The sequence below is a fragment of the Lactuca serriola genome, chromosome 4, assembly GCF_051521515.1.
Source record: "Lactuca serriola cultivar US96UC23 chromosome 4, Lser_US96UC23_V15, whole genome shotgun sequence".
Taxonomy (NCBI): Eukaryota; Viridiplantae; Streptophyta; class Magnoliopsida; order Asterales; family Asteraceae; genus Lactuca; species Lactuca serriola.
In genome coordinates this window covers 377,405,899-377,550,077 of record NC_136411.1, presented here as the reverse complement: position 1 = coordinate 377,550,077, position 144,179 = coordinate 377,405,899, and the positions used below count along the sequence as shown (strand labels likewise).

The following is a 144,179-nucleotide window of genomic DNA, read 5'->3' as shown; positions in this document are numbered from 1 at the left end:
TTGTTGATGTGTTTCCGGATGAGTTACCCGGAGTGCCTCCGGTGAGGCAGGTTGAGTTCAGGATTGATCTAGTGCCAGGTGCGGCCCCTATCGCCAAGGCATCGTACCGTTTGGCACCGCCGGAGATGCAGGAGCTATCATCTCTGTTGCAGAAGCTGCTGAGTAAGCAGTTTATTGTCCGAGTAGCTCACCCTGGGGAGCACCGATCCTTTTCATCAGGAAGAAGGACGGTTCGCATAGGATGTGCATTGACTAGAGGGAGCTAAAAAAGTTAACGGTGAAGAACCGTTATCCGCTCCCGAGGATAGATGATCTTTTTGATCAGCTGTAGGGAGCATCTTGGTTTTCCAAGATTGATTTGAGATCAGGATACCACCAGGTCAGGGTGAGGGAGGAAGACGTGGAGAAGACCGCATTTCGGACTCGTTATGGTCATTACGAGTTCGTGGTGATGTCGTTTGGGCTCACTAATGCGCCAGCAGTGTTCATGGATTTGATGAACCGAGTCTGCAGACCGATGCTCAATCACTCGGTCATTGTGTTCATAGATGACATCTTGGTGTATTCCAAGACCCGAGAGCAGCATGAGGAGCATCTCAGGGAGCTGCTGGAGGTTCTGAGGCGAGAATGGTTGTATGCCAAGTTCTCGAAATGCGAGTTTTGCTTATGAGAGGTCTAGTTCCTCGGACATCTCGTTAACCAGGAGGGATTTTGGTCGATCCGGCCAAGGTGGAGGCGGTTATCCAGTGGGAGACTCCGAGATCTCCCTCAAACATCAGGAGTTTCTTGGGTTTGGCAAGGTATTATCAGAGATTCATTCGTGATTTCTCCAAGATTGTCGTACCCCTCACTTGTCTAACGAGGAAGGAGTGGATTTCTGGTGGGGCCCTGAGCAGCAGAGGGCGTTTGAGACCCTCTGGCAGTGTTTATGTGAAGTGCCGATGTTGACACTCCCCGGCGAGTTGAGGATTTTGTGGTATTTTGTGATGCATCCATCATAGGCTTGGGGGCAGTCCTCATGCAGAGAGGACGGGTGGTAGCCTATGCATCACGGCAGCTGAAGCTACATGAGACGAGATACCCTACGCACGATCTTGAGTTGGGAGCGGTGGTTTTCTCTCTCAAGATTTTGAGACATTATCTGTACGGGGTCTGATGTACTATTTACACGGATCACAAGAGTTTGAGGCACATCATGGATCAGCCGAACCTGAACACGAGGCAGCGCAGGTGGCTAGATGTGGTCAAGGACTATGATTGCGAGATCCTTTACCATCCTGGTAAAGCGAACGTAGTTGCGGATGCTCTGAGCCGCAAGTCAGCTGGGTCCTCGACCCCAGCCAGGTATATGAGGATAGCAGTGGATTCCCAGCTGGTGGGTTTCGTCAGGGATGCTCAGATTAAGGGTATGAGACAAGAGAACTAGAAGTTGGAGAGGATTAAGGGCGAAAGCACCCGGATTGTTCAGGATAGCTGTGTATTATTGACCCGTTATGTTCGGCTTTGGGTTCTGATGTCCGGAGGGGTCTGGTAGACAGTGATGGAGGAGGCTCAAAAGTCTCGTTTTTCGATTCACCTGGGAGCCACCAAGATGTACCGTGATTTGAGTTCGAGTTATTGGTGGTTTGGCATGAAGCGAGATATCGCTTGGTTTGTTGAGAGGTGCTTGACCTGTAGGAAGGTTAAGACCGAGTATCAGAGGCCGCATGGTAAGCTGCAGCCTCTAGAGATTCCCATGTGGAAATGGGAACGGATCGCGATGGATTTCGTCACGAAGTTGCCAAAGACGGCAAAAGGGTTCGATGGTATATGGTTCATCGTGGATCGATTGACCAAGAGTGCCCATTTCCTAGCCATACAGGATAGTTCGTCGGTAGAGAAGTTGGCCGACCTGTACGTCAGAGAGATTGTCTCTTGCCATGGGGTTCCAGTTTCTATCGTTTCCGATCGATATGTCACGTCTACTTCCCGTTTTTGCCAGAAGTTCCATGAGGAACTGGGTACACGACTGCATTTTAGCATGATGTTCCATCCGCAGACCGATGGGCGGAGTGAGTGGACCATTCACACCCTCGAGGATATGATGAGGGCGTGCGTCATTGATTTCGGTGGGAGTTGGGATTCTCACTTACCGCTTGCAGAGTTTGCCTACAACAACATCTATCATTCCAGTATTGGCGCCCTGCCTTTGGAGCTGTTGTATGGGCGGAAGTGTAGGACCGCAGTCTGCTGGAGTGAGGTTGGGCACAAGGTGACGGGTCGGGCAGAGGTAGTTCTGCAAACTACCGAGATGATACAGCAGATTAGACAACGACTGCAGACCGCTCAGAGTCGGCAGAAAAGTTATGCCGACCGACGCCGATCTGAGCTGGAATTTCAGGTTGGTGACATGGTTCTCCTGAAGGTCTCACCCTAGAAGGGTGCGATCCGCTTCAGGAAGAGGGGAAAATTGGGTCCTCGTTACATTGGGTCGTTCAGGGCTGTTGTCAGGGTTGGCAGGGTGGCTTATAGGCTAGAGCTTCCGGAGGAGCTTAGCCGGATCCATAGCAAGTTTCATGTTTCGTAATTGCAAAAACGCATTATGGACCAGGAGGCAGTGGCATCGTTGGATGACGTTCAGGTCGATGAGCGCCTGAACTATATGGAGAGGCCTGTGGCTATTTTGGAAAAGAAGAAGAAGATTTTTCGGAACAAGGTAATACCTTTCATAAAGGTACAGTGGGAACATCAGAAGGGATTCGAGTGGACATGGGAGCCGGAGGCGGAGATACGCGAGCATTACCCGACATTTTTTATTCCAGCTTATTTCGAGGGCGAAGTCTAGTTTTAGTGGGATAGAGTTGTAATGCCCTCGCTTCTCAGGTATTGTTTAAATAAGAATTATTAGGTTAAGCTCTACTCGACGAGTTGGTTGACCTACTCATCGAGTAGCAGCGGGGTTGGATCGCGTGTTAAGTGACCTACTCGACGAGTCCATATTGGGACTCGACGAGTAGGAGCTGGCCGATGAAACCCTAAATCCTGGGGTTTGCACCTCTATTTAAAGGAGCCTCAGCCACCTTTGGCCTCTTTGCAGTCTTTGAAAGCCCATTAAAACCCTAATACGCATGTGTTTATGCCCATTATGTGTTGAAGCTTGAAAAGAGGATCTTTAGAGGGAGAAGGCTTGGAGGAGAAGGAGATTGGAGCAAGTAGAGTGTGGGAATCAACTCCTATCTCAGTTATCATCTTCTGGAGGTAACCTCATCGCCTTTTTCCTTGTGAATCTCTTTTATTGGTTGAGTTTTAGGGTTTTTGGTGAGATATTAAGTTGGAAATATGAGCTAAGGGCTAGATCTGGGGTTGTAACTGCATATCTGGACCCTCCTTGGATTCTAGAAGCATAAAGTTTTAGTTTTGGTCATGATTAAGGTCCCTCTTGAGCATGAAGTTCTATTAAGAACTTAAAATAGGCATTTAGAGTCTTTAAAGCCATGCATGCACGTAAAGTTTGCAACTTTACGTGATAAGCGTGCCCTAGAAGCTTGGATCTGTGATTTGGAGCCGCTGCATGGCTCAAAACAAGTCTGTATGGAAAGAGGACTGAATAGACTTAGCAAGTCGCAAGGTTGACTCAGTGAGTCACTTGAAGATGGCCATGAACTCGACGAGTTGGATGAACGACTCGGCGAGTCCGATGAAGATTATCATAAGACTCGACGAGTTGAAGAACAACTCGGCGAGTCGGATGAGTTTTCCTTGGATTATGTATGCATGTGTATCCGTCGAGTTGCAAGGAGGGAACTCGACGGGTGGCCTTAAAGTTTGAACGAGGATCGAAGGAACTCGGCGAGTCACCTCGATGACTCCGCAAGTTGGATTGTACTTCAAGGAACTCGGCGAGTTGGGGTCAAAATGGACTGTTGACCTTGATTGAGGACTTTAACTTTGAACAGGGGTTGATTGGTGGGTTATGGAGTTCCTTATAAGGTTAAGGACTTATGTGTATATTGTGTTATGATCATAGGTGGTGGAGCCTGTGTTGAGTGATCCGAGAGTTGGAGTTTATCTTCCGAGTCGACATATTCAAGGTGAGTTATCCTCACTATATCGATAGGGTCTACGACACCAAGGTCGGCCCTTTAGTTGTTAATGTTATGGTATGCTACATGTGGTTATGATCTGTTAGATTGGAACCAGGATAGGCAGTATATTATGCTCTAATGATCTGTAAGGATTGGTATGTTAGTGACCTGCTAGGTCGGTACTGTAGTTACGAGAAAATTCTATGATTGATGATCAGTGTGATAGAGATGTTGATGTTTGTATATGCCAGTATGTGATAGTTATGCGCATATGGTTATTTGCTTGTTGGTTGGGTTGAAGCGGTACTGCTTTGTGCTAAAGACCAACATACCCTATGAGCAGTCTGGGGAGACTGCAGGCGCACGAAGCGGACCAGTCATGCCGAAGGCTCAGGATAGATTCATATAGACTGTAGGCCTAGTAGGGCGGTCCATTCAGGTCGATGGCCAGTATGCATGTTGATTGATTGATTGTTACTGATATGGCATTGTCAGTGTGGTATTGGTATTTTGGGGGTAGCTCACTAAGCCCTCGGGATTACAGTTTTCAGTTTATAGTTTCAGGTACTTCAGGGGATCATGGCAAGGCGAAGGCATGACCGTACCGCTCCTCATCCTTATGTTATGATTTTTGGGACACTCTGATGGATATTGATTTGAAAACATTGTTGTAAACAATGCTATTTAATTTTTATAATGACCGAAAAAATTTAAATTTGGTGTAAATTTATGGATGTGACAGTTGGATTATATGTCTAAGCCCATAACTATTATTGGTATGTACTTGACCCGAGAGTAGTATGGTCCATTTGGGTTGCATGTCATCAAGACAATTTGTTAGGATGGATTCTTGAGAGAAAGTTAATATATATGATTTATTAATATATTATAAGTTATAATATATTAATATGAAATCATATGTTTTAATTAGTATTGATCAATAATCAATTTGGAATTAATTTAGTGATCAAAAGAGACTAATTAAATCTATGTGGAATAATTATGGTAATTAGTTATATTTATATTTATATGTGGTGGGCTTATGATCCGTGTTGGGCTTATGATCCATGTTAGACCAAGTTTATGTATGGATACATAAAGAGTTGGGTCACATGAACCATGAATCATAAATCCATGGGTATCGTTTTGAGTAATACCCATGACCCTTGAAATCCAACATATAAATACATGTTCTTAACCTAAAAAGCATCTACATGCATGTTCTTGGAGTTCATGGGTGTTGTTGGGTGCATCGAATTCTCTCTCAAGTTCCACCTTTGTCCATGATGTGTTGTGATTCCATTTGACGCTTCCACACTATTCGGGCTATGTTTTTAAAGGCCAAATACAACAAGGTTTCATGCTACATAAGAGTTATGTCATCCTAACTAGTATTTCATATTATTTATGTCATTTGTATGCTAGTTGTAGGCTTAAAGCTTTGGAAATAATATTCCATGTATAATTAGAGAAAACATAGATCCAAAGCTTTTAGGGTTGTATGTACACTATAGGATGTTGTAGTATACTAAAACCTAACAAGGACTCAGTTCAAAATCGAGGTATTTAATTGATTTAACTGGGTCATATGAGACTTTTGTACTAGTGATATGGCTTAAATGGATAAAGTTTCCAGCTTTATCCATTAATTCACCCAAATATATCAAGATCTCAAACCGTAGGTCCAATCAAGGAAAAATATAACCATGTTTAAACCATTAAGCCCTTAATACAAGAACCACTCCATGAGAATTTCTAATACCGGGTAAAGGATAAAGGTGAAAACTTTATAGACATGCATATCCAATACATGTCTAGAATCCATTCTATGTCAAAATGAGCTAAAAGTGACCAAAACCTCATATGCATGAACCTAATCCTCAACCAACTCCTAGATCTGAGAATTATCATACTCAAGGACCCTTAGAAAGAATAAAGTTGCCAACTTTACGTGTTTATTCCATTCAAACTTTCTTAAACACGAAAAACATGCGATAACAACTTAGATCTAACCACTTCAAGCCATAAAGTTTGAGGCTTTGACACTTACAAAGATCTAGAAGCAATGTGAGATGCTGATGATGTTGTTTCCTTTCAAGATCCACCAATAGAGCAAATTATTCTCTTTTTCTCCAAACCAACAAATGCTCCAAAAGGCCACAAATCACCAAGGGATTTACTGAGCTAAAAGGGTGTTTGAGACTGGCAAAGAACAATGTGAAGGAAAGCCTAAAAATATCATGGGTTTGGGCTAGAACAGATGTCACGTTGTGGCAACCCTTGACTAGGTCGTGGCGGCCCAATAAAATACATGTGCTTTTAACCGCAGCCACGTGGAAGGCATCTGTGCTCCACGACGTGGCATAAATTTTTTCCCAAAAAGTCCATCTTTAACCCCTGAAAATATAAAGCTAAACCAGTTTCGAACATAACAGTTGAGAAATTTGTCTTAATGTTCAGAAGATCGATGTTTGGCAGGTGTCTTGTGTGCGTCTAAGTCTTGTTCGGTAATGTCGTGTGTTGTCCTTCGAGTTGCGTACACTTTCCATAACCTGATAAACCGAGTTGTTCAATTTGTTTTGGAAATAGATTGTTACTAACGAGCTAAGTGAAATTCAAATATCGAAGTCCGATAAACTAGCCGGTTGCAATCATTGTTTACAAGTTTTATCACACTTGGTTCAACCAGTATTCCTAAAAAATCCATTTGGTTTGATCAGATATAAAATTTGACATAAAACTGGTCGTTGTTGAACTGCTCTCGCCACCAGTTCCTGGTTCGACCCATATCTAGACATATCCCATAAAACCTAAAATGTCTTATAAAATATGAAAATGACAAGATATGATAAATTTTATTCAAAACAAGATATCCTACCATAACGCTATCATTCCCGAAAGGAATTTCTTTCCCATAAGACTATCTTTGTGGTATCCTTCGTAGCAGAGAAAAAACTATCATTCTTAGGAAATAAAAAGCTACACTGCATGCCTGGCTAGGTTTATATTTCACATAAGTTTTGGTTGATGGGCCAAACACCGGATCACTTAACTTGTATTCGTAATTTTTGTGGACGGCCTTGCTAGGCGTGGTTTGAATAAAATGATTGGTTGGCTATTGAAAAAAAGTAAGAAAAAAACTAATAGGAATAGAAAATTTACCACTCGTTACACAATTCGTTAAAGAGTTTGAAAACATATTTATATATCTGCATGTCATGTTAAAATCGTGAGATAATATATCATTATTGAAGCATAAGTACACAAGATGGTAGATAGTTAGAATATATTGAGAAAATATTATAGTTCAATACATATCGATTAAAAGGCAAACGAACAACAAGCTGCGCCGCTAGCTTTTTCTGGATGACAAAACCAATTCTTTTGAAAACTAACATTTGTGGATTTAGGAGATACGACATTAGAATGCATGGTCCTTTGGACTCTAATGCATGGCCCGTTAGATATCAATCTCCATTGCAAAGTTTGCCAAATCATTTATTTATAACCCGTAATGTTGTAAACGTTATGGGATTTTGTGCAATTGATTTGAACAAACTCTAAATTAAATTGGATCATCAAGCCATTTCATTCTTCATGATTAAGCTATTTCATTCTGGAGTATTAAGCAACTGTCTCAATTTTTATGGGATCAAGCCATTTGGTGTCGATGATTTTATTTTAAAATTTTGTTAAAAATATTTAATATATTTTTTTTTAATTTGTAAAAACTAAAATTAAATTAAAAAAGTCTAGTGGATCGAATATCCACATCATGGTCGATATAATACGAATCAAACAGTAACAAAATATGTCCTAAAGAATGCTTATACGGAACCTAACGTTACTGGTTTATCCGATAAAATTTCTTATATTGCTATGTTTTTTAAAACTAAAAAAAAAAAAACTATTGATTAAAATTAAAATATAAATTAGTGACTTTAAGCCAAAATTCGTGATAGTAGGTTGCTATATGTTGATATTAACCTTTAAAATATGTAAGAAACACTTTCACAAACATGATTTTTTTGCCCGAGTCCATATTAAGACCTAAAATACTGTTTTCACCGATCTATCTATCACTTATAACAATGACTCAACAAATGTGGTCATATCATTAGATTGCATATATATTATATAGGTCACAGACTCACATAAGGTCTGATGAACTGGGTGTTCGATTCTACTGAATATTATATTTTTCTACTGTTGACCAATTTAATATATTATAATATTATATAACAGCTCTTTACCAAGTAAAACTATGCAGTGATGAAATCATATCCCGCTAACTAAATTGGTACATATGAAAACAAGAGTCATGTGAATGAGCATTCTTACTTATGTGTACATATACTTAAACTGTATCTAGGTTTTTATTCTTTTCAACTTATTAATATTATATAATTAATTATCTTGAAATGTAAAGGTAGTACAGTTTCTATCCGATAGTACCTGTAGTCTATGCCTTTTTTTTTTCATGTATGATCCGACTTGTGCCCTAAAACAGAAGATGCACAGTGCAAAAGCTTACGATTGGAGGAAATCCTTTAAATTCAATCTTACCAAGATCTTCTTTTATAATATTATATTTGAACTTTTTGATTAAGAAAGCATCAATTTTCAGATTTTGTTTCTAAATACAATGTTTTCTTCAAATCTTTCCCAAAAAATTCCTTCTTCAAGCCATGTCTCTCCTACTTTCAGTTCCTTCTTCGAAAAAGATGGTTTTTATTTTAGCCACCATGAAAACAACAGTAACCCATTTGTGTCTCCACCACCCTCATCGCCACCACCGGAAGTCACTGCAAATACGCAAGATTTGACTTGTCAGCAGGTTCAAGAAGGATCTGTGTTGCAGTATAGTGATGATTATGATGATCTTTTAGAGTCGATAGTTTATCCTTGTAAGAAGAAAACAGTGAACAGTAAGAAAGATGGGCATAGTAAAATCAACACAGCTCAAGGCCCTAGAGATCGGAGGGTGAGATTGTCCATTGATATTGCTCGAAAGTTTTTTGAGCTTCAGAACATGCTAGGGTTCGACAAAGCAAGCAAAACCCTCGATTGGTTGTTTACGAAATCCAAGGTCGCCATTAAGGAGCTGGTTAAAGAAACAAAGCACTCATCGTCATCAACTGTGAGTACTGGTCAATGTGAATTAGCTTTTCTTGATGACGATGAAGGTGAGAACAAGTCTGAATTCAGGTTTGTTAATGGAAAAATGAAGAAGATAACTCAAAAACAGAAATCCGGGCATCGTGTTGATGTTGCGAGAGAGCAGTCAAGAGCAGAGGCAAGAGCTAGGGCTAGAGAAAGGACAAAAGAAAAAATGCGGATTAAGATGCAACAATATGATTTGAAAAAATTTCCTGATGAGTACTCTTGTCATGCAGTAAGCTCTTCAAACTTAACTATTCAGTCGAGCTTTTGGGGTCAGATAGAATCACAAAGTGATTACAACGAATCAATTGTGGAAAAAATGTTTTTTATGTAATTAGGGTTACCCAAATCTGCAAGATTTCATTTACTTTCGTTTCTTTGTTTAATTTGTCTAACACAAGTTTGAAAGAAATGCAGGAGAAAATCTGGGTTTGAGCCAGTAACCGGATCTAGTAGTCATCTTCTTGCACTAGTTCATTTGGGGGGGACCTAGAGCTTTATATTGTAAGGATGTAGTAAGTGTAAAATTGTTCATTATTGATTAACCGAATTGTTTAATATTATTTATTCCTGATTATCGTGTTCCTACGTGGTTTGAAGTGAATTCAAACAAGATTTGACAATGCCACACATAAACATTTTTTGGAACTCAGTTTACTAGGTGATATATAATATGTTGATATCCTTCTAATGAAGTTTCGTTTGTCAACCAAAGAAAGGAAGTTTTTTTAGCATTTATAAATTTCATTGAATTTTGGTTCAAATGCCAAACTTCTTGTTAGAACGGTTGGATCCTACCCACTTATGATGATTATTTGAGAAAATTTCTGTGGATACCATGTTAGGATTTCATATGGGCTTATACTTTGTGAGATCATATAACTTATTTACTATTTAACGGATTAAGGTCCATGGGCTTTAAAGTAGGAAAAAGATGTTAGGGTTGAATGGAACCCTATATCATTTGGTTGATAGCATATAGAAATCAAATGTTCTTCATTTTTTTTTAATCTTACCATCTTCTTACACATTTAACATTATGATATTTTTTATATTTAATAAAATTAATAAATTTTCATTAGACTTATTACACATTTAACATTATGACATTTTTTTATATTTAATAAAATTAATAGATTTTCATTAGACTTATTATCATCTAAAAGTGATAGGATGATGAATCGGAAGAAAAAATAGGAATATATTTAATTTTAATTTCTGAGTGGCATATTTCAAATATAGGATCACACACCAATCTTCTATTTTATCTACTATAATAAACCAATCTAAATTTCATTTTTCCTAGATCCTATATTTGCTAATGTAAGCTCCCCCCCCCCCCCCCCCCCCCCCCCCCACACACACACAAACCTTTTTTCATTCTTCTTACTAAAAAATTAGTAATTCATTCTATTTCTTGTAATTTCTTTTACAACTAAACCATTAAACCAAAATCCTATCCTAATATGAAGTTCAAATTCATTCTTATCTAATGAAATTATTCTAATTTTAAATAAATAAAATTAAGATATATCACAAAGAATTCGGGATAAATAACCATACTTACATTTATACATCCATCACATGTATTAAATCTCAATAAATATAGACGATGACACCATAATCAATTTGTCGATGAAGCTTCAACACGAAGGAAATAAAATAGCAATGATGGTGATTGTAAGCCTCTTGATACATTCTTTCTTAGAAACCACATAGCACATTTGCCTTATTCCATAGGTGCATGTATTTCTAATTGTTCAACAACCTCTAATGTTGAGATGGTACTCTTGTATCCCATGCTTCCACTTGCATAGAATTATGTCAATTGTGTAACCATTCTATTAGAAAGCATTCATAATCAAATACACCCAACTATAAGATGTTATCAAGTTTTGTTATTCCTTAAGCAACAAAAGAAAACAAATCCATCTAAAATTGACAAACCTACTTAAATTGGTGATTACACATGACCATAAGTTAGCCTCTCACACAATCAAACTAAGCAAAATGTTCAAATAGGAGCTTACCTTTAATAAATCTCTTTGTGCCATTTCCACGAATACCTTGTATACATTTCTCAATTCTCTAATATTTTGCATTCAACTTTTTAAAATCACTCATTCCTTGAACCGGTAAAAGGAAACAAATAAAATGAAGAGAAAGAGGAACTTATTGGGCATGTTATCAATGAGAATTGGAGTCTATTAGGTGTTTGCAACTTTTTACAACATACAAAGATAGGGAAAAGGGAAAGAACTTGTAGCTAGTATGACTTCAAAGGTTTTCCTGGTCTTCATAAATTTTTAATATGTATGTCAATTGGAACTTCTTATGTAGCATATGTAATGAATTTTTAGTTCAATCATGAATTTTAGGATGATTTGAAAGAAAACGGGTGGGAGTTTTTAAGTGCTTCATGATAGTGGAGTTTTAAAGAAGTATAGGTGAAAGGGGGCGATGAATACAATTTAAGTTAAGGTTATGGCCTTCTCTGTTCAACATCGATGGTGTAACAATGGTGGCTTGGACCAATGATGCAGAAAAGACGATGTGGAGCGACGATGCTACGAAGGCAGCATGAGGCGACATTGTATTGGTGATCTACACAAGATGAGGATTAGGGGTATTTGATTCGTGTTCTGAAGGAAAATTTATAAACATGATATAAAAACGATTGGTTAAAAGTTTAATCCTAATGAGCTTAATATATATAAAGATCTCATTAAAATTTTACTCTCTCTCTCTCTTATATATATATATATATATATATATATATATATATATATATATATATATATATATATATATATATATATATATATATACTAGCCGTCTACCCACGCAAAGCGGCGGGCGGCGAATAATTTGATCTCTTTAGAGTTAAAACCATTTTGCGTTCACTTCGAGAAATGAATATTAAATGACACCTATTTTTCAAGAGCATTACCATACCATATTGAGGGGGTGTTTGACTAAGGTTTTTTAAAACAAGTTATTAGGTTCCACATCACTATAAGTTAAAAAAGTGTTTGGATTAAAATAACTTATTCCAGTGGGGAACCTCTAATACGTTATTTTTTCATAAGTGACCCTACACTTACTTATTAACTTATAAGCTAATAAACTAATAAGCAATAAGCTTTTTTGCCAAACACCCCCTAAATGGTTATTACTTCCATTTATACATACCCAAACCACTTGTATTCTTTATCGTCCTCTTTTTTATTCGTTTTCCTTAATTCCTTTATTAATTTAATTTCCTACTAAGTAAAATGCTAATATATATAAGTAATAGTTTAAAAAAATAAACCTTTAGAATATCAGGTGTTGTGATTCAAAAATCGATAAATAGGCCTTTGAGAAGACCAAAATACTCAGGTGTCAACTTTTTCATTGTGATTTTAAACCAAGTTTGATCACAAATTAAAACATTTTCAATGATGGTATGTATTTCAAGGATTCATATTGATTTAGGTTCTCGAAACCTTAAAATATTGAACAAAATCTATATAGACCCTTATAATAAGGACAATAATCACCGTAATCTGGAAGTCCATGTGATGAAACTTGATATTATAAGGACCAACGATGAAAAATATTACATTTTTAGACTAAACAAGATGAAAAATATACAAACTACCTTAATCATGTCAAATATTGTGTTTAACCGTTCTTTATTGCAAAAGTAAGATGCCAAAATATACAAACTAATGATAATACAATGCTCTAACTAACCCTCTTGGTTGAGTTCTTTGAACCTGCAAAGCCAACACATTAAAGAAACATAGTAAAAACCTTTTTAGGAACAAACTTGATATAATAAACCCTTCACCCAATATATTTATAAGATAAAAATACAAAAAGTTAAAATATGATGAAATCAATTACAAGTAAGGATTAAAATAAAAACCTGTTAAGAAAGAGCCATCTGCAGGACTGATATTTGAATCAACATGTATTTTCTGATGGTTTCAAATTTTGAATTATCCGAAATTTAGGGAAGGAGATAGAATTTATTGAGAAATATAAGGATTCAAAACACAAGTTAAAATTTAATATTATTTTATTGATGACTACTTGTACTATTAGCTTAATGATTTGAACGTCTTAAAAAAATAATATTATTATATTCAATCTATTTTTAGAAATAGTGAAATTTCTTTTATAAGATAGTAAAGATATATATATATATATATATATATATATATATATATATATATATATATATATATATCAATGTTATAAAACACGTTCGACGTTAGCTAGTTAATGGACTGAGTTTCAAAGATTAAACGACAATGCGTAGATGAATCAGGGACCATAAATTACTAATTCCTTGAATTTTAAATAAATAAATATGACTAATATTATAACAAAGTTCGTAAATACCACTAATTTCATAACAAAATATGTTAATATCATTAATACAACAATAATCAATCCTCAAATATTTTCTATTGAGATAGAAATTCTTCAAAGTGTTAATTTTTCTTTGTTTTCTACTACTATACTCATTGTGTAGGTAGGTATTAATTGTTAGATGCCCTCTACTCGGTCGGGTAGTGCCTAGGTATTAATCGAAGTTAAATTGGAACCTAGTCGGGATTTTTACAACACTAATATATATATATATATATATATATATATATATATATATATATATATATATATATATATATATATATATATATCACTAGTACAAAACTATGCTATGGTGTCGATTTTTGAAAACTCGTTGGTCTCAAATTTTATATTTCTCATCACTAAAGGTTATAAAGTAATTAACATGATTGTTTCAATGAAATTTTACTAAAACCGAGTCATCATTGCCAATCAGACTTCGGACATTAACATCAGTTTTACATCAAAACAAAAGTGACAGGTCATGTGACGATCGAAAGCGATGGCCAAATGTCCTCTTTAGTAATGGGTTTTGTTATTTTATATGTACATTTACCTTGTGTCGGTTATTAAGCGAGACATAAGGTATTGAAGTTTCATTTGATGTGATTAAATCTTATATTGAAGTTTCTAACATGAAAAAACTCGTGACAAGTCGTGCAATGGCCAAAAAATGTGGCCAAATGTCATCTTTTATAATGCATTTTTTATGTTATATGTACTTGGGTATTAAGTAAGACATAAAGATATAAGGTGATAAATAAATATAAGGTGTCCAAGATTCATTTTAAGTGATTTGATCCCTAGTTTAGATGGATATAAATATTAAGTAAATACATAATATGAGTTTTCAAATCTCATTTTTGAAGGGTTGGTGAAATGTTATTTTAATCATATTGACAAACAATTTTTTTGGCTTATTGAATTTCCAAAAAGCCACAAATCAATAAGTTATTTTTAAATAAAATACAAAACACTTTAGCTTGAATTCAAATAATAAATTAACCATTACAATTATGAGGGTAAGAATATAAACAACATCGAAATAGTAAAACACATTCATTTTTACTACAATAAGATATTTATGTGCATTAATTTACACATTACTAGCATTTTTACTATATCATTAAATCTTATTTTTAAATTTGTGACATGAAAAAATTCGTGATAAGTAGTGCGACGGTCGAAAGCGGTGACCAAATGTCATCTTTTATAACGAGTTTTTAATTTGATATACACCTTAATGGGCTAAGTAAAATCTAACTATCTATATCCAATAAAATAGTTCAAACATTTTTTAACGTATCTATCATACCAGTCCAACCTGATTTTTTGCGAAACCGTCCGTTTTCATCTGATCTAAAAATTAACATAAAACTGATTGTTGTTGAACCGCTCTCGTCACCCGTTCCCAGTTCGAACCTATTTTAATGTGCAGCTTGATGCAGGCATGAGTAACTAGTCACCTTCTATTGTTTTTGGTAATAACTCTGGTTTTAACCCCAAGCTTTTTAGATCTTTGCGAGCTTTCAATCTGTCTTTTGTACTGTTAGACATGTTTCGCATTGTACTATGAAGACTCTCACCCACGTTCTTTTCAACATGTATGAAATCTATACAGTTTGGGACGGTGTGGGGTAATCATTTATTGTCCATAAAATAAATATGCATAAAGTAAAATTTTCTTCTGCATATGTATCATATGGTTTGTAATACCCATAAATTTAGGCTACACATATTAAATAATAATTATTAAAACTACAATCCTTGAATAGGAGAATCTATAGTTGTGCGCGCTGCACGCTATATAATACAAGTTTCGTATCAAGGAAAAATCAGCAAAACAACTCGTAAATAATAAAAATAAGTGCTCTATATATATATATATATATATATATATATATATATATATATATATATATATATATATATATATATATATATATATAATATTTACAAAGTGAATATTGTCCCAATCCTGAATATATAAATTTCGTAGAACTCCGACTCAGTATGAATTAGATTTGATTTTTATAAGATATAAAAGTTAGTTGCATACAAGGAATGTACGACGTAAAAAGGTACGAAGAGAATGATTGAGTTTTAGCTAAAGTCACTAAAAGGAAATTCGTAGTACTCTTAAAGATATGAATTTTGAGAAAAATAATGCCAAAAATAGAGTCCGTACGATATATATATATATATATATATATATATATATATATATATATATATATATATATATATAAAGTAAACATTTTACCGATATCGAAAATATAAATTTCGTAGAACTCCGACTCCGTACAACTTAGATATGATTTTTATAAGATATGAAAGTTAGTCACACATAAGGAATGTGTGACGTAAAAAGCTACGAAGAGAATGGTTGAGTCGTAGCTAAAGTTACCAAAAGGAAATCGTAGTACTCTTTAATATAGGAATTTTAAGAAAAAGAATGAAAAAAACATAGTCCGTACGAGAGAGTTACAATTTTAGCAAAATCATTTAATTATAAAAAAATATAGGGGCGTAAAATAAAGTCAGAATTAGCTGATAAAGTCTAAAGGAAAGTTGTAGTTCTTGTCAAGAGCTTTCTGGGATATAAAAAACGTCGAATATGGAGCTCATATGAAGAAGTTAAGGAATTTACAAAATCTGCATTTTGCACGGCGTGCATCCCAAAATCGTCTATAAATAGAAGCTAAGCCTCATGCTTTCTCCCACAACTTCCCAAACACTCTCTGTCGATTTCTTTCAATTGTAGCCCATTATCTTTTAGTTTTAGTCTTCGGTGAAGCCCTCCGATCCCTGAAGTAGTTGTATCTTGCAAGTAAAAGCTATGTCAGTGCAATTTCCTAACTTTCGTCAGGAAGAACCATTGTAATTTAAGCTACGCTCTAGTCTTTTCAGTGTAACCTATATTTATATTCATAATTTATTATTATGAACCTATAAATAAGATTAATCAGTGATTCCAAGATATAATATTTATTGATCTACTTATATGAAAGGTATCAAGAATGGTCATGTAGGCTTGGTTGTTGGATTTCATAAAAGTTGTATGCCGAAATAATCCTGCCTCCCAACTGTCCTGCCTGGTTGATCCTTACTTGATATACCTGGTTGATCCTTACTTGATAGATCTTAATGTAGACATTGGGATTAGTGAGGATTTATACTATTATTAGTCTAAATGATCATTAGACTAAAACTCTATATTAATTATACTTAGGTCATGTTAAGAAATATCTAAGGTGTAAGGCAAAACTCTATCTTGTTCACCAGTCACCCACATAAGTCAGGTGAATGCATAGTCTATATCATGAACATGATTTAATACAATTTTCAAACTAAAGTATTAAATATATGTTGGGAATCATATATGAATTATATGCTTATTTCCTAGATTATATGCTATTATATGTATATACTGTGCTATGTGCGAACCATATAGGGTTCTATTTTATGTTAGGATTAAATAGATAATATCATATAATGGTATTAAAAGTAGCATTGCTTGGAAGAAAAAAAGAATAATAATACCTAATGTTGTATAGGGAATATAAATATACTAGAGATGGGTTAGTGTCACCTAAGAATAGAGTTGGTATTAAAAGATGGCTATAGGCATTGTAATCTAGTCTAGGGATAAACTTATACTTGTGGATGGTACCCAGTTCAATTAAGTTTGATATAACGTAGTTTCATTATGACAATGTGTGTAACCTAGGAACGGAGAGTAAAGTTCTGTTCTATGACACTTTCAGGTGTCGATGTACAGTAGCTTCGTACGGGAGTACGATATAGTATTCCCCTTGGCATGACCAGATATGGTGGGTCCCGGTTAGAGAATTGTAATGATATGTATGCATATTCTTGGATAACCTGAAATAGTAGGTCATGATTAGACAACTATAATGGTATGTCTACATATTCTTTATGATTTACACATGTCAATGAAGCGTCTAAATATCTAGTCAATCTTTTAATGGTTTATCAGGCGATATAATTTTCCCTTGATAATCCTAGGATCTATGAGGATCATTAGGAATGGATATTTAGGAATATAAGCCTATATGGATATAGTATGGTAACGGTTTGTTTTGCAGATATGATAATTAAGGAATATTATAATATCAATATTGTGAGATTGAAATCCCTATGTATCTCACCAGGTTTCCCCACCCTCACCCACTTAGTGTATATGCATCATAAGTATCAAGACTTAAGTTTTTGAAAATCGATTAGAATGCGGAGTGATTAACAGACAAGATGCAATAATATGCATGGCCATGAGGTCTTTACGCTGTAACTTATGTAACTGTATTGATTATTACATCCTTAAGGTTTTAACATTTTGGAAACACACATTTGTAGTCAAAATGTTCTTTGGTACTGTGTTTTTCCGCAAATATAAATAAATGATTTTTAAAGCGTAAAGAAAAATTATTGGTTGTGAAAATTATAGGATATCATATATTTCAACCCCATGTTCGCATAATACTTGAAGATCATCAATCGAAGGTTCTAAATAAACATCAATATCATTCAATAGTGAACTATATATTATTAGTCGTGAATCATATTATTTTGGATCAATAATATACTTAACTAAATAATATTTTTGTTCAAAAGTAAATTTTGGATCATTATATTTCGAATCATTTAATTTCGAATCATAAAATATATAATTAACCGTCATAAAATATTTTAATCAAAATATTTTTAGATCATAACAAATTAGAATAAAAAACTTGTTGAATCAGTTTTTTTTGAATTATATAGATTTTGAATTGTCTCATTTTGTATCATATTATACTCATGGCCTAAAAAAACAAAGTTTTATATCTAAACAATTGTAGCTTTAAAAATTTTCTTTTCATAATGCTCTTATTATATATATATATATATATATATATATATATATATATATATATATATATATATATATATATATATATATATTAATTTGGAAAACAAAAACTTTCACATCTTAATTTTTATAAAAAGTTTGAATCATTAAAACAAAATGTTGATATACTTAACAATCATTTTTTTAAAGTTACTTTTACAAATTCATTAAAATAGTATTACGAAGAAATTAATCGTTTGGTTTTTTTGAATTTTGATGAAAATTTTATTTTATTTATATCTTATAAAAAAAATATTTCTTAAAATTAAAAAATATAAAAATCACAAACTTTTAATGGTTTTTTTTTAATGTCACTAGTATAATTTGTAGAAGTAACCCTTAAATTTTCATGATTTTTGAAGATTTTATGTAAAAATTAAAAATGATATTTTTCTTTTTTCAAAATTTCATAAATGTTTTCATTTTGTAAAGAAATAAATTTTAAGAACTATGTTATTTTTTCATGTTTCTTTTAAAGAAAAAAAATATAGCTCAATATTAAAATCTATAAAAAAAAAAATAAGACCCCAACCATACCAGAGGGAGAATGTGGGGGATGACATTGAGGTATATCTTACTATGCAAAATCTCAATTTTTTATTTTGATTTTTTTTCTTTCCATTTTAATCCTCGAAACATTTATCTTTCGTCGGAATCTACCAATATCTCGCAAGTAATTATCAAAATGTCACAGTATCTCATGAGACTTTGACAATAATTAAAATTAAATCTCATCGAATTATTTTATTCCAATCATAAGGTTGAAAATTGTTATCGCGGTCCATACCAATTCTTAAGTCATCACTTGCTCTTTTATATATATATATATATATATATATATATATATATATATATATATATATATATATATATATATATATATATATATATAAAAGCAGTTATAGAGCTAAAAGTTTATATGTAGAACTATGATTGTAGAACTTGTCATTGGATGAAACAATACTAAATTCATGTTTGTGTCCAAAAGAATGAAACGGCTAGTGACTCAAATTTTTTTAAATAGTAACAGTAACAATTCCACATGACTACAAATCAAGAGAAAGACTACCATATGCCTTCCAGATTATAAGTTCTTTGGGATAGATATAAAGATTTGATGATATTTCGAGCTAGGTTGCATGATGGAGTTATAGGATACGGAAAAAGGGTGTTCGGTATCTTACTATTCATCTTTGATGTGTCTCTTCGTTGTGTGGTGAAATCCTTTTTGTGGTTTTCAAGAGTGACAACAAGTTGTATATTAAGTCTCAAATCAAATTTGCTTCAAAACGCACCCAAATCTAGAAACTCTAGCTAATTAAACATATGTTGCAACCCATTGGTGGCTATGTTTCGAACAATAGATGAAATACTTTTTTTTAAACTGAAAGACTTCGATCTAAACTCATATTTGACTTCCCTAAGGTGGTAAATCACATAAAGTTTCCAACTTTTGTGCATGCATGGCTAAATGGGGCTCTAGTGCTCAAAGGAGCTTAATAAATGGCTTAATACATGCATGAGACCAAAACCACCATAAAGTTTTAACCTTTATGCCCAACGAACCCTTAATATGTCAAGATCTATGAGTTTAAGCTCCAAAACAGCCTTAACTCCCAATCACCAACCAAAATGACCAAAAACATGCCAAGGAGTAGATCTCAGAAATGAAATGGCAATGTTTGAACTTTATACCTCACAAGCCACCAAAAAAAGGTTCCTAAGCTGGATCTCAAAGCCCTCCTCCAAAGAATAAGTCTTCAAGTTTCTTCATTCCCTTCAAGATACACAAAATCCTCCACAAAAGCTTCACAAGAGCTCAAAAACACCAAACAACGGCTATGGAACAAATTAGGGTTTTCAAAGGTGAGGAGGCTGGTTAAACAAGGCAAAAATAAGCTAGCTTATGGCTTATATAGAGTACATTCCTGAAAAATAGGGTTTTGTTATCCCCTCGTATGCCAAGCATACTCCTCGTACGCCCAATGTATGAGGCCTCGGACCCGTGACCATCTTCCATCAATACGTTGAGCGTACTCTATGGTACGCCCCGCATACTGCCTTCAAGGATCACATTGCAAATCTTTAATTACGAAGGGCAACTATGAACATATCCATTTCCAAGCGTTACAACTTCAAAGCGGGACAATATTATGATACGTGCCAGAGGAGAATGTTACAAATGGTATCAGAGCTGGGGCACAAGTCGATGTGTTCGACGAGGATGCCGAACCCTATAATATGGGGTGAAGGTGGGTTGATCCTGATGTCAAATCGGCTTGGAAGGAGAACAAAACATTTCCTTATAAGGAGTGTGATACCTTCTTTGTCACAACGTGTTTAAAGTCATGAAGGTAGCAGATCCCATAAGAACTCTATAGTTAAGAGTGCCTAGGCGAGAGCAATTCAAGGATGGGTGACCCCTTAGGAAGTTTTCGCGTCGGGAGCCCAAAGCGGACAATATTGTGAAACGTGCCAGAAGGGGATGTTACAATGATAAATGGTTTAAAATCATGAATACATAGATGATTTCTTAAAGAATAACCGAGCGCGATGCATAGTCGATATTCTCTTAGCAACAACTCTATTTTAAGGAACACAGAATAATTTAATTTAACATTTCATTATGGATGAAAAATTACACTACTTTCAAAAATCTATCCAATCCAAACATTTACGTAAAGTATAGGCTTTGTGGAAATCTTGCCTCGTAGGTAACAAGAAAAGTAGTTGGAAAGATGTCCTTCACCACATCTGCTTCTCATATATTAACAAATTTTATGTAATTTTTTCTTAGTATATATTAAATGACCTTTTTAGCATGCTAGATGCAGTGATGTGCCAAAATGATTCTAGAAGAATAAAATCCTAAGTGGGCATCAAAAAGTATAATTCTCCATCTACAAGAAGATCGAGCGAGTTGATCTTTCTAGTGATGAAAGTGGGTGCAAACCTAGCCCGAATAGACCAATACCTAGAAAACCTGGAAACCGGTTAACAAGACTTTGTAGGACCGAAATCGGGTCGGTACATAGGAACCATTTCTTAGTATGGTTCTTGTTAAAATCGGTATAGAAATGGAAGCCTTGGAAACATCAAACTAGGTAGGATGGAACCGGCCTGAGTTGGTCTAGAACCAGAAAAATCGCAAAAACAGGAATTTTTAGATAATTAAATAGCGGGTTGAACTTTGAAAAAATTTCAAATTTGATATCCCGACTTTGGGCTACTATAAGTCATTGAATATTAAACGAAAGACGTCAAAAGTATAGTCTAAAATCATATACAAACTCTAGACAACATGTTGGAAAAACCCTTATGTGAATATGAGTTTAAACTAATAAGATATGTATAATTTAAAATTTTCAAAGAGTACAAAGTACAAAAAATAATAGCAGAAAAGCTAAAAATTTCCAACTTTGATATCCCGGAATAGGAGACTGTAAGTCATTGAATATTAAACTATAAATGAAAAAATTGTAGTCTAAAATCATGTATGATCTCTAAACTACATGTTGGAAAAAATCTCATGTGAATCCGACTTCAAACGAACTATATATGCTTGTTTTAAAATTTTCACAAAATACCAACGAAAAAGATGAAAAGCTAATAATTTTCAACTTCGATATTCCAACTTTGGAGGACTCTAAGTTAATGAATATAAAATAAAAAAATGATTTATGTGAAACGAACTAGATAACACCCCGTTTTCGCGTTTCAATAGGAATCACTATAAACCATTGGTTATAAAATTCGAAATGGAGATATATTACTTTCTAGCCACAATAATGTTCATAAACAACTAAGAAACGTTAACTAATTTTCATAGATATATAGAACCCTCGAATCTAACTTCATATGGAGAAATTATGAGTGTTTGAAGCTTTTGCTTTCAGCCTTATACGGAAAAACACGTCGTAATATATGAATCAGAGATAGATTGCTTATTAGCCTAACTATTCTAAATGAAAGTCGTAGTAATCGTAAAAGTGAGATTGTGCATATAGAGAAAGTCTAAATCTGATTTCATATGAGGAAGTTATGATTTCTAGATATTTTAGCGCAATAGTGCATGACACTGAATCGAAATGCAAAATGGTTGATTGCTAGCCGAAGCAATCTAAATAGGAGTACAAGATTTCATGGATACAATTTCGTCAATATAAAAACAATCAAGGACGGACGTCATATGGAACAGCTATGATTTTGATACATGTTTTAATTGTCTAAGCCCTTCAAAAAAAGTGATAATTAGCTGATGGAGTCTAAATGAAAGTTGTAGATCTCGTCGATAGTTACACGTGGACATAAACAAGGTCGCCAACAGAGAACGTATAAAGAGGTTATGGAATTTACGAAATTCATGTTTTGTGTCACGCACTCATATGCGCGGCGCATGCTTCTTGAAGGTGGCTACACGGACAAATCCTTACCTGATACATGGAGACCAACGAGAGGAATGAAGACACCCAATGGAGCGACAAGCTTCCCTAAAAATCAGTATAAATAATTGTCAATCCCCTCCCCCCCAGCCCCCAATTCAGTCTCACACCAAACTCTCTCTAAAAACCTACTTTGGGGAACTTTAGGGCGAAAAAGAAACTTCCTTGTAGCAAGGTTTGGAGGCTTCATCATGCGTGACTGATATGGTGTGTAGTATTGAAGTTCTGTCTGCAATCTTCCTACTTTTAGTTAGAAACTCTCTGTAAGTTAGGGTAGACTTACTACGCTTTAATTGTAACTTATATATATATATATATATATATATATATATATATATATATATATATATATATATATATAGTCGTTGTTATGAATGTATAAATAACATTTATTAGTAATTCCAATTATAATACTTATTGATATACTTACGTGAGATGTGTCTAGAATGACCACGTTAGCTTGGTTGTGTTTAAGAAAGCCTAAGTGTAGAAATGGTCCTACATCCCAACTTTCCTGCCTAGTTAATCCTTATTTGATAGAACTCTTAGTATTCAATAGGATTAACAAAATATCTAGCTTTCATTACCAAATTTTCATAAAGATTAATAAGTTAAAGTGTTATAGGTTAACGCTGGTTAAGCGTGTTATACGCCAGTTGGATCACAAGTAAGATCACACAGATAGTTGTCAATCGCGTAAGTAATTATCTAGGTGAGTTTTCTCACTATACTATGTGCTCCAATATATATCCAATGTGTATATGTACCCTGTAGTAGGAAATTAGACAAGATTAGTTAGTTACTTGTAGTTATGGAATGTAGTTTGATGTTTGTGTTGATATATTATGTGGGGAGTTGAGGGCAACCCATTTACTAGCTGAAGGCCAATAGACTCGGGTAGACTAGCATTATGCAAAAGGCCAAAGTAGTAGAACGACTTTATGTTGAATGTAAAAAGGGCAGACCATCAATATATTGAAGGCCAAAAGATGAACCAGCTTTATGTTAAAGGTCATTATGTGTATGCTTTGTATATGTATTATGGGATATAGTATTTTGGGTAAATCACTAAGCTTCGTGCTTAACCATTTGATTATAAATGTTTTTAGGTACTTCATTGGTTTCTAAAAGGGGCAAATTTAAACTGTACACATGTTCATTTATATAATGTTTTTTGCAAATATAATTAAACTATGACATATTTCAATAAATAAAAATGAAAATTTTGGGTTATAAATCGGAATGTAACATTATGTGACCTCTAAATACTTTAATGATTAAGTCAAAAATGATGTAAGGACTTAGTTGTGTATATTTAGGGTTAATATATTTTTTAGTCCATATTCGTTATTTAGTGAAGTTTGGTAGCCATCGGTGGTAATTTGTGCAAATTTTAATGCCTAAATAAGAAAAACTACACAATTTGAAGATCTACAAATTCAACACACCCAGTGTGAAATCCTATGAAATTTCACATGTCCCGTATGAAATCACAGGTGAATAATTGGGAACGTTTTGATAAATGTTGCATCCGACTTCGGATTGCTTCTAATTTTTAAATATAAGATTATACGATGAAAATAAGCTACTAGAAGGTATCAAATGTGTCAAGGTTGCTCAAGGGTTATTTTAGTCAATTTAAGGATAGAACTTTGGAAGAACAAGATAAGGGTAGAACTAAAATCGCAAGTAACAAGAGGTGTAATGCCCGGTTTCAGATTTGAATTAAAAAAATTGGTAATTTTGAAGTATTTAATTGGCCTCAATATGGTAAAGGGATCACCACGACGTGGCGCATCTACATGAAGCATGTGCTCCATTCAAGTAGCAACGACGTGGGCATGTATTGGCAATAGCGTGGTAAAAGCTGGAAGGTAAAATCTTAATTTTTCAAGTTTAAGGCCTATTTAAAGGAAATGTCGGCCAGAGTTTCCTCCACCCTCAGCCTCCATCAGCTCCAAAAGTATTCTTGAGCAAACCCTAGACTCCTTGCAAGCTTTGAGCTCATTTTGTTGTCTTTGGTGCACTTCGATGGAAGAAGAAGGAATGTTTGGTACAAGGATCAATCAAGCAACTCATCTCTATCTTTGGAATCACTCTTTGGACCTTTGTAAGACCTCAAGACTTGATCTTTTTGGTTCCTTCTTAGTAGAACTAGGTTTTGGTTGCATTTATGGGACCATAGTTTTGATTTGAATGGTTCTATGAGATAAAGTTTGCAACTTTATAGCTCTTTTTGGTCCCTTGGTCACTATATCTTATGTATCTCGAAGTTGAATGAGTTTTAAGAGTTATGCATGAGATTTAGGCTATTTTTCTCATCTTTTGACCTAGTTGGGTGAAGGGCATGCATGTCCATAAATTTTGTACTGTTATGTACGATTAGGGTCCCAAGAAGCTTACTAGAAAGTATGAAGAATGGTCTTCATGGATTTAGTTTTCTATTTCTATGTACCATTAGGGTAAGAAGCTTACTAGAAAGTATGAAGAATAGTTTTAATGGGTTTAGGAGTAAATCCATTAACTTTTCCAAGTGCAATAGCCACGACGTGGCAATTGTGGGCTTCGTGACTGTTATGCTTAGACGATGCCACAACTTGGTCGCATACCTACCACAATGCGGTAGCGGATTTTGGATCGCAATCAAGTTAAATGTCAATTACGTGGCCAGGGGTTGGCCACGACGTAGAGGCCAACTAGAGTTAACTTTGGTTGTTGACTTGGTCCGTTGATTCTTGATCTAGTTGAATTTTAACCAATTGCTAGTTTTAGAGGGTAGACTAAGGGTTTATCTTGTACGTTTCCGTAGGAGATATGTACAATCCACTTTTCAACTATATGAACTTGTAAGTTGTCGACTACATTGTGAGGTGAGTCTTCTTAGTATACTTTGTAAGATGCTAGATGGTGTTTGTTACTCTTGTATGAAAGACTTTGGTTGGATCACATCACTTATATGAAAGATTGTGGTTGGATCACAACACTTGTATGGAATACCATTGTTGGATCATGGCAGGAAAGATTGTAGTTGGGATATAGCAACAGAAGTGATTGTAAGACTATGCTTGGAATATGACATTCATATGGGTTGAAATATGCCCTTAGGACTGGGCCCACTACTATGAGTGGTACGAGGTGTTTTGTGGAGCTCACTAAGATTTTCTCTTACTGTTTTATGTTTAAATGTATCAGGTACATCTGGTCCAAACGGAAGGACCCGACATGATGAGGCAGATGTTGTCTCTGGTACATTCTTGATAAATTAAGTGCATGCGTCGTTACTTTTTTTACTCGGCTAAAACTTATTCTTATGTGTTGAAAGATTTTTCTAGTAATTTGAAAACTCCATTGTCTACTTTAAAAGTAGGAGTTATGTCATATATAGTCGATGGAAAACCCGTTGCGGTTAGGAAATAATATGTAAATGCTAAAATCGAGGGTAGTTGTCTTAAATTTCATGAAAATCTTTTACCTATAAAACATAGAGAAGTCAATGTCATTTGGGGCATAGGTTGGTTGTCTAGATATGAAGACAAAATATTTCGTAAAAGAATATAGGGTACCTAATAACTCAAACGATGGTTTATGTTCGTTAGGAATACAATCTGTGTAAACTCTTTTGATTTTTCATTTCATATAAAAACATAGTAGCTTATATAAGATAAGACCATAAAAAGAACATTTGCTAGACTTGAGATAACATGTATATAGTAATAGAGATGATCTAGAGAAAGGACTAGAATTTTATAAGTTTAGTAATTGGATTCCAACAAAATTTTGGTTTGGTTATGAAAGATAAAGATGAGATCATGTATTATTAAGTGTGGAAAAAAAAACCATGGAGATAAAGGAAGTTGAACTTACTTGAAATTTGTGATACATATTTATTATCTATTTTTTTAGGATGTCAGTCACTGATATTAGAGAATTGAAGAAAAGATAAATTTAAAGTTACATATAAATTTATAAAAAGTAAAGTGTTTATGTGAATTTCATTTGAGTAAATAAGTTATCCAAGACGAAAATGGTATGAGATAAGATAAGAAAGTGCTCTTTATGAACCTATAGAAATACACATGATTGACGATCCTTTTGAAGTAGGGATCAGAGTCTTTGTTGGAATATCTTCTAGTAAAATAATTATTGTACTTAAGATGTCAATGCCAAGAAGATATCACTACATAATAATAAATAAAGGAGAATCACAAAGTGTATTCAAGAATGAACTTTATATGCAAGGTTGGGATGTAAGCTCCAAACAAGAGTATATAGATTCAAGGGGAATTAACATAGTTTTGTGAAAATTCTGAGGAAGGAATCATTCCCAAGGGGTGGGTAATTGTAATAACCTAAAACCGAGCATAGGCGTTTTTCTTTTTTTCCTTTTATAAGAAATTAAAAATTTAGAAATGAATTAATTTAAAAATAATTAAAATTTAAATAATAATAAAAAAAAACAAATAAATAATTTTTAAGTTAAATTTAATGAATTTTTAGTTATATAAATGTTGAGACCTTAAATAAAATAAATGTTTGGATCTAATGAATAGAAAATATAAGTAGAAAGACAAGTTTAACCAACTAATAAACTTAGTGACCAAGTGTTAATTAGTCAAGATCCATTAAAAGGAGGATCTAAAAGGAAGTACTTTAATGATCAATGTATGAAAAATAGAAGTTGATATGATGTCAGTTACAGAATGTTGGCATTGGACCAAGGGATCTGAATAGAAACATGTAGTCACATATGAAAAAAAATAATAATAAAGCTAACATTAGTCGTTTCTTGGGATATACTCCTACAAAAATCAAAAATGGCGACACCATAATAGTGTGACCATGATTTAGGTTATTTTTTGTTTGGTTAAAAAATTGATTTCAATTGTACACCTCTATCTAAAGTTTAGTCTACTTTTTAAATGTTCCCCAAAGACTATTTTCACATAGTCTAATGGTATGTTTATTTTTGTAATGTGCCATGATAGTTTTCCAAGTTGCTATTTTTTTTTTACCTTTAAGCCCATTTTGTCTCAATTATATATCAGTGTTTTGCAATCAGTATTAAATTTATTCGTTATTGTAGTTATGGAGAATCTAAGACATTGACTATTTTTTACCGATGTATCTATAACATGAAATCACATCCATTCGACACTGTATGGATGGAAGATCTCAAACGTTAGCTTCTTGTTGGTGGTTACAAACGTTAAAAATAGTTTTTGTGTGAGATCCTCCATACATATACTTTTGAATGAATTAAGTACTTTTTGTAAAATATTGACAAAATGGGTTTAAAGATAAATGATAGAAACTAACTTGCAATATTGTCTCAATACATTTTTAAAATAAACATATGATCAGATCTTATGAAAATTGCCTTGAAACAACTTTTGAAAACATAATCAAATTTGTGAAAGTAGCCTTGGGACTTGAAGTAAATAGAGGGAAAAAAAGCTAGTTTACGGGATCCAATATGGTAAACAAGAGGAAGAAGAAGAATAAAAATGACCTAACATTTTGCAATCAATAATTTTTTAGTTGATCCTTGATTACGGAGCACATGAGTTAAGGTTACTTGTTGATTACCACTACCAGCTCGATTAATGATATAACAATAAATAAGTTACAGTATAGTTTATTTTGAGAAAAAAATTTATTTGGGTCTATAATGGAAAAATGCAAAATGATGGATTTTTTATGACAGAAAAATCAACGTACATGTTTATAATATGATGTGGATGAAACAAGTAATAGATAAAATTTGTGTTTTTTTATGAAAACAGGAAAAGCTTTAGGTTATAAAAAATTTAAAATATAGGGTATTTTATGAAAAATAAATTCTATTTTAACCATCACTTTGTTTTAGTTTTCTTTGAAATAAATATTTTAGCCCAAATTTCGAATTTTGCAAGTTTTTAAGTTCCTTACACTAAAAAAACAATCTCAACGTTTAGTTTGCTCACCATCTTTATACGAGAAATTAAAATGTAATCCTATATTTTACTACTTATTATTTTATCTATGTCAAATGATGGCATGGATATGAAAATATTATCAATTTTGTTAAATATGACACATATCAACATTTAATATTAATAGGAAAATGATTAGGAAAAAAATTTAGGTTCATATTTAATTTCTCACATAAATTCTTATCGGAATATTAAAGAATTTGACTATAATTGCTAATTTGCGGCTATATTTAGCTATGACTTTTCTATAATAAAACATATTTTGTATATAAAAAAAAATTAGTTGTGAAACTCATGTAATACACGAGTTAATTTTAAAAAAAAATTAAATATAAATGTCAAAATATTTGACAACTTTGAATTTATAATAAAAAAAAATAAGAATTATTATAATTGATTTTTTTTTATCTTTTAAACTTAAAAAAATAATTTAAATAAATAAACAAAAGAATCTAATGAGCTTTAATTTTGGAATTTTGAAATTAAAAGTTAAGTTGAAATTGATATCCATTTATTACTATATTTATTGCAATTATTATATTAAAATATTATGTTGAATTTAATAAAATAGAAAAACTCATAAAATGACATATAGAAAGAAAAATTAATTCAAAATAACCAAATAATGATATTTGACAAATTAAATGAAAGTGTGAGATGTAACAAAAAAAGATTCATTTATTAGAGTAGACACATAAATATGTTGATTTTTTTTACAATTAAAGCGTTTGTTTTGTTGTGAAAAAAAGGTATATATAATCTCCAAAAAAAGGTCATTATATAACATATTAATTTGCCTTTTATGAACACTTAAGTTTGGTGGATAATAGTAAAATAAAAAGGAGTGTTTTGTTCAAATTAAATTAAATTAGTTTTTACAATTAAGCAAATAAACTAAAGAACTAGATTAAAATAATAGATAAAAAGTATTTCCAGTAGAATACGAATCTCCGATGTTTTTATGTTATATATATTGAAGTGCAATGGATTAATAAATTGATTACTGAATTGTAATATGACTAGTTATCTTGATCGAATTTCCTAAATTAAAAATTAATGAACAACTAACATAAAGAATGTGTAATTAGTGACCACCTAATTAAATAAATATATTTAAACTAGGAATGATATTGTATAGCGATTATTATCAATCATCACAATAATAAATCAACGCATATAATGGATATCTATGACTCTCTAACATAATCAAGTCCAAATTAATATCAACTAAGCCTATGATTTGATCAATTTGTAGTCCTAACTATTTAACGATCATAACACAGTGAAGATCCACGTTAATTTAATTAGATTGGTCTTCTTAACAACACATAACTCAACAAAAGACATTAAAAATCATAAGTTTGACACAAAAACTAAACAATCAATCGAACGCAAGTATTGAACAAACTCAAATAATCCTACTAATGGAATCGAATCATATTAACGTAGGTTCATATACATCTAGCGAAACTAAAAGTTTTTACACCATAATAAGTAAACTAAAGTAGAAAAAGATTACCAAATAGCGCATGAATCTCAAAATCCTTGCTTCAATCGACTATATAGTTTCAAAATCATACCTAAAAGGTTTTTGTAAGTCAAAAACGAAGTAAAATTCGCAGCCTAAAACGCTAATGGCTGGACATGATTAGGGTTGAGAATCTCGTCTATTTTTAGTTTTTGACACCACGAAAGGGTAAAGGTCTCACCACGGCATGGTGATTAGGTTTTGTAACATCTGCTGATTTGGGCTACTCAATAATAAGCGTTAAAAATTATTATTTTTTTTATCTAGGATAAATACTCTTAACCAAAGTAATAGTTATGGACAATAATTGTAACCTATTTTGATTTAATAAAGAAGAATTATGTGAATATTATATGCTTCATGATTATTATAATATAAATAGGAAAAATCAGTCGAATCATCCATAAATCGTAAAAATAAGTGTGCCAAAAACATATATATATATATATATATATACACACACACACACACACACACACAAAGTACACGTCTCCCCGATCCCAAAAATATAAATTTCATAGAAATTTGGCTCCATATGAATTAGATATGTTTTATATAAGATATAAAAGTTAGTCGCCCACAACGAATGTATGACGTAAAAAGTTACGTAGAAAATGGTTGACTTTTAGCTTATGCGACCAAAAAGAAAATCATAGTACTCCTTCAAATAGGAATTTTGAGAAAAAAGAATGCAAAAAACGGAGTCCGTACGACAGAGTTATGATTTTAGCAAAATTATTTAATTTTATAAAAATATGGACAATAATATAAATTCAAAATTAGCCAACGGAGTCTAAACGAAAGTTGTAAATCTCGTCGATAGCTACGCGTGGATATAAAGAACGTCAAAACAGAATTCTTATGAACGAGTTATAACTTTTAATAAGACATTTACATATTATATAGTGTAAATCATATGTACATATACATATATATATATATATATATATATATATATATATATATATATATATATATATATATATATATATATATATATCATTAGAAAGGTATCGACGATGTGGTCATTATAAGACTAGTGTTGAGTCCTTTCAACATTAGTTTAGTACAAATATCATTAAATCTATTTAAAATTCTATTATAAAGGGGTGTTTAGTCATTTAAGTAAATATAGAGGGTGATTTTTGAAAATTCAATTACTATAAATAAGAGTCTCTAGGCTATCATATTTCTTGCACCATTCTCTTTAATTCAAGAGTCTTTCTCTTCTTATCCCCCGAGCATTTCAGTCCTTCGTCATTCGACTTCTCTTTCTGTAGTTTTAGTATAGTAAGGTGAGCGCTGAAGCGCTGCAAGAATCTTTCTTAGAAATATTCCGCGATGAAGTTATGCCCCTACAGAGCCCGACTCCTAGCTAAAACCCCCTTGTAAGTAAGTTATGTTTACCCTATTTTAAATATAGTTTATATTTAAAGTTAGTATTCTTATTATAAAGTTATAATAAATATTTGGGCTATTATGATGACTTATATAAGTGTCGTTATAATATCTTTTTAACTACTTGCGGTACGGAGAATCTGGTTTAAAGGGTCGCATAGGGTTGTTGGATTTCAGAAGTGCTATATGTTAAAATGGCCATACCCTCCGGTGTTTTATGTCTTACCCCTGTCTGTATATAGCGGTTGGAAAATATTATTTAAACGTTTATATAATAATAATAATGCTACGACTAGTAATTAGTCACGGTAAATATTAGACTAAAATCTAGTGGTAATAATACTAGGTTTCGTCGACGGAAATTATATTGTTAAGAAGCGAAGCGCTGTCTAAGTTTGGAATCATCACTTTAACAAGTGAGTGCATAATTATTTTCATCTTACACATAGATATAAAGTATTTAATATAAATTACGTGCTATGCGTGCATATTATTTTTGTTCCTGATATCTATGCTGGATGAACAAAAATATACATGTTTTAATTGTTTTAAATTGTATATGTATTTTATACTTATAATTATGATGAGTAAAAGATGGGTAGATTAAGATGAGATGAATGATGGGCGATGAAGAATAAGATGAATGATGAGCCATGATATATAAGTGGTAAAAGATAATGAGAAGCGATGAGCCAAGCGATGAACCAAGTGATGACCCAAGCGACGACCTCGTCATTTAGCATAGTATAGATGACAACCACAGACTCTTCTAGACAGTCTAGTGGAATACTAGTAGGGTCTCAACATGTAGGTGTTGTGAACGATGTGTTCACCCGGTGTGCTCTAAAACTCCATTGACATGTATTGCCAGTGCACTCCCTAAAATAATACTGTCAATAAATGAGATAAACTCTGACAGCTATGAACTTAGCGCCTGTTATATAAACCCTGACAACGATGGACATCATGCCTATTCCTTAGGATAATTTGTAGGACTAAATAATGATGAATATATGATTCTTAGGGAAGATACTTAAGAATAAAGAAGATAATAGGGATGAGAAATTTGGTGTATTGTTGGATGATTAAACATAACAACTTTATTATTGTGGGTTGAAAATCCTATGTACTCATCAGGTTTTCCAACCTGACTCAGTCAGTTTATTTGTATCACAGGTGTCGATATAAAGCTACACTACACCGATAGATTAAAGAGATGTTGTTCACAAGTGTAAATGAATGTAAGTTCTGTTTATGTTTATGTTTATGTATTGACGATGACATCCCAAAGTTTTAAAATGAATAAAATACATTTCTTCGGAAATGCTTTAATAACATGTTTATCATATTTTTCTGGGAACAAATTCCGCAACATGGGTCTTTAAAAATGATACTCCGATTTTAAAATAAGCATAAATAAAATTTTTAAAATGACCGTGAATTTGGGGATGTCACAGGTTTCCTTTTATCACACGAACACATAGACCGACACAAACATATCCAGAGTTTTTGTTTTGCTGGAAGGGAACAACGTGTCGTTCACTGATTTTCTGGTTTTCTTCATTTTTCGTCGAATTCAGCTACATTTGCTTCCTTTTTCATCTCAACTTCAATTTCAACTGTTTTTCAACATTTCAAAGCATATTAATTCTCATATATCTTAAAATATAATATTTTAACTGGATATACTAAGATAATATCCTAAAATATATCGTTAAATAATGTCATAACAAAATACCGCACAATTATATTTGCTTGTCCTCAAGCAAACAACATTATTTTGATTTCATTTGAATAATGCACATTAATATCTTGCTCACCAACTTCACATATAATAATCCAAATTGAATTCACCAATTACGTATCGCCTCAATACATATATTTGTGTCTAGATCCTAATAACTTCTCAAGTCCTAAATATGCACATTCCTCATAAACGTTCCCCACTTATTTGAACAATATTTATTTTTGCATACCTCTGAATACATCATCAAATGATTCTTTATCCTCAAGGTGTTTTTGTTAACTTTCCAAGCATAATAAAAATGACATAGAAATAAAAATACAACTTTAATATAACTTTTTCGATCTTTGCAACTTTTGACCTTTGTATTTTTTCATTATTCTTGATCTTATACTTTCTAAGCTCTTTTACTCAATAAAGTTTCACAATTTTGTTCTTCTTTCACAATTGTTTTCACTTTTTTTTTTCTTTTTTTTTCTTTCTCTCTACTAAAAACCTAGAAAAGCATATACCTAAGCTTGAAAACATAACTTCGACCTTTATTGTCTAATGATATCGTAATATGTAATGATTAAATAAATTATCCTGGATATATTTTAATACACGATGCAAAACATATTATATCCTTCAAACTACACAAGTTCGCGTTTTTGTATAACAATTTCACAATAACTAGGAATCCACAATTATATTATAACATATTTGCTTAACTAAACCATATAATTCACATCAAATTATCCCACATAACAATAGTAAGCTCATTTTCAACTTAATCAAATCAAAACAAAACAAAAATTTTAAAATTTTATTGATTTTCCTATTTTAGACTATTTTTCAAGTCTTTATTTTCTTTTTCAATATCTATTTCAATCTAGCATATATATATATATATATATATATATATATATATATATATATATATATATATATATATATATATATTTATAAATCTAGCATGCTTGTTTTCCTATTTCTCATCCGTTACCCATCACTTAAGTTTTGCAATGCCCTAATTGTATATAATAACAATTAAAGCATATATAAAAAATAGAGAAAAAGAACCACCTAGCCTAGGGTATATAGTTATGTGATTGGATTGACTTTCATGGGCTTCTTTATTGATACCAAACATGTATTTGTCTGCTGGAATACTACCAGAATCTGAACATCATTGTTGAAAAAAGTGGACTCTTGGAAATAGAAGTAAGCGGACAGTTGCATTTCACAGCTTGAAAAACAATATACCTTGGGTGTTGCCGTGTCGTGGCAAGTATTGGCGCGACACGGTTGCGAAGTAAAATGGAGGTTAATCATGATAAAATATTCGTTGCGGCACACACTAAGAACCGGCCCATCGCGGTCTTCATATGTTGGGAAACATGTTTCGATTAAACCGTTTGCCATGTCGTGGGGTAAAATTTACGACATATAAATCCCAGTGTTGTTATTGTTGATCCCTTGCAAGTTTGTCACTGATTAGCAAGGGAATACTTTCACCACTTATTCTATCGTTGATACCTCTTTTTCTACTAATGAAATTTGTACATGCTACATAGTTTGTAATGCGTTACTCTGATTTCGCTTTAGTTTTAGTTAGTTTTGGTAGCATATGGTTATTGCTTTTTTGCTAGTATCTATGTTCATTGTTTTAATATCATTGCAAAATATATATAATCTAATGTTAGGTTGGAGCAAAATTATGAATTATGATAGTTGTATATCATTGGCCAAGTTTTAGGTTCTAATGAAATAGTCAAGTATCTATGATCCATAATACAAAAAGGATGTGGTTTTGAGTTTGAGCTTATCACCCTTATTTAAAATGAGGATGGTTAAATTGGAGAGAAAACACAAGAGTTTACCAACTTTGTTTTAAAAACTAATTTGAATATGAAAATTCAAAATTTTCTTACAGTGTAATTGATCACTAAGAAGTTAAGTGAAGGAGGATTGCTGTTTTTTAATATATGAATATGAGGCAACTAACAACTACATTTAAGAGGGTCGAACCAATTTATATTGATGGTGTATAGAAAAGGATGCCCAATAAAGTAATCAAGAAGATATCGTAAGGTTGGAGTTGAAGAAATAAGTTGTTTATGAGTACATGGCTTCATTTATGAGGTTGTGAAGGAATAGAATCATTAAGAGGAAAGAAGACATTATAGGCTAATATTTCATTAGTATGAGATAACCAAGATGGGCCCACATTTTTATTCCAAATGTCTTTTTAGTTTGTTTAACAGTTGTCAAAATTGATTGAAAAAACTAGCAATAACCTAGAGAAAATACAACCAAAGCACAAACAAAACAATCCAAACTAAAATGAAGACAATACAAAAGATTTAATTGAGTCTTTTCAAGCTCTCGAAAACTTGACCATCAATCCAATCCTTTCAATATCAGCTCACCACCTTTTCTCTTCCTAACATTAGTATAAAAGTATGCCAAAATTTAAACTTATGAGGCCAAAGTCGTGCAAGCCTTGGAAGTTGAATTGAACATTCTGTCGTTGCTAAATGACAAAATCACCCAATTAATAATCAGATCGATAGATTTGTGGACTTCAACAACGGCCGACCAGCCTCCAAATTACGATATGCAGCTCACTATAACATAGGGGAAGAGGACCTAAGCAATGCCACCAATTTTTTATTTCTTCCCACAGGAACAATAAAACACCTACAAAAAAACATATGACCTTTGTGACAACCCAAAATTTCAATCTTGTACCAACATCCAATTCAATCAAAGTCAGATTCGTTTCTGCTATCTTTTAGCACTGTTTAGGGTCTATTTAAGTGTTCTAAGCCTAGTATAATAAAGTTATGGGTCTAGGGAAGAGTGTATTTGAGTCCAACACCTTTCAATTGAACCAAACACCCCTTCATGAAGTGTGTGCGGCCGCACACATGGGTGTATGGCCATACACCCATCCTAGTCGTACACTCATGTGTATATATGACGTATTCTTCCATTTTTCATCACTTTACACTCTTACAAGCCTAGAAATCAGATTTCTCTCTCAGCTATCTTCAAGATTTACACTTTGATCCTCAAATAAGTAAGTTTTTTCATACTTTGATTTGTTGATGCATGGATTTAACTAGCATCACCCTTTGATTTCATCCATGAAATTCATCTTTTTGGGTTAGATCTTCAAGAACACCAAGAACACACACTAAGTTTTTGGACCTTAAACACCCTTTCAAGCTTCTAACACATGAGTACTCTTTCCATATCTTTTTACATACTAGAAACTCTTGATGTTCACCATGAAATAGACCATTTTTACAAGATCATCAAGGGTGTGTGGCTGTACACTCCTTGTGTGGCCGTACACACCCTTTTTGAGGTCCAAAATGGTAATAATCTTCCATTAAGGCTAATTATTGGTCAAAACACACTCCCTAGATGCTTAATAGGACTTTAAAACACTCATTGGCATGTTTCACCATGAGTGTGCAGCCGCACAACCACTTGGGCCGTACACTCCGGCCGTACACACACATGAAGCATAACAGTATGGCCGTACACATCAATGTGTGGTCATACACCCCTTATATGCAATCATATGTGATGACTAATTTTATTTCCTGTGCCTTGTTTAGTTGTGGACTTAGAGTATCCGGTTATTTATCCGAGTGTCGTTTGAATCTTAGTTATATGTTATGTATATATGTATAGATATAAAATTTCTTACATCAGTTCAGCACCTTTGGGTAGCAAAGGTGTACAAACATGCTTAGTCATTCAAACAACATTACTATTAAACTATAATAGGTATAGTTTAGAGGTTTACTACTCACTACTTCTAGTACAATGAAACATACAAGAGTCAGTTCATTCACAAGTCAATACAAACTTACTATTATGAAAAACAGAAAGAACATACTATGATGAGAGACTAAGAGAACATACACTACACTATACTAAGAGAACATACACTACATTATACAAAGAGAACATACTATGCACTAGAACAGAGAGAACATACAATACACTAGAGCATACTATTCAAACACTGAATACTATAACACTAATGTGAGCCACTACTTCATGGCATGGCAATCTACTGCTGCGTCATGTTTTGTAACCAAAGTCTCCTGGAGGGAGAGCGTGAGTTCGTGTACAGATCTATACGGGACTGCCCATCCTACACCTTGATGCTAGCTACAGTGGGACCTGCATGTCTACGGGTGACGAATGCCATATCATTTCGACATCTTTGATCATCGTGTTTTACTAGTTAATCAAGTATCGTTACAACCTCATCACATTTTACCTTAATTAACAATTGGTTTAAGGTAGTCTGTACACTAGTAGTTACTTATATATAATACTATAGTACATAGTTATTTTCCCATTGCATTCACATTGTGATATTCTCACATAAACAGTAAGGTAAACTATATTTTGGTAATGATAGTCATACTTGGGAAAGAAACACACTTTTACAAACAAACAACATACAGAACATTCGGGCCTTGGTAGAACGCTACTTTTTAGTAGAAAATATAGGATTTTCTAGGAGATACAAACATTTACTCCAAACACTTACAAACATTTACATCAAACATTTACAAACACTTTCATACAAACAATGGCACTAAAATACTTATGAACTCACCAGCTTAAATGATGATCCTCTCTTTCAAAAGAAACTTGTATTCTCAGGTCACCAGCAGACAGGTACCGATGACCAAGTTTTTGAGAAGACTGAGCTTTCAAGATTCGTCTTTATTTTGTTTATTCATTTTTGGTGTCTTATAAACTATACACATAACACACTTGTATTAAAATTATCTTATTAATGCAATGGATGTTGTTGTTGCTTTTTTACTATTATGCATTGTTGTGATACTGTACATGACGTCCTCCGCCCCAGAACGTTTCCGCCGTTCTGGTTTTGGGGTTTGACAGATTGGTATCAGAGCTTTGTTTATAGTGAATCGAGTATATCAACGCATAAAAGATATACAAACTATAAACACAACGGAATTATACTACTCTGACCAAGAGTTTATACTTTTAAATAATAAAATATTTAACTAAGTATAGACACCTGCATTCATACTAAAATCAGTGTCACTAGGACAGAACAAAAGTATTGCGGTTTTTGGAAAGCACAATTAGGCTTGGGGACATATGATTAGATCTAGGAGTGATATAGCCTGATCAACTATATCTTTCCCAGAAGTGATTAGCATGTGTCTAGGAATAGTTGTGGTGTTGCAGCAAGTCTAAAAACTTACCAACACTACTATAACGAAAAAATTAGAACATAACATAAACTTAAAATACTATAGGATTATTTTGTGTTACTATAATTACTTATATGTGAACTAAAGGTCTTTATTAGTAGGTCAATAGTTGCTTGGTGGATATGCTAAGGTTATATGTGACTAAGGTGTCATAGACTTAGAATATGTGATCTTTGCTTTATTTCCTTTTCCTTGTTTGGTTGTGGATTTGGAGTTAGGGTCACTTATTCGACGGTCTATCCTGTTTGGATTACATGTAGCTGGTATGTACTATGCAAGTATTGAAGTAACTGATAACGATCATCTTATAATTATCATATATAGCGCGTCTATTAACTATTTCTTTTACCCCTATTCTCGTGTAGATAACATGGCTGGATTCAATCTCCCTGGCAACCCGTACTTCCCCAACCAAGGCAATGGTGGATGGATCGATGATGAGCCAGAAGAGAATCATCCAATCCCTTTGGATGATGACTTTGCAGAGAACTTTTTGGAGGATTCTGACTCCGAGCCAGAGGTCAATAACCTACCCCCGGTGGCTCCAATCCCAAATCCTAACCCTCGTCCGACATTTCAAGGCTGCACACCTCAATAGGCAACAAACTTGAACAGATGGAGTGACGAATAGGGTCAAACCTTACCCTACAACAGAGGAAAAATTTATACAACCTGAGCAAGGGAGGCTCAGCAGACAGAGTCCTGCCTATTCTGGTTCGCAGGATTGCTCGTAATAATGAGCAGGGTAGGGCGGCCATCAATTGAATCATGGAGGTTGATGCCGATACGGGTGTCAATACAGTTCGCATTCGCTATCTGAAGTTTGCTCATGAAAGAACTCGGAACCAGAATGTAGCCCTGCAGAGAGATCTTACAGCAACCCAAGCTGAATTCAGGGAACTTCAAGCTCATCAAGCAACATTTGAAAGGCGCATGAGAGATATGGAGCGTCGTTTGTCAGAATCAAGGACTCATTCTAGTGGTTCTTGTCGCAGATAGAGCCTACTCAACTTTCTCTTTTGGATATAACTTAGGTCTATGTAAAAGCTCTAGTTTAATTTCTTGTCTATGATAAGACTTGAACTTGTTAGTCTTTTAGAGTCTTAATACTATCAATTTGGGTTAATGTAAGACTTACTTTTAGGTCATTTTTCCATACTTGCTACATCATTAATGCCAATATAATTGACAATCATCTAATCTTTTGGGAAATCCATATCCAAGTACTTCCATACTTCAACTAATAGATCTCTATATCAATCGTACTCTCATTTGTTTTGTTGGACTATGGAGAGTTAGTACATGAACCACTCTCATTATACTTTCAATTGATTTTTACTATCATCTTCATCTTCGTAAACTTTTAGTTGAACGATGCCTCCTCGAAGAGTGACGAGGCGTAATCCTTCGATAGCTCCTACTCAACCTCCTCCACAATACAATCTGGTGGCTATCCAAGCTACGGTAAATGTGGCTGTTATGACAGCCCTAACTCAGTTCAGTGCTAGTGGAACTAGCGAGAGTGGAACGACTGTTCATTCCACTCAAGGTGATGCTTCAATGCGCTCTAGGGAGTGCTCATATAAGGACTTCACCAACTGCAAGCCCAAGTCCTACAACGGGACTGGCAGAATCATTGCCCTATCGCAATGGTTTGAAAAGACAGAATCGATCTTCGAGATATGTTCCTGTCCGGAAGGAAGAAAAGTCAATTTTGTTGCATGCACGTTCGCGGATAGAGCCCTAATGTGGTGGAATATCCATGTCAAGTCACTAACTCTAATAGAGGCTAATGCTATGGGTTGGGAAGCTTCGAAGGAGCTCATGATCGAGGAATACTGTCCGAGGGGCGAGGTTCAAAAACTTGAACAAGAACTCTGGAGCATGACCATGAAGGGCTCCGACATAGTGGCTTATACTGCCAAATTCAGCGATCTGGTGGCATTATGTCCATCAATGGTCCCTACTGAGGGAAAGAAGATAGAGAGGTAGATTTGGGGGTTGGTGCCTCCATTTCAGGGGAATGTCTTAGCTTTAAACCCCACTACCTTCGATAGTGCCAAGCGATTGGCACAACAGCTCATTGATCATGGAGTCTGCACCCCAACTACAACAACAACCCTGGCCATCCCAGAACCCTCCAAAGCCGCTGACAACAAGCGGAAGTTTTGGGATAACAAGAAAAAGTACGTGGCGCATAACTCTGCCAAAAAGCGACAAGTCGTAGTCGTTCATGCTGCAATAATCCCTACTGCTACTGTGCCGATGAAACAGTATGCGGGAAGCTTGCCTAAGTGCAAAAAGTGCAGCTTCCATCACAACGGGCCCTACCGGGAAATGCAGTGCAATAACTGCAACAAGAAAGGGCACACTGCCTGTTTCTGCAAAGCTCCGGCAAGGCCAATCACCCAAGTCCTCGACGTTGGTGTGCGTCAGGCTTACTACGGATGTGGCGAGGTGGGTCACTACAAAAAGAACTGCCTGAAGGCAGGGAAAGCTGGCAGAGTGGGAAGAGTTTTGGCTATAGGCCACGAGGAAGCGGTTGCCGACCCCACAACGGTCACTGGTTCGTTTCGCCTCGATAACTCATATGCATGCATATTGCTTGATAGTGGAGCAGAGAGGAGTTTCGTGAACCAAAAATTTGCTCACTTACTTAAGCACAAATCACATGCACTTAAAGAACCGTTCACTGTAGAAATGGCTAACGAAAAGACTAAGAGCACTAGTAGTATATACATAGGATGTACTCTAACTCTAGATAGCCATTCATTTTCAATCCACCTCATGCCGATCTCAATTAAAAGTTTCGACGTAATTATCGACATAGATTGGTTGAGTATTCATCGTGCCTACATCAGGTGTTATGAAAAGGCCGTTCGCCTAAATCTGCCGTCTGGAAAAACTCTAGTTGTCTATGGCGACAAACCCGACACGAACCTTCGTATCATCTCGAGTATTCAAGCCCAGAAGTACTTGCGAAAGGAATGTCGCGCATTCCTTGCTCATGTTGGTGATGTGATCCAAGAGACGAAGGACATAAAGAACATCCCAATGGTACGCGATTTTCCCGACATCTTTCCAGAAGAACTACTAGGATTACCTCCACAGTGCCAAGTCGAGTTTAGAATCGACTTAGTTCAAGGGGCTACCCTAGTAGCTAAATCACCCTATCATCTAGCACCAACTGAGATGCAGGTACTATCCGGTCAACTTAACGAGCTGCTCAGCAAGGGCTTTATTAGACCAAGCTTCTCACCGTGGGGAGCTCCGGTCTTGTTCGTGAAGAAGAAAGACAGATCGTTTCGTATGTGCATCGACTACAGAGAACTGTACAAGCTTACTATTAAGAATCGTTACCCTCTGCCTCGCATAGATGATTTGTTCGACCAACTACAATGGGCGAATTACTTTTCAAGACAGATCTGAGATCCGAGTATCACCAGTTACGAGTGCTTGAGTAGGATGTTCCGAAGACAACTTTCTGAACTCGTTATGAACACTACGAGTTTGTAGTGATGCCATTCGGATTGACTAATGCGCCCACAGTATTCATGGACTTAATGAATAGGGTATGCCGTCCTTACGTGGATCAGTTCGTCATTGTATTCACTGATGACATACTTATCTACTCTCGTAATAAGGAAGAGCATAGCAAGCATCTACGTCGGATCTTGGAAGCATTACGATAAGAGAAGCTCTACGCGAAGTTCTCTAAATGAGAGTTTTTGATTCGAAGAGTCGAATTCCTGGGTCACGTTCTTAGTGAAGAGGGAATTCATGTGGACCCTTCCAAAATAAAGGCCATTGAGAACTGGTCAGCACCGAAGACGCCTACAGAATTTCGTCAATTTCTAGGCCTCGTTGGCTATTATCGTAGGTTCATTCAGAACTTCTCTAGGATCGCGAAACCGCTTACTACACCAACTTAGAAAGGCGTGGCCTTTGACTGGGAAGAGAAACAAGAGAAGGCGTTTGAAATGCTGAAACGAGCCTTATGCACCGCACCGATACTATCCTTCCCTGAAGGAATAGAAGACTTCGTATTTTATTGAGATGCATCAAATCAAGGACTAGGTTGTGTTCTCATGCAATGAGGTAAGGTCATTGCCTATGCCTCAAGACATCTAAAGATGCATGAGGTCAACTATACCACACACGATCTTGAGTTAGGAGCAATTATGTTTGCTCTGAAGATCTGGAGACACTATCTTTATGTTACGAAAAGCGCTATCTTTACAGACCATAAAAGCCTTCAACATATATTTAACCAGAAGGAGCTCAATATGAGACAATAACGGTGGGTTGAGCTACTCAATGACTACGAATGTGAAATTCGTTATCATCCCGGTAAAGCCAACATAGTAGCTGACGCCCTAAGTTGGAAAGAATACTCTGGTCGTAGAGTCAAATCATTGACAACGACTATCTATTCGCATCTGTCCACACAAATTAAGGAGGCTCAACTTGAAGCCTTGAAACCTGAAAATGTGGCAAGTGAATCCCTAAGAGGGATGGCTAAAAACTTGGAAGTCAAGGGTGGCAGAGCGCTATATCTCATGGACCGGATCTGGACACCAAAACACGGTGGCTTCAGAGACTTGGTCATGACCGAAGCGCACAACGCTCGATATTCCGTCCACCCAGGTTTAGATAAAATGTATCTTGACCTAAAGAAGCTATACTGGTAGCCTAACATGAAAGCGGGGATCGCTACCTTCATAGGTAAATGTCTTACTGGCGTAAAGGTTAAGGTCGAGTACTAGAAACCCTCAGGTTTACTACAGCAACCAGAGATACCGGAATGGAAGTGGGAGAGGATAACAATGGACTTCATAACCAAGTCGCCCAAGACAACGGGTGGTCTCAATACCATTTGGGTGATCGTAGACAGGTTAACAAAGTCCACACACTTCCTGCCCATCAAAGAGACTGACAAGATGAAGAAACTCACTAGAACCTACATAAAGGAGATCGTACAACTGCATGGTGTTCCCATATCCATTATCTTTGATAGAGATAGTAGATTCACTTCAAGGTTTTGGCAGTCGCTACAAAATTCCCTAGGAACTAGGTTGGACATGAGTACAACCTACCATCCGCAAACCGACGGACAAAGTGAGAGGACTATTCAAACCTTGGAAGATATGTTGAGAGCCTCTGTGATCGACTTCGGGAAGGCATGGGATACTCATTTACCCCTTCTCAAGTTCTCCTACAATAATAGTTATCACACGAGCATAAAGGCTGCTCCATTTGAAGCCCTATATGGCCAAAAGTGCAGATCCCCTCTGTGATGGGCTGAGGTGGGTGACACTCAGTTAGCTAAAGGACGCATTCCTGACAACACTCTCACAGGTCCGGAAATCATTCGGGAAACGACAGAGAAGATTGTTCAAATCCGTGAACAATTGAAAGCCTCTAGACACCGACATAAAAGCTACGTAGACAAGAGAAGGAAACCTTTGGAATTCCAGGTGGGCAACCGTGTTCTATTGAAGGTCTCACCTTGAAAGGGATTGATACGCTTCGGAAAGCATGGAAAACTACATCCAAGATACGTAGGGCCTTTCGAGATTCCACGCTAAAATTGGCCATGTAGCTTACAAAATCAATCTACCTCGCAAACTCAGTAACGTACATTCTACTTTCCACATCTCGAACTTGAAAAAGTGTCTGTCTGACGAGACTCTAGTAATCCCACTCGATGAGATCGAGATCAACGAGAGTCTCATGTGTATATATGATGTATTCTTCCATTTTTCATCACTTTACACTCTTACAAGCCTTGAAACAGGATTTCTCTCTCAAGTATCTTCAAGATTTACACTTTGATCTTCAAATAAGTGTTTTCATGCTTTGATTTGTTGATACATGGCTTTAACTAGCTACACCCTTTGATTTCATCCATGAAATTCATCTTTTCGGGTTAGATCTTCATGAACACCAAGAACACACACTAAGTTTTTGGACCTTAAACACGCTTTCAAGCTTCTAACACGTGAGTACTCTTTCTTTATCTTGTTACATACTAGAAACTCTTGATGTTCACCATGAAATACACCATTTTTACAAGATCATCAAGGGTGTTGAAACATCCCAAAAATACAAGCCAAAAATTTCGTTTGAAAACATTACTAAAACCATAATATCCAAATATCATATAAGAAAACCATAAGTCATGTGTCTCAAAATGTCATAAAATATGTCTCATATCAAAACTGATGTCAAGATCATGCCAAAAATATCAGAGTCTAACTCCCAGGCTAAAACTGTGGTGTGTGTCATGCCATCATCCCGAGCCCTTCCCCTTGCTAGCTGAAGAACCTAAAACCAAAACTGAAACTATAAGCACGAAGCTTAGTGAGCTCTGCCAAACGACAACATACCATGCAATAACATATTAAGCACATAATGGGCTTGCCCACTACATCGGATCGAAGTCCGGAACTGACTAGGGCCTTGACCACTGCATCGGACCGAAGTCCGGAACTAAGTAGGTGTAACGACCCGATTCTCAGGTATTGCTTAAATAAGATTTATTGGGTTAAGCTCTACTCGACGAGTTGGTTGACCTACTCGTCGAGTAGCAGCGGGATGGGATCGCGTGTTAAGTGACCTACTCGATGAGTCCATTTGGGGACTCGACGAGTAGGAGCTGGTAGAGGAAACCCTAAATCCTGAGGTTTACACCCCTATTTAAAGGGACCTCATCCTCCCTTGGGCCTCTTTGCAGATCTAGAGAGTCCTGAGAGTCCTTATACGTGTGTGGGTGCCTTTGTGTGGTGTTTGAAGCTTAGAAAGAGATTCTTGGAGGAAGAAAGCTAGGAGTGCAAAGGAATTGAAGCAAGGAATGTGTGGGAAGCAGGATTTACATCAGCTAGTATCCTTTGGAGGTATCAAAGTGCCATCCTTACTAGCCCTTTTTCCCTTTGGTTGAGTTTCTAGGGCTTTTTATGGATTTTCAAGTTGGTATGATAAGTTATGGGCTAGATCTGAAGTTGGAACTTCAGATCTGAACCCTCCTTGGATTCTAGAAGCATAAAGTTATAGTTTTGGTCGTGATTGAGGTCCCTCTTGGGCATGGAGCCCCATTAAGAGCTTAGATTTGGCATTTAGATTCTTTAAAGCCATGCATGCACGTAAAGTTTGCAACTTTACGTGATAAGCATGCCCTATAAGCTTGGATCTGTGATTTGGAGCTGCTGCATGGCTCAAAACAAGTTTGTATGGAAAGAGGACTGAATGGACTCGGCGAGTCACATGAAGATGGCCGTGAACTCGACGAGTTGGATGAAAAACTCGGCGAGTCCGATGAAGATTACCATAAGATATGACGAGTTAAAGAACAACTCGGCGAGTCAGATGAGTTTTCTCTAGAATATGTATGTGTGTGTATCCATCAAATTGCAAGGAAGGAACTCGACGGGTGGCCTTAAAGTTTGAATGAGAATTGAAGGAACTCGGCGAGTTGCGGTCAACATGGAATGTTGACCTTGACTGAGGATTTGACTTTGACGAGGGGTTGACTGGTGGATTATGGAGTACCTTATAAGGCTAAGGACTTATGAGTGTATTGTACTATGATCATAGGTGGTGGAGCCTGTATCGGTGATCCGAGAGTTGGAGTGTATCGTCCGAGTCGACATTTGCAAGGTGAGTTATCCTCACTATATCACTAGGGTCTACGGCACCAAGGACGACCCTTTTAGTTGTTGATGTTATGATATGCTACATGTGGTTATGATCTGTTTGATCGGAATCAGGGTAGACAATATGTTATGCTCTATGATCCGTAAGGATTAGTATGTTAGTGACCTGTTTGGTCGGTAGTCTAGTTACGAGAGAATTCTATGATTGATGATCAGTCTGATAGATATGTTTGATGTTTGTATATGCCAGTATATTATATTTATGCATACATGGTTATTTGCTTGTTGGTTGGGTTAAGGCGGTCCTGCTTTGTGCTGAAGGCAAACATACCCTATGAGCGGTCCAGGGAGACTGCAGGCCCACGAGGCGGACCAGTCATGCCGAAGGCTCGGGATAGATTCAGATAGACTGTAAGCCTAGTAGGGCGGTCCAGTCAGGCCGATGGCTAGTATGCATGTTGATTGATTGATAGATTGTTATTGATATGGCTTTGTCAATGTGGTATTGGTATTTTGGGGGTAGCTCACTAAGCCCTTGGGCTTACAGTTTCAGTTTATTATTTCAGGTACTTCAGGAGCTCATGGCAAGACGAAGGTGTGACCATACCGCTCCTCATCCTTACGTAATGATTTTGGGACACTCTGATGGATATTGATTTGAAAACATTTTTGTAAACAATACTATTTGATTTTTATTATGATCGAAAAAGTTTAAATTTGGTGTAAAATTTATGGATGTTTCAAGTTGGTATCAGAGCCTTGGTTTGAGTGAATTGGAGGAACACTCGTGTGAATCCAGTCTCAAATCAAGGATATTTTTAGAAAGTAAGTTTTAAAATGGTTTTCAAAATAAAGGATGGAGGATGCAGAGGGTACGATCAGCCGAAGCCTGTAAGTAAACCCCAAAACACCATACAGTTAATTGATATTCTGATATGTTAGAATAGCATGCTAGTGCTAGGATAGGGATCTTTTGGAATCGTATGATAGATTTGTCTGATTATATGATTCCTATTAGCCTAGGGTTTCTTGTATATAGAATTGACATCATAACTATAGAAGTTTAGTGTATGCATCACGACTGTGTATAGTCAAGATCTTATAGTCTGAGAATGTCTGATTCGACCTTAGGATATGATTGGATATTCAGAAGTCTTATCGGGTCCAACGTTATGTGCGGCTAGCATACACTAGTGCTGCAGGGGCTGATGGAAGTTCCATGGAGGTGTGAGTTGTGTAGAGCTGTGGGATCAGTTGTGAGATAGGCGATGTCCCCTAGTAGTGAGGGTTGAGCGCGCATTATCTTGAGTATAGTATTAGGACGTTGTGGTGATACTTTAGACAAATATGGGTAGGTGTGGAAGGTAGTATGGGCCTGTACTACTGGAAGCACAGGACCCATACAGGTAGCAAGGAAATCACAACCCCTAGGGTTTGTAGGTCTTGTTCCCTCGATATTATGTTGTTTGTCTGATGTCCTGAGTGTACCTTTCAGTATGGTGGTGACGATATATTTTTCTGCTGGGTCCACATCAGGATCGGGATCCGGATCAGGGTCAAGATCGGGAGATGGAGGGTAAGAGGTGTCGGTAGCACCTGAGCCCATGGTTCAGATAGGGACCGAGGAGTTGGATGCCAGGATCCGGGAGATTCTACACGATGAGGTCGCTGCGACTTTCCCAGCGCAGTTACCAGAGATGTTTGGGTCGATCAAGACCGTGATGGTCGAGTATTTTGATGAGCGATATGCAGCTCTGGCAGAGACAGCGGCCGCTGCAGCCACTTCGGCTGTAACTGCGGCATGGGTTGGAGGAGGAGCCGGAAGGGGTTGGAGGAGGAGCCGGCAGGGCTTTCCAGTACTGGGACTTTGATAATACGAAGCCCCCGACATTTGATGGTACTTAGGATGCGATCAGAGCTATGCGGTGGTTGTCTGACGTGGAGGGTTGTTTCTTCACGTGCTTATGTCCTGCTGACCTGAAGGCCAGGTGTGCTCTGAACTTGCTTAGCCTCGGGGAAAAGGACTGGTGGAGATTGACGACAGGTTCATATTTTGATGATCAGCGGGCTGCTATTACTTGGGAGCAATTCCGGGATATGTTTCGCACCCGCTACCTCCCGCGCGTGGAGCGGGAGCGGCTTGCTCAGGAGTTTTTGACATTGAGACAGGATGGGGAGTCGGTGATGGAGATTACCCGGATGTTCACTGAGAGGGCTATGTTTTGCCCGGAGTTTGCGTCAGAGCAGTCTCAGATGACTGGTTATCTAAGTATGCTGAAGACGGTTATACGGTAGTTTGTGGCTACACACCGTTGTGATACCCTCCTGGATCTACAGGAAGCCGCGAGGCGGCGTGAGTTGGAGATAGAGCTGCAGCTGAAGGAGAAGATTCAAGCACCGGTACAATCTCAACCGGCGTCTAAGCGGTCTAAGACCGCTGATGCTTGATCTGGGAGTCAGCAGATCCTCACTTGTGGAAAGTGTGGCAGGGTTCATTCGCGATTTTGTCGAGCAGGAGGTGGGTGCCACAAAGTGTGGAAAAAAGGGGCACTATGCCAGGGGCTGCCGTCAGTCCTCCCCTCCAACAGATATGAGGATTTGTTACCATTGTCATCAGGTTGGTCATGTGAAGACCAACTGTCCGCAGGTCGCCGCCAAGCCGGCACTGGGTCCCCGCCAGCTGCGGTGAGGATTGGAGATGGGAGGTCAGTCAAGGTGGAGCCTCTGAAGGCTCAGGGTCGCGCCTTCCAGCTCACGGCCGAGGAGGCCAAGGCAACACCAGATGTGGTTGTTGGTACGTTTCTATTCTTTGTCTCAATTATGGTATTTGTGTTACGCTTATGGATTGTGCCTGTGGTTAGGTACGTTTTTAGTGAATTCTTTGCCTGCCTTGGTATTATTTGACTCGGGGGCGAGTCGGTCGTTGTATCTCAGACCTTTTGTTGAGGGTTCAGTGTGCCGACAGATGATCTTGAGTGTGCGTTTCGAGTTTCGATCGCCAACGAGCACGGGGTTTTTGCTTCTTCGGTTTACCGGGGATGCGAGTTGGAGATTTTCGGAGTGTCCTTCTTGATAGATTTGATTCCTATCCCCATGGGGGATGTATGAGTGATTGTAGGGATGGATTGGCTTAGCCGTTTTGGCGCCATGATCGACTGTGAGGGGCAGCTAGTGGTGATTCGAACCCCAAGTGGGGGAGAACTGGTAGTATATGGTGAGGGCACCAGGTCGGGATCAGGGTTTTGTTCAGTAGCTAGGAATCGACAATATATTCAACACGGGTGTGCCAGTTATTTGGCGTGTGTGGTAGATACGCGGGTTAGAGAGCAGCTGTCAGTTTCAGAGGTTCCGGTGGTTAGTGAGTTTGCTGATGTATTTCTGGAGGAGTTACCCGGAGTGCCTCTGGTGAGACAGGTTTAGTTCAGGATTGATCTAGTGCCAGGTGCGGCCCCTATCACCAAGGCGTCGTACCGTTTGGCACCGCTAGAGATGCAAGAGCTATCATCTCAGTTGTAAGAGTTGTTGGGTAAGCAGTTTATTCGTCCGAGTAGCTCACCCTGGGGAGCATGGATCCTTTTCGTCAGGAAGAAGGACGGTTCTTACAGGATGTGCATTGACTATAGGGAGCTGAACAAGTTAACCATGAAGAACCGTTATCCACTTTCGGGGATAGACGGCCTCTTTGATTAGCTACATGGAGCATCTTGGTTTTCAAAGATTGATTTGAGAGCAGGATACCACCAAGTCAGAGTGAGAGAGGAAGACATGGAGAAGACCGCATTTCGGACTCGTTATGGTCATTACGAGTTCATGGTGATGCGTTTGGGCTCACCAATGCGCCGACGGTGTTCATGGATTTGTTGAACCGAGTCTGCAGACCGATGCTCGATCGCTCGGTCATTGTGTTCATAGATGATATCTTGGTGTATTCCAAGAACCAAGAGCAGCATGGGGAGCATCTCAGGGAGCTGCTGGAGGTTCTGAGGCGAGAACGGCAGTATGCCAAGTTCTAGAAATGCAAGTTTTGGTTACGAGAGGTCCAGTTCCTCGGACATCTCGTTAACCAGGAGGGGATTTTGGTCGATCCGGCTAAGGTGGAGGCGGTTATGCAGTGGGAAACTCTGAAATCTCCCTCAGACATCAGGAGTTTCTTGGGTTTAGCAGGGTATTATCAGAAATTCATTCGTGATTTCTCCAAGATTGGCGTACCCCTCACTCGTCTAACGAGGAAGGGGTGGATTTCTGGTGGGGCCCTGAGCACGACGTTACATCCGCAGACTGATGGGCAGTGTGAGCGGACCATTCAGACCCTCGAGGATATGTTGAGGGCGTGCGTCATAGATTTCAGTGGGAGTTGGGACTCCCACCTCCCACTTGCAGAGTTCGCCTACAACAACAACTATCATTCCAGTATTGGCGCTCCACCTTTCAAGCTGTTGTATGGGCGGAAGTGTAGGACCCCAGTCTACTGGGGAGAAGTTGGGCACATGGTGATGGGTCGGACAGAGGTAGTTCTGCAAACTACCGAGATGATACAACAGATTAGACAGCGACTGCAGACCGCCTAGAGTCGGTAGGAAAGTTATGCCGACCGATGCCGATCTGAGCTGGAATTTCAAGTGGGTGAAATGGTTCTCCTGAAGGTATCACCCTGGAAGGGTGTGATCCGCTTCAGGAAGAGGGGAAAATTGGGTCCCCGTTATATTGGGCCATTCAGGATTGTCGCCAGGGTTGGCAGGGTGGCATATAGGCTAGAGCTTCTAGAAGAGCTCAGCCGGATCCACAACACGTTTCATGTTTCGCAATTGCGAAAATGCATTATGGACCAGGAGGCAATGGTATCGTTGGATGACATTTCATGTTTCGAAATTGCGAAAATGCATTATGGACCAGGCGGCCGCACACAAGGATGTCCGGCTGTACACCCATCCTAGCCGTACACTCATGTGTATATATGATGTATTCTTCCATTTTTCATCACTTTACACTCTTACAAGCCTAGAAATCGGATTTCTCTCTCAACTATCTTCAAGATTTATAAGTAAGTGTTTTCACGCTTTGATTTGTTGATACATGGCTTTAACTAGCAACACCCTTTGATTTCATCCATGAAGTTCATCTTTTTGGGTTAGATCTTCAAGAACACCAAGAATACACACTAAGTTTTTGGACCTTAAACACCCTTTCAAGCTTCTAGCACGTGAGTACTCATTCTTTAGCTTGTTACATACTAGAAACTCTTGATGTTCACCATGAAATACACCATTTTTACAAGATCATCAAGGGTGTTGAAACATCCCAAAAATACAAGCCAAAAATTTCTTTTGAAAACATTACTAAAACCATAATCTCCAAATATCATATAAGAAAACCATAAGTCATGTGTCTCAAAATGTCATAAAATATGTCTCATATCAAAACTGATGTCAAGATCATGCCAAAAATATCAGAGTCTAACTCCCAGGCTAAAACTGTGGTGTGTGTCATGCCATCATCCCGAGCCCTTCCCCTTGCTAGCTGAAGAACCTAAAACCAAAACTGAAACTATAAGCACGAAGCTTAGTGAGCTCTGCCAAACGACAACATACCATGTAATAACATATTAAGCACATAATGGGCCTTTCCCACTACATCGGATCGAAGTCCGGAACTGACTAGGGCCTTGACCACTGCATCGGACCGAAGTCCGGAACTAAGTAGGTGTAACGACCCGATTCTCAGGTATTGCTTAAATAAGATTTATTGGGTTAAGCTCTACTCGACGAGTTGGTTGACCTACTCGTCGAGTAGCAGCGGGATGGGATCGCGTGTTAAGTGACCTACTCAACGAGTCCATTTTGGGACTCGGCGAGTAGGAGCTGGCAGAGGAAACCCTAAATCCCGGGGTTTGCAACCCTATTTAAAGGGACCTCAGCCTCCCTTGGGCCTCTTTACAGATCTAGATAGTCCTGAGAGTCCTTAGACGTGTGTGGGTGCCTTTGTGTGGTGTTTGAAGCTTAGAAAGGGAATCTCGGAGGAAGAAAGCTTGGAGAGAAAAGGAGTTGAAGCAAGGAATGCATGGGAAGTAGTATTTACCTCAGCTAGTATCCTTTAGAGGTATCAAAGTGCCATCCTTACTTCCCTTTTTCCCTTTGGTTGAGTTTCTAGGGCTTTTTATGGATTTTAAAGTTGGTATGATGAGTTATGGGCGAGATCAGAAGTTGTAACTTTAGATCTGGACGCTCCTTGGATTCTACAAACATAAAGTTACAGTTTTGGTCGTGATTGAGGTCCCTCTTGGGCATGAAGCCCCATGAAGAGCTTAGATTTGGCATTTAGAGCCTTTAAAGCCATGCATGCGCGTAAAGTTTGCAACTTTACGTGATAAGCATGCCCTAGAAGCTTGGATCTGTGATTTAGAGCCGCTGCATGGCTCAAAACAAGTCTGTATGGAAAGAGGACTGAATGGACTCGACGAGTCGCAAAGTTGAGCCGGCGAGTCACATGAAGATGGCCATGAACTTGACGAGTTGGATGAACAAATCGACGAGTCCGATGAAGATTATCATAACACTCGACGAGTTGAAGAAAAACTCGGCGAGTCGGATGAGTTTTCTGTAGAATATGTACGTGTTTTGTATCCGTCAAGTTGCAAGGAAGGAGCTCGACAAGTGGCCTAAAAGTTTGAATGAGAATCGAAGGAACTCAACGAGTCAGCCCGATGACTCGGCGAGTTGGATTGTGCTTCAAGGAAGTCGGCGAGTAGCCAAGGGTACTCGGTGAGTTGGGGTCAACATGGACTGTTGACCTTGACTAAGGATTTGACTTTAACCAGGGGTTGACTGGTGGGTTATGGAGTAACTTATAAGGCTAAGGACTTATGAGTGTATTGTATTATGATCATAGGTGGTGGAGCTTGTATCGGGTGATCCGAGAGTTGGAGTGTATCGTCCGAGTCGACATTTGCAAGGTGAGTTATCCTCACTATATCGATAGGGTCTACGGCACCAAGGTCGGCCCTTTTAGTTGTTGATGTTATGATATGATACATGTGGTTATGATCTGTTAGATCGGAATCAGGGTAGATAGTATATTATGCTCTATGATCCGTAAGGATTAGTATGTTAGTGACCTGTTAGATCGGTACTCTAGTTACGAGAGAATTCTATGATTGATGATCAGTGTGATAGATATGTTTGATGTTTGTATATGCTAGTATATGATAGTTATGCACACATGGTTATTTGCTTGTTGGTTGGGTTGAGGCGGTCATGCTTTGTGTTGAAGGCCAGCATACCCTATGAGCGGTCCTGGGAGACTGCAGGCCCATGAGGCGGACCAGTCATGCCGAAGGATCGGGATAGATTCAGATAGACTGTAGGCCTAGTAGGGCCGATGGCCAGTATGAATGCTGATTGATTGATAGATTGTTATTGATATGGATTTGTCAGTGTGGTATTGGTATTTTGGGGGTAGCTCCCTAAGCTCTCGGGCTTACAGCTTCAGTTTATTGTTTCAGGTACTTCAGGAGATCATGGCAAGGCGAAGGCGTGACCGTACCGCTCCTGATCCTTACGTTATGATTTTGGGACACTCTGATGGATATTGATTTGAAAACATTTTTGTAAACAATACTATTTGATTTTTATTATGATCGAAAAAGTTTAAATTTGGTGTAAAATTTATGGATGTTTCAGTAGGGCCCTGCCCACTGCATCGGACCGAAGTCCGGAACTAACTAGGTCCTTGCCCATTTTTTGATCATATTGTTATTCCTACAAAAGGTTCATTTAATGCTCAAATATTTCTTCATATTGATCAATCAATTGTTTTCCCTTGATAATTAATATCAAAATCATTACAGCAACTCGATTTTTTCATATGTAAGTCGATAAGCATATAAAACATCACAAATGTTTGGGTTTTTCAATCTATGTCGACTACCATCAAGTCCACCATGTTGGTTCATTGTATGTGGAGACAAACAAGGGATGCATACGAATAGTAAGGGCTAATTCCTTTTTATTTCATATCATTGAGGTTTTGTTGTGATGGAGTTTAAGATGATTTATCAATTTTGGAAACATTATGTGTTCTTCGTTTACATAAGATATAAGAGTATCCATAATGCATAGTTCAGTGAGAGAGTATAATGAGATGACATGCCTAACTGGTATTTAATGGATTAAACTCTATTATTGTAAGATGTCATATTGACATTCAATGGGTATAAAATTCAATGTCCACTGAACTTTTCAAGAAACTTTTTAACTATTAAATATATATTCCATTGAACTCTATTGAGTTCAATGCATTATATGAAAATTAATGTAAAGTTATATAATAAACAAAATAAGTCTATTAAATTCTATTAAATTTAATGTATTGTGGATGTCCTAACCATTACAAGAAATGTTACATATACCTACGAAGGCTATTAGGTCAACTAAATTTGAGAATGAAAGTTTATCATTCTCAAAGGCTTAATCATGACATATTTATAACTGATCATACCCTTTCACGAGTATAAGTGCTGATACGACCGGTGAATTAGGCACTAATATAAAGTAATATTTTTACTTTTATTACACCATTAAAAATTGTTATATATAGAAGCTTAATCGTGTGCCCTATTTATTTAAGGGTACTTGCTTGTGGAAAGTCAACAACACGAAAGTCAGAGGCTCTAACTTTTATGCAACATCGTCAGTATGGCTTTATCTCAAATCAGTAAAGATTCAGTAGAAGCCCTCAAAAGCATTAACAGCCATAAGAATATTAATTATTATCTAATAAAAAACAATTCTGCATGACTTGCAATCTTGGCATCCTTAAAAAAATATTACTTAACCTTCACCATGCATAAACTAGTACAATCAGGATGCAGGAAGCAACGAAATATTCACACTATGATTATATCTTCCACTTGATTTGAATTTCTGTTAACAAAAAGCAAAATGTAATTATATTTAGTATAATCATATCTATATCTCCATTTGATTAGTAGTTAATGGGTGTTAAGAGTAGCAATGCAAACTGAAACAATTAATCACATGCTCAAGGTAAACTACACTAGATTAGTGTTCTTAATCTTTAGATATTGATAGTATTTGATTTAATTGAGATCTTGTTTTCCAATATCGCCTCATATGTGAAGTGTTTACTAACAAAACGCTAACAAGTCTTCAAGACAAAAGAACTTCCTGCCTTCCTGGAGTTATCAATGGATGCAGCAGTTCTCTTCTTGCAGGAAGATCATCATGATCTTCACAACTCTGCAATTGCTGCTGCCTACAAAAATCTTCTTTAATTCTTATAATTCTTTAAGTGCAATGTAGATTTATGATCACTATAATGAAGAGTAACGATTTTGGGTTTTATTATGATCAAAACTTGCTTAGTTTTATGTTTAGGTTTTATTAAATGTGCAGATTGGGTGTGTTTAGGATTTTTCTTACATTTTTTGGTGTTTTGTTCTTTATCTTCTAAACCATCATGATCAAACTCTAATGAGGATAACCTTCAAGATCGAACAACATGAGGATGATGTTCATCTATTGTTAATTTTCCTAAATGTGTAATTTGACAAAGATAATTTTTAATTTTTTTTACAAGATGTACGATGCATTGACTAAAATCCATGACCAAATATTCAAATATGTAATTAAAAATTAAATGTGTATTCAAATATATAATTTTTTTTTACAAGAAGTACATGGTCAGTAATCAGTATGGTTTCACTTCGTATCAATCAAGATTGAATAGATTTAGAAGCATCAAAAGATACATAACAATATACATGGATTATTAACTCGTATTAACTAATCAACAACAATTGACTTACATCCTTAAAATATGCTCACTCCAGTTCCACCATTAATGACTACTGCCGATCAACGATCACCAGATTGCAGTATGCGCTGAGATCACCTTATGATCATCTCCTGCACTTGATTTGAAGTTCTGTTAACAGAAAACAAGAAAAATTACTAAAATTATGCATACCAGATTGATTACAACTGCATGCTCAAAACTACAGTACATTGTTGTCCTTAAATTTTAGATCTTGATATGTTTCGATTTCAATGAAATTTTATGTTCCAATGTTCTCTCAATTATCACGTCTTTAATTGTTATCGTTTTATCATTATACAGTTTGAAGAATGTTAGGTTTAAAGGGGTTACTTGATAGTCAAAATCATCATGAACTACTGTCATCAACTCATCATCAAGCTTTCTGATTCGCATCTTCTCTCTCACCCTTTGTCTTGCTCTCGCTCTTGCCATGGCCCTTGAGTGGCCTCTTTCAAGATTATCTTGAAATACTCCTTTTGATTTTTGTTTAATTTTCTTCCTTTTTTCTTCAACGTATTTGAGTTGTGATTTCTTTTTCGATTTGCCCCCATCACGTACACCTATAACCGCTTCCAGAAAACTCGTTTTTGACTGATAAGACGCTGTGGAAGATGAGTAGAAATTTGTTTCTTCAACCAACTCCTTAATCGCTGTATTGCACTTCGAAAAGAGCCAATCAAGGGTTTTACTTGCTTTATCAAAACCTAACAAGTCTTGAAGACAAAAGAACTTTCGTGAGATGTCAATGGACAATCTCACCCTCCGATTCCTGGGTCCTCGAGCTGTATAGATCTTACTATGCCCATCTTTTGATGCCACCGTTTTCTTATTGGAGGATGGAATTACCGATTGTAGAAGATTATCATGATCTTCACAAGTCTGCAACACTTGTTCTGCAGAAAACAACTGCCTCTTCTTACACAAATCTTGCTTGACTGTAGAAATATTATATATGTCCGGTGAAGGAGGAGCGAGACTGTTATTTGTATCGTGAAAACAATCGTCGGAGATAAAAGGGTCGCTGTTATTCAGGTGGTAGTTACAGCAAGAACAATCATTTTTATGGTCAAAGAGAAAATTAGGAGGAAAGAAGATATTGGGGGATGATGGAAGCTCGGGAAAAGGGTTTGAGCCTGAGGAAAACATTGCTAAGAAAAATAACTAATATTTGAAAACCTCTGCTCACATCCAGGTTGCTTGCTTTAAGTGTATCTTTTAGGGCACAATTAGGTAAATTCACGTAGTAGTCTCCATCGAATTAATAAATAAAGGTAATTAAGATTATCAGTTACATTCAAGGTTTGTCTTTACATGCTTGACACACATTATAAGGGAATTTTCTGTTATTTTGTAAATTTTGTGAAACAATCGACATAAATGATTGTGTAGTCTCATTGTCTGCATTAATATTTTAATTTCCATATATCCAGATGAAACTCTATAAATAGATTAATGGTTTTGGTCGGTAACTAAGAAGTGAAACAAAATTTAGAGGTTGTTTGATACTTACTGACCGGGCTAGAATTGATCGGATTAGAAGCAGATTATGTTAGAAGTCTTGACTATGTTCACATCTCACTGAGTTTAATCTATTTTATTTTTTCTCTTACCGATTTTGTTGAATGATAAAAATGACCATATTACTTTTGCTTGATTTTTTGTGCCGCATAAAATAATTATAAAATTATCAAATGTCATGTAAAATCAAAATTAAAGGAATATCATTTAAAATCAAAATACAAATCGTCATTAAAAAAAAATCAAAATACAAATTGTCGTACAATAAAATCATGACTATTTTTTAGTTTCTCTGCTACTACATCCCACGAACTTGCTTTTAGTCCAATGCCCTCTCGACCATTAGTTTTTAGTTCATGTAAAATCCTATTTCGAGAAGTTTCGAATTTCAGGATTGTGGACGATAAATGGATCAAGTAAAGACTTTGAGCTTCAAGGGAATAGAGTTTAACCGTATCAGATGTTGATAATGTTGGGTTAAGCTATTAAAGCCATTGAATTGTGCTTCAAAGCATAAAGGGTAAATTAGGAAAGTAGTATTTCAGGCTTCTTGCATGGATTATAGTGTTAGTTCGGTATTTTTAAGTTAGTAATTAGATAGGATTGTGGGGCGCTTCAATACATCTATGTGCATATAAAGAACGTCGAAAACATAGTTGAAATGAAGAAGTTATGGTTGTTTGAAGTTGAAGTGGAAATTTGGGGCTTTTGTTATATGCAGGGCGTAGAAAATTTACGCAGGGCATAACTGCAACACATGGCGTAACTAAGAATTACGTAGGATGTAACTTGCTGATTTCGGATGCGGGTTTAATAAATTACGCATGGCGTAATTTATGTTATGCAAGGCATAATCACAACATATCAAAACCCTAAATATTCACTGAGCCCTATTTAAGAGCTCTAACTTATACCGTCTCATAACCAGCCTCCATCACCTACGATCATTCCCTGAGAAACCCTAGCCTTATCTTACATGTTTTATAGTCTGGACATCATTTATGAGCTTATTTCTCCATTGGAATGTGGAATCTTGAAGATCATGGTGATGGAAAAGTGTATACAAGAAGGGTTTAAGTATACATCCAACAAGGTTGCTTTATATCTGGACCACTGTGAGCAAAAAACTTCTATCTCGCTCATTGATTTCTAGATCTTGTTATTGGCTATTTTTGTAACTTTTTGGTCCTTTGAGCTTGTGCTTGGGAGTTGAGGCAATTCCAACGCCTGTTGAGTTATATGGAACAATCTTAGGACATACTGGACTTGGAAAGTTGTGCTTTGGTGCTTGCTCATTAAACCATGCAAGTTGTGATAGCATTTTTGGTCGTTTTAGTGCATAAAAAGTAGATCTCGAAAGTTTGTGACATTGTAATCAATAAAGTTGTAAACATTATCCATCTAAACATCATATTGATTCAGATATGAAGGTTGGAGACTTGGACTTAATTTATTAAGATGAGAAAGATTCATTTTTGGTCCCTATGAGACATAAAGACTAGATCTTGATTGTTTAGACCATCCTAATGGACAAAGTTGGAAACTTTATCTATTATGGAGCTATTAGGAACCAGATCCAAGAATAGGATGGTTAGCTTTATGTATTAAGCACTTATGGGGAAAAGTTGGACAACAAATTATTACATGCGGCGTAGTTCTGGATACACAACACGTAGCGTCATCCACTCGTAATTGTCATCTTGGTCTCTACATTGGGTGTAGAGCTGGTACCCTGGTCGTACTCAAACCGGATGTTGACTTTCACTTTTAACCTTTGACCGTTGACCGTTAACTTTGATTTTGACTAAGTTTGACTTTAGGTCATTTGGGGTATTTTAAGTTGTTGGTTATGGCTTGGTCCCTATTTGTTCTTTAGGTGACTTGAGAGTCGAAATTTGGAGTAGTGATCAGTTTTGCTATATTGTGGACTTTAAAATGAGTTTTCCTCACTATACTCGTCAATCGAAGACACCAATACCGGCCCACTAGATTGTGATTTTGTAACCTTGTGTATAGGATGTTGCTATGCGGTAATGATTTGTTAGATTGGTAGATCTGTATAATTACATTTGTTTGTTGGTTATATGTTTATTTTTGGCATATGTCGACATAATGTGGTTGGGTATAGGTGACGCTGCTTTGTATGGAAGCCAAAAAAACTCGGGAGCAATCCATACATATGATGAGGGTCGAATGGGAAACTCAAACTTATGCTTTGCGGTCGGGAGCAATCCATACATAGTTGAGGGCCAGGAGGGCAATTTAGACTTATATTTTTGGATCATGGGTAATCCAGTCTGATGAGTATGGACTCGGGGGTAATCGAGTCTGATGCCTGTGGAACCTAACATGCATGTTTGTATATGTTCTTTTGTGTGGGTTACTTTGGGGGAACTCACTAAGATTTGGCTTACAGTTTAATTTCATGGTTAAGGTATATTAAATGATCGGTGCAAGGAGAAGGTGTGGCTATACACATCATCCCGTGATTTATGTTGAGACGTTTTTAGTTACTCTGATTTGATTAGATTGTTTTAGGAAACAATGTTTTTATAACTTATGGATTATAAATTGGTTTTGAAAAATAAAAGTTTTTACTTTGATTTTTGGGACGTTACAAGTTGGTATTAAAGCCCTGTTTTGAGAGAACTGAATGAACACTTGTGTGATTCCAAACTCAAACTATGGATCTGCAAAATATTTTTCATAATTAACTTTAAAATAAACAGATGAGAGGATGTGATGTGTACAATCAGTTGCAGCCAACGAAAATATTCCCCAACATACCGACACTTCTTCTGTGTATTCATGATATGATAGATATGCATGCTAGAAATTAGAATAAGCATACACTTAGGTTTACATGATAAAATGTGTAACACTCAGATCTTGAGCTACTTTATTTGCAATTAAAACTATCATTTTGAGATTACCATGGTGTGGTGGAGACACCACCTCGACGTGGCAAGGCAAAAATGGGTCGTACGTTCATCCAAGTCACCATGGCCTGGCAGTATATTGGCCACGACATGGTAGCGGATGGCATGAAAAACCTAATTTCTCTAGGTTTTGCTCATTATTTAAAGGAATGGGGAGCCTAGGTTTTTCTCGTCCTCAACCTCCATCAGTCCCCTTAAGCCCCAAAGAAACCCTAATCACTTTCCTCTATTATTGAGCTAGTTTTGGTGTCCTTGAAGCTAAAAAGGTAGTTGGAGGAAGAAGGAAGCATAGATCAAGCAAGCAAGTCTCCATTCTTGACCTTAGCACTCTTTTGGACCTTTGTAAGTGTCCATGACTCGATTTTTATCTTGTTAGGTTGCTAGATCTTGAGTTTTATCCCTTCAACGTTTTGTTCTTTGATGTTGGAGTGATGAGATCTCATAAAGTTTCCAAATTTATGAATCTCAATGACATTTGGAATAATTTGTGCCTTGGATCTGGAGTTTGGTTGGATTTTCAAGCCATGCATGAAATTTAGGTCATAAACCCTCATTTTGACCTAATATGGGTTCAATACATTCATTGGACATGCATGTCTATAAAGTACCAAATTTTAGGTTAGTTTTGGTGCTAGAGTCACTTCTGGAAAGGATAGGCTTTGGACTTTATGAATTAACTGCTTATCGGTTAAGTCTTGCATCGTTAAGCCTGTAGGACTTAGGTTTTTGTACCTTTGGAGTGGTCCTAATGGATAAATTTTGAAACTTATCCTTATAGATCACATTTTGGACCAGATATGAGCTGAGGGGTTCTTGGAATCGAAGAAAATAGCTTAATGCATTAAGTTGTTGGAACCTCGACAACTGCGGCGTGGTGGCTAGGATTTTCCCGCCTGTTTGGTCGTATGCAAACCATAGCATGGCCAAGGAATACCACGTTGTGGCAGTCGGATGGAGTCAATATTGGCTGTTAACTTTGAATGTTGACCTTTAGGAGTTGACTTTTAGCTTCTGGTTGTTGTTCAGTTGTTAATGTCTTAGTAGAAAGATTAAGGTCTGGCCTTGTGTGATTATCTAGGTGTCATCTAGCACATGTTTTGGGATTTTGAGAGCGTATTGACTATTGAGCTTCTTTACGAGATGAGTTTCCTTCACTATACTCGTGGGTCGAAGGCATCAATGCCAACCCACTGAATTATGTTTTGAGGTTCGTAGTTGTCTTTGTGATAATTTCCTACTATGCTTGTATGTGCTTGTTATCTTTACACTGCAATCTTGGAGAAATTCTACATAAATATCCGATAATACCCCGCGAGACCTAGGAAACTATGAATCTCATATGGGATCTTCAGGACCTCCCACCGCATCACGGTCTCGATTTGGCCGAATCGACCAAAAACCCCTCTGGTTGACGATGTGCCCCAAAAACTCCACCTCGCGCAATCAGAACTCACATTTAGAGAATTTTACATACAACCTCTCCCTCCCTAGGGTCTCCAACACCTCTCTCAAGTGCTCTTCATGTTCCTACTTGATCTTGGAGTAGACCAGGATACCAGCTATGAATATTATCACTGACCGATCCAAAATCGGCCTGCAAACCCGGTTCATGAGATCCATGAACACCGTCGGCGCATTAGTGAGCCCAAATGGCATCACCACAAACACGTAATGACTATAATCAGTTCTGAAGGCTGTCTTCTATATATCATCATCCCTGACCCTCATCTGATTCTAACCTGATCACAAGTCAATCTTGGAAAACCAAAATGCACCATGAAGTTGATCAAATAAATCATTGATCCTTAAGAGTGGGTAACAGTTCTTCACTGTTAGCTTATTCAACTCTCAATAATCATTTCACATCCTATATGAACCATCCTTCGTTTTCAAGAAAAAAAATCATTGATCCCCAAAAGGTGAGCTGCTCGGTCGAATGAATTCCTTGTCTAGCTGCTCCGGAAGTTGCATAGACAACTCATGAATCTCCGGCGGTGCCAAACGATACGACGCTTTGGCTATCAAGTCCGTACTAGGAACTAGATCAATAAGAAATTCAACCTGCCTCTTGGGAGGCTCTCCTTCAAAATCCATAGGAAACACATCGGGGAAATTCCGAACAATGGGTACCCCACCCAACACTGTCGTGCCCTCAATCCGAATATTTGCCACATATGCTAGAACCCAAAACAACCCTGCTAAAGATACCTCTTAGTTCTTGCAGCTGAACAAAGAGTTGGCCCATGCGAAGCACCTTCTCCAAGAATAACTAGTTCTCACCCACTTGGGGTTCAAACTCTCACTAGCTGGGGCTCACAATTAATCATGGCCCCATTGGGGCCGAACCAATCCATCCTGATAATAACCTTCGATCCTCGAAAAGGAATCGGCACCAAATCAATAGAGTATCTCTCGCTGAAAAGGTTCAGAACACACCCATGATGAACCCTCGAAGCACTCATAGAACGATTGTCAACAATCTCGACCTCCAATGTGTAATCCACAATATCGGGAGCATCACAGAACTTCTTTCGAAGCGCAAGAGATACAAAGGATCAGGTAGCACCCGAATCAAACAAAACATGAGCAGTCATACCATTGACTAAAAAGGTCCCTATATAAGATCAGATATAATCATGACCATAAATAAGAAAACAATAAAAGATATGAATAAGCCACGTACCAGTAACTACCTTCGGTGTTGCACGGGCCTCATTAGTGGTCAGCTGAAATGCCTTAGTCTTCACCACAGGTGTCTCCATTTTGTCGTGGCGGCCATCAATAATCTGCAGGGGGGTTAGTACAGGTGTCGCTATGGCCCCTCCAGTCAATCTCGTACAATCTTCCTTTTTATAGACGATATGATTGCAATGAAAGCAAATCAGAGCACTCTGGGGGCAGTCCCGACTCATGTGACCCAGTTGACCACAACCAAAACATACAAAACCTAACGCCCAACATATGCCACTATGCGGCTTGCTGCACTTGTTGCATCGGCTACGACCCTACTAGCTCATCTTAGGCTTCTTAGACTGGCCCATTGTTGTTTGTACCTGCTTCAGATTTCACTTCGATCTTACCTCTAGCTCAATCTCTCGCTTACAGGCTCTCTCGATAATATCATTCAGTGTCTTGCACCCCCAAAAAGCTCACAAACTCCTTAATGTCATCCCTCAACATGTCATGATGCCTCGTTTTCTTCATCTCCTCGTCCACAGCGTACTGTTGGACCAACAAAGCTCTCTCTTTGAACTTGGCAGTGATCTCCGCCACAGTATCAATAGTCTGGAGAAGGTCCTGGAACTCCCTCGCTATTTTCTGCACCTCAATAGCTGGTGCAAACTCCTTCTGGAACCTCAAAAAAATCCTCCCATGTCATGACTACCACAGCCGCAGTCCCCACAACTCGACCAACCACATCCCACCAGTCACATACCTAGTCCTTCAACATGCAGGAAGCAAACCCCACCTTTTCCTTGTCATATAATAAGCTCGTACATTGACCATTCTGCATGTTAACGATCCATCGTTGGCTAGCGATGGGGTCCTTAGCCCTAAAAAAACTCAGGAGCTCCACACGCCTTAAATTCCTAAAATAAGGGAGTATGTGCCCCAGCCTGACTCTTTAGTGACCTTGGCCTGAAATACCTGATCCACTCATCCATAACCTCCATGACACCCTCCTTGATGGTACCAAACATCAGAGGGGTGCCATCTAAATTTCCACGGGTAACCTCAGGCGCAATAAGCTCATGTAGCCTCTCATTAATCGGTTATGTGCCCGAGCCAGAACCTGAACCTGAACCTCCTCCTCGAGTAATCACCACCATCCTTAAAATGAAACAAAACATAGAAGCAGTCAACATAAGACGTGAGGGTGATTCTCATTATACAGGTCTCCTTAGAGTCTCCAGGTCTAAACTTGTCTAAAGTATAGATCTTGTGCTTCCAGTAGTACGGGCCCAATACTACCATCCACAATTATCTATACCTTCCTCAAGAATCGTCCCAATTCCTCCAAGTTACCATCGAGGACTGTATACCAATCCTATGCTAAACATCATACATATCCTAGTCTCTCCTGGGAACTCTAAAATCCCACCGCTCGCAATACCGAGAACCTCAATCAACATTGTTGGTTGCCTTATGCATGCAAGTTATACACAAAATGGGATCACATAGACTATCAAAGGATGACTCTACCCTAAGTCCACAACCAAAGGAAGAATAGGAAATGAGGCTGAATCGATCATTCAAGGGTTATATGATCCTAATCGTATACAAATTTGAAAGCATACACTTAGAAATTAACTTAGCTGATTTCAATTCCAAGTAATAAATAACATCCAATCCTCCTAGGCTATAAGGCATCATACAAATCAGCCAATTCTACCATATGATTCCTGAAGGTAACCTTAGCCCTATTCTAGCATGAAATTTACATATCAAGCATACTAATCACAATACATAAGTATGGGTAATTTGGGAACCACTTACTTGAGCTCAAATGATTGCATACATCGCACCCCCTTTTTAAATAATAAAAATCTTTTCAAAAATTCAATTTTTTTTCTTTCAGAAAGATTATCATTTCCTCAGTTTGAGTTCTGACACACCTAAAAGTGTGCCCGAATCCCTCAAACCAAGGCTCTGATACCAACTTATAACATCCCAAAAACAGTAGTAAAATTTTTTATTTTAAAATCAATAGTTCAAATACCAATTTGTTCCAAAACATCCACAAAATACAATATCAAAATCATCAAAGTAATAATATCTAAAAAGTGCAGAAAACATGAAGGAGGAATGTTGTGCCATCACGTCGAGTCCTTCCCTTTGTCCCCTAAGTACCTGAAACCATAAACATAAACTGTAAGCAATGCTTAGTGAGTTTCCCCCAAATTACCACATATCAAGCATACAACTGGGCCTCGCCCTAGGATATATATCAATCCAATAACAAATATGGGCCCCGACCTAGAGCCTCGCTCTAGGGTAATTTTCAACCCAAACATACCATAGTTGGCCCCACACTAGGGTGTATTTCAACCCGATCATGCCATAGTGGGTCCCACCCTAGGGTGTATCTCAAGCTGGAATACAATAGTGGGCCCCACCCTAGGGTGTATTTCAAATGGGTGACGTAATAAATAAATGATACAATGGCTAACATACTACATAACCAAATAATGGACCGACATTAGTGTCATCGACCCATAGATATAGTGAGGAGACTCACCTTTAACTGAAGATAACTAAATCAACAATCGATCAGTTGTGAACACTGCTTCTCAAACTAAACACAATCGAGAATCGACCCCAATCAATAATTAGGTTTTTATCCCATAACAATGGTTCGCTCATCCTTCATCATAATAAGGGCAAAAGACCACTTTCCCCCTTTCCATATAAGACCCAACTAATCAAAGCCCAAAACTCTTAATGGCCCAAGTCCCAACAATCGATCAAACAGGCTTCTGAGAGAATGCATGGTGTCCACTCTATGACGCCTGGAGTTCGAGCGCCCCACGTTCTCATGTTTACATGGCGTAAACCACAGAGTTCCAATTTTTAAACAAAAGGTCTTATGGCTTAAGACCTAATGCCCAAACTTCATATCCAAGGCTAATAAAATGTCTAAAGCCATAAACTTGCAACCTTTATGAGTTTGCATGGCTAAAAAGAGCCCAACACCAAGATCTTAACTCATATCATACTCCAAAGCTCCAAAACTCTTGCATGGAAGAGTATATAGGTCTAAGCTTGCATTTTTATGATTCTAAACCCATTAAAATGCATGAAAGGACGGCCCAAAACTGTAGAGTACATCAAACTCACAAAGATCAATATTTTGGGATCAAAAAGGACATAATATTAAGCTTAGTCAAGATCTAACAAAGAAGTCATCAAGATCTGAAATTTATACCTCTAGAAGATGCTCTAAAATTCAAGAAGTCTAGAGCCAAAAGCTAGAGAGTCACATCACCACTCCAATGGTCTTCCTTCTTCACCAAGTACACTAAAATGATACCCCACAGCTTCAAAACACTTACACACACACTTAGGGTTTCGAAATTCGGTCTAAGAGAGATGAAGGCTAGAGTTAAGAAGGGTCTTCAGGATATAATGACCTTTAAATATGGTGCAAACCCTAAAAATTAGGGTTTGTATTATGTGTGTGAATGCATGGCATCCACATACCAATGCCTGGCGTTCCAACGTCTTGTATTCCCTCCTAACGTCTGGCGTTTGGGACCAAAAAATGCAACATTATTAAAAACATGGCCAAAATTGTAAACACATGGAAACTGGCGTTACAATTTTTACAACTGCCTGATTATCTAAAATATAATATTTGATCGTAAAAATGAAAATGTAATGTTATGATCTAATCCTTTTTATTTTATTTCAGTGTGGCAGAAAATGACATGCAAAATGGTGAGTTGGAAAATGATGGAAAATCCCTTCCATATCCAGGTCTATAACATAATCCAAATATCATACTTCATAAAATTTTGTGACATTATAGTTTTTTTTTTTTATTTTATTGTTAATTTTACCATTGCAACTCATAGACAAATTTGTATGACATTACTCATTACAATAATTTTTAGATTAAGGGAGAAGTTGAGGTTGTAATAATATGTTTGTATGCTTTGCCTAAAAGTAATTATAATTTTCTATTTTCAATAATCTACTCTTCAAACAGTCTCAATTAGAGAAGATGAAGTCATTATAAAATAAATAAGTTACTTAGATAAATGTAATCTTATTTACAGACAATAATATTTTACAAATAAGGTCGGACACACTTACATTTTATCACCAATAATAGAAATATGTGACCTCGAAATTGTAAAATATTTTCAAGTTACATTTTTCTATTATTATTTGTAAAATAAAAAATACCTTCCTATTGTGTGTAAAGACATTTAAGTACACTGATATTGCATGTTAACCTATATTAGCTATAATTTTCATATGATAGATTAGGAATTAGACATTGAAGTTGGAAGTTTAGAAGAAAAATCTAGACTAGTAGAAAAAAAAATGCCCTTACAACACTACATGGCATAAAGAAAACGAAATGCAAATGTATAAGAAACAAAATATAACTTAGACAACACTACATAGGACAAAGCAAAGCTAAAAAACAATGATATTAATAAAACAATGTAGACGTTTTCTTTCTTATCTTAATTTTTCTTTAAACTTTTTTGATTCTATAACTTTGGATTTGTTTGATGCAAAAAATTTAAATTATTATTAATAAAATTTGTTTTTATTACATTGAGTTGTATGTTTATTTTGATGCAACTGATTTTTATTAGGTGGTTAATATGTGTATTTATATCCGTGGATAAATAAAAAAAACAATGTCATTTAAAATATAAATGTGTGACTAAAAATAACAAAAATTGTGAGAAACAAAAATAGTGTCTAGAAGTGTTTAATGCTCACACTTTAATTTATTATGTTTGACAAATATTAAACAATAATCATAAAAAAAATTATTGTGAAAAAATTATATAAAATGTCAAACAATTGTTGAAAATATTATAAATAAGTACAATCTCATATTTATTATTTATTTATGTATAAAAGTAAAAGTGTACAAGTCATGTATTTGTATGAGTATAAGTGAGTGCAGGTTGATACACACGCAAATCTGAAATGGGTTAAAAGATATTCAGGTTGGATCCATTTCTGTGGTTGGGATGTATAAGAGAAGAGAGAGAGTGTATTGGGATGATCATCATCAGATATTTTTCTCTCATTGTTTCTCTCGTAATAAGCTCTCTTTCAGTTAGGGTTTTCAGATAGATCTTAAGATCTAATAGCTGATCTGTTGTATTTTCCTGATCATTCTTAGTATTCAGATAGATTGTAACTTGTTCTTTTATCTTCTGATTATCATTTTAGATTAGGGTTTAAGTGATTTGTTATGAGAGTAGAATAGGATTTTTGTAGTGAGGTTTCATTGTAAGTTCTTGAAAACCTTCTGTTTCTTTGTCCTCAAATGATATAAGGAATGAAGATGTTGGGAAATATATGTTTGTGTCTTTTTAACATGGTATCAGAGCCCAAGGCTCGTCGTTCCTGTTCTTGACGTATCATCAGGTGTTCGTTGTTGCGATCTATTGTCATCACTGTTCATCTTTCTGCATAAGCTTAGTCCTTGTGTTTGATTAACCTGTTTTTTGATTTACTTTGTTTAGATTTAGGGTTTCGTTTCTGTTTACCCTACTTCATAAGTTTGTTTATGAGATCCTGGTACTGCGAGAATTTTTTGTTGTTCTTGCAGATTGTGTTTCCTGTTGGGTCGAAGATTTGAGTGAGTCTGAAATTCACCGATCGGAGTCATCGATTAATCCCTCTAATCTTCTCTTTGGGGTCGGATTTCATCACCGATAAACCCTTTGAGTAAAAGGTTCAGGGAGTCGATTCTTTTAACAAACAGATTGCCTTATGCACTGTGAGGTTTTCTTGTTCCCTTCTTCTCTTTTTTTGTAGTAGTAGACGTTGGAGAACCTGGTGTCTTGAGTGCATTAGTTAATTGTTGATTGAAATTTATTGATTGATTCTGTTTTCTTGTTCACTTTGTGTTTGGTTGTCTTGGGCCCCGACAAACTGTGGTGACCATCTGGACTTTAAGCCAACACAAGTGTTGTTTTTTGTTTTTTTATTCGTTACTTGTTTCTTCTTTGATTGGTATATCTGTTTGTGATCTGTTATGGCTGGAGATACTCCTGAGGGAAGTGGTGTCCGTAAGGATTCTCCTGTTGACTTTGATGATCCTTTGTATATACATCCGTCTGATAATGTAGTCACCTCTATAATAACAATTAAATTGACTGGTAATGAAAATTTTCGATTATCGCGTAGTGCAATGACTAGAGGCCTTAAGGCCAGAAATAAATTGGGTTTTGTGGATGGAACTATTGTTCTTGAAAAACTGATGAAACTAAAAAATCTAAATGGGAACGTGTGAATGATGTTGTGTGTAATTGGTTATTAGGGTCAATATCTGAAACAATATATGCTAGTAATGTTTATTCTGATAATGCTAAAAAATTTGGGATGAGTTGTTTGAAACTTATAATAAGGCTGATGGTTCTGTAATTTTTAATATCCATCAGCAGATAAACACCTTAAAACAAAGTGGTTCTTCTCTTTCAGACTACTATAACAAACTTGATTCCTTATGGAAAGAATTTGATGGTTTGACTAGTTTATCTGAATGTGTTTGTGAGGCTGCAACTAAACTAAATGATCATTCTAAAATGATGAAATTAATGCAATTTTTAAGTGGTCTTGATGATGTGTATAATCAGCTAAAAAGTCACATTCTCTTAATGGAACCATTACCTAATGTTAAAACTGCCTTCTCAATTCTCTCTAGATAAGAGTCTCTTCAAAAGAATGGTTCCTTGAGTTCTGTTATTTCTTCAAAACCTCAAGTGTCTGTTTTTAATAGTAAAGTTACTGATTTTAAAAAAGGTCAAGGTCAAAATAGATTCAGAAATCAAGGATTACAGTGTAAGCACTGTAATCTTAAGGGTCATACAATAGAAAGGTGTTATAAATTGATAGGATATCCAAAAGATTTTAAACAAAGGAATGAAAATAGTAACCAAAATAAGTCTGTGTCTGTGAATTCTTCCTCTGTTGGTCCAAACAGCAGTTCTGTAACCTCTTCTGAGTCTGTTCATGGTAGTGAATGTCACTATCTTACAAGTGAACAATATTCAAAATTTCTTCATCTCATAAATGAGAATTCTGCTAGTGAAGATGTATCTGCTGCTACAAATATGGCAGGTACATCAACATACTATTTTAATTCATTTGTTAGTTTAAATAAACCTCAAAGTTGGATTGTTGATTCTGGGGAAAATCAACATATGATAGCCTCAGAATCACAACTCCAAGACACTGTGGATGTGTCTAGACTTAATCTACTTGTAAAACATCCTAATGGTTCTTCTGCACAAATAAATAAGATAGGGAATATTCAATTGTCCTCTAATCTTACTTTATTTGATGTCTTTGCTATGCCAGACTTTAATGTTAATCTTTTGTCTGTACATAAACTATGTAAGGATAATGGATGTGAAGTTATTTTTTCTGAACATAATTGTAAAATTCAGGATTCACTATCAAAGAAGATGGTGGAGAATGGTAGAGAATCTGGGGGGCTATATTATCTAGATCATGTTCTCTCAGGTAATTCAGTCAATCTAACTAATTCTAAGTGTTGTGTCTCAAAGTTAACCTGGCATAGCAGACTTGGTCATCCTGCTAACCAGGCTTTAAACACTTTAAAAGATAAATTGAAACTAGGAAATGAGTCTCTTCCCCCTTGTGATGTCTGTCATCAGGCTAAATAGACTAGAGAGTCATTCTCTCTTAGACAACATTGTTCAACTCAGTTAGGTGAATTAATTCACTTAGATGTTTGGGGTCCCTATAGACTTGCTTCTGTAGAAGGGTTTAAGTTTTTTCTGACTATTGTGGATGATTTCTCTAGGGCTACTTGGGTTTTTCTTTTGAAATCTAAAAGTGAAGTTTTTGATTCTTTTAAGACTTTTGTGAATATTTTACTAAATCAATTTAGTGTTAATATTAAGGTTGTGAGATCTGATAATGGTACTGAATTTGTGAATAATCAAATGAAATATTTTTTGTATTGAGCGTGGTATCATTCATCAGACTTCATGTGCTTACACTCCACAACAAAATGGTGTTGTGGAAAGAAAGCACAGACACATACTTAATGTTGCACGGTCACTTTTATTTCAATCAGCTGTTCCTATAAAATATTGGGGAGATGCTGTTTTAACTTCAGTATTTTTGATAAACAGAATGCCTACATCAGTTTTAAATGGATTATCTCCTTATGAACTTGTTTATAAAAGAACACCCAATTTTGATCATCTGAGAGTTTTTGGTTGTCTTTGTTTTGCTGTTAAACAAAATATTTCTGATAAGTTTTCTGAACGTGCTGAGAAGTGCATTTTATTAGGATATTCATCTGATAAAAAGGCTTATAAACTTCTTAGTCTGGATACTAATACATCTTTTTTGTCCAGGGATGTGAAATTTTATGAGTCTGTGTTTCCTTACAAGTTGAAGTCAACTAATGTTGACAAAAATTTTTCTATTTTTGGCCCTAGTGATCCATTTTCCTATGATGATTTTGATACTAATGAATACTTAAATGATTCTATTAATCTTGATGAGCTGAGAGTAGAATCACTATTGGATGGTGTTGATGCAGCCACTCACCTGGATGATGTTAGTTCTAATGATAATATCAACCGTAGTGGCGAGGCAGTTGTGCCTCCTACTGCTGGTTTTATTCCTTCTTCCTCTAACATATCTGAGGAAAATAGTCAGTTACCCGTAATCCCTTCTGTTGAGCAGTCTTTAGGTTCTTCTAGGTCTAGACATGAGTCTCATATGCCTGTAAAGTTTTCTGATTACATTGTTGAAGGAAAATATAAATATGGAATTGAAAGAACTATCAATTATTCTTTATTAGACAATAACACAAAATGTTTTATTTCAAATTTAAATAAAACTGTTGAGCCTAAAGACTATAAAGAAGCTTTTACTGACCCAAATTGGGTTAAAGCTATGAATGAAGAGATGGAAGCTCTTCATAGAAATAATACTGGGAAATCACAAGTTTACCTAAGAATAGAAAACAAATAGGTTGTAAGTGGGTTTTCAAAATTAAATACAAGTCTAATGGAGAAGTAGAAAGATATAAAGCTCGCCTAGTAGCTAAAGGGTATAATCAAAAAGAAGGAATAGATTTTGAGGAAACCTTCTCTCCTGTTGCAAAAATTGTGACTGTAAGAATAGTTATTTCTTTATCTGTACATAATTCTTAGCCTTTATATCAACTAGATATTAATAATGCTTTTTATATGGTGACTTAACTGAGGACGTTTATATGTCTCTTCCTCCTGGATATTATTCTATTGGTGATTCTAGGCACTACTAGAAAAACAGCCTTTTACGACGCTCATTGCGCGTCATAAAACGCTTAGACGACGCGCAAATGTGCGTCAAGAAAGGCCCTGTCATAAAGAGAGACGACGCGCTTTTGTGCGTCGTCTATAGAAGACGCGCATTTACGACGCGCGGTTATGACACGCAATGCGTATCAAGGAAGGCCCTGTCATAAAGGAGGACGACACGCATTTGCGTGTCGTAACCTTACGATGCGCATATTTATGACACGCAATGCGTATCAAGGAACGCCCTGTCAAGAAAGGCCATGTCATAAATTAAGACGACACACATTTTTGCATATCGTAATTTTAATTTTTTTTTTTTTAAATTATTTATAGATTTACTGATTTTCAAATTAAATTTGCATTTCATGTCTCATAATAGAAAATAAAATACTATATACAAAAAATACAATACATTGCACAAAAGTTAATGTCATACAAATAATCTTTCCAATAATAAACAAATGTAACATTTCAATATTTTTTATATAATTAACTAAATTATTAGCCAAATTTCCTAAAATACCAACATACTTTTCTATAAAGAGCATTAGCACTATTCTTTTCCATCAAAAACTTCAAAACCTGCATAATTAAATTAATGTGTAATCAGCTACAAGTCAATAAGGTAGGTTTAAGCAAAAGAGGTTCATAATAGTAAGATTTTACTTACCACTATTGTTAATGACATTGAAAGAAGCAGCCCAACAAACACCCCCTCAGAAGGATTACTACCACATAACTGTTGATATTTGATACTTTATTACTAAATGAAACCAAAAAAAAGTTAAAAAGTCAACAAAATCAGAAGGTTTTAGTCAAACATATAGAGGCTGTAATTCCAAATATTAATAAATGACATTGATTGAACCACCTGTAGATTTACCATTTTGTCCCTATGAGATTCACTACTGAACACATTCTACAGTTTTTAAGCTATAATATATATATATATATATATATATATATATATATATATATATATATATATATATATATACCTGAGCGGTTTCTTCGGTGCTTCATAAATTAAAACACACAGTCATCAAGAATTTATGAGCATGACACAACATAGTAATACAACATAATCATAGGACAAGAGAATAGCTGAATACCTTGTCATCATCAAAATCGTACAAATTAGCAGCTGCATATGTAATCCATTAGAAGTTAGAATACAATAAATAAAGTAAAAATGAAGATGCATAAAAATTAAATGTACATATTGCCGTCCATTTTGAACTTGATTGCATCTTCTATGAATTTTTTCATCATGGCATCAAGTTCTGCAGTTGCCTCTTCTCCCTTAGCAATGATTCTATCAATATCTTCATCTATGATTGTACTATCTAGGGGTGAGCAAAAGGACCGGGGAACCAGCCGGAACCGGCACCCGATAGAACCGGTCGGGCCGGGACCTATACTACAATTTCGTAAATATTTGGAACCGGGACCCGGTAAGAACCGGCCGTTGGAACTGGCGTAAAACCGGGAACCGGACCGGATACAAAAAACTCATGTCGCTTGAACTTCTTTTGGTCTTTGGACGTAAGTAAGACCGGTTTTTGACTTTTTTTGGTTTTTTATTTTTTTTAGTAAGACCGGTTTTGAGGGTTAAAATGTTGAAATAGTTTTACTAAATAGAAATCAAGTTTAAGAGGTCTTAAACATTATTTTTTTAAAAGAAAAGATTAAAGCAACCCCAACTTCACAATCAAATTTAATACATTGTTGTCTACTTGTCTTAAAAGGAAAAAGTCCAGAAGAACATTACGACATCTAATTTGAGGCTTACTAGCAAAAACAATTAGAAATCTATTATAAAGCAACTACACAATTATCTTCCTAACGTGTCATAACATGTAAATATGTAATATAATAGATAAAAATATATAGTTTGCGACGATTAAAAAATATTCAATATTTTATGTCTTTAACGACAATTTTTATATATTTTACAGGTAACAGTTTTTCCAATTGCATATAGCCATGTAGGGAGAAAAATCCCCACCCATGATTTTCAAAAACATTATTAGAATAAAAAATTTGGAATGTTCATAATATACCGGTTCCAAAATCGAAAAACCGGCAAAAACCGGACCCGGCACCGGAACCGGTAGAACCGATGGGCCGGTTCGGTTCTAAACTTTGGCCGAAGCCGGTTCCCGGTTGTGGTCCGGTTCCGGCCGATCCGGTCATTTTGCTCATCCCTAGTACTATCCTTTGAACTGAATACCATTTCTAGAATGTCCAGTAGCCTTGTCATCTATTATAGTACACCACAAATTCTTTTAATATAATATGAAATAGACTTGATTAAACCAATACTTTCATGTTGCATAACAAATATAAATGATAAATATGATATTGCTAAAAGATAAATATGGCATTACAGCGAGATTTGATGCCAACATATTTTGTTTAAGATTTTATTTCATATTTTCATTCTTGAAAGCAAAATTAGGTGCATTAACATATTTTGTTTCAGATTTTATATTGCACAATATTGATAAAACATTCTCTTAGTTTCATAGAATCAAAATTGAATGAAGGACTAGTATAGTTAAGGAGGCATGAAAAATGATAAATAGACAACTTCTGTTTTGCTTATGAAATTGTACCTTTTATCACCAAGTGGAAGAACTTCACCAACAAGAGCAATCTGATTAGGAGGCTGTATAAATATGAGAATTTTGGTCATTATAATTGGGATTAAGACAACATAGTTTGGTTTTCAGCAATATCATTTAACTCTCAAATCATAAAGCTTTGTAGGTTAAAGAAAATTAACTGACCTTCTTAAAAGAATGAAGTAGACTTCCAACTGACCCTAGTAAGGGACTTGTGACAGCCAATGAGCCACGTTGAAGCCAAATAACAACTGCAAATTTTGAAATTAGATTGCTTTGTCCTTTTCCTTTTACCATACATTGTCTCAAACTCTTGTGACTTGATCGCAACCTTTTTAAGCACAGCATCAGGAAGCCCTAAAAAAACAACACATGAAACTTGTCGGTCATTACTATTATTGTATTATTAGATTAGGATTACAATAAAAGTGGGAGAGAGTGAGGGAGGGAGGGAACTTGCCGGCTAGGCATGCAACATTAACACCACAGCTTTTGGGGCATGCACCAAGTGTTAATTTGTAGAGAAATGTTACATCCTCTACGCCTCCATCTCCATCTCCAACTTGGCATGCCATGTGACACAGGGAAACCTACATACAGCACACACTAAGGTCAAAGGTCTAAGATAAGATTGCCATCAAAATAGTAACAGTATAGTTATAGCTCCAAAAAACTGGGAAAGGAATAATATGGTACCTTGTCAGTCTGCTGATACTCCAAAGCTAAGTGATGATAGTTAGTAGAAAACAGACCCTGACATTGGACCTTGTTGACAAGGTGTTCAAGACCAAACCAAACCAAATAATGTGTTTTGATGAAAGATAACAGCTACAACAACAACACATGAAAGTGAAAGTGAAAGCGTACGCTATGGCTTGTCCATTTGATGTTGATGTCCCTTGTATAAGTTCATCTAATGCCACAACTGATCTACATGTTGCTGATGACTGCACAACATATCCAATTTCATAGCACTCACAAACCTAACACACACAGAGAGACCAGCATAGATGCGGTTTCCAGCAGCTCGGTTAGAAATGTACTGTGGCCTGCCATAATATGGTCTTTTGCAGCTATCCTCACAAAGATGCGATCAACCAGAAACATTTAAAGCTTTGCGCAGGCACATCTGCCCCCACCTGGAACATCCATCCATAACTAACCAGGGTTAACTACTAAAGAGAGAGAGAGAGAGAGAGAGAGAGAGAGAGAGAAACACATATTACATATATCTCTACCTGTGCCAAAATCAGTGCTAAACAAACTTGACGCATAAGAGTTGACTTTCCACCCATGTTAGGACCAGTAAGCACAATAAATCTGAAATGATCCGCCCCACCAATATAAACATCATTTGGGACAAAAGTATCCCCTATAAGTGGACTTTTAGCATCAATAATTGTTGTGTAGTTGATATAAATATAAATACTTACAACTGCATATTCAAGTCTATAGTTGGATCAGCAAATTGGATCATCAGGGGCATAATCAAAAGCCATTTTCAAATTTTGGTTCATGTAGTACCTGTGTAGTTGAATAATTTATTATGCAAACTTGTCAAAATGTCAAAAACTAAATAAATAAAAATGAAATAGTATACAAACCGTAAACAAAACAAATGAGTTGAGAAAACAACTTACATAGTTGAAGCGAAATAACAACTGCACAGAATAACATTATAAAACAACAAGACATATGAAAAATTAATGAACTTTTATAAAAAAAAATCATATCAAGGAACAAAAAATTACCTATTTCCAAAATTCACTAGCCCTGTGTATCCAGGTCCATAAATCGGTTTAACTTCTTGACCACTTTCTTAAATCCGATTCCAATCAAAGTTTGTATTCTGGTCAAGTTCTTTTCCAGTTGTTGTCATCACTCAAATTCAATCAAAGGTTTTCATTCATGTCACACTTTGCATATTTCCATCCAGATGGAGGAACAATGACACCATTATCTATTTGTTTTAATGTCAATGCATGCTGAGTCAATGCACTTGCTTTCCTAAAGTTGTTCACCCGAGCTTTGACTGTGGTCAATGGGTCCAAAGCATGTTGGCTACCAATTATAAGAGTGTTTTCATTGCTAGAAAAGTCATTGTTGACTTCTACACTTACAGTTGTGTTGGTCAACGGATTAACAATGTGGTAGTATAATGCAGTCAGTGTGTCCCCCTTGTCATTTCTGTTACAATATTTAATTAATTAATCATCAACATAATTACTTTAAAAGATTAATTTTTTATACAACAAAATAAAGAGCTCATAGGGTGAAAGCAGCGATAAGATTTGGATTAAAGAAGCTAATTCCAACATTGTATTTGGTGAAATTTCCAGTTTTGGTGTCAAATGAAACATCGGTTCTTGAGCCAACACTGGTCCCCACCACACCAGAAAAGTTGACTACTGGGTTTGCGGTCAACCCGACACTTGTAGTTCAATTATCTTGTTCTCGAGTCCTTTTGGTGTATATCGATAGGTTTGGTAGCCAAAAGTGGTCTCATCTAGGTGAAAACCTAACATAGACATTATGTCGAGCACCTTGTAGGCGTGCATCAGTAACTGACCTAACAGAGACAGATTCGTGTTCATGTAAATACCCTCCAAAGCAGCTTTATGAGTAGACAAATTAAGCGTGTGATATACCAACAATTAGTTCTGAAATTAAGTGTGTGATATACCAACCATTGCTGGTGTAAGACCATGTAGAATGAGAGGAGAGACGTATGTGAGAATGCAGATAGCCCCAACTTAAAATAAGAAAACGATAAAATAAGAGAAAGAAACCTAGGGTACATACATGGAGAAGAAGAGAATGATATTCAAACCTGGTGCCTCTTCCATTTTCGTTTCCTAATTTCCGATGCTTCCAATCTGACCGTGAACCTCCGACATCTAATCCCAAATCTGACCTTCAACCTTCGATTTTTGATCTTCAGCCTCTAACTTGAGCCCTATAGTTTTGAAACCCCAGAATTGACCTTTCGAGGAGGAAGAGTGAATATAGTTGTCTGCCTGAACACACTGATATAAAAGCGCTAGTTCTTAGGTGCGCACCAGTGAGGTCTACAACATAAAATCCCTAGTCCTTCTTTGATATCGGGGACAAAAACCTTAAAATCACCGGCGTTATGAGTGTGAGCAGCGGTAGACCCCCAATCGCCGATTCCATGAGTTCAGCTCCTTGATCAGAATGCGTATGAGTCAATGAGTAGAGAAAATGCATAACACCAGTCCCTATAGTGGTTTACAACACTGAGATAAAGATTGGAAACATCAAAACAATCGTCGTCGCGAGGCATTTGATCACGAAAGCGAGAGCAATTCTGCTATGAACACGAAGGCCCTAGGGCTTTTTCTTGCTAATTGGAAGAGGCGGGGGGTTTTAATTTTTGGGATGCAATGGGCGGGTGAAATCCCGCTTAAAACGCGTGTTTCATTAAAAAATTATAAAGCGACACACTTAGATGACACACATTTTATGAAAGGCGCCCTCCGCATTTCCATTTTTTTCTTTTCTGACACTAATTTCAGGGCACGCACAAATGCGTGTCCTTTATCCTTCATATTTTGCAAAATTGACATTATATTTTAGGGCACGTACAAATGCGTGTCTTCTATCAGCGCGTGTCATTGTTTGCGCGTCATTAAATGGCTGTTTTCTAGTAGTGAGGGTTTGTAGACTTACCAAATCATTATATGGTTTGAAACAAGCTCCTAGAAAATGGAATGAAAAACTTTGTTCTTCTTTGTTTTTGTTTGGTTTTAAGCAAAGTATAAGTGACTACTCTTTATTTGTAAGGAAATTTGAAGGTTCATTAACTGTATTGCTTGTATATGTAGATGATATTATTTTAACTGGAAGCTATGAACTTGAATTACAGAAAGTTAAGGATTTTATGAAAACTCAGTTTCTAATCAAAGATCTTGGAACTTTAAAATATTTTCTGGGAATTAAAGTTATAAAATTTAATAATGAGTTGTGCCTAAATCAAAGGAAATATTGTTTAGAATTATTACATGAATATGGTATGCTTGGGTGTAAACCTGTAAATACTCCTTTGGAAACAAATTGTCTGATAAAGACTGATGAAAATGATAAAGAAAATTCCTTGTTAGACAATAAAATTGAGTTTCAGAAACTTATAGGAAAATTGATAAACCTGACAGTTACTAGACCAGATATTTCATATGATGTTCAAGTACTTAGTCAGTTCATGCACAGGCCTAAAAAATTTCATCTAAAAATTGCTTTTAGACTTTTAAGACACTAAAAAAATAGTCCTAGAAAAGGAGTGGCTATAACCAAATCTGATAAATTTGAACTTAAAGGGTTTGTAGATGCTGACTGGGCTAAGTGTTTGACTACAAGAAAGTCAGTATCTGGATATTTGATCTATTTTAATAATTGTTTAATATCATGGAAGAGTAAGAAACAGTCTACTGTTTCTAGATCTTCCACTGAAGCTGAATATAGAGCTCTTGGGACTATTACATGTGAAATAATTTGGATTTTAAAAATTTTGTTTGAGTTAGAAATTAAAGATCTAATTCCTATTTCTGTTTTTTGTGATAATGATTCAACTATTAAATTGGCTTTAAATCCTGTGTTTCATGAAAGGACAAAACATTTTGAAATTGATCTGCATCTTATTAGAGAGAAAAATTTCTAATGGAGTGGTAAAATTGGTTAAAATTTATTCTTCTGAACAAACTGCAGATATATTAACTAAATCTTTAACTATAAAGCAACATGATTTTCTAACTAAAAAAATGGGTATTGTTGATGTTTTTAAAAGTGAAAAATAAATATTTCGATTGAGGGGGGGTGTTGAAAATATTATAAATAAGTACAATCTCATATTTATTATTTATTTTTGTATAAAAGTAAAAGTGTACAAGTCATGTATTTGTATGAGTATAAGTGAATGCAGGTTGATACATACGCGGATCTGAAATGGGTTAAAAGATATTCGGGTTGGATCCATTTATGTGGTTGGGATGTATAAGAGAAGAGAGAGAGTGTATTGGGATGATCATCATCATATATTTTTCTCTCATTGTTTCTCTCGTAATAAGCTCTCTTTCAGTTAGGGTTTTTAGATAGATCTAAAGATCTAATAACTGATCTGTTGTATTTTCCTAATCATTCTTAGTATTCAGATAGATTGTAACTTGTTCTTTTATCTTCTAATTATCATTTTAGATTAGGGTTTGAGTGATTTGTTATGAGAGTAGAATAGGATTTTTGTAGTGAGGTTTCATTGTAAGTTCTTGAAAACCTTCTGTTTCTTTGTCCTCAAATGATATAAGGAATGAAGATGTTGGGAAATATGTGTTTGTGTCTTTTTAACAACAATCAATAAATTTATTTGGCCGTTAGATAAACAATAGTCACCATAAAAAATGCAAGTGTGTCTAGAAAGTGTTTATATCCACACTTATTTGACACAATGCTTGATTACAACAACTTATTTCTCATGGTTTCTTAAATCAATTTGAGTAAAGACTTAATAAACATTCATTTTTGCGAGTAAATAATAACAAAGATCACATTAACAATAAATTCATGTAGTCATTGCATGAACAATAGTGAGACCATAAAAACAAATTTATGTTTAGAAACATTTTATAGCCACAATTATTCGATGAAATGCTTTATTACAACACTTTTGTCACATTTTTCATAAATCAATGTAACTAAAAACTCAATAAACAATCTTTTGTGTGACTAAATAATAGTTATAGACACACTAAGGATAAACTCATGTGGCAGTTGTATGAACAATATTAACAATAAAAACATTTGCTTACCATGAACATGTTCATAGCTACACTTAATGGTTGGAATACTTGATTATAACAACTCATTTCTCATATTTTTCTTAAATCAATGTAACTAAAAACACAATAAACAATCTGTTTTTATAACTAAATAATGCCTATGGCTACACTGACAATAAACTCATGTGTTAGATATATGAGCAATAATCATAATTAAAAAACTCTTGTGGATCTTGAAAACGTTTATAGACACACTTAATGCGCAAAATCTTGATTACAGCAAGAAATGTTGGTACAATTTAGCTATACTTGTATGATACAATCGCATTAATCAAACCGACACGTTTTTTACCGAGAAGAAAATTATTTTTTTAATGCTATTTCACTTCGAAAATACCCAAAACAAAAGCGGAATTGATTATAATCAAATCGGTATAGATATTTCTTTTATATAAATCGGTTTTAAAAAAATGCAATCATTTCAAAATTGGTATATGTTCACTTTTAGCCTTGCACCAATAGATAATAGAGGATCTTCATTATCATAATAGCATAATTTCATTACAACATTTTGTAAAAAGTTTATCCTCCTAGCTTCAAAAAGAAGTCATTTCTTTTAGGTGATCAATACTTATGGTGTATGTGAGTTAAGAGTATATATATATATATATATATATATATATATATATATATATATATATATATATATATATATATATATATATATATATATATATTCTATTCATGTGAAATGATGACAAATTTTATATTTTGATAAAACTAATTATATTTCTTCTAAAAGGAATTTAAATCACGAGGATTAAATATGCAAGTAACTAAAAATGTTAATTTGTTTTCTTTAATTCACAACAATTATGCTCGCTTTATAATGAATTTGCTTATATTAGACTTGTTCTTCGTGTTGATCAATGGACCTATTGATCAATGGACCTATTGTCTCATTGTTGATGGTAAATACACAGTGGAGGCACTACAAGGAACGAGCCCTATAACGACGACTTTTTCAACACCTATGTTGATGACATGTCATTGGTAAAACCTGTACCGACGACTTGTTGACAGTACAAAGTCATTGGTATAGCTCCGTCGGTAAAAGTAAAAAATGTCGTACTGATCCACTTATGCCGACGACTTGTCGTGTATAAAGGATCGTCGGGAAAGACTTTCAAGGTAAAAAAGTTTTATTATAAATCTATATCAAGGACATGTCGTCGGGAAAAGTTTTCAACAGTTTTTACAGTTAAAACCTATACCGACGACATGTCGTTGGTATAAAGTTTTTTTTTTAAATATTTTTCATAGATTTGTTATATTTACCAAACTTGTTTTTTAAAAACAAACTCAATACATATGCAATGTATATGCAGAATAATATCAAACATTTTATAACCATTACACTTCAAAATCTAATACATAGAAAAAAAAAACAAGTCTTCATGTTCAAAATAACAAAAAGATTAATCAAAATCTTCATTGTTCTCATTTCCTCGGGCTCGTTGGTTTGGTCGGAGGTATATTGGGTAAATCAAGAACATCATCTATTGCATTGTAACACTTCCCATATTCATGGTAATCTTTCTTCCAACTACAACACCTCTTAGGTGTTAAAAAAAAGTGAAGATGGAGAGATCTCCAAAATACATGCGATGATGTCTATCAAAAACAAATCCAATGAGAAATTGAAACTTTGATGATAAATATAAAGAAATTCAGTGGAGAGATCCTATCATAATGAACTATAAGAGATAACCCAATTGAAAAAACTTACAATATTGAAATCGGAATCTTACCTTAATACGACCGGTGTAGGTAGCTATGAAGGCTACAATCGGAAAAAATACCCCAACATCAGAGGTGAAAGCTGCAACCGAACAAAAAACTCAAAACCAAAATAAAAACCTTGACCAATAATAAAATTAGGAAGAATAGAATGACCAAGAAGCATACCTACTAGTTGCCGGCAAACGGGAGTAATCGGAAGAGGTTTGGTTGTCAACAGAAAGAGAGAAAGAGAGAAACTAGGCAAAATGAACGCAGTCGTTGACGTCTCTAGTCTTAGATTGGGCTAAACCCTATGCAGTCGACATATCGTCGGTATAGGGTACCAAAGACAACGTCGTTTTGTTTAATTGTTGAAATAAAAAAAATAAAAATAAAATAAAAAAATAGAGGGTTTTGCCGAAGATAAATCGGCGGCATAGCCTTTTCACGCGGATTGCCAACGTGACATAGTGACACCGTAGAATAAAAAGAAATGTAAATTACATTTATCGTGACATATATATACCGACGACATGTCGTCGGCATAGAATTTCAGAAGACCGCGTAAAATTTTTCGTTTCCCGCCAAAGCTGTTTAGACGACATGTCGTCTGCATAAAGTTTCCGGTCAAACTAAATTGGTCAAAGTTGGCAAAAGCTATACCGGCGACATGTCATCAGTTTAGCCTTGCTTTTAGCGACGACATCTGTAGTCGGGGATAGGTGTCGTCCCCAAAGATAGTTATTCTTGTAGTGAGGCTTTTAGAACAAAAATTAATCTTGTCACATCTCCATCCTTTAACTCGTTGGTGACCTGGTGTAAAGATATCCCCATCAAAGTCATATGTTTCAATTGCAGAGCTGCACATGAGCGTATTCCTACGTTATTAGCCTTAATCAATTGTGGAGTTACGATAGAGTCCTCCCTTTGCAGTGCTTGTATTAGAGAGACTGAAGACTCTAATCATCTCCTTGTTCATCTGGTGTGGTTCGATTTCTCCTCAAGTTTCCAATACCAAGGAATTACTTCTATACCTGATCACGTGGGGAACTTGTCCAAAGAAATGAAAAAGATTTACTATTTGCTATGCTCTCTTATGGATTCTTTGGAAATTCAGAAACGACAGGTTATTTTGGCAACCTGTTACATATCCTACAAGAGGTACAGATCATATCAAATCAATTGCATACACGTGGATTAAACATAGAGGCAATAAAATCATTTGTGATTGGGAGGATTGGATTATTTCACCATTTTCTTCTCTGCATTTGTAAAACTCTTTCTTGTCTGTTCCCTTTTTGCCCTCACTTTTCTCCTTGCTTAATGTTGGTTTTTATATATTGGCCGATTTCCAAAAAAAAAAAAAAAAAAAAAAAAAAAAAAAAAAAAAAATTAAACATGATTTAACATAAATATTTCTAAAAGAAAATGGTTGAAATAGCTAAGGTGTATGGTTTGTAATGCATGCCTACCTCATAAGCTCAAATTCCAAAAAGTTTAATTTTTTTAGAAATAACGCATAAATATATAAATATATAATTAATAATAAGCTACCACATTAAGAAGCAGCTAAGAGGTGCATGAAATTATTCGGTTTCAATGTATAAAAAGTTGGTCTAAAGAGGATTTGAATCGCGAGGATTGTATAAAATTCGTGAGTAACTCAAAAAACTCAAGTATTTAAAACTTGGTTTACCATAAATTAATATATCTAGAAAGTTAAAACAAAATGGATGGTTGAAATAGTTTAGGTGCATGGTTCTCCAATGTTTACGTATTGAGTTCAAATTACAAATAACAATTAAATATTATGTTTATCTATCCGCGGTTTACATGTTTAAAAAAATGGACTAACAAAAATTGAACATATAAACTAAACTTTTGGTACAAACATCGTACACATCTCAACTAGACTTGGTATTTTTTTTATGGCGTATTCGGCAAAATTAGTTGGTAACGGGTAGTTTGTAATGGGTAGCTAGTAGCTTGTAGCTTGTAGCGTTTTGTTAAACTCTACATGAAGTAGCATTTCGATTTGGAGCGTTTTGTTTAAACTAAACGTTGGAAACGTGTAGTGTCGAGCGAGACTTTTTGTTCAAAACGGGACGTTTTGTCAAACGCTAGAAGATAAAAGCTTTCAAACGTTCCGTACCGAATGCACCTTATATCTTTCAGCAATATCTATTATATACTTTTTACTCTTGAACCTTTATAAACATCGCACAATATTCACGAATTTGAGTACATTTGCAAATTTACGGCTAAATTTAGCAGAGTTCTTTTTTTATGAAGTGTCTTTCGTTTTAGAAAAAAATAACATCGTGAATTAGCGGACATTTTTTAACAATTTGTATGGTAATTTTGTATAAAAGATAAAAAAAAAAAAAAAAAAAAAAAAAAAAAAAAAAAAAAAAAAGAATACTGATACATAGGTATATAGCATCTATATATGATTATTTTAGTGTATATCTCTTCATTATTTCTTCTAACATATCTGGTTATATAATTTTGTCATTGCTCTATAGTGTACATGTATGTGTGTGGAATCTAATTATGTAAAAGAAGTTAAGGTTGTAAGTATGATAAGATTTTGAAGACAAAACGTGCAAGTACATATAAGCTAGGTGCTCATACCTAGCAACGCAAATCTTTTCTTCAGTAGTACTATATCCGTTTCTAGTTGTTAAAATCTCCACTATTCATCTTGTAATCAGGAACGTTGATGAGACATCGTACAGCAACATTTTGTCGCGTATATCCATCAAGTTAAAGTCTTTAATTCTTTTTGTTTTATTAGTGGACAAAATAAAATGAAATCAAATTAGAAGTTCATCAAATTAACACCTAAGTATTTGCGTTTCTGACTTTCGAAATTTTTGGCATCAAAAGATTTCAAATTTTTATTGTTTTTATCGTTGGTATGCATATGGTAATTAAGATTTCCAGGCAAGAAGAAAACGAGATTAATGCAGATATAAATTTAGTCTTCACATCAGTTCTTTCTATATATATATATATATATATATATATATATATATATATATATATATATATATATATATATATATATATATATATAGGGTTAGGTTATTTTGTTTTCACTATCTATTGTGTGCATGTATGACTAATTCTGGACCAATCATTTTATTTATTTTAAGAAAGAAATTAATGCATATTACATGTTGAAGATATAATAGATATTAATTACATCTTCTGCATTTAATAAGCATTAATTACTTTCTTAAAATAACTAAAATGATTGGTCCAGAATCAATTATACAGGCACATAATAGATAGTGAAAACATTTGAACCTAACTATATATATATATATATATATATATATATATATATTAATTTTGAAATTAACCACGTCTTTTGATCGTTAAATTTTTCAAGATGCGAAGGTTGATGGAATTGCAGGGTAGGGTACACTACTAGAAAATAAAAGGTTTTGCCACAGAAAAATAGCTACGGAAAATTTCTGTAGGTAATTACCTACATAATACCTACGTAATACCTACGGAATGAGAAACCCTAATTGAGTAACGGAATTGCTACAAAATAGCTACGGATTAGTTACAGACGAGAATCCGTAGGTATTCCGTTAGTAATTAGCTACACAATTGCTACGGAATAACGACAGAACTAAATCCGTAGATATTCTGTAGGTAATTCGCTACAGATTAGCTACGAACTATTGACGGAAGAGATTGACTACAAAATACCTACAGATTACCTACAGTCTTTTCTTATTTTTCTATTTTTCAAGGATCAAATGTTGTTTTTTCCGTTTTATTTTTTTAACAACTTAATTATACTTTGATTGCTTTGTTTTGACCGATTTATACATAACATAAACTTACATACAAATGTATGCCTCGTTAGAAACCATTACTCATTTAGAAGTTTTTTTTTTTAAATCAAAGTTATTTTCTAAACATAAATAGAAATAAATACACACATTTACATACACACCATATGTATGTATTATGTTTAGTATACCATGTATTTGTTTAATGATGTTAATTGTGGCTTAAAGACAAATATAGATAGTTTTTTGTTTATTTTGTATATAGTAATGGTTTCTAATGATGCATACGTTTGTTTGTAAGTTTATGTTATGTATAAATTGGTTAAAACAAAGCAATCAAAGTACAAATAAGTCGTGAAAAAAAACGAAACGGAAAAAACGATATTTGACCTTTGATAATTGAAAAATAAAAAAATACCGTAGGTAATCTGTAGGTAAATACCTACGGATTACCTACAGATTACCCTATTCTGTAGGCAATTCGTAGGTATTTAGCTACAGATTACCTACGGTCTTTTTTTATTTTTCTATTTTTAAAGTATCAAATGTCGTGTTTTTCGTTTTTTTTTTCACAACTTAATTATACTTTGATTGCTTTGTTTTGACGGATTTATACATAACACAAACATACATACAAACGTATGCCTAATTAGAAACCATTACTATATAGAGAACAAACAAAAAGCTATCTAAATTCATATTTAGTTTTTCTGATGATGCATACGTTTGTTTGTAAGTTTATGTTATGTCTAAACTGGTTAAAACAAAGCAATCAAAGTATAAATAAGTTGTGAAAAAAACGAAACGAAAAAAACGATATTTGACCTTTGAAAATTGAAAAATAAAAAAATACCGTAGGTAATCTATAGGTAAATACCTACGGATTACCTATAGATTACCCTATTCTGTAGGCAATCTGTAGGTATTTACCTACAGATTACCTACGTTAATTTTTTATTTTTCTATTTTTCAAGTATCAAATGTCGTTTTTTTCGTTTTATTTTTTTCACAACTTAATTATACTTTGATTGCTTTGTTTTGACGGATTTATACATAACACAAACATACATACAAACGTATGCCTAATTAGAAACCATTACTATATAGAGAACAAACAAAAAGCTATCTAAATTCATATTTAGTTTTTCTGATGATGCATACGTTTGTTTGTAAGTTTATGTTATGTCTAAACTGGTTAAAACAAAGCAATCAAAGTATAAATAAGTTGTGAAAAAAACGAAACGAAAAAAAACGATATTTGACCTTTGAAAATTGAAAAATTAAAAAATACCGTAGGTAATCTATAGGTAAATACCTACGGATTACCTATAGATTACCCTATTCTGTAGGCAATCCGTAGGTATTTACCTACAGATTACCTACGTTAATTTTTTATTTTTCTATTTTTCAAGTATCAAATGTCGTTTTTTTCGTTTTATTTTTTTCACAACTTAATTATACTTTGATTGCTTTGTTTTGACGGATTTATACATAACACAAACATACATACAAACATATGCCTAGTTAGAAACGATTACTATATACAAACCAAACAAAAAGCTATCTAAGTTTATATTTAGTTTTTCTAATGATGCATACGTTTGTTTGTAAAATTATGTTATGTATAAATTGGTTAAAACAAAGCAATCAAAGTATAAATAAGTTGTGAAAAAAACGAAACGAAAAAAACGATATTTGACTTTTGAAAATTGAAAAATAAAAAAATACCGTAGGTAATTTGTAGGTAAATACCTACGGATTACCTACAGATTACCCTATTATGTAGGCAATCCGTAGGTATTTAGCTACAGATTACCTACGGTCTTTTTTTATTTTTCTATTTTTAAAGTATCAAATGTCGTTTTTTTCGTTTTCTTTTTTTTTCACAACTTAATTATACTTTGATTGCTTTGTTTTGACGGATTTATACATAACACAAACATACATACAAACGTATGCCTAATTAGAAACCATTACTATATAGAGAACAAACAAAAAGCTATCTAAATTCATATTTAGTTTTTCTAATGATGCATACGTTTGTTTGTAAGTTTATGTTATGTCTAAATTGGTTAAAACAAAGCAATCAAAGTATAAATAAGTTGTGAAAAAAACGAAACGAAAAAAACGATATTTAACCTTTGAAAATTGAAAAATAAAAAAAATACCGTAGGTAATCTGTAGGTAAATACCTACGGATTACCTACAGATTACCCTATTCTGTTGGCAATCCGTAGGTATTTACCTACAGATTACCTACGGTAATTTTTTATTTTTCTATTTTGCAAGTATCAAATGTCATTTTTTTTCGTTTTATTTTTTTCACAACTTAATTATACTTTGATTGTTTTGTTTTGACGGATTTATACATAACACAAACATACATACAAACGTATGCCTAGTTAGAAACGATTACTATATACAAAACAAACAAAAAGCTATATAAGTTCATATTTAGTTTTTCTAATGATGCATACGTTTGCTTGTAAAATTATGTTATGTATAAATTGGTTAAAACAAAGCAATCAAAGTATAAATAAGTCGTGAAAAAAAAAACGAAACGAAAAAAACGATATTTGACCTTTGAAAATTGAAAAATAAAAAAATACCGTAGGTAATTTGTAGGTAAATACCTACGGATTACCTACAGATTACCCTATTCTGTAGGCAATCCGTAGGTATTTAGCTACAGATTACCTACGGTATTTTTTTATTTTTCTATTTTTAAAGTATCAAATGTCGTTTTTTTTCGTTTTCTTTTTTTTTTTTCACAACTTAATTATACTTTTATTGCTTTGTTTTGACGGATTTATACATAACACAAACATACATACAAACGTATGCCTAGTTAGAAACGATTACTATATACAGAACAAACAAAAAGCTATCTAAGTTCATATTTAGTTTTTCTAATGATGTATACCTTTGTTTGTAAGTTTATGTTATGTCTAAATTGGTTAAAACAAAGCAATCAAAGTATAAATAAGTTGTGACAAAAAACAAAACGAAAAAAACGATATTTGATCTTTGAAAATTGAAAAATAAAAAAATGCCGTAGGTAATCTGTAGGTAAATACCTACGGATTACCTACGGATAGCCTTTATCCGTAGGTAATCTGTAGGTATTTACTTACGGATTACCTATAGTTTTATTTTATTTTATATTTTTTATGGGAAAATAAAATTTATTTAGTTTTATTTTTTTCACAACATAATTATACTTTGAATGTTTTGTTCTCACCAACTTATATATAACATAAACATATATACAAATATATGCATTGTTAGAGCTCATTACTCATTTACAACTTTATTATTCTTTTCTTATATATATAATATAAATAAAAGTTATTATTGTTTTTTCGGTTTGATTTTTTTTTCACAATATTATTATATTTTGATTGTTTTTTTTCACCAACTTATATGTTTGTAAAGTAGAATAAAATTCATTTTAAAAGAAAATTCAACTTTTATTTTGGTAGAACTCAAAATGATTTTTAAAGTTTAATAAATGTAAATATTGTATCGATGAGATTATATTCAATTACTCATTCATGGAATTAATATTTGTTATATTAACTTGTTACGCATAAATTAGACACAAAAAAAAAAAAGACACCGATTTCTTTTTGTTATTATCAAGTATTTGCAATTTACCTAAATAATTAGAGATGCCTATAGAATTCCTATGCATCCTTTTGCGTAGAATACAATTTCCCGCTACTCTAATCGTTAATCGTGGAGTCATCCATTACTTACTCAAACAAAACCCTACGCCTAACACCGGCGATTTCCGACCTTGCTGCAACACTCCCGGTGACAATTCCCGACCAATACCTACATCGTCGACAATTTCAGGTAACCAATTTCACTTTTGCGATTTCCAGACAACCGATTGGCGACCCACATTGACAAAATAGTTGCAGGTTTGCCCTCCAGCCGTCGCTGTCGCACTCCACCACCGGCACTGTCCCAAACCACCACCGTCGCTACCCCACACTCCCATCGTCGAGACCTGCAGGTATGTATTTCTATTTTAGTTTGCTCACACTTTTACAAGACTCTGATTTTTCAATTTGCTCACATTTCACAAATTTTGCCCCTGGAGAATCAATTTCAGTTTCTATGAATTCAATTGTCTTTGTCAGCTATGCTTTCCATACTTGTAAGTTGTCCATTGTAGTAGATTTCACAAATTTAGACCCATAGAACTTGAATCATTAATCTGCAGCAATACCTGTAACTTGTCCATTTGCATATTATTGTAAGGGATTTTACCTTTAATCCCTGAAATAGGCACCATTGAAGACACTCTTCTACTAATTGAACTAAATTTGAATAAAAAAACATAATTGAAATCCTTACCTATGTACATGTATTGTTACCATTTTCTAAAATCAATAATTATCCCATAATTGGAATCCTTACCTATGTAAATGTATTGTTACAATTATCTAATATCAATAATTATCCCACCAGTGCAACATAATTAATAGAATAACTATTTAATTATAAGCGTTTTGTTATTTCCATTTCTGGAATCCATCATATAATTGCAGCAAAGAGGAAAAGTTTTAATATTTTATGCCCCATAAAAGTCATCCACATGAACGTCAAATATACCCAAACATCCCTTTGTCAATAGTAAATATTTGATCCCCTTCAAACAATCAACAAAAATCCATTTATATTTTAATTTCCACAAACAACCATCGACATCCGTATCACCATAAACCACTCAATGTTCAGCAAATCTTAGATGAAAAAAAAAAAGCATGCTATAATTTTATATGTTTTTCCAGGTCATCAGTTATGTTTTAATCCCTTTTCAAACAATCAACAACATTGTATTACTATAAACCACCTGCTTCTCAGCAGATTAAAAAAATTCAAAATTGATTTTGAACTATTGAACTATTGATATCCAAACTTCAATAGACTATCTGATTTTAGAATACAATGTCTTAATAACAAAATTGTGAAAAGGAAGCAAAATTAGTATCATGAAAAGGAAAAATTACAAGTATGTAATTTCATTTCTAGATAAGCATCTCTCTTGTAAATGAGATACATTTGGAGGTCGGACATTGTATTTATGTATGGTCAAGATGAGATTGAATCTATTGAAGGTCTTATGCGTGAGAATCTTAAAAAATTACATGAAGCCAATAAGAAAATCTTAATCTTGTCATTATACAATTTATTTGTTAACAAAATCTCAACCAAAACCACTATGGAGTACATATGTAATTATAAAAACAATCCATTTTTATGTTAATAAAAATATTTATATAATTGGATCCGAATATTTTCCAAACAGTTGCGAAAGAATTTTTTTAACGTAAAAAAATATTCTATAACATAAAATTAATTTGTCATATTTACTTAACCGTATATTAAAATGTCGTTATATGTATTTCCCTTTACCAATCATTAAGTAGGAATTTATATCAGTATGTTAATTTTTTTATAATATTTTTATTTATTAATTGTAAAACATTTTTTTTCTTATAACATCTTTTATTTTTTAATTATAAAACACATTTTATTCTAAATTTATTATTTGTAATTTATTATATGTTTTCATATATGTCTATCAATAACTTAAATTTAAAATTTTCATATAACAATTGTATTTCCAACCTTAATTAGGTTATACCACATATATGTTTATTTGTTTAGTGTAAAGTACATTGGTATGTTCATTTGTTTGAGATTAATTAAGTAGAATGATACGTTAAACGTTGTTTATAGATCGAAATGACATCAAATAGAGAATGGATGTACACAATGAGACTCACTAGGAATGGGGCTTTCAATACCGAATTTCGACATTATGTCAATTATTTCCTTGACTTTGCTTACACGAACGCAACAAACATCCAACATAGTATTGTGGAAGGGGTGGAGGTTTTTGAAATTAGATGCCCGTGTAAGAAATGCAAAAATCGTTATTACAAGACAAGAAATTTAGTTGAATTGCATCTATACCAGAATGGATTCATGGAAGATTATATGTTTTGGTATGCACACGGGGAATTATATCCAACACAAGAAATTGGTCAATGTTCAATCTCTGAACCGGCTCAAGACAATGATGAAGGTGTGGGTGATAATCGTAGATACGAGCAGATGATTATCGAAAGCATGCATCAACCTGAGGCTCCTTACTATCAACAGGCTCCTTATTGTCAACAAGCAAAACAAAACCCAAATCAATCAGCCCAAACTTTCTATAAAATGCTGAACCAAGTTAGCGAGCCTTTATGGGACGGGTCCAAAAAAGCTTCCACACTCTCCACCACCACCAGATTGTTGAACTAGAAATCAGAGTGCAATGTATCAGACTCTTCATTTGATAGATTAATTCCTATAATCAAAGACAGTCTACCTATAGGTGAGAAGCTTCCTAACAACTTTTACGAGACCAAGAAAATGTTGAAGTCATTACAACTTCCTTCACAACGAATTCATGTGTGTATAAACCATTGCATGTTATTCTATGGGTATCATGCTAATCTGGATCGTTGTATAGTATGTAATGAAAGTAGATACATGGAAAAGGGCAACAAGGTTCCTAATTTGGTCATGACTTACATGCCTATTGGACCTAGACTTCAAAGGTTGTTCTATTCAAAGAAGACGGCTCAACATTTGACTTGGCACTCAGATCATCCGATAGATCATGAAAAGATGATACATCCTAGTGAAGGTCGAGCTTGGAGTCATTTTGATGAAGTTTTTCCTGATTTTGCACAAGAGACATGTAATATCCGACTTGGGTTGTGTACCGATGGGTTTAGTCCAAATAATTCAAATGGGAGTCCGTATTCATGTTGGCCAGTATTTATCACAGTATACAACCTACCTCCTTGGTTGGCCTTAAAACATCAATACATATTGCTTCCTTTGATTATTCCTGGGCCGAAGAATCCTGGTCAAAATTTGGATGTTTTCCTACAACCTTTAGTGCACGAGTTAAAGATGTTGTTCACAGATGGCATTGAAACTTATGATGCTCATCGAAGGGAAAATTTCCAGATGAGAGCTGTATTGATGTGGACAGTTAGTGATTTCCCTGCTTATGCAATGTTGTCCGGATGGAGCACGCACGGTAAGTTAGCTTGCCCATATTGTATGGATCAATCATAATCATTTTGGCTTCAAAGGGGAAATAAACATTGTTGGTTTGACTGCCATAGAAAATATTTACGCAAAGGCCACGCTTTCAAAAAAGATAAGATTAATTTTAAGAAAAACAAGACATCGAAGAGCGAAGTAGAGATTTTGTACCCAACCGGAGATGAAATTTGGCAAATAGTCAAACATTTTAACACTGTTTATGAAGGGACTCTGTATGGTCCAAATTATATAAAGCCGGATGGTTTTGGAGTGACACATAATTGGGTAAAGAGGAGCATTTTTTGGGAGCTTCCCTATTGGCGTCATTTATTGATCCGACATAACCTTGATCTGATGCATATCGAGAAGAATGTTTTTAAAAATATGTTTCATACAAGTATGGACACCCCCAAATCTAAAGATAAATTGAGCGCAAGACAAGATCTTGAGATGCTATGTGACCGGCCTCTTCTAAACCCCGTCCGGGACAAAAAAGGGAAGGCTTGGATCAAGAAAGGAGACTACACTTTAGAGAGGGTCGATGTTAAAAAAGTTTGTGCTTGGCTGAAAAAGTTGAAATTTCCAGACGGATATGCATCGAATATAGGGAATTGTGTGAACGTCAAAAATGGCAGTTTTTACGGTTTCAAGAGCCACGACTGTCACGTCTTTATGCAACGTTTGCTTCCACTTGCTATTAGAGGGTTTGTTCCAAATATGGTATATGAGGCCATAACAGAGTTATGCATGTTTTTTCGAGTATTATGCTCAAAAACATTGCATATGGAGGACTTGTACAACATGAAACGCGGTATTGCTCAAACCATCTGCAAGTTGGAGAAAATATTCCCTCCTAGTTTCTTTGATTCCATGGAACACCTAGTCATACATTTAGCTGATGAAGCAATTCTTGGTGGTCCGGTGCAATACGGATGGATGTATCAATACGAGAGGTAATCATTTTGTTTGTAATATTAAGTATTAAACTTTTACATATTCTTTTTAGTATTCATAACACGTTCTTGATAATTTCTAATTATAGAAAGTTGGGCATAATAAAAAGAAGAATTAGGAACAAAGCAAGGGTTGAAGGTTCAATCGTCAATGAACATCTAGTGAATAAAATCGCTACCTATTGTTCTTTATATTTTGCCCCCACGGTTGAGACACACCATAATCAAGAGCCACGAAATTTTGCACCACAACATGACAACTCTTAAAGTGGAGATATATTAAGCGTATTTGCCTTTCCATCAAGAAGATTACATGAAAAGGGTGGAAAGAAAAGACTCTTGAAACATGAAGAACTTCACAAAGCACACACTTACATCCTACTAAACTGTGCAGAAGTTGCCCCTTTCATCCCAGAATTTGATCGAGCAGCCCAAGCATCATATCAAAATGAACCAATTTCAGTACTTAGAGATAAATACTTTGCAAAATGGTTTAAATACAAAGTAAGTAAAACCAATTCAATCATACTTGTTAATTTTTGTGTTTTTTTCAAGAAACATTTTGCATATATGCTCTTTAATGTAGGTAACGAGGGACTCAACTGATGGACGTGCTAAACATTTAGAACCTTTAGCAAATGGCCCCTCGAACAATGCTCGGTCTTACAACGGCTACTTTGTAAATGGTTATAAGTTCCACACACAAGAATATGGCAAAGGACGTGCATCAAATAACTATGGACTATGTGTGGGGGGAGATATATAATGGCGAAGAGTCAGACTACTACGGCTTATTGGATGAGATCCTAGAGATTGACTATTATGGCATTGGGCGCTCGACTGTTGTGCTATTCAAATGCACTTGGTTTGATAATATCCGCGGTGTAGTAGTTAACAAGAATAAATTGGTTGATGTTAAACCTACGTCTCGTATTCAAACTAATGACCCTTTTTGTTTGGCATCACAAGCGGAACAAGTATTTTATACACCATATCCTGCGGTGACAGATGAATTAAAAGATCTTTGGGCGGTTGTCAAGACAAAACCAAGAGGGGTATATGAAGTCACCGAAGCTGAAACGAAAGTTGCGCTTGATGGAAGCACTGGATCAAATGGAGTCTTTCATCTTGATGAACAGTTTGAGTTGCCGAATGAAGTAAATGTTAGTGAACGTTTGAGCCTAGCCTCAAATAGAACTAACTTTGAGCAAATATCTTCCGATGAGAGTGAGGGTTCTGAAGCGGAAAACCAAGAAGATGATACAGATGAAGATGATAGAGACGAACCAGTTTATTTTAACTACTATAATCCAGATGAGGACGAATGTTAGAAAGTTTGTTTTATGTTATATGGTATATACACTTTAATATATTTGTTATCTTGTTTTACTTTTAATTTATAATATGGTATGTTATTTTTCATTATCATCTAACATATTTGACTATTTTTGTTATATAAATGCAGCATGTCAGATAAAAGCCTAGCACGTAACCTTTTTCCGGTTCGTCCTTCGTCGGGTGGTAGGCCATCGTCTTTGCCTGACCGTAGTGGCCTTCAACGCATCCCTCTTACAGGTGGTTCTCTACCAGGAGCCAGGTCATCACCTTTTCCTGATCCTAATGGCCTTCCACGCATCCCTCTTACAGGTGGTTCAGTACCAAGAGCCAAGTCATCACCTTTGCCTGATCCTAGTGGCCTTCCACGCATCCATCTCACAGGTGGTTCTGTACCAGGAGCCAACTCATCACCTTTGCCTGATCCTAATGGCCTTCCACGCGGTGGTTTTGTATCGGGAGCCAGGTCATCGCCCAGCCCTAATGGCCTTCCACGCATCCCTTTGTCGGGTGGCCTTTCACGCACTTCAGTTAGGACAACAAGGTCAGGATTCTCAAGGAGTAGTAGCATGGGTGACATAAATACCAACATGGGCTTGACTGATGCTATAGCAGATACAGGGGTGGTACAGAATGTTGGGAATGGTATTGCATATGGTTATGAGATGACAGGCAACAATGAAGACCCTACTAGTGATTTTTTCTATAATGGGCCTGAGCATGAAAATGAGCCTGAGCATGGGCATGAGTCTATGCATGAGCCTGAATCACCAATGGTTCAAACGCCCCATTATTCGGGTACACATGGTGGATCAAATGATGTAGATTCGAATGGCTCTCATAGGCCATTTATCACACGAAAGGGGTACAAGTAAGTCTTTTTTTAATTATTATAAATTTACTATTTTTGATGTTATAATTATCCTTATATGGTTATTTCAATATTGTAGGTTTGGGAGACAAAGTATTCATCGAGCGATCGTAAAGATATTTTGGCAGTCTATAAATGAACCTTGGATTACTTATAAAAAAATTCTGAAGGAAGTTGTCACTCAAATGTTTGAGCGTTTTAGGGTAATATATCAATTATTTATTTTTATTATCTATTTCTCATTCACTGTTATTTTGCATTTTAAACTTTTACTTTTTATTTTTTACAGACTCAATACCGGTGGGATCCAAATGAAGAAGGGTTAATTCGTGAAGGTTTTGAGAATACACTGAAAGATCGCTACAGGGGTAGAATGAGGGATGCTAGGGAAGCATCGGTAAATTCTGCAAGAAAAGCTGGCCACATTATCGCAGAGATTAATGATAACTTTGAGATTCTTGCAAATTACAATCCTCTTGAAATACATATAGATGTTTGGCGACGTTTGTGCAGGGCAAGGAATCTAATACATTATTGCTATTTTTTGTTGTTTTTTATTTTGTATTCTATATATATATATATATATATATATATATATATATATATATATATATATATATATATATTACAGAAATGGGACACGAATGAGTGGAAAAAGTTGTCCAAAAGCGGAAAAAACAACCATAACACTGATTCTGGGGGGGCAACCAGACATACGGGTGGTAGCATTAGATTTGAGGAGCATCATCTTAAATTGGTAAATAATTCTAATTATTGATTTTAGTGATATATTTTTCTTTCAACACTAATTATATCAATTATATTGTGTCGTTTATATAGAAACAGTTGACAGGTGAAGACCCCTCATTCATTGATCTTATTATAAGACACATCTTACCGCCGAATCAAAGAAAATATATTTTGGGGGCGATAAAGAGGCACAAGTGGATTTTGTGAATGAGACATCTAGAGTGGCGATCGTAAGTTGTCTTTATCTTTTTATATATTTACTAATATTTGTTTTTACTTTTTAGTACAATAACAAAAACTTTCTTTTGGTATGTTGTAGGAATCATATAACACAGCCTTATCTCAAAAATATGGTGATGATACGACTCAACATAATGTGAATGATCCTGAATTGTGGACCTAAACACAGTTGCTTAGGAAAGGCGGGAAACAAAAAGGTCCTATCTATGGGGCAGGATACTCGGATCTTCACTTTCTGATGACGGGTGCATATTCTTATGAGTCAACTTCAGCTTCTGCTGACTTTGCAAAGTCACAACAGGAGGTACTATTATTTACATAATATATTATAGAGAAAAAAATCAAGTAAAGAGGTACTTAATATGGATGAAAAATATATGTTCATATTGGTAAGGTACATTGTTGTTACGGGTGAAAATTAAAATATATTGTCATTATTAATATTAGGTAAAGTGCATTGTTATTATGGTTAAAAATGATACTTTTTTGCTATTATTAAATTAGGTAAAACAAAATACTATAATGGGTGAAAATTATACTATGTTGCTATTATTGATATTTGGTAAAGTAAATTATTGTTATTGATAATAATTTAAATATATTGATATAATGGATTGGAAATGTAAAGTACAATGGTATAATGGATAAAAATATAGTATGTTATTATTATTCATATAAAAAGTTATTATTATGGATGTTAAAAACAATGTATATTTTTATTAGCAATAGTGTGTTTTTATTTTGAATTAAAAGTAAAGTATATTGCTATCATGGTTTAAAGTTTAATTATATTTACTAACTGCATGTGTTTGTCTTGCTATATTTAGGTAAATGAGTTGCGACAAAAAATGTCAAACATGGAACAAGCCATGGAAGAAAAGCAAAGTGAAATGAATTTGCAAATGCAACAAATGCGAAATGAAATGGAATTGCAAGTGCAACGACAATTGGCGGCCTTTATGAAACAAATTAATCCTTCCGATAATCCACCAAGTAGTTCTTAGTTTTTGTTTTAGAACTCTAAATTAATGTTATGTTATTGACTTCTTAGTTTTTGTAATGGTATTTTGAGTGTTTGAATGTATGAATGACATGTTAGTGACTATTTTAATGGTAATGAATGTAATGGTATTTGACTATTATTTTAATTATTTATTTGGTTTTTTTTAGCAGAAAATTTGGATATTTTTTAAATTATAATTCTGTAGGAATTATAAATTTAATATAGCAATAAAAACTGGTAAATAGCTCATAGAAAATCTGTAGGAAATAAATATTCAGGAAATAAAATCCAATAAAATCTGTAGGTATTCTGTAGGTAAAGTAGTTGGTAGGTATTCTGTAGGAAAATTAGTTTGTAGGTAATCCGTAGGTAAAGTAGTTGGTAGGTATTCTGTAGGAAAATCAGTTTGTAGGTAATCCGTAGGTAAAGTAGTTTGTAGGTATTCTGTAGGAAAATTATTTTGTAGGTAATCCGTAGGAAAATCAGTTTGTAGGTAATCCGTAGGTAAAGTAGTTGGTAGGTATTCTGTAGGAAAATTATTTCATAGGTAATCCGTAGGAAAATAATCCGTATGTATTTTGTAGGAGTTCCGTAGCTAAATAACCCGTAGGTAATCTGTAAGTATTCCGTAGTTAATGAATTCTGTAACAACGTAATTTTTCAAACAAATTTTTCATTTCAAAATAAAGTATTTTCATTCAAAACAAGGCATAAACATTCCATGTGTCATAACAGAATACAAATCATATGAATCCCAAGATCACGAAACATCTATCAGTGTGTACAAATCACGCCGGCGCCTTCCCACGGTCCTCGCTAGTACCTGAAACACATACACAACAACTGTAAGCATAATTGCTTAGTGAGTTCCCCAAAATACAACATACGCACATACGCCTTTCCAGGCCCTTCTCAGGGGACTTCCGTCCCTGCTGGGTAAACCTTCCGGTCCTACCCACGCCGACCTTACGGTCCACATCACAACGCCTTCCGGCCCATAACATAATCGCCTTCCGGCCCTTAACATAATGCCTTCCGGCCCACATAACATAATCGCCTTCCGGCCCTTAACATAATGCCTTCCGGCCCACATAACATACATAGCACGTATAACAATTAACTTATCACATATAGCACATATATCTCATATCATATCCGACCTTCCGGTCACACAGTCAAACCCTTCCGGGTACAGTATAGTGAGAAGACTCACCTCGTAAATATCGAAAGCTAGCAAATCCCGAAGTCACTCGTGCTCGATCCGCCGAGCTACAATCTCCCTATAACATCATACATCTCTTATTAACACTTTTATCTTCTAAGTTTGACTATCCCTAAGAAGTCAAACATAGGTCACTCTGGTCAACGGTCCACTTGACCGGACTCGGCGAGTGCACAAGGGCAACTCGGCGAGTCTAGACGTATCCGCCAACTCCATAGGATTCCCTTCTTACTCGTCGAGTACTTCCCCTGACTCGACGAGTTCCACCTGGGAGAGTCGCGGGGCCACCCCGACTCAACTCGCCGAGTCTCAAGAACAACTCGGCGAGTCCCAACTCGACTCAGACCACCTGTCGACCCTCTCTAACTCGTCCTGACTCACTGAGTCAACCCGTGACTCGACTGGATCACTCACTGGCCGATCTAAGGAAATCTTCAAGCTACTCGCCGAGTCTGCTCATCGGACTCGGCGAGTCCATGCCATGCAATTACTCAAACTCGCTTCTAAGGTCAGATCCGTTCCATCAATTCATAGATCTAGCCTTTCAAGACTGATTCACCACGTAAAGTCCCTACCTTGGTGTCCATAACACACCCCATGGCTTATAATGAACATTTTGGTCTAAAGCATAAGGGTTCCAACCCAAAACCTCCATTGATTCCCAAAAAGCTTGGGCAAAGGGACACTCTGGACCTTTAGGGGTCCAGATCTAAAGTCTAAATCTCTTAGGGGTCCAAGGGAGCACAAGATCTAGCCACAAAAGGGTTCAATGAACCCTAAATCAATGAAAACACCAACATAGAAGAGAATAGCTCGAAATATTACCCCAATGGAGATGCTCTGGACTCCAAATCCTCAGAAGATGGCTCCTCTTGCTTTCCCCTTGGCTGATTTCCTCTTTCCTTGCAAAATGACACCTCCAAGATCAATAATAGCCTCCTCCTATGCTCCAGACGCTCACACTCGCTTAGGGTTTCACTCAAGGGACTGGTGAGCAAAATGACGGCCATAAGGCCCTTTAAATAGGTCCCAAACCCGAGAAATTAGGGTTTCATTAAACAGCGCAGACTCGCCGAGTCCATATCCTGGACTCGCCGAGTCCAACCGAATCCCGCGTCCAGAATCGCGACCCTACTCGGCGAGTCTGAGCTCCAACTCGCCGAGTCCCCTCTCAAAACACAAAATAGTCAAATCAATAAAGATACCTGGAATTCTGGGCTGTTACAAATTCCGTTGGTATTCCGTAGTTAAATTTGTAACAGAATATTCCGTAGGAAATCCGTAGGAACGTGTGTAGCTAATTTGTAGGAAAAAATTACCCACGGGGTTTTTCCCTACAACCCGTTTTTTGTAGGAAATCTGTAGGTAATGCATTTTTCCAACGGATTTCCTACCAATTTTACTGTAGGTAATTACTTAGTTTTCTAGTAGTGATATGATCTCAAACTAGGAACCCTAGATAATAAGAAAAGATGAAAGATTAGTTTCAAAAAGAACCATGTAGTTTGTATGGTTTTGCATACCCTTCTTCCTTGTTTATCCATGTTTTAAACATAATTCTATGTTATTAGGGCTTTTGATACGTAACTTCTTAAGTTTGTTTATTTTGGGCGGTTTACTCCCTTTAATGATTTTCTATGCTCCTTAATAAATCAAAATCTTTTTGTCACATGTCCAATTCTCCTTCATTTTGACACAAGACATTTTCTAGAATTTTTGAATTTTCTATTTTCCACTTGTCATTTTATTAAATTAAAATTTCACATTTAATATGTAAGGTAATATATATGTAAGGTATTTATCAGAAAGGATTTATATATGTAATTTATTCAATGTATTAAAGCCTCATTAATTTTAATAATTCAATTTTTATTTTATTTTTCTTATAAATTCAAACTCTCAAATTGTTAAAATTTCATATTTTTTTTAAATAAACCCATGTAATACATGGGTCTCACACCTAATCTGTTAATGTCCAAAATCTGTCATGCCTTTTTTATTTTTGTCTTTGTTACGTGTAACAACAAAAGCACACCTCAAAGTTACCATATCAAACTTTAAGTTTTATAAGTATCAACATACTTTAAGTTTTATAAGTGTGGATTTTACACCAAATATCGATGCATAGTAGTTGGTGAGGGATTTTAAGGACCTTCACCAGACGATTGAGACTATGGCGAAGATCACCGCCAAATTCAGGGAGAGGGTCTTATTGATTTCACAGTACACTAAGGATGAGATGATGAAGAAGACGAGGTACCATGATATGATGCGGGATGATATTAGGGAATTTGTGAGCATATCCGGCTGCAAGCCCCTGGAGGACATAATTGCTAGAGCTTGGGAGCAGGAGATTGAGTTGCAATTTGGGCTGAAGCACAGGTCGAAGTAGGTTTAGACCACGGTGGGCCACAAAAAGAGGCCCAAGACTCGAGATTCATAATTAGGAGGCCATCACGTTCGGGGTCGTTGTTTCGAATATGGGAGGACTCACGAGGGGAGCTGTCATGAGATAGGAAGGGGATGTTTCTGTTGTGGTCAGACTGGTCATTTTAGTTGGGATTGTCATCGAGGCTCGATTCCAATGTGTATTCATTGCAATCAGGTGGGCAACAAGAAGGCCGACTGTCCAATGTTGATGAGTTGAGTAGTGAGAGCCCATGCTCCGGCTACATTGAGGATTACCAATGGTCGTGAGGGCAGAGCAGAAGCTCCAGCAGTAAAGAGCTAAGCATTGCAGTTGCAGGCGGGGGAGACTCTAGTTCCACCAGATGTTATTGCAGGTTTGCATTTTCGATTTCTCCATGCCTTATTATATTTATTCTTTTGATCATACATCTATATATGTGAGACGTTATGTTCAGTTTAGTTGAGTCCCCAACCAAGGATCAAACTTCTTTATGATTGGCTGATTCTTATTATCAAAGGCTCGTTATGTCATTTTGCATGTTGTGTGTCATATTTGAAGAGTAGTCGGTTGATCCGGCGGTATGTGTCAGTTCGAGAGAAGGCATGCAGTGATGGTGTGAGTATAGATGGAAGAAATCTGAGTTTTATGCTCGGAGGACCAGCAGTCAGATTGATGTGTTAGATTCAGCATCATGAGTCAGAAGGATTGTAGTGTAAGTTCATTGGACCGATGGAATTCAAGATGATTGAGATCTTTTAGGGTTGAGAGGTGTAGGGAATAATCATAATGTGTCTACAGGGTAAGACGCTACCAGGTTCATGTTTTCGGTGATGTGCGTGTAGTCCACGTGTCATAAGATTTTAGGCCAGGATCTCATGGTCGTTGGTTGTTCATTCTGGGAGAACTAAGTAAGAGTTCACGGTACTAGTATATCTCGTTGGATCTCAGTTGATGGTTGATTAGCTCATTGAGCTAATCACTACCATTAGTATGGTAAGAGTAGTGGTAACGTAGCACTCCTAGGAGTAGGTGATGAACTGTTCACAAGGGTTTGATCAGCCGATGGGATTGTCAAAAGGATTCGAACTCCATCTAGTGGAAATGTTCTACGAGCATCAATTTTCGGAAAATGAGTTGTTAGATTGGTGATCCGTCCGATATTCGTCTCATTTCATCAATTGAAGTTACTCAAGGATCTAGAAATGTATCATAGAAAGGCGCTTGGGTGTAGTGATGTTTTCCGACAAGGGTAGCTATGTGTCTAATCTGGTTTAGGGAGTGGATACCCTAGGTTGTATAGCATTGGAATCATAGCTCTTCTTAGCTCATAATGTAACGTCCCAAAAGTTATAAGGTAAAGAAAATTTCATTTTTAATTCAATCCATAAACACCGTTTATTCATATCAATCATTCAAAAGCTTGTCATAGTAAAATAGTTAATAGGGTATAATCCCAAAATCATAAAGTGCAGAAACATAGGTGGATGCGTTGCAATCAAGCCGGGCTCTTCCCTTTCGAACTGGAGGTACGTAAAACCATAACCATACAACCGTAAGCATAAAGCTTAGTGGGTTGTTCTAAATACCATACCATACACATCATTGGGCCTAGCCCTCACATTGGGCCAAGCCCATAACAATAGGCCTAGCCCTTCCTAATCAATAGGCCCAACCAGCATACAAATGGGCCTACCCCGTCATACCACGGGCCTAGCTCACCATAAAACTGCCTAGCCCAACATATAATGGGCCCAACCAGTAATACAAACGAGCCTAGCCCAACACACCATGCAAGAGTCACAAAGATAGCTAACAGAAAATAGATCCTAGTGAGCCGGTATTGGTGCCTTCAATCCACAGGCATAGTGAGGAGACTCACCTCAAACCGAGATAACTAAATCACACACGCTGCTGCTACCAACCTCCTCACACTAACCACAACTAAATTATCCCTAATCAATGATTATGGTAATTTCTCAAAATCCAAGGTCCAATTCATATTCTATCATTCGAGTGGGTAAAAGACCGTTTTACCTTTCCTATAACTGACCCAACAACTCACGACCCAAATTCCCAAAAGACCTAAGGCCCAATAACGCACCTTTGTGCATATGCCCCACATACCACCTCAGTACCCCCATCATATAGTGCAAAAACCCAAATTCCACTTTTAATTCTTGATGCCTTAATACAAAACGTTAATATTCCATATCTGTTTCTTTTGGAGCATCCTAAGTAATAAAGTTCCTGATTTTATGACTTTCCATGGATTAATGGTCTCCAAACCAAAGCCATTAATCTCTAACTTCATCAAAAGACCACCAAGTCATGCATGGAAGGATTATACTCCACAAGATCTAATTTTTATGACTTAGTGACCGCAACAAAGACCAAAAATGAGTCTCAAAGGTTCTGGAGTAACTTCTACTCACAACAACCACAACCATTGGACCAAAACATGAAAAATCATGACCTAAACTAGATCTACTTGAGATAACGGTCATGTTTTAAAGTTTATACCTCCAGAAGCTAGATCAAGGTGAACAAGGCCAGGATCTACAAGCTCCAAGACAACCAACACTTATAAAGTGTTATTCTTCTTCCAAATGCACCAAAAATCCACTAAAATCACTCAAACGCTCAATATCCTTCCAAATGGGGCTAGGTTTTAGAATTTAGGGTTAGAGAGGTTAGAGGCTGAAGATAAGAAGCGTTGGAAATGAGTTAAGGACTTTAAATAGGGTCCAAGAGCCTAAATTAGGGTTTGCATCTGATTTGCATATGCTCAACATACTCCAGGTACACCCAACGTACTGGGGTAAGATCTCGCGATCAAAAGGCTAAGTATGCACATCGTACATTCCTTATACGCCCAGCGTACTAGGCAAACCCCTTGCCATTCTAACTTCTGTAGGCCATAACTTCCGCATCTCAAATCCGTTTTTTGGCGTTCTTTATATGCTCGAAAATGTAACGAGAAGCACTACAATCCTATCAACTCTCCTTTTCTTTAAAACCTTCCGAAATTAAATACTATATTCATGAAAGGCCCAAACCATCACTTTTACCATTATACCCTTGGGCTCTAAAGCAAAAACCGAACTCTTGGATCATATAATTTACATTACCCACATCTAAATGGGTATAAACCTCTATTTCCCTAAAGCCTGAAGCCTTATGATACTTGATCTTCAGGTTATGACCCCAATTTATGAAAGGACCTGAAACAGGGTGTTACAACTCTCCCCCAATTAAATTAGATTTCGTCCTTGAAGTTACTCCTTGCTACCTTCTAGGAAATCAGATGATCTGACTAATTCCTCTCAAACCCCACTTCAGCAAAAATTTAACTCATACTCATAAGCACCTCCCAATGATACCATCGAAACCCATCTTTAGTAGGACTCATACGCCCTAATGGAGAATGAATTATTATCTACTAACGGGAAAACCATCATACCTCTGCTATAATTCTGGAACCTAAAACTTTACATGGCCTCCATTGAAGGCAAGTTCATTCCACCATACAATCAATAAGACCTCTCTCTGCAATCTGAACTAAAAGAAATCCTTCCGGTCCTAAACAATGACGACTCCTAACGCAAGTATCCTCCATTTTTGCCAACCCAGAACATAACTCACATCCTGAAATCCAAGACCCATACTTGCATTCTATTCAAAATCTTTTAATTCCATGGTGACCTTCTGCTAATTAAGATATACAATCCCCAATCAACCGTAGAGACTGAAAGTATGACACATGTCAACCACTAACCACAGAGTCATCCAACTCTGAATGTGATCCAATACCTCACTCCAACCAATTTCCATCGGGTCTTACCCATACCATCATAACCAAACGGGCCTCGCGCACGAGTGTCAGCTAGTCTACAAAATCGAACGGGCCTCACCTATGGGTATCGCCCAATCAAGTGTTGTATAGGCCTAACATCGCCCTAGATCCAACGATCCTCATACCAAAAAAAGATTAGTCCTTCGACAATGTTGTCCACCTCGACCTAGGCATGCGTTAATCCTCCTTCAGCCAATCGACCACTCCTACAATGGCCTACCTCATTTTTGTGAATGCTACGACTACATCATAAACTTACAACACTTCCCTGACAACCTATCATCCTTGTGTATGCTACGGTTACCCCGTAGTCTTACAACACTCATATATCATCCATGAGCCCGACTCACGGGCTTGCATTCCACCTACCATAGCAACCCATGATTAAACATGGGTCAAACCATAATAATGTATCCGAATCAGGTGTTCGGGTCATGCTTCGAACCCCAAAGTGTTCATTAGACAAGAACAGGCAGAGAGGCTCTAACACAACCTTCAACCTATATCTAACCAAATATCTGTTATGAATCACTACGAATGAGCCACCCTATTGTTGAAAGTTTCTAAACCTCCACCCTTGTGCAACCTCTATCCATACTACCACTTAAACTGGCTTACCTCTCGACTAGGATGTGGAACTCGTCCTGCTTTTGCACCTGATTCTATCCCTGGAATCTAAATGGTTCTCCCCACTTGGATTTAACTACACCCTGCAAACCTTACTAAAGACAACGAATAACGAACCCCTTTACCGGAACTGACGAATCACCAACCCAACATCCCACATACCGAAGGATTTATGAATTCTAAACATCTTTAACCAATACAACTCAAAATTGTCTTAACAATTCTATCATCTAAACAAACCCACACGGCCATCATCATCATCCACTCGTTACTGCTCCTTCCCTAATAGCAGTAGCGATCGAACCCAAGAGTCTTTAAAAAACAGCTGCCATCCACATTGAGCGACACAAGCACATGCATCTAAATTCTACCTCTGTTGTCCCAAGACGGGACAACCAACTTCCATGGGATATTCTCCCTAAAGCTCCTGATGCCAGGACTACCCTTACATCCTGAGAATATTGACCCGGTGGCAACTCTCTTACACTCAAATCCCAATCAATCTCTTATACTCTGTGACAACCCGAAATTTATATTCTGTACAAACAATATCAAGTCAATAGAAGTTAGAACAGCTGTAGTAAATTTTCAGAATTTTGGTATAATTTTGAGTATTTCAGGATTTACACTTAAAGAGATATCAGGAGAGAGGATACACTAGGGTATTGTGCAACTCTGTGATTCCAAAACTCTATGATATTAGAGTTCACTGCCTGAAATAAAATATTTTCTTCCAAAAACCCCAGGGGTATATATATGGTCCTTAGCCATATTTATTCATTTGTTCCATTTCCATCTAGAGAAAAGCCAAATTCTCTCTCACAGATCTTCGGCCTTTCGTCCCAAATCGTGAGTACTTCTATCTAAGTGTATTATAGGGTTGATATGTGTCTAGTAACCAAGAAATCATAAGAAAAACACAAGATCAAAGAGTTTACGGCCCAAGAACATCTTGGACCGTAAACCCTTCTTTAAGGGCCAAGAGTGTGCTTTAACTCTTCATAAGCCTTAGACACTAGCCTAGATTCATTCCTAGTTAAGTTAGGGACTTGAAAACGCCAAAAACACCCTTTCCATAAGAGATTACGGTCGTAATCTCTAATGGGATTGGTTCTAGGGCCGTGAACTCCTCAAAGGAGTTAAATAGTGCCCTAATCTCTTCCAAAGACTTTGCCATTAAGTAGAAATGCTTCTTAGGGTCTTGTAAAGCCTCAAAACATCAAGTGGTCAAGTAAGTAGGAGCTTACAGCCGTAAACCCATGAGTTTACGACCGTAAACTCCTTTGTTGATGACCTTAGGTCCATGAACTCCATTAGAGAGTTTTCCTTAAACCCTACACACACTAGCTTTTCCCTACAACACTTAGATGCAATCCTTGAGGCTTATAATACTTGTTAAAGGTGCTTAACACGTCCTAGGGTGTCTTGACTTTGTTTATTATTTGTTTAAAGACTAATTTGATACATATATGTGATATTATATGTTAACTAGGATCTTAGAGTGTGTTCAAGACTTCACTTGACATCTAGCAATCCTACATCTTCAGTTCATCCATACCACTCACTACAGGTGAGTTCATACCCCTTAATCAATGCTTTAAATGTTTTTAAATGCTTTCATGGGGGATACAAGTAGAATCATGCTAGTTATTATATCAATCACATGTGATTAATAAGCAGCATTCAAATGATTTACTACTCATTAGCGGTTTTACCAAACAGTTTTCTTCAAATGATTTTCATAAACATTTTATATGTTTAAAACTCCTTATTAAACTGTTCATTATACAGTGTATGTTTCATTTCAAACTCATTTACAATTGTGTTTCAAACAAATGTTTCTTTATACTTAAACTGTTTTATCAGACAAATACTCTCAACCTGTTTTATAGACTGACATCAAGTCGATATGTTCCTAGATAGTATTCATGTTCAAAGTTTTTACAAAACTTATTTTATGCTTTGATATTGCCAATTGCATGCCTATGTATGTATAGTTATATAAGAAATGTTTAAAGGACTTAGGAAGGCTAGTCGCTTTATTTCCTTTTCCCCGTTGGGATGTGGTCTACTAAGGTATCGGGTATCCGTCCGAAGGTCTTTTAAATATTAGTTATGTATCATGTGTACATATATAGTCATAAAGATTTTTCCAGTCAATTCAATACCCTTGGGTAGCATAGGAAGATACTAATATGTTTACTAGAATGCGGAAATCATACCACGAGTCAGTTCATTCATGAGTCTATACATGCTAGATAGAGAGAGAACACACAGTACATTACTATACATGCAAGATAGAGAGAGAACACACATTACAACTAGTACACATAGTACATTACTATACTATTACATAGATATGTTTACATGATTACGCTTACATGAGTACGTTTACATAGATACATTTACATGAGTGCGTTTACATGAGTGCGTTTACATATACGATAATAGGACAGACATCACTACGTGCTATAGCATGGAACACTTTCAGGATCTAACTATACCAATGAATCACAACGCATTGTGATAGTTATATTGGGTATACATGATCATAGTAATGTGGATGTTCAGGGCTTGCAAACATGCAGGGATTGTGTATAGGTCCCAAAATCTATTTGACAGGGGAGCGTTCAGCCTAGGATCTAACCATCACATTATGCCTTATCCCTCAAATAAGGCAAAATTAGTACAGAAGTAGTCACTTATTACAAATACTACAGTAGTTACGAGAGTAAAATAGATTTAAGGTAGTTAGTACGGTTGTAGTTTCGATACTACACCATAGTACTATTTCCTTTTCCCATTACATTCACTTCATGAACATTCACACGATGCACGGTAATGTAGAAGCTATATTTTTGGATAATGATAGTCGGATTTGGGAAAATACACACTCTTACAAGCGACACACACACACAGATACTAGATGCCTTGGTAGAAGGATACGTTTAGTAGGAAACATATGGTTTTCTAGGATGTTCAAAATGTTTTAATACTTACAGTTCATATACATACAAATACTTACAGTTCATATACATACAAATTAAGACACCAAAATACTTATGATCTCACCAGCTTTAAAGCTGACACTCTCTTTCAAAATAACTTGTATCCTCAGGTCAACAGTAGACAGGTACCGATGCAAGGTTTAGAGAAGATGGTGCTCGTTCAAGACTCATCTTTCATTTTGATTTATATTTTAGTGTTTATCATAATTTGACAGAACACACTTGTATCAAAATTATATTATTAATGCAATGGATGATGTTGTTGCTTGTTTACTACTTTTCATTGTTGTGATACTGTACATGATGTCCTCCGCCCCAGAACGTTTCCGTCGTTCATGGTTTTGGGGTGTGACAGATTGGTATCAGAGCATTGTTTATAGTGAATTAAGTATATCAACCCATAAAAGATATACAGACTATAAATACAATGGGATTAAAATACTCTGACCAAGAGTTTATACTTTAAATAATAAAATATTTAATTAAGTATACGTGCCTGCATTCATACTAAAATCAGTGTCACTAGGACAGTACAAAAGAATTACGATTGTTGGGCAACACAAGTGGACTTAGAGACATATAGTAAAAAATGGGAAGATATAGCCTGATCAACTATATTATCCGAGGGTTAACTAGCATGTGCCTAAGTGTAGTTGTGTAGTTGCAACAAGTCTAAAATCTGACCAACAATACCACAATGAGAACAACAGAACATAAACCTAAAATACTATAGGGGTATTTGGTGTTACTAAAGGAGTTGACAATCCCGATCGTGGTAACGATCCGAAAAATCAACAAATAGTAACATTCGCCACCGCCCAAAACAACAACTCAGAGTTCAAGAAACGAAAACGTCAAGCCCAAGTGGAACGCAAGCGATTTCAGAGAATTGCCATGCAACAACAACAAGTGGAAACCTCTACCATCCCAGTACCGAGCAGACCATATAAAGGAACACTCCCGAAGTGCGACCGGTGCAACTATCACCACAAGGGAATTTGCCGAGTACGGAAATGCAATAACTGCAACAAGATAGGGCACATTGCTCGTTTCTATAGAACTACCTCCACCACAGGAGCAAGCCTAGTTTGTTATAGTTGTGGTGAGGCAGGGCACTATTATAGAAATTGTCCAAAATAGAAGATCAATGAAAGCAACCGTGTCCCCATAACTCCTACTCAACACTTCACATCCACCACCAATGTTAGTGAAGTCCAGATATGTCACCAATGCGGTGAAATTGGACACCTCAAGAAGGATTCCCCGATAGCGAAAAACTCTGGCACGGACGGAAAACTACTCAGGATCACAGCTGCACGAGAACCTACTCCGGACCCACGTTAACGTAATTAAGACGTTTCGTTGTAACAAACTTACCAACCATCCTAAACTAGTGCAACTAGAGTCTTATCTTTTGCGAGATCCCATCAGTATACCTTGTTCGCAGCAATAGTCTTGTAATAAGTCTAAAGTACTGTAACTCTGTTGATGGTTGCACAGTTGTGTTTTGTCTGTAATGCCTTATGTTCAAATCTAATGTCTTTAAGTTTCTTTATGATTCCAACATTACCATACGACTAGATTCAATCTGATCCGCACAATACCAGCTTCGTAAGTACATCACTTTCTCAGTAAACGTCTTTTTAGCGAAACTGTCATTTCAGAACTCGAAAGTACTCATTTATAGAGTACCTCATGTTTCTTATCCTTTCTGAAGAAGCCTCAGCAAACCTCGCCGAAGTACCACTCGTACAGTATGTCAAGTTCAATCCAAAGATTCATACGGTTGATCTATCACTGAAGAATGTATACATAGGGGCGATATATAATCAAGGTTCTACAGTTTTAGAATTGATGATTCCACTTTAACTTCCTTTCCTCATTAGGATGTGAACGTAAAGAAGAATGTATACGACTCGTATACACGAGATTGTGATCGTTGAATCAAGTATGAATTCTAATATTAACTTCAGGATGGAGACTGCCCAAGACTACAAGTGAACGCATCGTCATGCGAACAAACTTAGAACCCAGTATGACTCCTGTAACCAGATCGCCCTATAGTCTAAACACCTACGGAGATACAAGAACAGTCCGGACAACTTAGCGAACTACTCCACAATAGAATTGGAAGACCAGGCTTCTCACCCTAGAGAGCCCCGGTCTTATCCTTCCAGAAGTAGACGGATTGTATCATATGTGCCTCGACTATTGGGGACTCCGTCAAGATTTCCATTAGAAATCGTTATCTTTGCCTCGCATAGATAAATTGGTTGAGCAAATGCAAGGAAAGAATTACTTTCAGAAATGGACTTGAGATCCAAATATCACCAATTCGAGTGTTAGGGAAGGATGTCCTGAAGACTACCTTCCGAACTCGATGCAGACACTTCGAGTCCGTAGTGATACCCCTCGGATAGGACCAATACACCCATAATATTCATGAGCTTAATGAGTAGGGTATGCCATTCTTACTTGGATCAGTTCGTCATTCTCTTTGTAGATGAGTTACTTATCCGCTCTATTAGTAAGAAGGAAACCATGGAAACATTTCCCCTCGGGGAAACTTTTCACAAAGTTCTCTGAACACAAGTTTTGGAATTGAAGAGTCAAATTCCTAAGACACACTATTAGTGATGTGGAAATTCTTGGGTACTCTGTCAATTTATCCAAAACCGTTGAGAATTTGTCGACACCGAAGACGCAGACAGAAATTCGCCAAATTTTAGGTCTTACAAACCTACTGTCGTAGTCCATTCAGAACTCCTTGCAAATTACAGAAACCCTTACGACTTTGACCCAGCAAAGGGTGGCCCTTGACTGGAAAGTTAAGCAAGAAAAAGAAACCTTTGAATTCCAAGTGAGAGACCAAATTCTTGAGGAAGTCTCGCTTTGGGAATGTCTTAATACACTTCATAAAGCGTGAAAAGCTAAATCCAAGATAGTTAGGACCTCCGAGATTCTTACCAGAATCGGTCCTGTATCTCACAAACTAGACCTACTCCGCGAGCATAGTAACGTACATTTTACCCTTCGCGTCTCAATCTTGAAACCGTACCTTTCCGTTAGGACTCTCGTAAGTCCACTCGACAAGATCGACATTAATGAGATCCTCGCCTTCGTGGAAGAACCATAGTGACCCTCGACCGAGTGGTCAAACGGACGAGGCAAATGCCGTCGCCCATTAGTGAAGGTTCGTTGGGATACCAACCGAGGACCCGAATTCACCTATGAGCGCGATAACCAATCGATTAGGAAGTTCCCACCTCATGACTCGATCATTCATACCTACTTCCTTACCTAAATTCTAATTTCGGGACGAAACTCGCTCTAACAAGGGGATGATGTGACAACCCGAAATTTCTATTATGTACAAACAATATAAGGTCAATAGAAGTTAGAATAGTTGCAGTAAATTTTCAAACTTTTGGTATAAGTTTGAGTATTTTAGGATTTACACTTAAAGAGATATCAGGAGAGAGGATGCACTAGGGTATTGTGCAACTCTATGATTCCAAAACTCTATGATATTAGAGTTCACTGCCTGAAATAAAATATTTTCTGCCAAAAACCCCATGGGTATATATATGATACTTAGCCATATTTATTCATTTGTTCCATTTCCATCTAGAGAAAAGCCAAATTCTCTCTCACAGATCTTCGGCCTTTCGTCCCAAATCGTGAGTACTTCTATCTAAGTGTATTATAGGGCTTGATATGTGTCTAGTAACCAAGAAATCATAAGAAAAACACAAGATCAAAGAGTTTACGGCCCAAGAACATCTTGGACCGTAAACCCTTCTTTAAGGGCCAAGAGTGTGCTTTAACTCTTCATAAGCCTTGGACACTAGCCTAGATTCATTCCTAGTTAAGTTAGGGACTTGAAAACGCCAAAAACACCCTTTCCATGAGAGATTACGGCCGTAATCTCTAATTGGATTGGTTCTAGGGCCGTGAACTCCTCAAAGGAATTAAAGAGTGCCCTAATCTCTTCCAAAGACTTTGCCATTAAGTAGAAATGCTTCTTAGGGTCTTGTAAAGCCTCAAAACATCAAGTGGTCAAGTAAGTAGGAGCTTACGTCCATAAAACCATGAGTTTACGACCGTAAACTCCTTTGTTGATGACCTTAGGGCCATGAACTCCATTAGAGAGTTTCCTTAAACCCTACACACACTAGCTTTTCCCTACAACACTTAGATGCAATCCTTGAGGCTTATAACACTTGTTAAAGGTGTTTAACACGTCCTAAGGTGTCTTGACTTTGTTTATTAGTTGTTTAAAGACAATTTGATACATATATGTGATATTATATGTTAACTAGGATCTTAGAGTGTGTTCAAGACTTCACTTGACACCTAGCAATCCTACATCTTCAGTTCATCCATACCACTCACTACAGGTGAGTTCATACCCCTTAATCAATGCTTTAAATGTTTTTAAATGCTTTCATGGGGGATACAAGTAGAATCATGCTAGTTATTATATCAATCACATGTGATTAATAAGCAGCATTCAAATGATTTACTACTCATTAGCGGTTTTACCAAACAGTTTTCTTCAAATGATTTTCATAAACATTTTATATGTTTAAAACTCCTTATTAAACTGTTCATTATACAGTGTATGTTTCATTTCAAACTCATTTACAATTGTGTTTCAAACAAATGTTTCTTTATACTTAAACTGTTTTATCAGACAAATACTCTCAACCTGTTTTATAGACTGACATCAAGTCGATCTGTTCCTAGATAGTATTCATGTTCAAAGGTTTTACAAAACTTATTTTATGCTTTGATATTGTCAATTGCATGCCTATGTATATATAGTTATATAAGAAATGTTTAAAGGACTTAGGAAGGCTAGTCGCTTTATTTCCTTTTCCCCGTTGGGATGTGGTCTGCTAAGGTATCGGGTATCCATCCGAAGGTCGTTTAAATATTAGTTATGTATCATCTGTACATATATAGTCATAAATGTTCTTCCATTCAGTTCAATACCATTGCGTAGCAAGGGTATACTTCCATGTTCATACGTACCAGTTATATTACTAGTAAGCTACCATATGGGTGGTTTAGGAAGATACTAATACGTTTACTAGAATGCGGAAATCATACCACGAGTCAGTTCATTCATGAGTCTATACATGCTAGATAGAGAGAGAACACACATTACAGCTAGTACACACAATACATTACTATACATGCTAGATAGAGAGAGAACACACATTACAGCTAGTACACACAGTACATTACCATACATGCTAGATAGAGAGAGAACACACATTACAGCTAGTACACACAGTACATTACTATACTATTACATAGATATGTTTACATGATTATGCTTACATGAGTATGTTTACATGAGTGTGTTTACATATACAATAATAGGACAGACATCACTAGGTGCTATAGCATGGAACGCTTTCAGGATCTAACTATGGATGGGTTTTAGCCATAAGAACTTTCCTATGTGCGCATGCAAAACCCTAATGCTTGGATCTAGGATTTCTACTTAAACATGCTTTGAATCCAAGACTTCTAATGACTAATTAGGTTAAATAACAACATTGAAACAGATCTAGAACCATACCTTTGAATTCCTTCTTGATCTTGTAGTCTTGGAGCTTATAGAGTCACAATTGTCACTCCTCTAATGGCTTACAAACACCAATAGCAAGGAAGATGATTTAGGAGAGAGGAGAGGGAAGGAAATTGGCCAGGGTTCTCTTACTTTACGTGAGATCCGATTTGCCTTGGCTATGGGGTCTTTTTATACTTGTAGACTCCTTAAGGGTTACAACCTAAACCCTAATTGGATAATCTTCTCTTAAGGCTATCCAAATCCTTTCCAAAGATAATCCCTTGGACGATTTTGAAGCTATCCTAGCTTCTAGAATCCGTCCCTTGTATATATATAAGGATTTACAGTCTAAAGCTTAACTATCAAACAATTGACAGTTTATACCCTCTTATTTAATTAATCTCTTTAAGTCACCAAATTAATTCTAATTAATTCTATGACTTATATTAATCAAATAACAATATATTATTCTTTATATTATTCTCATAATATATTAATAATATTTGCTCTCTCTTAATAAATCATCCTATCAAGTTGCTATGGTGAAGGCAACCCAAAAGGACCATGCACAACCGGGTCAAATACTTGCCTAATATACTTGCAGCCTTAGACACTATTCCAACAGCTATATCAATGAATCACAATGCATTGTGATAGTTATATTGGGTATACATGATCATAGTAATGTGGATGTTCACGGCTTGCAAACATGCAGGGGTCATGTATAGGTCCCAAAATCTCTTTGATAGGGGAGCATTCAGCCTGGGATCTAGCCATCACATTATGCCTTATCCCTCAAATAAGGAAAAATTAGTACAGAAGTAGTCACTTATTACAAATACTATAGTACTTACGAGATTACAATAGATTTAAGGTAGTTAGTACGGTTGTAGTTTCGATACTACACCATAGTACTATTTCCTTTTCCCATTACATTCACTTTGTGAACATTCACACAATGCACGGTAATGTAGAAGCTATATTTTTGGATAATGATAGTCCGATTTGGGAAAATACACACTCTTACAAGAGACACACACACAGATACTAGATGCCTTGGTAGAAAGATACGTTTAGTAGGAAACATATGGTTTTCTAGGATGTTCAAAACGTTTTAATACTTACAGTTCATATACATACAAATACTTACAGTTCATATACATACAAATACTTACATACAAATTAAGACACTAAAATACTTATGATCTCACCAGCCTTAAAGCTGACACTCTCTTTCAAAATAACTTGTATCCTTAGGTCAACAGTAGACAGGTACCGATGCAAGGTTTAGAGAAGATGGTGCTCGTTCAAGACTCATCTTTCATTTTGATTTATATTTTAGTGTTTATCATAATTTGACAGAACACACTTGTATTAAAATTATATTATTAATGCAATGGATGATGTTGTTGCTTGTTTACTACTTTTCATTGTTGTGATATTGTACATGACGTCCTCTGCCCCAGAACGTTTTCGCGGTTCATGGTTTTGGGGTGTGACATACTCCATGTCTATCTTGAATTCCAAAAGTCAATGAACTTGAACTACAACTTCCTCTACCCCCAATGTTGAACTTGTCTGATTAGTGTCTAAGTCCATAACTATTTTGGTATGTACTTGACCCGATGGTGCATGGTCCTTTTGGGGTACCTTCACCAAAGCAACTTGATAGGATGAATTATGGAGAGAGAGTGGATTAATTATGATTTATTAATTTATTATGAGAATAATATATTAAAGGAGAAATCATATTGTTTAATTAATATTAGTCAATAATTAATTAATAATTAATTTTGTGGCTAAAAGATATTAATTAAATAAAGGGGACTGGAACTGTCAATTGTGTGATAGTTGAATATTGGGATAATGGAATCCATATTGGAGGAGTGGATGAATTATATGGGGAAACCCATTAGAAATCGTCCAATGCCTCTAAGGAGGGTGTCCATGTGCTGCTTAGGGCCTAAGCAGTCAAATTAGGGTTTCTTTGTTAGATAACCCTAATAGCCTCACTATTTAAGGACCCCTAGGGTACAAAAAACGGGGCTAAGAGTTTCCTTAGGGTTTCAAGACGTTTTTTAGTGCCTCTCCTCTTCTCCTTCTTCACCCTCTTGCTCTTGGTGTTTGTGAGCCATTAGAGGTGTGACATTTGTGACACTAAGCTTTCAGAAGCCAATTACAAGAAGGATTTGAGATTGTTATTGCTACATAAAAATCAAGGTAAGATCTAAACCCTATTCTTATGTTAATATCGATTATCACATGCTAGATCTAGGGTTTAAAGTCTTGGATGAATGCATGTACAATAGAGAAACCTAGATCCAAGCATTAGGGTTTGCATGAGTATATAGGATGTTCTTATGGCCAAAACCCATCAGAACTAACACGATGATCCGACTACTAATCTTCTTAGTGGTACCCCTAATACTCTTCCATTGATTTCCCACAACAAAATGCCTGACAATCTAAATCCAGCTAAACAAGATGTGCCCAACTTATAACTCTCGACATATACAAAGAAATATAATGATCCTTGGTACTACTAACCAAACAATTATAGAGAAACTAAACTGAAGATAATGTCTTACACATACAAACACATGATTCAAAAGCACATAAATACAAACAATAAAACATGAGGAAAAAAAAAGATAACATACCTACAATGGCATTTAATGAAACTCTGGCCTCCCTTGCCTGAAGTTGTAATGCTCGGTTCCTCATTGTAGAGGCTTCCGCCATACCTTCACAATCGTCAATGATCCTCAAAGTAACTGGAGCAGGTGCATTCACTTTTCCACCTATCAACCTCAGATAGTTGACCTTCCTGTGGCCGACTTGTTGTAGTGAAAACACATTGGAACCGATCCACGAGGGCAATCCCTACTGAAATGACACAACCGAAACATCCCCTTCATGTCTCCCGAGAGCCTCACTCATGGGTCCTCCCACACTTGGCACAACGGCTCTGACCCTGATGGCCTCCCAGATGTGAATCCTAAGTCTTGGGCCTCTTCACCTGGCCTACTATGATCTAAATCTGCCCTGACTTCCTATTGTCGAGGTGCTCCAAAGCAATATCCCGCTCTCTGGCTCTAGCAATTATATCATTCAGGGTCATGCACCCTGAAAAGCTCACAAACTCCCTGATGTCATCCCTTAACATATCATGATACCTCACCTTCTTCATCTCCTCATCCACCGCATATTGAGGAACCATCAAAGCCCACTCCCGAAAGTAGGCAGTGATCTCTACCATAGTCTTAGTAGTCTAACGAAGGTCCTGAAACTCTTACACCAGTTGTTACACCTCTTTCGTCGATGCAAACTCTTCCTAGAATCTCGTGAAAAAATCCTCCCAAGACATGGCCAACACGGTTGCATATCTAAATTCACTACATACCTTCTCCCACCAATCACAGGGCCAGTCCCTAAAAAGAAAAGATGCAAATCCCACTTTTGCCCCCTCATGGTAGAAGCTTGCCCACTAACCATTCTCCATGTCTGCGATCCATCGGCAGCTAGCAATGGGTTCCTTATCCCCAAAGAACTATATAGCTCCACAAGCCTTGAACTCCCTAAATGAGGGAGTCCGCATTCCAAATTGTCATGCCACAATCTCGGCCCAAAAGGCCCCGAGTCGCTCATCTAGGAACTCCATAATCCTAGTGCAGCATGCATTCTAACGCTCCTGCATAATCTCCATGATCCCATCCTTGATCATACCAAAGATCAAAGGAGTCTGCTCCAAAATACCGCGGGTGATATCCGACGAGATGAACTCCCACATCCACTCATCCATTGGCTTGGTGCTAGCACCTGAACCTGAACCAGATCCTCCTCCACGAATGCTCATACCATACTATAAACCAACCATACAATAATAGAACATACTCAAAGAATCCTTATCCCACAAGCTTCCTAGATTCTTCATGACTCTCCTCTATTCGAGTATGGATCCTGTGCATTTAGTAGTATGGGCCCAATACTACCTTCCACACCGATCCATAATTTCGTTAAGAGTTATCCTAAATCCTCCAAGTCACATTCTCAAATTGGTACTCCAAGTACTTTCTAAACAACGCAACCAAACCGCTAGAGCACTTCCTACACTCCCCTAGGTTTCCGACCTCACCATGCCCTCAGTTGCTGAAGAACTCCTACTAATTTCAGCTAACTACTTCATGAATACAATCATAGAAAATCCTTCGAGTAAAAGACTCAACCCTAAAACGGTTAGACTTAAACGAGAGTTGAACAATAGAGGCAAATTTGTCACTATGAGATTATTTAACCTTCGTAGGAGGTAACTTAACATATTCACTTAATAGTTAACACACATGACTAAGGGTTCCACAAAGCACAAATCAAGCAGGATTTGTGCAGTAACACTCCATGACACAAAACAAACAAGGACATCCCAAGCTCACTTACTACAACCCATATTAGGAACTTCCACTCTCACTGTCGGTTGCCTTATACATGCAAATTATACATAATTCATGATCAAATAGACTGTCTAATAAAAGAATCTACCCTAGGACCACAACTGAACGAGGAACAGGAAATAAGGCTAAAGTAGCCATTATAGGGCTATATGATACTAATCGTATATAATTTTTAAAACAGACACCTAGAAGTTACTTCTACCAAAACAAATTCCAAATCTAGCATGGAATTCTCATAACATATAACATATCAACATTTATGGGTATTTTGGGAATGACTTACTTGAGCTCGGCGGATTGCACGCATTACACCCCCTTTTTCTTCACAAAAGTATTTTTAGAAATTTGTTTTCTTTTAAAAGATTACCAACTCCTCAGTCTGAGTCCAGTCACACCCGAGAGTGTGCCCGAATCTGTAAAACCAAGGCTCTTATACCAACTTGTAACATCCCACAAATTATAAGGTAAAGAAAATTTCATTTTTAATTCAACCCATAAACACCATTTATTCATATCAACCATTCAAAAGCTTTACATAGTAAATTAGTTTTTAGAGTACAATCCCAAAATTATAAAGTATGTAAGGTCAAGCCTTGGAATATGATAATGTTTGAAACAGACTCAGCGTCAGCACCAGCACGTCGGCAGTTCAGTTTGTAATAGTTGTCTATTCAGCACGTTGTAACAAATCTTGTATTTATCCTGTTTCCTTAGTTATCTTGTTTTATTAGCTGGCGTATCCTTGAATTGTAGGGATCGTCTAGAATAGCAGTATATATTGTTTTGTATAGGTTTGTGAATGGTCACGCCTTTCACAAACCCTAATCGTCGCTTTGTGCACACGATAATCTCTTTGTGAGATTATCTTTCTTAGTGAAAGTTTTTCTTCGTGAATCTCTCTTGTTCTTGTTTATAGTCATTGTTTGATATTTCGATTGATCTAAAGGCCTCTTCAATTGGTATCAGAGCAGGTTTCTTTTATCAAACAAATGGCTTCTTCTTCATCAAACTCGTCAAATCATCCTTCTGCTAAAATCCCTCCTTTCGATGAAACTAATTTTGCTATGTGGAAAATAAAGGCTCTATATGCCTTGGAATCTGTTGATGAAGACATGCTGGACATCGTTGAAAAGGGTCCTTATGTTCCAATGTATCAGCCTCTTAAAAACAATGTTCCTGATGGCACTATGAAGAAAACTCCAAAAGAAAACTGGACGGCAGACAACAAGAGAAAACATGGTTTGGATGTTCGTGCTCGTGCCGCTATTAGCTACTCATTGCTATACAACATCTTTGGGCTGGTTCAAAATTGCATCTCAGCAAAAGAGATGATGGATACGCTGACTGTATCTTTTGAAGGAACTGAAGAAGTCAAGGCTACTCAAATAAATGATCTTAACCGAAGGTATGAACATTTTTTTGCTAAGAAAGGTGAAACCTTGACTCAAACCTTTAACAGATTTAATACTCTTGTTAACGATCTTCGGAGACTAGACCAGTTGAAGCATAGAACTGTTCTAGTGCAAAAGTTTTTGGATTCCCTAGGTGCAGGTTAAGAGAATCATGTTGATGTGCTGAAAAACAGCGAGAAGATCAACTCTATGGACTTACAAAGTCTCTATGGAAATCTTCGATACTATGAAGAATCCAAGCTTCAACGAAAGGAACTGATAAAGGATTCTCAGCGTGAATCTTCTGTATCTTTGATGAAGGAACTGACACTGATGATATTGAAAAGGTTGTTGCTAGTGCAGCCTTGATTGTGAAGACCTTTGAAAAATCAGGTCGAAACTTCTCAAAGTTTCAAAAGAAGATTGGTGGAAAGTTCTCAAAATGGTCAGGAGCTGATAAAAAGCATGTTGCTGATAAGAAAGAGAAGGCTCAGTGCTTTAAGCACTGATCATTTTGCAAAGGAGTGTAAACAAAAGAAACAAAGCACAAATGAATACTGGAAGCAGAAGTACAACATGCTGATTGAGAAGCTGAAAGCTGAAAATTTGGAACATAAAGTGCTTGTAGCTGAAGAAGAAAAATGGAAAACTGATGAAGAGTCATCAGATGATGAAGTCAAGTGTCTCATGGTCAAAATAGAGGACCCGGATATTCCCGATAAAGACAAGAGTACTTTTGACACTGATATGTCTGATGCTGAAAATTCCAGAAAGCACAACATTGACTCTTCTTCAATGTACCAGGTTAAAAACTTTGTTTTCTATTCAATGAATGAAAAAATCAAAATGTTTGAGTATTTGGGTGTCATTAATTCTAAGAAGAATCAAACCATAAGAAATTTGCAAAATCAAATTGATCTTCTTGAAACTGATATATCCATAAAAAATAGCATTATTGAGTCCACTCAGGAAAATCTTAGAATCACCAGTTTGTCAAATTCATCCTTGTCTGCTGAAATTGACGATGTTAAAAATCTTTTGATTAAAGAACAAACTGTGCTCCACACTTGGGCAAAATCTCATAAGAATGCAAATTATATTATCTCAGCTCAAATTCCTCATTCTTGTGAAAAAATTCTTGGGGGTAATTTTGCCGAAGCTGAAAAAGTTTTTAAATCACAAGAAAAGGAATCTGAGGTCTATTCCATGAATGAGATGAAAAACAATTTCAAAAATAAATTTGTCAGTAATTCTTTTATTAATCAAAGTTTAATTGATGAATATTGTACTATTAATTCTGATGGTATTACTGAGTGTAATGTTGAAATTACCGGAATTGATCCTACATCTTATCCTGCACATCTTGTTAGACCAACTCCTCTAACCGAGAATATTATTGCTTTTCCCATCTCTAATGGAGTGTTTCATGCTGTTCATGAACAACTCAAGCACTTCCCTGATTGCAATCCATCTGAGAATAAGTCAAAATCAGATACTGATAGTTCATCTCCTAACACTGATCAAATTCTTTCTGACATTGATCTCAGTCGTGACTCAGTGATTAACAAAAGGACTGAAAGCTCTATTGGTGAATCTTTCATATCAAAATGTGTTAAATCAAAAAATTTGCTCACCAAGAAGAACTTTGGAACTAGAATTTGTTACAGATGTGGTGATTCCTCTCACAAGATCAGTGAATGTTCTTTTGATAAATCATCCTCAAGAGCCGAAAATATTAAAGTTAGGAATGAAAAATGGACTCTTAAGTCAAACTCTTTAAACTGTCTTCCTAAGGAGTGTTATAATTTATTTTCAAATAACTTTGTGAATGACCCATCTTCGAATGGGTCAGTGTGTTCTAACTAGTTTCTCAGCACTGCAGGGTCAGGAGCATCTTTGGTACTTAGACAGCGGTTGCTCAAGGCATATGACAGGATCAAAGTCTCTCCTGGAAGATTATGTTAAGAAAACTGGTCCTGCAGTTACCTATGGAGACAATGGAAAGGGGCTCACTAAGGGATATGGAAATATCAAATGCAACAACGTGGTTTTTCAAAACGTTTCATATGTTAAGGGTCTCAAACACAATCTTATTTCTATCAGTCAATTGTGTGATGCTGACTATGAAGTTCACTTTACAAAGAAGGAAGGAAGAGTTGTAAACACTGACAAGAACATCGTACTCGCAGCAAGTAGAAAAGATGATATATATGTTCTTGACATGTTCTCAAGTGACAAGGCACTGATGCAATGTTTCTTTACAAAGTCTCAGACGAATCTCAGCTGGATTTGGCACAAAAGGTTTTCTCATCTGAACTTCAAGAATCTATCTAAGATTTCCAATCAAGATCTAGTTAGAGGGCTCCCCAAATTCAGCGTTGTGAAAGACAAGATGTGTTCAGCGTGTGAACAAGGAAAACAAACCAAGTTCTCTTTCAAACCCAAGTCATGTTCCAGTATATCAGTCCCTCTTCATCTACTCCACATGGATCTGTTTGGGCCTATTCATGTTCGTTCTCTAGGTGGAAATAAGTATACTCTAGTGGTCGTTGATGAGTTCACTCGATTTACTTGGGTAGTTTTCTTGAAGAAGAAAAGTCATGCTGCACAGGAAATTATCTCACTGATTCGTAAAAATGAGACACTGACAGGTCTTAAAGTCAAGCAACTGAGAAGTGATCATGGTACTGAGTTCCGAAACTCAACTCTTGAAGAATTTTGTGATCATAAAGGAATTGGACAAAACTTCTCAGCTCCTCGTACTCCTCAGCAAAATGGTGTTGCTGAACGAAGAAATAGAACACTGATTGAGGCAGGAAGAACCTTGATGATTCATGCTGGTCTTCCCATGTCTTTTTGGGCTGAAGCTGTCAATACAGCATGTTTTACTCAAAATCGATCTCTAATTCACAGGATTCACAAGAAGACTCCATATGAAATGCTGAAAGATCGAAAACCAGATGTATCCTTTTTCATGTGTTCGGATGCATTTGTTATATTCTAAATCAGCGTGACCCAAGATCCAAGTTTGAACCTAAAGCTGATAAAGGCATTTTTGTTGGGTACTCATCTATTTCAAAGGCTTTTCGTGTTTTTCATGTGAACAGGCAATGTGTTGAAGAATCCATTCATGTGAAGTTTGATGAGGAATCATACACTGATGAAAAAGTCACTCATTCTCCTTCTATCTTTCAAGAGCTTCTTTCTTGTCCATTCGATGAAGCTCCTTCTGTTGAAGATAAGATTGATTCCTCTAATCCTATCATTCCAGTTCCATGTTCCTTGAATCAAGATATTGCAGCCACATCCGCAGATGATTCATTAGGTGCTGATGAAACTCTTGAAGCTGAAGATTCTCCTGAAACTGATAATGTGTCAGTATCTATTCCTCCGGAATCAGCATCAGTCATTGTACATCGGGATCATCCTGTTGATCGAATTATAGGGAATATTCATGATGGTGTCTAAACCAGATCTAGTGTACTTAATAACTTTTGCATGTATGTTAACTTTGTTTCAATGATATTACCTGACAAGGTACACACAGCTCTTCAAGATGCTGATTGGATCAAGGCCATGCAAGAAGAACTGAATGAGTTTGAAAGGCACAAAGTTTGGACTCTTGTCCCAAGACCATCTGGAAAGACTATCACTGGAACTCGCTGGGTCTATCGTAACAAGGTTGATAAAGATGGAATCATTACTCGAAACAAGGCAAGGCTTGTGGCTCAAGGGTTTACTCAAATTGAATCCATCGACTATGGGGAAACTTTTGCCCCAGTTGCTCGCATTGAAGCTATCAGACTGTTTCTCGCATACGCATCCTACATGAGCTTCATTATCTATCAGATGGATGTGAAAACAGCATTCCTTCATGGTGTGTTAGAAGAAGAAGTTTTCCTAAGTCAGCCCCCAGGCTTTGTTGACAAAGATCATCCTGATTACGTGTACCGGTTAGACAAAGCTGTTTATGGACTGAAGCAAGCCCCTAGGGCTTGGTATGAGACGCTGACATCGTATCTGCTTGAAAATGGATACAGACGAGGAGCAATCGACAACACTCTCTTCATCAAAAGCAAAGGCTCAGATATGGTTCTTGTTCAAATTTATGTCGATGACATTATTTTTGGCTCTCCAAATGAGACACTGAGCAAGGAATTTGCTGAGATCATGTCTAAAAGGTTCGAAATGAGCATGATGGGAAAGATGACCTTTTTCTTAGGTCTTGAGGTTCAGCAACAAAAGACAGGTATTTCCATTTGCCAAAGTAAATATATCTCTGACCTGCTTGTTAAGTATTCTCTTAGTGACTGCAAACCAGCATCTACCCTGGTATCTAAGACTGATAAACTACACGCTGATCCAACTGGAACTGATGTCAATCACTCTCTATATCGAGGAATGATTGGATCCCTCTTGTATCTCATAGCAAGTCGTCCTGATATCATGTTTGGAACCATTCTCTGTGCTCGATTCCAAGCCAATCCCAAAGAATCTCACCTCATGGCTGTCAAACGTATTTTTCGATACTTAAAGGGAACTCAAAACCTTGCACTGTGGTATCCTCGCGACTCAGCATTTGAACTTTATGGATACACTGACTCAGATTATGCAGGATGCAATTTAGACAAAAAGAGTACATCTGGTGGATGTCACTTCCTTGGCAACCGTCTCATCAGCTGGTCTAGCAAGAAGCAAACATCAGTTGCCATCTCAACTGCAGAGGCTGAGTATGTTGCCGCTGGGAGATGTTGTGCTCAGCTCTTATGGATTCAAAATCAGCTTCTCGACTATGGGTTCAAGTTCTCAAAGACTCCCATCTATTGTGACAACACCAGTGTCATTCAGATCACACAAAATCCTGTTCAGCACTCAAAGACAAAGCATATCGAGATCAGACATCACTTCATCAGAGATAATGTTGAAAAAGGAAAAGTTGTTCTTGAACATGTCAAGACTTCGGAGCAACTTGCTGATATCTTCACAAAGGCACTGGATTCTCAATCAACTGCTCACATTATTGGAGAGTTGGGAATGATTTCCTTGTAATTAATTTTGATGTTTAATTGTGCTAATGTTTGATTTTGTCTTATAAGCTGATGTACATTGTGCTGATGATAACATACTGATGATATTTGCTACTGAGCACTTTGGTTTGATTTCTTATCCTTATCTCTTCTTCAAATCTTCTAAATAAAAGTTGAATGATTCACTGTATTAAACCATACACTGATAACGACTTGAAACTCTTTGCCGATGGTTAGATCAAAACACCAAGATCTATCACACGTAACTACCTCTTCTCACCAATCTAACACTGACTCTATGATTCAGTGTGCCAAAACACACACCGATGAGAATCTAAAAATCTTTGCCGATGGTTAGATCAAAACACCAAGATCTATCACACGCAACTACCCTTTCTTACCAATCTTACACTGATTCTGTGATTCAGTGTGCCAAAACACACGCTGATGAGAGTCTAAAAATCTTTGCCGATGGTTAGACCAAAACACCAAGGTTTATCACACGCAACAATCCATTCTTTACCCTCCTATTATTCAGTGTCTAATGATTCAGTAAGATAAACCACTCACTGATGAAGTCACAACACTCTGTGTCGATGGTTAGATAATGTAACTAGTATCTATCACACGCACCAATCACCTTGCTAACCCTGAATAAGCAAGCTGTACTTCGAATTGACGGAGAAACATTTTTAGCATGTAACATTTGTGACACTAAGCTCAGCGCTTCCGCAAACACTGATTGACGCTTCACCTTCAGTCAACGGCTCTTTTATCCAACGGCTACTTTATATTCTGACAGGTTGTTACGATGCGCCGTTCTTATTAATGAAGATAATCATCATCCTTTTAATCAAGATAATCATTACCTTTTAAAAACCCTTTTCATTCCATATTTAAACCTCTCTCTTCTTTGGTTTATCTTTTCCTCCCAAAATTCTTGAACCTCTCTCAAAACCCTAGAACTCTAAAATACTCTCAAATGGCAGCATCTCTGTTCACATACTCCTCAACCTCTCGAAGGGTCATTCCTGCCCCAAACTCTCCTCCTCTTCCCATTCACATCAAGGCCACCAATGTCGTCTTTAACCCTGACATTCCAGAAGTGCATCGAGGTCTTGGACTCGATGATTGCGTAAATTTCTTGGCTTCTTGCCGCCTTCGATATGCCATCAGTGATGTACCATCCGAGTTCTTCCCTGAACAAGTATGTGAGTTCTACTATACTGCAACAGTCAACGAAGAAAACAATGCCATCACCGGAACCATTGGCCATGGCAGACACTCTGTCTTCATCACCGCAGAACTTCTCAGTGCTGCTTTAAGGTTACCAATTTTTGAACCCTTTCTGAACCTACTACTATTGAAACATGTAAACGCATGTTTGATCAATTGGGCTATGATCATTCAAAAGCTGGCACTCGATCAGCTCTTATTCTGCGTCAGTGCATGACCCCAGGCTGGAAGTTCTTCACTGGTGCTTTATGCAAGTGTGTGGGTCACAAGTCTCGCAGTGGTGACCAACTGAGCAATTATGAGCAACAAGTTGTCTGCTCCCTTCTTCTCAACAAAAGACTGGATTATGGGGCTCTTTTCTTTGATCAGCTTATTCAGCTTCTACGTGCAAATGTGCGTGCTGATCATGTTCCCTTTCCACGCTGGATTGCCTTGGTGTTCGACAAATTCTTCGCTCCTGAATACTTTTCTCACTCTGGGAATCCAATTCAATGCCCTCGAATGTCAGTTCGTATGTATCAGGATGATCCTTTGGATACTGACATTGGAATCTCGGATAGGATGAGAGAATGGATTGCGAATCCATACACTGTGCCCTCTCTCACCGTTGACACTGATGAAGGAGGTGTTGATGGTAATCATATGGATCATGCTGATCAAGAGGTGGACCATCATGACGGTGAACATTTCTCCCCTCAACTTTCTCACCATGTCATCTCAGACACTGGCAAAGTCTCCTCAGCACCACAGGATTTCATGCCTCAGGGGGAGCATCCATCTCAGGGGGAGCATCCCTCACAAGGGGAGCATCAGTCTCAGGGGGAGCATCCGTCACCAGCAGCTCATCACTTCTCTCCAAGGATGCCTCCTAGCTCTCCAGTTGTCCCAGGTTCCTCAATGGTTCAACTTCCGGCTTCAGCATTTTCAGAACTGATGTCACTAACTCGGGACATCAGTCAACGTCTGCTTCGAATTGAGGCTGATGTTCAACAAATCAAGGAGGTACTCTTACTTACTCCTCCCTCTAGTCCCAAATCTGATGATGCTCAAAAAGGGGGAGATACTGATGATGATGCTGACGCTGATGATCATGCTAATGGTGGACCAAATGATCATGCTGATGATGAACCAAGCACTCATGCTGATGGTGAACCAACCATAGAACCTGTCATTCGTGATTCTGATTTTGCAGGGCCTAATAGTCCAGCAGCTACTGAAAAGTATGTGGAAGACAGTGAGCATGATGAAGAGCATGATGAAGCTGATGATGAATGTCAAATTCTTGACATGAACTTTATTGATCCTCTCATTCCAGTTCAGCAAGAAAGCTCAGATGACCTTGAAGAATCGCATCCTATTTTAACCAATCATGTTGCTGATCCGATCATCCCGGTCCAAGGAGAGGATTCGGACGTTGCAAGTGAAGAATCCCATCCGCTGTCTCGAAAGCGGAAGGTAGCAGATACTGACTTGGATCATTCTCAAACTGATAATTCTTCGTCTGTGAAGAAACCCAAGTCCATTGTCAGTATTTCAAATCTTGCCTCTGAATGGAACATGTCCCCTGACCAAGTCAAGCAAATTCTTGATGAAGCTAATCAAGCTCAGCTTCTAAAGAACATTGCTCAAGCTGATGAATCTCTTATTCAGCACAAACTTCAGGCCAAGGGATCGTTTGAAGCTCAGATGCAGAAGTTCCTGGAGTTTCAGTCCAAGGCTCAGTCTTCTCAACCTCCTACTGGCTCTAGTAAACCTAAGGCTGACAGTGTTCTTGACCGGATTGATCGAAAGAGATTTGAAGATGTTTTTAATCGTCGAATGTGTGGAGACAAGATCATCAAGGTCAAGGCTTCTAAACCTCGAAGCGAGAAAATCCTTACGTTGTTGATCACTCGTCAAGGTTCTCAGCACTCTTATACTGAAGTTGTAAAAAGGGATGAGCTGATCAGATATGGGTATTCGGAATGGATGGAACTGCTCGATCTAGCATCCAAGCAAACCTCAGCTCATTCTTCCGAACTGACTTGTGCTCTTCATCTGTTGATCAAAAAGGTTCAGCGTCTGGATCTTGTTCCTAAAGAACGACCTCAGCATCCAGGCCAAAGGTCGTCAGTTCCTAGATCTCGAAGGACCAAGTTTCATGTTGATGGCGAAGATGTATTGGTTCTAGACTTTGGTACTAGTGTGATTAATAATTCTCTTCCTCTTGGTGTTGATCCGGTTCAGCATCAATTCATCTCAGCTCCTGAACACGGAATGTACTACCTTGACAAAAACAGGAGGATGTGCTTTCAGCGCACTACTGAGATCCCAAAAGCTCCAACCACTCACCTTGTTGGCTTAAGGCAAATGTGCATGAGTCATCAAGATTTATCCGGAGAGTTTCACATTCTTATCGCCATGGAGCTGCTGAACAGAAGACAGGAGTTGCTGGACAGTCCTTACTGGCCCGTTAAAGTTGAAGCTGAAGCTGAGTATGAAGAATTCCTTTCCAGGGGTGTCTTAATTTAGTTTGTTTTGAACATCATCATATTGGGGGAGATTGTAAGGTCAAGCCTTGGAATATGATAATGTTTGAAACAGACTCAGCGTCAGCACCAGCACGTCGGCAGTTCAGTTTGTAATAGTTGTCTATTTAGCACGTTGTAACAAATCTTGTATTTATCCTGTTTCCTTAGTTATCTTGTTTTATTAGCTGGCGTATCCCTGAATTGTAGGGATCATCTAGAATAGCAGTATATATTGTTTTGTATAGGTTTGTGAATGGTCACGCCTTTCACAAACCCTAATCGTCGCTTTGTGCACACGATAATCTCTTTGTGAGATTATCTTTCTTAGTGAAAGTTTTTCTTCGTGAATCTCTCTTGTTCTTGTTTATAGTCATTGTTTGATATTTCGATTGATCTAAAGGCCTCTTCAAAGTATGAAAACATAGGTGGATGAGCTGCAATCAAGTCGGGCCCTTCCCTTTTGAATTGGAGCTATCTAAAACCATAAACATACAACCGTAAGCACAAAGCTTAGTGAGTTCCTCCAAATACAACATACCATACACATCATTGGGCCTAGCCCTCACATTGGGCCCATTCCACAACAATATCCCTAGCCCTTCTTAATCAATGGGCCTAACCAAGCATACAAATAGGCCTAACCCGTCATACCATGGGCCTAGCCCTTCATACAATAGGCCTAACCCAACATACAATGGGCCCAATCCAACATAAAAATGGACCTAGACCAACACACCATACAAGAGTCACAATGATAACTAGCATAATACAGATCCTAGTAGGCCAGCATTGGTGCCTTCGACCCAAGGGTACAAGGAGGAGACTGACCTCAAACCAAGATAACCGAATCACACGAGGCAACACATTTTCGACCAAAAGGAGTTGAACATGAGGCAAAGGCGATGGGTAGAGTTACTCAGTTATTATGAGTGCGAAATACGCTACCATCCTGGCAAAGCAAATATGGTGGCGGATGCCCTCAACCGGAAAGAGTACTCAAGTCGTAGGGTGAAGGCACTAACAATGACCATCCATTCCCATTTATCCGTGCAAATCAGAGAACAAATCGGATGAATCCCTGAGCAGAATGGAAAAGAACTTAGAGATCAAGGGAGACTGAGTCTATTATTTCATGGACCAGATCTAGACCCCAAAGTTCGGTGGTTACAGGGAGGTTGTCATGAACGAAGCTCACAAGACTAAATACTTCGTTCACCCAGGTTCAGATAAGATGTACCTGGATCTCAAGAAGTTATATTGGTGGCCAAACATGAAAGCAAAGATCGATACCTTCTGGGCAAGTTCCTGACTTGCGCCAAGGTGATGGTCGAATATCAAAAGCCCTTAGGTTTGCTTCAGCAGCCGAAAATACCTGAGTGGAAGTGGGAGAGGATTAAAATGGATATTATCACTAAATTTCCCAAATCTCCGAGTGGGTATGATACCATATGTGTAATTGTCGATCGACTAACCAAATCCACCCACTTCCTGCCAATCAAAGAAACTTTCACGATGGAAAGACTTACACGAATCTACTTCCAAGAGATAGTTCGTCTGCACGGTGTGCATGTGTCCATTATCTCCGATCGAGATAGCAGATTCACCTCGAGATTTTGGCAGTCACTGCAGAAACTAAGCTGGATATGAGCACAGCTTACCATCCACAAACAGACGGGCAGAGTGAGAGGACCATTCAGACCTTGGAAGACATTTTGAGAGCATGTGTCATAGATTTCGGTAAGTCGTGGGACATCCACTTGCTCTTGGTTGAATTCTCCTACAACAACAGTTATCATGCCAGTATCAAGGCTGCGCCGTTTGAAGCCCTGTATGGTCGTAAGTGCAGATCCCCTCTGTGCTGGGCTGAGGTGGGCGACACACAACTAGTCAAGGGGCAAGTCCCCGACAGCACTCTCACAAGCCCATAGATCATCCTTGAAACCACAGAAATGATCGTATAAATCTGGGAATGACTAAAGGCTTCGAGAGACAGACAAAAGAGCTACGCCGATAAGAGACAACAACCCTTGGAGTTCCAGGTGAGTGATCGTGTTTAATTGAAGGTCTCGCCCTGGAAAGGCATGATATGCTTTGGAAAGCGTGGAAAGTTGAATCTGATGTACATAGGACCATTCGAGATCCGCGCTAGGATCAGTCCTGTACCATACAAACTTCGTTTACCACAAGAGCTTAACAATATTCATCCTGTCTTCCACGTCTTGAATCTTAAAAAGTGTTTATCCGATGAAACCCTTGTGATCCATCTCAACAAGATCGAGATTAACGAGAACCTTAACTTCGTGGAAGAACCAGTCGAAATCATGGATCGAGAGATCAAACAAAAACAAACAAAGTTGCATACCAATAGTGAAGGTTCGATGGAATGCCAAGCGGGGACCTGAATTCACTTGGGAGCTCGAAGATTAGATGAAACAGAAATATCTTCATCTCTTTCCGAGTTCATGATTTGTATTCTATGTTTGAATTTCGGGACAAAATTCCCTCTAACGGGGGGATGATGTGGCAACCGAAAACTTTTCTTGTTATCTTGAACCAAACTCCATTAATAAAATTTGAATTTTATTTGATTTCCGTCAAATTCCTTAGTCTGGAAACGTTATTACGTTATATATATATATATATATATATATATATATATATATATATATATATATATATATATATATATATATATATATATATAGAGAGAGAGAGAGATTGCGTACGAGTCGAAACCAGAAATCACGCAAAAACTCGACTTTTTCTCGAAAAACAACATGTTTGCGGCCAGAACGAGTTTACGGCCGTAAACCAGTTTGCGGTTGATGCCAAGTGGACCCCACCACCGACCATACCCCCAGCCTATATATATGCGACCCCCACCTTCATTTTAAGCTTCTTGGCTGAAAACTCTCTCTAGACTCTTGACCGTAAACTCTCAAAAACATCCTTATTCTTCCAAAAAAATCATCAAAAATCGTCATTGGGAGTCGATTTGGAGCATCTGGAACATGTTTTTCCTTGAATCCAGCACTCTTGTTCTTGAGTTTACAACCGTAAACACTTCAAACCTTCAAAGGCCGTAAACCCTTCGAAAGACAGTTCACGGCCGTAAACTCTATTCACGGCCGTAAACCCTGTTCACGGTAAGCCTGTTCACAGCCGTAAACCCTTCCTAAGTGTTGCATTATACTGAAAATCCTCTTTCCTCGATTCAATCAAGTCCCGGTAACATTCATTAACCGAAAGCAAGTGTTTTCTAACACTTTATATAACGAAATCGCTAATTTAGATACATATATGTATTTAATTTTTATTAGGATTTCGTTAAGCGTCACGTACAACAACTCGAGGGTCTTCGTTTCCAGTTCAGCGCTTGCATACAATGAACAGTGAGTTCATACCCCTACGCTTTTATGGTTTTTAAACGTTTTCAAGGGGGGGGGGATACAAGCCAAACACAAAAGATTTTGTGGACTAAATCAAAAAGGATTTCAACAAGATTAAAACTTATGCAATTAATACAGTCCAACGAGTTTCATAAAATATATAGACATTTTATCCCTTTTGTATTATGTGGAGCACAAGGGACGTTTTCTAAACATAATTTCATAGTTTTCAGAATAATTCAAGAACATAACATTTCAGTCAAGCTATAATAGGTATAGTTTGGGGAATTTCATTACTAGTTTTACCAATACACACTACTTACTTGGTCAATCATATGAACTATGACAAATTTAGTTTATGATATTCATTACTACATTCAGATAACAAGAGTGTAACACTAAATAATTATTTTACGTATAATTATTTATACTCTACCAAGTATACAAACGATTTCAATTACGAGAACACGGTACAGAACAACATGTAAACTAGTTAATACAGGATTGTGAGGCATCTCTTCATTTGTACCCTTCGGGTACTGGTTAAATCCTCAACACTTAGTATAGATAGAGTGTCCTGGAGGGAGAGCGTGAGATTTATGAATAGGTCTATTCGACACTGACAATCCCATACCTAATCTGCTAGCTACAGTTAGGCATGCATGCATGGGTGACAAATATCATACCGCACGACGCCTGAAGAAACGTCGTTGAGGTCACTAGTCATATCAAGCATGGTTATACAAACTCACAATAGTATAAACTAACCTTTGTTTATGGGATTTCATTCTTTGTTAGTTTTATTTTAATTAATAATACTAGCATACATTACACTGGAGGATTCTATGGATACATTACTCGGTTTTATTTTAATTAATAAAACTACAATACATATTGGTGGTAGCCAGGGTTTTCAAATAAGAACATACTATACATACTGGTGGTAGCCAGGGTTTTCACACAAGAACATACAATGCATACTGGTGGTAGCCAGGGTTTTCAAACAAGAACATACTATACATACTAATGGTAGCCAGGGTTTTCAATCAAGAACATGCTATACATACTGGTGGTAGCCAGGGTTTTCAAACAAGAACATACTATATATACTACTATACATATTGGTGGTAGCCAGGGTTCTCAAAACAGAATACAGTAACAAGCATATATGTTAGAAAATATTGTATTTCTTGGGAAACATACATACATTTTATAGATTCATTAACAGGTTTTCATTACAAAAACATGTTTATGAACTCACCAGCTTTATGTTGATACTCTTTCAAAACAGCTTGTATTCTCTAGAAATCAGTAGACAGGTACCTCCTAAAGTTTTGAAAAGACGAAGTGTATAGAGTCACGTCTTTTTCTTTGGATTATGCTTTTGGTGTATAGAAACAAGAATCAAACAGATCGAAATACTTTTGCATATATGTATTCAATGTAATGGTTGTGTTTACTATGATTACTATAATGCAATTGTTGTGATACTACACATGACGTCATCCACCCCCGAACGTTTCTGCCATTTCGGTTTGGGGGTGTGACACACTTGGTAGTGATAGGTGAACTGTATTCGTCCTTAGCCTCTGTGCTTGAATTGTCCCGCTGGACGAGTGGTAGTTTCTGGAAGGTTTGTTAGTTATACATCGGAAAGGTTTCGGAGGGCAAAGTACTCCTCGCATGAGTACTTCGGGGTCGAGTATAAAAGAGAGACGATTCAGAGGTATGTGTCAGGTTGTCATTACGAATGATGAGGATTTTGTTATTCGGTCGGTTACAGAGAAAAGTTTTCAGAGCACATGAAATTGGTATGGTGAGGACCACGCCAATCCATGACGAATGACAACGTCGGAACTCCTTATAGAAACAAGTGTTAGGCCGATCTGAAAGAAACGTTTGTTATACGATGGTGTACCTCGAGTGTACTCGACAATGTATTTTAAGTAGGCTTCCCAGTGCTTACTCGATATTACTGTTGGATTAGTGTCTAAGTCCATAACTATTTTGGTATGTACTTGACCCGATGGTGCATGGTCCTTTTGGGTTGCCTTCACCAAAGCAACTTGATAGGATGAATTATGGATAGAAAGGATTAAATATGATTTATTAATATATTATGAGAATAATATATTAAAGGAGAAATCATATTATTTAATTAATATTAGTCAAGAATTAATAAGAATTATGTTTGTGACTAAAAGAGATTAATTAAACTTAAGGGACTGGAATTGTAATTATAAGATAATTGCAATTTGGGCTATGGATTGCCTTATATTAAGGAGTGGACGAATTCTATGGGGAAACCCATAAGAAATCGTCCAAGTCCTTAAGGAAAGGAGTCCATGGGTTGCTTAGGCCTTAAGCATCCAAATTAGGGTTTCCTTGTTAGATAACCCTAATAGCCTCACTATATATAGAACCCTTAAGGCTCAAAAACGTGGGGAAGCTTCCTTCTAGGGTTTCCACAAGTTTTGGGCAGCCTCCTTCTCTTCTCCTCTTCATCCTCTTGCTCTTGGTGTTTGTGAACCATTAGAGCAGTGACACTTGTGACTCTAAGCTTTCTAAAGTCATTACAAGGAGGAATTGTGATTGTTATTGCTACATAACAATCAAGGTAATATCTTAAACCCATTCTTATGTTAATATGATTACTTGTATGCTAGAATTAGGGTTTATAGTCTTGGATAACTTCCATGTACAATAGAGAAACCTAGATCCAAGCATTAGGGTTTGTATGAGCACATAGGATGTTCTTATAGCTAAAACCCATCAGTGGTATCAAAGCCTTGATTGGTTTCTATTGTATTGATGCCTTGTATGTTTGTTCAAGTTAAAAAAATCGATTTTTGTGAAACTGCCTGATGAACTCGGCGAGTCCCATTGTGGACTCGGCGAGTAGGCCCCTACTCGGCGAGTTCGAGCGTCAGAAAGAGGGGATTTCGGGATTTCTTGCTGTTTTTCTCATGGATATTTGCCTTTATCATATTAGATCAATATAAATCCGATTTTTTGATATATATGACTATATTCTTGATCTAATTGAAGATATTTATCAATTAATAAAATATTTGTTTCCTTATGTGATAATTGATTAATTATTTTGATTAAATTGGTAAATTGTTTTGCAAGAAATCATTAAATAAATCAAATATGGATAATTATGTGATTAAATTTAATTAAGATTATTTGTTATTTCATCCTTGTGTTATGAAAAGTTTCATATTTTCCCCTTTAGGTTATATAGTTTAAATTTGAACTCAAAAGTTTAGTTTTGAAATTTAAATAGTTGAAACCCTAATGTTTTGAAAAGGTTTCAAAACTTGCCCTCAAGTTTTGGAATTTAAAAGTTGATTAAAAGTTTAATTTAGGAATGTTAAATTCTACAACCCTAGTATTGTTTTGAAAAGTTCAAATCACACCCTTATGGTTTTATTAATTAATTAAGGTGTATAATTAAAAGAGGTTTAATAAATCCATAAAAGTTTTTGTTTACAATTTAATTGAATTAAAGGTATAATTATTAAATTTGACCACATAGTATTTTAAAAGTTGTAAAATACACCCTATACTATATATAACATTAAAAGTCTAACATTATATATATGTATGAGTAGAAATCAGTCTTACCGTTAGTAGGCCTCATTCACGAAGCTGGTCTATAAGGGGTGTTTAAGGAAATTGCCTATAAAATGGCGATTGAATGAGTATCCACTCTTACCCACCGCACTCTTGACTAGTGGAGGGTCGTTAGCCGAACGGGTAGGATAGGACGAAACCTTGCATTATAAGTATAATGGATTACTAAAGTAACTTAATGTTTTATAAATTCCCAATCTTAGTTAATTACTTAGGCAAAGTGAATTGATGCAATTCCATGAAATTACACTTTATGCCCTTTCGAAGACGTTAGTGGAGCGTGTGTGGTTTACCGGCACACTAAATGGTTCTAAGCAAATGTAGCAAAGGGTGACTCAATGTTTGTCATAGTTCGGTGGAGTGTGTGAGGTTTACCGGCACATCGAATAGGTGACTGTAACATGTGAGGGCACCATGTAAGTTTGCATGGTTATTCACACCCGTTTTGTGAACCTCGGCATCCCAGTCACAAATAAGAGGGGCATATCGAGATTTAAACATGCCACTGAAATGTTCAATGAATCTCAAAGGATCTAGGAGTTTTCATAGATTTAAAACTTAAATTTCTTTTTCGTTTTTCGTGGTGGAAATTAGTGAATCGTCATTCACTTACCTTTAAATATTCTGCAACTAGATTACGACATCCCTTTTCTAGGTTGTAGCATATTGTGTTGGGTCCTAGCCTTAATATCTCATTTGGGTGATTTATTAAGGACTCAATCAATCAACTAACTTGAATTTGTTTCTCCCGTTTTGTAGATGTCAAAGTTCGACAACTATGGTCTTCCCAAATCCCGTGGAACAAGCATTCCACATGAAGATGGTATTCCACGATTCGATTGAGGAACAAGAAATCATGCTTCACTTCCTCAACCTCCTCCAATTGTTCTCCATAACCCACAAGATCGAAGAATTGAAAGGTTCAATATCACTAAAGCCCTATTGGAAATGAAACATGAAGATGGTAAACCCGTGTGTGCCCACGTTCTAGGAATGAAATCACACATTGATAGGTTGATAATGTTGGGTGTGTCATTCCTGGATAAGTTGGCTGTGAACTGGGTTTTGCAGTCACTCCCTGAATCATATAATGAGTTCAAAAGAAAGTATTATATGATGGATCATGACGATAACCTCATTGACCTAACTTAGATGCTCACTGCTGCTGAATCAGAAATGATTTGGCAAAGCAATGGAGCGTATTTGTTGGGAAAGTCAACCGACCATGCTTCCGAGGATGTTCTAGGAGAACCGACCTGCGTTTGCTGCCAAGAGAAAGGGCATTGGATAGAAGTCTGCCCTAAGAGCCTGAAGAGTCCAGAAGATGGGAGAGTCAAAGAGTATGGTTGCGCTTTAGGTAAAATCCACTATCTAACTCCGTTAAGTTCCTATTCATTGATTCTTGATACATGATGTGATAAGATTGCATTTGAATGTCTTGCAGGATCGGTGAAAAGAAAGGAAGCTTGATGATAGAGCAAGATGAGTCTAATCACAAAGAAATGGATCTCGATCGCATGGACTTGAAGATTAGATTTTGAGCTTAGATATTTATGATAGAATTGTTAGGAATATTTGACTACATAGTTTTCAATGGATTTTGCATTGTAAGGACAAATGTTTTCTGCTGCTTTTATAAATAAAATAAATTTTGGTTTGACTTATTTATTTTTTTATTTCCTTGCAATGAAATAGTTATGAAAATTGATGTTTGTCTATTTCTACAACGAGTGGATATGATTCTTATTTATGATGTTTATGGAAAAGTCGAGAATTTACCAAATAGGGAGAGTTTCTCATCGCCCAAGATTCAATTGGATAGAATTTTGGAATCACGCAACTTGGTTGCATGATGAATGAGAAATTTTATATTTGGAAATTAGACTAATTCATTGACAAAGTGTCAAGTGAAGGACTAGGAGATCGAGCACACAAAGTTGCGTGTTGATCAAGTCCACCATAAGAGTAACAAAGATATTCGTCATGATGTACTAAAGGTTTAGTAAATATGATTATACTTATAAGATTAAGTGTAATTCTGAATTGATCGAAAAAGGTTTAAATCAATAGCAGAACGAATAAGAAGAATCAAGTAGGCAGAAAGATAAAAGTTTCTCCATTCTAAGAAGAAGGGAGAGTAGCTTTTATGCTTTATGATAGGTCTTAATGATTAAGAACCATATCTCAATTGATCCTCTAAGTGAGTCTTAGTACAATTGTATGTCTAAAAAGAGGAATCAAGAATTGAAGAAATGGTTAAATCAAGAAGTCAATCATACTTCGTTCCAAAGCAAGTCTTAAATCTAAAATTGTGACATTGAGTGATAAGTATTAAGAAGGTTTATAACATTCATCAAATGTGGAAAGTTGTGATGTCTTGGATAAGACAAAGACCAACTAGGACCAATTTATGAAGTGTTTTGATAAAAGCTACACTAACTCTTGAATATTTGTTTGTCAAGAAATGTTTATTGAAAAAAGGATCTTATATGTCAAGGAGTCAGTGGGAGTCTTAATGGTCTTGAAAGGTTTCAAGAACAAATCAAATAAACCTTATCGATCATCACTAGCACATGAGTTGAGGTTTACAACCTATCGTGTTGACACTATTTGTTTCTGTGCCATTCCAATTGAGTTAATTATGCATGTGAGTCCTATGAGTTCTCGCTTGAATGCATAAAAGGCAAGGACCTTGATCAATGGAAAGTACATTGATAAGAAAAGGTGAGCTGCTTGACTACTTGGAAGACAAGGTGGGCAGTCGTGCTACCATAAGGCAAGAAATCAAAATTAAGAAAGTTCGGTCCATATGAGTTTGAATTTGTCGTAAACCTTGGTTTTGACAAATTCACATAGATAGGAACACATACACCATTAAAATAAGTGTCATAAGATTCCCTCCTTCATGAAAATGATTGTGAGGAAATGCTTTTACTAAGAAAGATTTTAAGAAGATAGTGATTGTAAAATTGCATTCTCGAATTCGATTATGGTTACGGTATCCCTTTCCATGATTTGAATTGTGAGGTTTGGCAATTAGTCTGAATTGTTTAGACACACATATGAGCTATCTAAGACAAAGGTGTATAAGTTCAAGAAGCCTTGATAAGAGATTATCAAAAGCACTAGGTATTAGAAACATGAACTTAAGAAATTCAATAAGTATTGTTTTTCTAGAAGTTAAGTTGGTTTCTGAACACATATCAAAGCTAGTGGGAGCATAAGTTTTATGTTTGTAATAATCATCATGATAGTGGGAGCGTAAATGTTATGATTGTATGACTATTATGGAAAGTATTGCAAGTTAGCAATATTAATTATAGAAAACAAGAGTTATACTTTGCAAAGTCGCAAGAGTTATAAAGTTGTTTTGCTATAATTAAGGGAGAGAATATTATGCTTCATTTAAAATTTAAAGGTTTAGGTTGTGAAATGTTAATAAATTTAGTCAAGGAAACATAGTGTGTTCTTAAATTTCGATTATGATTACGGCATTCCTCTTCATAGTTCGAATTTTGAGAACGTAGCACATAAAATATTATGGCAGAAGATTGATAAAGTATCGAATCTACGTGTAAGACATTATGCATCGTGTCCCATACGCTTCGGGTATAGGATTGATTGCAAATGCTATAATATTTGACCATTCTAAAATTTTCCAAATGTCTCACGCATTTAGAGGAAAAAGGGACAAGAATCGGTTTTGACTAAGATAATTAAACAACTATCAAAGGACAATCCAATGTTCGCCGAGGATTGGTCGCTTGTGAGTAGTTAGAAGTATAGTATTGGATGGACCATATCGACATTATTATGAATAGATAAGATTCTTTTAAGAATGAGTTGTCATATGGAAAATATGGAAACGTGTCCATATTGGGAATTGAATATTGAAAATCTATGTCTAGATTAGAAACTTTTATGTAAAAGGATGTTCAAAGGAATGTACTTTGAGTGAGAGACATCATATCTAAGGAATTGTCTTGTAACAATCTCTGATAGAGGACTTTATAATTTCATTGGCAATAGTCTTTGTGACTTTTGTGCTATGACATTACGATAAGGATCATTGCATAAAATGTTAGAATCCAGCATATTCTATAAGTAGCAAGAATTTGATATTCTTTCACTTGTGAAAAGGATTCGGAGTTGTGAAATGAGTATGATTGGAAATGTGTTCATTTGATCTATTTCACAAAGTAAGAACCATAGGTAAACATTGTGTGCATGCTAAGAGCATGGGACAAGTATTGTAATAATTCAAGTAAAAAGTTGATTACCCAAAACAACAAATAATGAGTAATCGATATGGTGATCAATAAAAGGTGTTTTATTTATACTCAAGGTTGAGGCATTATGGGATTAGTATTATTCTTGTGTTTCACTTTGCATGTTTTGACTTCCTGAATAATTTAATTGGTTTAGAACAGTCAAATTATTCGAACGGGCCACAGTCATTCATATGTTGGAAGTAGGTATGAATAAAGACTGTCGTGAATTGGTGTGTGGATTGTCTAAAGAGCATTAGACATAAGCAAATGTTTGCTGCAACATTCATGAGTGCTTATGAATATGATTTGAGCATTGGATTAAACCCATGCTCACTTGGATCACTCCATGAATTATATCACGAGTGATTGGTGAGACGATAACATCTTATATTCTTGAAACCGAGATGTGTGAGTTGTATCTTGCAAATCGGTTGCACATTGATAATATGTTAACACACCAGTAACTTGGTGTTATAAAACATATTGTTGTGTGTGATTTGGTGAGTGAGTGCAAGCGAGCATTGAATCAAAGTTTATCCATTCCTTTTATCCAAAGTAGGATAAAAGCGATATCTATGGGCCCCTCAATGATTTAGTGATGACAAACGTAAATGCTCGGCCGGGCTAGGACTAATTTGATTTGTTCAATTAGTCAGTCGTCATAAATCGGAAGTCGAGAAATTGTACAAAGAGAATGATTAGAAATCATGTCTCATACGATATCTAGAATGGAGGAATATATGATCCCTTATCTAAAGGACACGCGTATCTGATAGGATCAGAGTTGATAGCGGATTTGGAAAGCTACGATTGCAGATCAGGATCTGAAGTCATACGCATAATAGTTATTAGACTTATCCAAGTGGGAGACTGTTGGATTAGTGTCTAAGTCCATAACTATTTTGGTATGTACTTGACCCGATGGTGTATGGTCCTTTTGGGTTGCCTTCACCAAAGCAACTTGATAGGATGAATTATGGATAGAAAGGATTAAATATGATTTATTAATATATTATGAGAATAATATATTAAAGGAGAAATCATATTGTTTAATTAATATTAGTCAAGAATTAATAAGAATTAAGTTTGTGACTAAAATAGATTAATTAAACTTAAGGGACTGGAATTGTAATTATAAGATAATTGCAATTTGGGCTATGGATTGCCTTATATTAAGGAGTGGACGAATTCTATGGGGAAACCCAGAAGAAATCGTCCAAGGCCTTAAGGAAAGGAGTCCATGGGTTGCTTAGGGCTTAAGCATCCAAATTAGGGTTTCCTTATTAGATAACCCTAATAGCCTCACTATATATAGAACCCTTAAGGCTCAAAAACGTGGGGAAGCTTCCTTCTAGGGTTTCCACAAGTTTTGGGCAGCCTCCTTCTCTTCTCCTCTTCTCCTCTTCATCCTCTTGCTCTTGGTGTTTGTGGACCATTAGAGGAGTGACATTTGTGACTCTAAGCTTTCTAAAGTCATTACAAGGAGGAATTGTGATTGTTATTGCTGATGGGTTTTGGTCATAAGACATCCTATATGCTCATACAAACCCTAATGCTTGGATCTAGGTTTCTCTATTGTACATGCTTTGAATCCAAGACTATAAACCCTTATTCTAGCATATGGAAATCAATATTAACATATAATTTAGTTTAAGATATTACCTTGATTGTTATGTAGTAATAACAATCCCAATTCCTCCTTGAATTGACTTTGGAAGGCTTAGAGTCACAATTGTCACTCCTCTAATGGTTCACAAACACCATAAGCAAGAGGATCAAGAGGAGAGAGGATGGAGGCTGCCCAAAACCGTGTGAAAACCCTAGAAGGTTGCTTGTCCCCGTTTTTGGTCCTTAAGGGATCTATATATAGTGAGGCAATTAGGGTTATCTAACAAGGAAACCCTAATTTGGATGCTTAAGCCCTAAGCAACCCATGGATTCCTTTCCTTCAGGGCTTGGACGATTTCTCATGGGTTTCCCCATAGAATTCGTCCACTCCTTAATATAAGGCAATCCATAGCCCAAATTGCAATTATCTTATAATTACAATTCCAGTACCTTAAAATTTAATTAATCTCTTTTATTCACAAAACTAATTACTAATTAATTCTTGACTAAAATTAATTAAACAATATGATTTCTCCTTTAATATATTATTCCCATAATATATTAATAAATCATATTAAATCCTTTCTCTCCATAATTCATCCTATCAAGTTGCTTTGGTGAAGGCAACCCAAAAGGACCATCCACCATCGGGTCAAGTACATACCAAAATAGTTATGGACTTAGACACTAATCCAACAGTCTCCCACTTGGATAAGTCTAACAACTATTCTGCGTATGACTTCGGATCCCGATCTGCAATCGTAGCTTTCCAAAGCCGCTGTCAACTCTGATTCTATCAGATACGCGTGTCCTTA

At 36.2% G+C, this 144,179-nt stretch overlaps 5 protein-coding genes across 7 annotated transcripts; 4 read left to right on the top strand and 1 right to left on the bottom strand.

Annotated features, from left to right (window-relative positions):
* Positions 1-8,709: 8,709 nt before the first annotated feature.
* On the top strand, positions 8,710-9,715 carry LOC145100783 (uncharacterized). Its single transcript, XM_079037919.1, has one exon. It carries the CDS (start codon positions 8,710-8,712, stop codon positions 9,559-9,561), a length of 852 nt encoding a protein of 283 aa, XP_078894045.1. The 3' UTR covers positions 9,562-9,715.
* A 45,683-nt stretch (positions 9,716-55,398) lies between these two features.
* Positions 55,399-57,523, bottom strand: LOC145099802 (uncharacterized). The gene is made up of 4 exons (XM_079037308.1): positions 56,708-57,523; positions 56,427-56,485; positions 55,723-55,813; positions 55,399-55,461 (listed from the first exon to the last, which is right to left on the bottom strand). The coding sequence occupies exons 1-4, from the start codon at positions 57,521-57,523 to the stop codon at positions 55,399-55,401; spliced, it is 1,029 nt and encodes a 342-aa protein (XP_078893434.1).
* A 12,045-nt stretch (positions 57,524-69,568) lies between these two features.
* On the top strand, positions 69,569-72,549 carry LOC145099801 (uncharacterized). Its single transcript, XM_079037307.1, has 6 exons — positions 69,569-69,820; positions 69,978-70,176; positions 70,429-70,653; positions 70,744-70,916; positions 70,983-71,058; positions 71,639-72,549. The coding sequence occupies exons 1-6, from the start codon at positions 69,569-69,571 to the stop codon at positions 72,547-72,549; spliced, it is 1,836 nt and encodes a 611-aa protein (XP_078893433.1).
* An 18,026-nt stretch (positions 72,550-90,575) lies between these two features.
* On the top strand, positions 90,576-99,286 carry LOC145097758 (uncharacterized). 3 transcript variants are annotated; one of them, XM_079035399.1, is made up of 12 exons: positions 90,576-90,725; positions 90,794-90,888; positions 92,622-94,942; positions 95,032-95,446; positions 95,529-96,295; positions 96,408-97,148; positions 97,228-97,351; positions 97,438-97,662; positions 97,780-97,905; positions 97,989-98,128; positions 98,218-98,442; positions 98,966-99,286. In XM_079035399.1, the coding sequence occupies exons 5-10, from the start codon at positions 96,267-96,269 to the stop codon at positions 98,103-98,105; spliced, it is 1,362 nt and encodes a 453-aa protein (XP_078891525.1). In that variant the 5' UTR covers positions 90,576-90,725; positions 90,794-90,888; positions 92,622-94,942; positions 95,032-95,446; positions 95,529-96,266; the 3' UTR covers positions 98,106-98,128; positions 98,218-98,442; positions 98,966-99,286. The 3 variants fall into 3 exon arrangements, with proteins under 3 accessions (XP_078891525.1, XP_078891526.1, XP_078891527.1); XM_079035400.1 differs by lacking the exon at positions 92,622-94,942 and having other exon boundaries at positions 95,337-95,446; XM_079035401.1 differs by lacking the exons at positions 92,622-94,942; positions 95,032-95,446; positions 95,529-96,295.
* LOC145099800 (uncharacterized) lies at positions 93,423-95,708 on the top strand. The gene is made up of 4 exons (XM_079037306.1): positions 93,423-93,981; positions 94,216-94,942; positions 95,248-95,446; positions 95,529-95,708. Exons 1-4 carry the CDS (start codon positions 93,423-93,425, stop codon positions 95,706-95,708), a joined length of 1,665 nt encoding a protein of 554 aa, XP_078893432.1.
* Positions 99,287-144,179: the final 44,893 nt, after the last annotated feature.

Excerpts from the sequence above, each read along its gene's own strand:
- LOC145099802 (XM_079037308.1), bottom strand. The coding sequence starts at position 57,523 with ATGTTTTCCTCAGGCTCAAACCCTTTTCCCGAGCTTCCATCATCCCCC. Across the intron at positions 55,814-56,426 it reads TCAGCGCATACTGCAATCTG|GCAGCAGCAATTGCAGAGTT; the intron begins GTGATCGTTGAT and ends AGATTTTTGTAG. Across the intron at positions 55,462-55,722 it reads TAACTCCAGGAAGGCAGGAA|AAATTCAAATCAAGTGGAAG; the intron begins GTTCTTTTGTCT and ends TTTTGTTAACAG.
- LOC145097758 (XM_079035400.1), top strand. The coding sequence starts at position 96,267 with ATGTTAGAAAGTTTGTTTTATGTTATATG. Across the intron at positions 97,149-97,227 it reads ATCACACGAAAGGGGTACAA|GTTTGGGAGACAAAGTATTC; the intron begins GTAAGTCTTTTT and ends TCAATATTGTAG. Across the intron at positions 97,906-97,988 it reads AGGAGCATCATCTTAAATTG|AAACAGTTGACAGGTGAAGA; the intron begins GTAAATAATTCT and ends TCGTTTATATAG.
- LOC145100783 (XM_079037919.1), top strand. The coding sequence starts at position 8,710 with ATGTTTTCTTCAAATCTTTCCCAAAAAATTCCTTCTTCAAGCCATGTC.
- LOC145099800 (XM_079037306.1), top strand. The coding sequence starts at position 93,423 with ATGGAAAAGGGCAACAAGGTTCCTAATTTGGTCATGACTTACATGCCT. Across the intron at positions 94,943-95,247 it reads TGGATGTATCAATACGAGAG|AAGATTACATGAAAAGGGTG; the intron begins GTAATCATTTTG and ends CTTTCCATCAAG. Across the intron at positions 95,447-95,528 it reads CAAAATGGTTTAAATACAAA|GTAACGAGGGACTCAACTGA; the intron begins GTAAGTAAAACC and ends TCTTTAATGTAG.
- LOC145099801 (XM_079037307.1), top strand. The coding sequence starts at position 69,569 with ATGGCTGGAGATACTCCTGAGGGAAGTGGTGTCCGTAAGGATTCTCCT. Across the intron at positions 69,821-69,977 it reads TAAAAAATCTAAATGGGAAC|ATAAACACCTTAAAACAAAG; the intron begins GTGTGAATGATG and ends ATCCATCAGCAG. Across the intron at positions 71,059-71,638 it reads TCTAGATCATGTTCTCTCAG|CTGTTCCTATAAAATATTGG; the intron begins GTAATTCAGTCA and ends TATTTCAATCAG.